The following is a 140711-nucleotide window of genomic DNA, read 5'->3' as shown; positions in this document are numbered from 1 at the left end:
CAGCTGTGTTATCAGAGGTGGGCAGCTGTGTAGAACAAGCCCAGCTTTAGGGGAGCAAAGCCCAAGATTGCTGAGAACCAGCCTGTGGCAATGGCAAGAAATTGATTGATAAGCTTTCAAACTCAAGATCTATGATCCTTGCTGGGCTGCTGGCTCTGCCAGCCAGCAGATTAATTTGCTTAGTCTAAGTAAAAGCCTGGGCTGGAAAAACTGCACTGTGCGCTGTTTAGAGCATCCCCCATTTCTGATGGTGCAAAATGTGTTAAGCTTAAAAATACAAGATAGAACTAAAAACGTAAAGTTCATTAAAGCATTTTTAGATCCTTATAATATTAACTTTGGTTTCTTGCTTTGTATTCCAGCTTTTCAATTACGTCACTTCCGTGTTTTCAGATTCTTCAAGCTGCCCTACCATGATGATAGAAAGCTTCTGAAGGAAAAAGATACTGAAATTCCACAGGAATTCATTATGCCAGAAGGTATGGCTTCTCAGAACACAGAACAAAAGATAAAGTATGAAGTGCTTAGCATGAAGTTCTGGAGGAAATAAAAAGGTCTAGCAGGACTGTATCTCACAATTTTTCTCAGCTATATTTTCTCTATCACTGTGATACTATCCATATTAACATCAGCTTTATAGATCTCATCTTTGAGATGTGATGCCTGACTCCCTATTGTTTCCTCCTAAGACTTAGTTTGACTCCATCCCTACAAAGCCTTTCTTGCCTCTATGCTGCTTGGTTCTTTCTTCTAATCATTTGTCATGAGGTCTCTGCTAAATGTACTTCTGTGTGCAACTCATCACTGACCCATAGCCACAGGAAAACATTTCTCTGCACTGGATCGCTGATATGATGAGTATTGCATGTAAATTGCTCTGTTTGATAAAAACTTTAAGCTTCTCAGATGACTGTGAAATAGTGAATGCCAGCTGAGCTTCAGTGTAATTGTCAGTGCATGTAATTCAGTGTAATGTTTCCCTCCTCCGTAATAGTGTCTGCCAGTGGCACTCCCACTATTGTTCTAGTCCTGGCTCCTTTGCCAGCTAGAGGAGGGAAAAAAGGGCTTCCCCCACCTACTTTTAAGTACCTCAGATGACCTTTGATATCAGTGGCACCTGCTTTAATGCCAGCTTCATACAGCCTCTGTCACTGTAGACAAACAAAAATGGAAAAACCCTCATCTTAAAGTATTCTTTCACCTTAGAGAATCTGTAATGCAGCGTGTCAAATTCAAACATAGCAGGAGATGTTCTCCTTGGTCTTGTTAGAGAATTGTTTGTACCTGCCTACTGTGAAGTTTTGTATTCTATCCAAAGGGAGATTGCATGACTTCACCAAGAATCTGGGATAAGACTGACTTCAAAACTACACAGTTGTGGTCCTTATAAAAAGAGTGGAAAAGAATGCCTGGATCTAGAATTTGAGCAATAATGGATCCTCCTGTATTTAAGAAGACAGACAATTTAATTCCAGCTCTTCTGGCTTTGTAGCGGGTGTTGTCCAGAATCACACCGTTACTGCTTTGGGGATCCCTCTGCACTCCATGCACCTTTTCATTATGCGGCCTTGAAATTTAACACCTTTTCCATGTCACATCTTAGAATGTAAACACAAATCTTACAGCCCTGACAAGCGATTGCTGGGCCACTTAAAGGATATGTACCACTGTGTAGTTTGGAGCTGACAGCACAGGTCTCACTACTGCAGTAGCTGAGAGTGTGAATCTTGGCACTAGAATTCAGAATATGAATCTCACTGTGGAAGGATGCAGACCTCACACTATGAGGAGAAAAAAGGCGTGAGTCTTGGTATTTATGTCTGCAACACTAATACTGAAACATCCACATTGAGCTACAGTCTCTTGAGCTGTATCCTGTATACATGAAGAATGTGTTAGATTGAAAAAATCATGGTACAGTGATTTTCATTTCTGAACACTGAGGGACATCAGAAAAATATCCTTCATTTTTAGAACACAGCATTAATTACTTTTAGATATAACATAAAGAGTGTGTATCACACACATACTGATACACTAGACTGTGGCCTCATTATTTAAGTCTGAAGCCTTAGCAAGGAACAAACCCATGCCGGTCTTCTACTTAAGTCTACCTTCTGCTAGATCTTCTAGAGCTTTGTTCGTTGCCATATACACAGTTTCCCTTCCTTTTCTTGCTTACATTTGTTAAGACTACATAGGGCACCTTTTCAGGAGGACTGTCAATGAACTTGTGTAAATTCTTTTTATCTGCTTCATTTAAGTAATCAGGCTCTGGCTATGTCTTTCCTAGACCAGGCCCATTTTTCTCCTTTCTCCAGCACTACACTGAAACCTGCCCAGATTAACCAGCACTCCTGTGGTATTCCCTTTATTTCTTGCAAGCGTTAATAAGCTGCAGTGAGTCAGAGTGAACTCCCAGCTGGATGTTTTGGGTCTGTGCATGGGAATGAGCATAAAGGAGACACAGGGGCTAGCAGACAAATTTGTGGTGCACACAGAGTTAACATGCTGACAGAAACACTGAGGTTTACATCTGAAAAACCAAATGTAAAAATAATATGATGAGTAAGACTAAAATTCCCTGTTCTGAGCTTCCATGGGGCCAACTCCCCTCCCCCACCATTCAGGCATCAGCAGTCACTTCTCCTTTTTGCTGTGCCTTGCAGAAATGTGTCCTGGGATGAGTCAGAGCAGGACTTCCAGGCAGTAGCATTACTGCATTTGGCTCCCATCAAAAATGCCTTCAGCCAGGGCCTTCCACATATTCAGAGGGATCTCCTTCTCATTTGCCTGTTTCTCCCTGATACTCTTTTTTTCTGAACCAGGGGACTGTTGAAGATATGAGTTTGGAAGGGGTCTCTGGAGGTCACTTAGTGCATTGTCCTGCTCCGATCAGAGCTTCACAAGTAGATCAGGTCGCTCAAGGTCATATCTCCAGGAGACACCACAGCAACCTTTTCCAGGTCCATCTCTTCCAGGGCCTGACCATCCTATTGGGAAGGACCTTTGAAATCCTTTCTGCCCCATTCACATTCATAATCTCTCCAAGTTTTTCTGCTTGTCCATGTCCCATTTGTCATTGTTTAGCATCTACTCTTATGCTCCTATCAGGTATTTTATGTGCTCTCTCCGCATACTTTTGCTGGGCTGTGGTACCTTCCTTGCAGTTAGGACACACCATTCATGTTCCACCCTTTTTCAAAGAGAACAATGAGAAAAAAAAATGTTTAAAAATGTCCTGGGAACAGAGTGTAGAGAGCACACTTAGGTGTAAGGAACCAAGAGTTTAGTAAGCCACTCCAATCCCTTTGTCAGCAAGTTCTGTGATGAAAAATCAGCTGCGCAAAATGTCTTCCAAGGAGAGGCCATCTCCTGTGCTGGCTGGGGAGCCAGACTGCCTTTGAGCTCTCCTTAACTGAGAGCTTGCAATGTTTTCATGAGACACCCAGGGCCTTGTTCTCTTTGAGACTGTTCCTGACATTCTCCCACAGCCTCAAAGCTTTGGAGGTGGGGAGGGGGGAAGCTGAAACCTTCCCCGGGCTTGATCTGCTTAAGGATGGGGCTTACACAACTGCTCTCTGTCGTGTGAGGCAACCACGGTACAGCCATATCAGCCTCACTCCTGCACCCAGGCTGTGCACGAAGTCCTGACGACGGCATGCTCTGAGCAGTGAACTGCAATGGCAGCGCCGGGTTGTTAACAGGCATCGCGGTGGGACGCCGTGTCACTCCCTGCTGCATTTGGAGATTTTATGAAGGCCACTCGTGCGTTATTATCCTTGGGTGTAATTGCTTATGCTCAGTATCTCTGTAATAGATCAGATGCTGTACATCTTCTCTGCCCCGATGATGGTGAAATCCTGATTTCACCGCTGAAAGGCGTTTCGTTTCAAACCCTGAAAGTAAAACGGGGAGTTGGTGCGGGGCCGGCCGCCTCATTCTGAAGGCGGGTGGCACCTCCCTGCGGTGTCTCTGCAGAATTACAGCTTTCACAAGATCGCCACTTTCCCCAATACGGTATCAAGCTGCTCCCGAGTAATTTCGAGCTGCTAGACTCCAGAAGTCTCAAGAACCAAGCAGACGTGCGAGAGTAACCGATTCTGCATTTCTCCTTTCATATTTATTCCATCAGTCTTTCACCCTGAGTGTTCCAGGCTTTTTTTTCTCTCTTTGATTAGTGACCCAGCTAATTAGATATGTTTTTGATTGAATTAAACTCATTATTGACCTGACACGCATTACTAATTCTAATATTTAGCTTTGATTGTGCAATAAGACATCAAGTAGTTGTGTTTTTCATTAGACTTTGATAATCACGATGTTTGCAGCAATTTTTCAGTAAATAATTTTTCATTATAAAATACACTTGCCCAATGTACAGGACTAGCTCTACTGACATCTCATGGCTTTTGTGATGCTCACTATGCTAGCCTTTGGAGATTCTGCACGAGGTGCCTCTGCCTTCACTTCATGCCAGTGAGCTGCAGGGAGCTTCACAGCTTTTTTTTTTCTGGATAGTTGTTTTCGTTCCACCAATACAGTGCCCCATTCCTGCAAAAAGCCACAAACAGCCATAGACTTAAGCACAAGTAAGTGCTGGGGACCCCCAGGTATAAATGTCAGAGAAGCAAGAACAGGTTACAGGTCAGAAAGGAGGAGAACTGTGTGCATGCTGGCTTGTTCTGTAGTCTGCCATTATAAATGACGTGTGTTTTTTTCTTCTCAGATGGGAACACCGATCAATTAGGAATACAGAAACCTAAAGTCACTTTTGGAGAAAGGAGGATGAAGAGGTTCTGCGGCACGGGGAAGGTGAGAGGAGGTCCCTGTGCTTGGCTCCTGCTGCCTCATCGCTGTTGTAACAAAATCCCAGCTCTTGGCCCCAGCCCATAGGACTCTGGCTGAGCCACACTGCTCTCTGCCTGCTCCCAAAACGTCACTGCAGCTGAGAATTCAGCCACCAGCTGTGGAAAAGCTTCATTCGATGCACAATATGGTAGCTGCTGCCGCTTAGTGGCATGAGCTACTGAGTGCACATTTCATCCACTGTGCTCCCCGTGTTGGCTTACGGCAGGATACGAACTGAAACTGAAATCCTGCATTCCCGAAGTCAAAGCAAACCCATTTGCTTCACTGAATCCAGAATAGCATTCACAATGGATCCCAATAGCCCCAAATTCTCAATGTGGCTCAGTTCACCTAGGAAAGCAATGGTGACCATCACAGATATGATCCAGCAGCACAAGAAGCTGTGTTTTGGGAGGCAGTTGTTGAGGCAATGGGAAGCGTCTGTGAAACACAGGAACCACAACTGCAGAACCAAATGCCAACTCTTTTTCCAATGAAAATTTGCTTTCAGAGTTCAGTGCCCACTATAAACATTCTGCTTGCAAGTGAAAAAGATAAAACTTCTCAAGCTGCCTTTTCAACACATCTGTATATAGCTGTGTTCCCCATGCATGACTGCAGAGAGCAGCTCAATTGGCACAGGCTGCTGATGGCTGCCTTCATTCCCAAGTGCTGTTCTACAGCATGATATTGGGGTGATGTAATGGACTCGGGCGGGACTGCAGACAGGAGCAGCAGCATCCACAGTGTCTCTGTGAGGAATGGGATTTGCTCTGGAATACAGTGAGAATACAGCATCTCAGGGAAAATGGTAAGGGATGGAACAGAAAGGTATGTTAGTGTATTTTGGATAGCATATTGGAAACCATAGCTCCAAGCTAGCTCAGCCTTGTAGAAAAGTAAATCTTTGTTCTCTGCTGACCTAGTTTCTGGAGCACTTACAGCTTCTGCAGGTCAGTGTAATAAACACAGATATTCTTTGTCATTAATAGTTGGCAGCTGTGCTTGCAGAGCCCTGGTGTTACCGGGCCACAGAAAGGCTGTCAGGCAGTCACCTGCTTAGAAACCTGCTAAGAGTCAGGAATGTTGTATTTGTTAGAAGCTTTTAGTGAGTAAGTCCTAGAGGGGCTGCCATACTTTTCTCCACTGTGGTGTTATCCAGAAGCTCTGCCCAAACCCAAGTTCCCACCGTGCTCATTGTTAAACATCTGCAGCCCAAAGAATTTATAATCCGTTTAAACAAATCAAATCCCTACGGGCACATTCCCATACGCCAGCTCTCCCGCACCACGCGGTTCTTTTCCGACCAGCTGGCAGCACGCCGGTGCCATTCCTTCCTTGCGTTTTCCCCTATAAAAGTAAAAACCCCCGCAGCTCCGCTATCCCCACGAGACGGTGCTGCGAGGGTCCCTCAGCAGGGCCTTTACACCGGGTCCGGCAGGGAGCCGCAGATCCCTTCCGCCCCGCCGGGCCGCCCCGGTGCCGGCACGCAGGCGGCAGGAAACGCTCCCGACGCCGCCCCCCTCGGTGGTGGCCGGAAGCGCGCGCGGCGTGTCCCCGCCGGGGCGGCGGCGCTGGTGCCGAGGAGGCCGGGACCGACGTGGCCGGCCGGGGGAGGCGGGGCCGAGGGGCCGCCGGGCGGGGCAGGCCCGCGCCGAGCGGCGGCTGGATGGCAGCGTCCGCACGGGGCACGGCGGCGCTCGGTAACCGCGGGCGCGGGGTGGACGGCGGGAGGGGGAGTGTAGTTACGGGCGGCGGTGGGATGGGATGAGCGGGGGCGGCGGCACCGTGTTTGGTACCGGCGGGGCCCGACCGCTGGGCACGAGTGGTGGGTAGCGCCCGGCCGGGCCCGGGTTCCGCGCCGCCGTTAGCTCCGGTCCGGTCCCGGTATCGCTCCGGTTCGACTCGGCTTTGTCACGTGTGTGACCGCCGCGGTGCCCTGAGCCGGGAGTCCAGCCGCCGGCGGGATGAGGCGGACAAAGTTTGGGAAGTAACTCCGGTCGCGAGTCTGCGCTGCGGCGCGCTCGGCTCCGCGGGGAGCGCCGCTCGGGGCGGCCGGGGGCTTTGCGCGGCCCTGGGGAGCCCGAGGGGCCCGGCCGATGAGTACCCGGAGACGGCTGGCTGCCCCCCCGCAGCTCTGTCTCGTTCTGCGTTTGTCAGCATTCCTCTGATGGAAAAACAGAGCCCGCTCCCCCGGGAGCCGGCGCGATGTAGATGGGAACGGCGGCGAGAGTGGGGCCGGCTCACCGCCGGGCGGGGGGCAGAGCCCCTGTCCCAACCTGAGCGGTGAGCGGGGCTGCGCCTCCGCCTGCGCCTCCTTACGGGCCGGTAGCGGTAAGGTGGAGAAGGAGCGTTCAATCGTGATTTAATCGCCCGTAGGACGGGCGAGGTGTTTGCTAGGTGTCACATCCTCCCCGTGCTGCGGTACGCCATCGTTTCGAGGCCTGTGCACCTCCAGATTTTAGCTGCACGTGCTCTGATGTGTCTCTGATTTGCAGAAGTAAGTCTTTGTGCCCTTTTGGAGGGGCACAAGCCTGTCAGAGCAGGGCTCGCTGTGGGCTGCCAGTGACTGGGAGGGAAGGGAGTGCTCTGGACAGCGGGGTCAGGGCTTCCAGCAGTTCAGAGTTCTCCACGGGACTGATGCAGGGAGGTGCTGTGTGATTTTTGTTGGGGTTTTTTTTTTTTTTGGCTAAAAGTTATGTTCCCTCCCTGGAAAATAACTTTTTTTTTTTCCGTGCAATACTCTTTTGCAACTCTAAGACTAGGCAACCGGCTTCCAGGGTGAACAGTTGTTTGTAGGAGTAAAGAGCTTTTTCTCCTGCCGACATCTGAAATGTCATTGTGTCGCAGTGAGCAGTTGTACTGAGACAGAACTGCATCTGTGTGGTCCGAAAAGGCAGTGTCCATGAGAGGTTGTGGCAGCTGGACTCTTTGCTTGCTGTTTGGTCTCCCTTCCACCCACTCAACAGCAGATTCCTGTGAATTTGTTCTTCCAGAGAAGGGAGGACCTCACTGGTACTGCAGCTCTGAATCATGGTCAGAGTGCACGGTCAGCTCACAGACCGGCTCAGGACACAAGGTGCTGTTGCTGGTAGTGGTGAACAGGTTCTGATCTCAGCATGGGTGGGAGAGGGGATCCTGATGGGGCTCTGGCAAAACTGATGAGCAAATGTTACCTGTTCTTCTCTTACGCATCTTTTTTTAATGACCCATTTACCCTCCATGAGAAAAAGCACATCTAATATTATGTTGGTTTATCTCTCTGCCTCATAGTGGCTGCTGATCTCTGAGAACCCAAAACTGCTTTCTCTAGAAATTTCTCTAGGCTTCCCTAGCTGGGTTCCTGAAACAGATGCTGATGCCTTAAATTAGGGGTAGGTAAAGACCTTGTCCATCTTGTGCAGCTATAGTGGCAGGGTATTATTTTCTCCTTAAGCTTTTTTTGTCTTAGAACTACATCTTGATTGCTCCCTTCCTTCCCCTTAAATACATCTCAAGAGCAGACAGTTTGAATTCAGAGACTTTAGAAACAGTAAGTAAACTTAATGTCTCCTGAGGAGTGTGCAGCAATGAGGCTGAAAAGCAAAGGGGTTAAGGGGTAAAGCCTGCCTTTTGTAGGGCAGGCAGTTATGATGCGTCAGGAAGAAGCGAATGCTGGAAATGTGCTCTGAATAATTAGCCAAGTGCAAAGATCAGTGCAGGGCGATGCGCTGTTCTCATAGATGCTTTGTGAACAGGAGTTTATTGCCTGAGATATGAGGTGGTGCTGAGCCACAGGGTGATGCTGGTCAGCTGGTGCAGGTGTGGAGAAATGTACTGTTTTTCCCTGTTGTGAATAACAAGGGGAAAAAGACCTGTGGGTCACAGGAGGTCAGCTGACACAAAGATGAGACAGGGCAGTTGGTTTTCAATCACTTATGACCCGTGGTTGTCCGCCATCATCTCTCTCTGGAGATCCTCAATGTCCTTTATGAAAAAGATGAACCCGTATTTGCAGCTTGTTTTCAGAGGCCTGGATGTGCCATTTGTCATATGTTGTTGCCTCAAGCTGAGATCTCTCCGTCTCAGAGACCCTTCCAAGTGTTCCTTGGGGCAAATATGGGCTCTGAGCAGGGAGGACTAAATGGAAGAAGTGGACATGTTACATCAGTTGTTTTTTCTTTTCCAGATTGATTTCAAAAAGCTGCTAATTTTTTGGCAGCCATATCACAGAAGAGGCTGGTTTGTGCTGCTTTCTGTCATCGCTGAGCTGCGGACAGCAGTTGTTGTGCTATGTGTATTCTTTGCATCTTCACATACATATGGTGGTGGTACAAGTCCTGACGTGTTGCATTGGCTTTGCTCCTTGCAGGGGAGCTGTTCTCAGTCATTTTCGAGGTCTAATCCTGTCATGAACGCAGTCTGGGGTTGAAAGGGATGCCTGTCATTTTTAAAGCAGGAGATTATCTAAATGCAGGTTGTTAAGCAGGTAGCAGGTAAGTGGAGAGAAGGCTGAGCCTGGTGTGATCTGCCTGTTGAATCTCTGCAACTCCGTGGGCAAATGCCTCTGACTGGGTGGCTTTGGTCTGTGTGATGTTTGGGACAGGAAAAAGACTTTGGTTATGGGGTGAGTTATGTTTGCAGAGCATCTTATCTTGTTCTTTTGTTTTCCAAAGGGAAATTTGGGGGATTCAGTACTTTGTTTTAGTGTAGCTTTAAGGATTTGAATGCGTAGCTATGCAGGAGACCTGAATCTTGGGGAGAGAAACTGAAGGAGCTGGCAGCATCCCCTGGGATGGAATATACCTGTATGTTCCAATGACAAGGGGTTTGCACAGCAGAGCTGGGCAGAGGGCAGCATCTCTGGCACTGTTACTCTCAGTGCCACCATCAGCCCAGTCCTGGCTCACTGCACTGGTGGACACGAGTTGGTACATGGAGAGCTGTGAGATGAAAATGCCCCTTGCTTCTGTCATTCACCATTCTCAATTCTAAAAGACTTGGACCTGAAGATCTTCAGCCTTTGGTAGGGACCTGCCAGTAGAAGAAGGATCTTAGGTGTAGGGGTGGGAGGAACGGACTTCTAGATCAGATCTGGTCTGTGCAATAAAAGAATCTGAATCGAGTGCTTATTCCTTTCCCCTCCCCCCCAAAAAAGGAGAAAAAGTCCAGTATAAGAGATTCTGCATAACCTGTTTCAGTATATCTCAGTTTTGGCACTATTTAAATTTGTTTCTTCATGTCCAAGCCACACACTTCTAACTAATTGAGCTGATTCCACCATGTGGAAGAGCTGAGCATTTTCCTCTTTCCTTGTGACTTTTGAAATAAGCAGACTGTTCTGTTCCTTCCAGTGTTATCTTTTCAAGACTAAACGTGCCTGGCTTCTTTGGTCTTCTTGTCCAGATCATGCTTTCTAAACTCCAGTTTTTGTTTCTATCCTTCGGAATCTCTCTGATTTTTTTTTTTTACATCTGCTTTATGAAGCACAGTATGTGGAGTAGGTGCAGTCTTTTGGCTAACATGTCCCTTGTCGGGAGAAAAATAAAATCACTGCCTCTGTATCACACAAACAATATAGCTATTAATGTGTTCCAGGATGTCATTTGCCTGCTTTGTAGCAGGCTTATCTTGATGGCTTGGAATTAATTTCTGAATCAGTGTAATCCATGTATGCCTCTTTTTTTTATTTTATTTTTTCTTTGGCGTGTTGGAGTTAATCTCTTGTCATGCCCATTTGATTTATTTGTCTACCATTTTGTACTCATCTTTGCTGAGATTGGTTTAGCAGTATGTAATAGGCAGGTCAGTATCCTCCTTCACAGAGCTGCAGGATCCGTCCCTTTAATGTTCATTTCCATTGCTCGCTGCAGCTGGGCCTTCCTCCAGCAGTGATCTAGTTCAGGGACTGAAACTGGACAAACCTCTTGGGTTAAAAAAAAAATATATATATATATATATATATATATATATATATATATATATATTCATTTGTTTTGAACCCACTCACTTATGGTGTCAGGTGTGAACATGGGCAGGGGATACTGACTGAGGGGATGTGGGATGAGGGGCAGCTCTGCAGTGGTGTGAGCCCTGAGATTTGTTTTTGACGTCTTGATTTTTGTCTTGATTATTTCAGGCCCCTTTCTGTTTGGCTGTTATTTAATGCCTTGCTATCTTTATTCCTTTCTTATCTTGCAGGTAACTACAAACTGATCACTTAACTTGATCAAGGATCTTTCAGAGGACTGAAGTTACTGGTCTGTAACTTCTTAAGTCTCTCCTCCATCTCTCTTTATTTCTTCTTTTTATAAAGGTAGATGAGGCATGATGCTTCTCCAACCTTCTGTGGCCTTTGCATATTCCTGTAAATTTTCAAAGATGCTTCAGAGATTACCATGACTGGTTTCTTGAATGCTTTCAGGTGAATGCCATTATTTCCTCTCAGTCTACAGCTGCCATGTGAACAGTTGTTATGCTGTTCTTTTCTAACCCAGTCTTTTCTCCTGTTTGCAAACTAATTTCTCTTGTCACATTTCACTTTTTCTTCTGGAGACTGAAGGAGGCATTTGTACTTCAATCTTTGTATCATTTGCTTTCCTTTCCTGTTTGCTTATGAGTAATTATCTTTATTTTCCTCTTCTAACAGCCCTTTTTCTTTCAAATTTTCTTGTGACTGAAGAGTGCTTAGTAACAGCTGTGCAGACTTTAAGACTCCATCTAACCCAATATCCTTCTTGGAAACATTAAAAATGGGGCACATATAATTGATACTTTTCAGCCTCTGGCTCCTTTCAGACAGAGATTTTTCTGAGCCTAGCGTGAGCCGTCTAACCATATACAGTCAGTAGATTTATTTTGCTATTGTTTGTGTCCTGTCCTGTGTTAAATCCACCTAAATTTTTTTTTTTTTTTTTTTTTTTTTTTTTTTTTTGAGACGTGCCTGCACACAAGTTACCTGTTAGTGAAGAGTTAAATCTGCTTTTATTTTGTAGCTGACATTGTCATTGTGTGATGGCCGTTAGGACTTACATTTGAAGAGACAATCATTAATTATCTATCACTATTCCTGCTCTTTTCACCACTCATACCTTTATGCACCTCTACTTTTTAACCTGTACCTTTTAGTTGCCTGTTTTGTCACATGCTTGTTTTGTCACATTTTTGGTTGTCTTTTCTATACAGTAATCCCACAACCACATGTCTCTCGGTTTTTGTAATTCTAATGTACTAATTCCATGATAAAAAGTACCAGAGAGAAAACTGGTACCAAAAGGCAGAGAGAAGACTAATCCTTCTAGCACCTCTGGTGAAGATCTTTCTCTGAGACCTTGGAAAATTGAAGGGCAAAGATGGGGACCTGGGGGTCCAGCCCTTGTGGAGTCTTCATCCAAAGCACTACAACAGAGATGGTAGAAGGCAGACTCTTTCACAAGATGTCTCATGCACAGTTTCAGATGCCTGATGATAAACAATGTTCGTTACTGATATGTTGATGGCAGAATTTTGTGTTTCTTTTTGGGGGGGAAGGGGAATATAAGATGTTGAGGGACAGAGTCATGACCTTAGCTGTTCCTCCTGGGTGGTGGGAAGGAGCCTCTTGCATGCTCTCAGAACTGCTCTCATCTGTTCTTTTCAGAGATTGGCCAGCCTGGTTGAGACCGCTTAGCGATGACAAAACGAAAGCTTCTGCTTAATGGGACATTCTGCTTGATTCTGATCGTGGCCTGTGAAGCTCAGCAACTTCCAAGGAATCATGCTGCCACCAGTTCTGGCCCTCTGTGTGAGAAAGAGGCAGAGTCCTGGGGAAACCTGTTAAGCAGTGAGCGGCTGGATGCCTGGATCTGTTCCCTCATTGGCTCGTTCATGGTGGGGCTGAGCGGAATCTTCCCTTTGCTGGTGATACCCTTTGAGACGGGAGCTGCTCTACGGTCGGAAGGTCAGCCTGCTACCTGCATTAGCCTTCCTGAAGCCATAGGTCCTGGGTTATGATTGTGACAAACAGAACCTTGGATCGTGCCAGTGTCACAGATATACAGTCCTCCAGTATAGGCACTACATTGACAGGCCATACCTGTCAATTTGATAGGGAGTTCTCTCACAAATGCAAGTCCTGGAAGGAGGCTGTACAGAGAGTATCACTTGTACGCTCTAGGGAGCTGCCTAGTCCAGAACTTCCCACACACAGCTGTCCTAGCCAGGTGGGACAAGGGCTTCTTGCACTCCAGCTATTTCTTTCATGCTCTCTGTTTTGAAAGCTTGGCTTGCGGATGCTTCTAATTGAGGTCTTTTTGTGCAAAAGCTCAGCTGGAAATATTTTGACTTCTAGCTGAGTCATAATTGGGTTTTGTTTATTCTTTTAGCTGGATCACGTCGTTTGAAGCAGTTGTTGAGCTTTGCAATTGGTGGACTACTGGGGAATGTGTTTCTCCACCTGCTTCCTGAAGCCTGGGCCTATACATGCAGTGCAACAGCAGGTATGAAAGCTTTATATTCCTAGAAGCTGTCCATGTTGTGCTTACTGCTACATTTTTTGAGTTTTGAAAACACAAGGCCAACTAGGCTGGGTCAGCCCTGGACCAAAGACAGGTCTGGTATTCTGCTTTGAATAATGTGTGAAAGCAAATGCCTAGAGAAGAGTATACAAGAATAAAAAGATGTAATATGTTCCCTTTGTATGTGCAATCCTCCAAAGATTTCAAGATTGGAAACTTCCTGAGCTAGATATAGGCTTTTTTGTTGTTTTGGTTTTTTTTTGTTTGTTTGTTTTTTAGTAACTTGTAATGGATTACATGAACTACATGAATGTGTTTACCATCTCAGATGGTAGACATTTTGCCCTGTCAGAGCCACCTTGCCTATACATCTACCCTTATCACAGTGCTACTCTTAGAGCCTTTTACTTGGAACTGAGGCCGTTCCATTGGTATTTAGTCAGTTTGAGCCCAAATGCATTGCCCTCCTAGTTTTTGCTCCAGGAGAAGCCATGGAAAATTTACTGTCAGTAGAGCCATTGATTAAGATGGTGGCTGGAAAGGTGGGGAAGGAAAAAAGAACAGGTGATGGAGACCTGTGTTGATAAGCAAGCTGAAATGTTGGGATTTGGATGGGACTTGTGGTGTCCATGTATCTTTTTCTTTTCTTGGATAGTCTGGCTTGTTTAAAACCTACAGGGATTGTATCTTTCGTCTTTGGCAAACATGTAACGAGAAGGCAAGTGTTACTGTTTCCAGTCAGTTGAGGAACCAAGAAATTCTCTGCTTAAAGTGAAAAAGCAGGGGAAAAGATGTTTTGGTTTTTCCAAACTTTGTTGTGTCTATCTCTTGGGACTTCAGATCCTCCACAAATCTGTTGGCTCTTTGGTCCACTTCCTGTTCATGGCTCTGGTACTGTTAGCAGAACCTGCTGTCCTTTTTTACTCCCTTCCTACAGTGGCTCCCAAATGTCTTCCTGCACTAGCTTGTTTGCATCTGACATTGTTCTGAAGCATGGAGGTTTCCATGACCCACATATGCCCCACTGCAGAATTGTTCTGTTCTTCCACTGCAATGCAATCTCAATTTCTGCAGCCAGGCTGAATGGTTGATTATCTCACACACTTGGCAGTGTTTGAAAAGAAAGATTAAGCCCAAAGCTATAAAAACTTGCCCAGGTGTGGCAGAAAGGCGAAGGTGAGTCCATAGCTCTACTAATGGCAGACTTCATGTTAAGGCTTGCTTTTTCAGTAGACAGTGGTGCAGGATTTTTTGTTGATATAATCTTCTCTTGCCTCAGGGGACAGGGAAGTTGCTAATGTTATCAAGAAATGATCTGGATTGCACTATTGAAGTAAAAGGGGTGGGGGCTCTCACTCTGAGAGTTCTGAGATGATACCTCTTAGATCAAGAATGAACAGATTATAAAGTTACTTGCTATGAGATATGCTTGGTCCCTACTTCTCGCAGGGACAGGTTGTTTTGTTGTTGTTTTTTTTTTCCCCGTATGGGAAGATGCTGTTCTTGATAGTAATGTGAAGATTTTTCTCTCATTCCTCAGGAGAAGGGCAGAGCTTTCAGCAGCAGAAGCTTCTGGGTCTCTGGGTGATCATTGGTTTCTTGACTTTCCTGGCACTAGAGAAGATCTTCCTAGAGAAAGAAGAGGAGGGATGCCCTGGTGTGGTAAGTGAGCAGCCAGAGGGGAAGGTGTGCTGTTCTGTTTGGATCGTGAGTCAGACATATAAGCACTGTACTGAGCACCTCATCTGCTCTATCTGATAGACTCAGCAAATGATCTTGGAGCTGCAAGTAGCTTGTCAATGAATCTTCTTACTGCTGTTTTGACACTGAGTACTAGAAGTTGTTTCATCTCTGGGCTTTGGTTTTGTGGTTTTTAGCTGAGATTTCTCACTCTGGGCTGGTTTTGTTCTTGATGTGGTATATATGAAAGAGAGCTCCCCTCCTGTACAGACTGGGAGCTGGAGTGTTCTGTGGTTAAGACATTTACTCAGATAAGCTTTGAGGGATGACAGTGTTGCTGATGTGTTCCACTGAGCAATTGTGACTCACTCTCCTCCTGGATCCTCAGCCAGGACAAAGACCAGCATTCTTTGAAAGACCTGAGTATGGTCTGGTCCAGGCATTTATTCCATGGAATTAACATGGTAGTAGGGATTTATAGTTGGCCAAGTCATACTATGTGGTGGTTCACACATGAGTCACCCAGCAGTAGAAGGGAAGCACCAACGAAGAGGGACCAGGAGGTAATGCCAAGATAGAGGAGAGTGGCTAGTCTTAAGCCATCTCACAGTTCCTAACAGCAGCTGTTCAGTACTTGCTGTGCCATGCCTTTTGAGAGATAAAAGTGCAGGTCAGACACTGGACAATAGCAATTAGGTAATGCTTTGACTGGACACAATTCTGAAATAAACTGCGACTTTTGAGACTGAATTCTAAGATGAACAGTTTATTTGGAAGCTGACAGTCCCATATATAGGAAAATTCTACGGACTAAATTATCCTAGCACACTAGGAAAAACAGAACTTTTTTCCTTTGCCCCCTGCCACAGTGAAGTTGAGTTTTTATGGGCAGCGGCTGCCAGCAGGACTGACAGATTGAGCCCCTCGTCTCTCCAGTGGAACCTTACTCATGTCAAAGCATGACTGATTCCCTCTCTCTCTGCTTTCCTTTTCCTGATCCTTAAGGAAGTCCTTGCTCTTGTTTGACACTAGAGATGTGACTCTCTGAAATCTGTCTTGTTTCTAGCTGTTGTCGTGGTTAGACTGGGCTACTGATTGGTGTTGAAAGGACAAAACCATTAAGGCTGCAGGGTTGGATTTCTGACACAGATTTGCACTCTCTGCAAATCAAAAGAGCAGTAACAAGCTGTTTTCTGCTGATTTAGGGCTGTGATTACAAGACCCCTTCTGGAAAGATTCCCAATGGAAGTGGCTACCCTCTATCAAAGGTGGCAGGCAAATCACAAAGAGCAGAAACAAATTCAACTCTGTGTAACGGCTCTTCTCTCCAGTCTTGTCGAACAGACAACAGAATCAAGGTAAGAGATGCACAGAGTGTTTGTTTCTGATTAGCAGCTATCTGTTTCCAAAAGAGTGAGCCTGTTTTCTGCTTCTATCTCCAAACCTGCATTTCCCATCATTCCTTTTTGCTATATATCAACTGACTCTTACAGTGAGCCTATTCTGGGAATTAAAAAGGTTAAGATTTGTTTGTTTGTTTTTCCCCTGTAGGTTTCTCTCCTAATTTAGCTTCTTAAATCAGCTTTCCATGTTAACTTGTAGTGCTGGGGTAAGGTAGATCAACAAGTTCATAGGATAAGATATGAAGAATGGAAAAGGAGGACCGTGTCATTGGGCAGAGACTAGTCTTTAGGCTGGCTTTGCTTTCAATTTTGTTACTATCTTTTCACTGTGGAAAACTCTGACTGAATAGTACAAACGAGAGTAAAAGACAAGTTTGGCTGAGAGAAGACCTGTATTTTGAGTTTGAAAGCTCTTAAGAATATGAAAGTTTGTAGGAAGATGACTATGAACAGGTGTGGTTGCACAGTCTAGCCCCAGACTGGATGTGTGGTCAGTCAGAAGCTCTTCTTGGTTTTCGTACTTTAAGTCAGTTTTGCTATAACTTTGTTTTTCTTTTAACACTATATGAAAGATGTGCTGTGATCACTGGGTGTTTCAGTACCCATCACGTTCATGCAATTGGTACACAACACTGCACAGTCTGCGAGGTGCTGCACTGGTGTTTCTGGAGGTGATAGCAGTGCAGAAATCAGTATTTTTGGATGATGAAACACTGTGGCATGACTTTAGAAAGTTGTATACCTGGAGCTATGGGCTTTGAGTCCACCACTGATTTCAAGTAGAAATGAAATGCTGATGAGGGACACAAATGTTCAGGGCCTTTTCCTAATGAAAGAAATGATGATGTGATTAATGCTAATTCATATGGCAAAACTGAGAAACTTGAGCTAAATTTTTAATTTGTCTTATTACAAGCAGATACTAAGCTGTAGGGTAAGAAAGAATGCAGATCATGCTTGCAAGACAGGGACAGTTTCCAGGAAGTCAATGCCATGGAAAAAAATACAGGAATAATGATAAGAAGTTGTTTGAATGCATTCCTTCCATTATGATAAAGTCAGGAGGATGAGTGAGTGAGTAGGAAATAGTATGTAAGACAAAAAGCAAGTGTTTCTGCCCATGTACCTATAGACTTGACTTTCTACATAGCAGCATACCTGAATTTTTCTGTAGCATTATTCATTATATCCAAAATGGTACCAAAAAATCGCAGTGTGATCAGGAAGTACCTGAAGTAATCGCTTCTGGTTTGCAAAATGTGGAAGAAAGTGTTTTAGCCTTTAGTTTTACAGATGCGATAAATCAGGGCTGACTTGACCTATACCAATAGCCGTGATGGAGACATGACTGAAGAGCTAAAGTTGTACTGAATAGGAACAGATTAGAAATTGAAGGCAATTCTGTAACAGAGAATAACTTGACAGTGCACAAGTTCTACCTAGTCATAGAATCTGTGTCACCTGTGGGTTTTTAAGCTGTGATTTAAAATGTTTTCTACAAAATATGCTATAGCTTAAGAAACAGTGGGCTTTATGCAGAAATGAAAGGAGGCTCTTTCAGTTGCGTTATGTATGTCTAGATGATCGTAGAGAGGCTTTCTAACTTTGAAATCCTAGTATGTCTGTTTTCAGTTTGCAGACTATTCTGAATACACATGAAATAGAAGATAATGAGTTAAGGGGTAGTTTTAACTTTCTACCTTCTGCGCACATAATATTTTAATAATTTTTCTGGTAGGGGAGAGAGAACTAAAGCTACCAAGGTACTCCTGCTTTGTTACCTTATTTTGTTAGGAAACGATGTTAGCAGCCATTCCATCTGTCTGTCCATCTGTTCTGCCTTTCATTTTTCAGTAACTTCTGAATCTGTAATTAAGCTTACCCAAGTTCAAGAGGGGTGATTGTCTCAAGGGTAATCAGATTTTGAGTTCCATAAAAATCAGCATAGTGCTAGAGGAGGAATGCACAATGATGTGCTGTTGAAAACTCTGGTAGAAATTAGGTGTTGCATGCTGTTTGGCAGATTTGCCTGGTTGGCAAATCAGCAGGTGAGTCTCATTGCCATTGTCTGGTGGGGAGGTGGCTGTCATGGGCTACGCTGGGTGAAAAGGAACATACAGATAAAGCCTTGCTGGAAGCAAGGTATGTGCCTTCAAAGAAAAAAATCCATAGGAAACCTTTCTTTGGTTCTACTATGCATTCAGTAATGCTTATTTTAAAAAAATAATAAGATACAATTTAAAGAAAATGCGCCCTTCAGTGCTCCAGTAATTAGTAAGCTGCAATTGGTGATCCTCTTTGAGTGCAAATAATGCTTCCCACCTGCAGTATTCAAGCTAGGACAAGTTGTTACAGCAGCAGCAAGAGAGTAAAGGTTCTAATATACCTGGCATCCTTTGCTCTCAAACATAGATTGCTTCTATTCTACATCACAGCCTTTATCCATTCAAAAAGTAAAAACACTGTAGAGTACATTTTCCTTGCTTATCATTCATTTTCCCTGTAGCAGAGATCCTTGCAGATTTGTAGAAGTATGTTTTATTGCACAGTGACATTAATTCTGACTCATGAACATAAACGCTTCATCTTGCTGTGCTCTTTATGAACGATGAGAGCATCCTATTAGATATTCGCAGAATGCAAATGTCAGAGGCTCGTAACTGTCAAATCAACCCAATTTATTTCTGAACACTCCAAGGCTTTGCTTCTTTCAGTGACAGCTTTTGCCCAAGCTGCTGACAAGCAGAAGTCGTAATGTTTTAATCATGAAGTCTATTTTTTGCCTTACAGTGGTATGGGAAATTATTTTTGTGTAAAACGTCTGTGAATAATTATTACTAGCCCATGGGGAAAATGCAATCACATAAAATCCCAACGTGGGAAGAAGAAATTGTAGGCAGTCATATTTAACTGAAAATAAGGAATGATAAGAAAAGCTGCTGTGTTTGTGAATCTGTCTGCACACGTTATTACTTTGTGTTTTCTGTAGTTAGAAATACATGCAGGGAACCTCTGCATCCATTTTGGAGATGTTACTTAAATCTTGACTTAAACATGATCCTTAGGCAGGCTTTGCTTAATTCCTTATTTTCATATTTCACGTTCGTATGCACTTTGAAAAGTGTAAAGCCTTTGAAGATGTTCAGAGATTGTGTAGTGGAAAGTACTCTGCAGACAGGTGATGCTTTTGAAAGAGATACTTCACAGAAACTTCCTCCTGAGCTGTGTCGTACAGATGGCAGGAAGATTCCCCAAGGAGAGGTGATAGAAGCAGGGAAGAGCAGGAGACTGAAAAGGGCCTCTGAAACCCATTGGCATGCGTGTGTCTCCAGCTAAACTTTGGCACCTTGTGGTAAAGTAAGAGCTAGAGGGTCTTTCCTTGGTACTCATTGGCTGCTGCCCTGTATCTGCAGCTAATGTATGCCAGACTTGTTCTTGCAATCCAGAGAGCCTGGATTGATAATAAACTTCAGTGAGCTGCAGTGTCTCAGGACCTACACTCTGTTTTTTTTTTAATTGTTAAAGAAGGTGGGGAGGAAACACAAAAGCCTGTGAGCAGATCATCTTGGGTGGTACCCTTGTATCACTTTACATCAGGTATATAATCTTTCTGAAGATGAACATGCTTAACATGATGGGGAAGTCTAACATAGAGATGGACTTTTGAGAAAGGAAGCTGGTATAGGCTTTTGATATTCTGAAGTGTATCTGCATTTGTACACTGATACACATGCTCTCCAGCCTCCCAGCAGGTGTTTTTGAGGGGGGACTGTCATCACTTTCTTCTCTTTCTTCTCTTTCTTCTTTGTTAAGGGAAAGCAAACCCACATGCAGAAGCTTTTTTTAGTGCAACATTTCAAGATTTATTTATTTTTAAAAAGCAATTTCAGCAGCATTTGTTCTGTTGCATTGTTGCCAACTTTTGAAGGAGATATTTAACAGCCAGGTATTAAAATACATGACTAGAAGATAAGTCAGGTCACATTTATAGCCAGTCACCTGTGTAAGAAAGTGAAGTGTTTAAAATTTGGCTCATTTTGAATTGGATATTTTGGCTTCATTGTTTTTCCTTTTTCATTTTGCATCTGTGTCGCATCTGCACCTTTGTCGTTTGCATTCTGTCTCCATTACTCCTCCAGTAAGATGACTTTCCTAATCTCAGACAATATCTGCCTGCCCCAAAACTGAGTTTTTCTTAAGTATTTAATTTGTACGTGAGCACTGATGTAGTTTGTCGCCAGAACTGCTGTGTCCTTATTGTTGCCATCTGAACATGACTTTGTAACCTGTGTCTTGTCTGGTGCTTGGTTTTGTCTTATATCTCTTTATCAGGAGCTCTTCCTTCTCTTTGCAGATCAGCGGGTACCTCAATTTGCTGGCCAACACTATTGATAACTTCACGCATGGCCTGGCAGTAGCAGCCAGCTTCCTGGTTAGCAGAAAGGTAAGGTTTCTGTCACCAGCTTTATACTGAAATGGAGATGCTTGTTCTCAAGTTTGTATTTTTAAAAAAAAAAAAAAAGGCAACGACAAAGATTTGAAGAATTATTTTCTATTTTCTGAAAGTTTCTGAGAAAAAAGGACAAATCTGACCCTTTGTTGCAGAGCTCCTTCAAACCATGTTTGTCCTTTGCCCAGATGTCTGGGGAGGGGTTAGCTCATCTGCCCTTGTAAATAAGAATCCTGGATAAAGAATCTGTGCGCTTGCTAGAAGGAATCTGAGGGACTGTTTCCAAAACACCTTTTCTCCTCTGCTGTAGGTTGGGTTCCTAACCACGATGGCCATTCTCCTGCATGAAATACCACATGAGGTGAGAGGGCTTTGTGTCTTGCCATTGGGGAGGGCATTACAAGGGTGTTTTATTGCCTAGGTGAGGAGAGCTGAATCTGCGTTTCCTTGTTCCTTTGAAAGCTCTCCTCTGGGAAACTTGAAGTGCGGAAAGTTAAAAACAGTCTACAAGTACTTGTTTTGTTAAGGATATCCTCTGACTGAGAATGTTTGTTTACTGTTGGCTCTTGATTTATGTAGGTTGGGGACTTTGCAATCCTGCTGCGGGCTGGGTTTGACCGCTGGAGTGCAGCGAAGATGCAGCTTTCTACAGCTCTGGGGGGAATTGTAGGAGCCTGCTTTGCAATATGTGCACAGTCACCAAAAGGAGCAGGTAAGGCTCCCCAAGACTTCTGTAGGAATGTGGGGGGTAAATGATCTCCTTGTATATGTTTTCATTCCTTTATCTGTTCTCTCGTATGGCTTTGTCTCCGTAATAGTGATAGCTTTCTGTACTTGTGCAGGGGAAACTGTAGCCTGGATCCTCCCTTTCACTTCTGGAGGATTTCTGTATATTGCCTTGGTAAATGTTGTGCCTGATCTTCTGGAGGAAAAGAACCCATGGTAAGTGCTTCTTCCTGTTGTACTGCAGCACTTCTGACTGCTATGGAGCAGCATTCTGATGGTCCCCACGCCTGTTCTGGGAGCACATGAATGCCAGCTTCCCAAATCCCATTGACAAAGGCACTGTTCTAGCTGTTGAACTTATGGAACTACAAAGACTCTACAAAACATGAAACCTTCCAATGGGTCAGTCCCAAAGGTTGTTCTAGTGTAGTAAGTTGCCCAACCAGCTAAAGCAGGGTGCTGAGGAATATGTCCAGTAAGGTGACCCTTTTCTGTCTGTCTTCTCTTGGCATCTGGTGCTGTAAGCTCTCTGGCTTAGGAGCTGTAAGAACCAGGGCCCCATGTAGGTTTTTGTGTCTGATGACCTCACGTGAACTTATCCAACCTATCCTTCATATGCTTCTTACATCTCTTTTAGACCCTGTGTATTACTCTGGGCTTTCTGCAGTCTTCTGTAGTTTCACTGCACTGCATGAAATGATGCTTCCTATTATTTGTTTTTTAGTCTCTTACTTTATTAATTCTGATTAGATGTCACTGTGTTGCTGTGTGACTAAATGGTAAGTTTCCTTATCTATGTATCTATTTATCTATTTCCTTATTATGTATAACCCAGAATGTGTATTCTAGTATATGCAGCCTTTCTTCATTTGTGTTATTCTAGTTTCTTGGAGCCTGAATGAGGCTGTGGCAGCTGTACCACAGTAAATCTCCTCTTGGATCTCCTGGTGGAGCACTCCCTGAATGCTCCCATATACTTTAGCTGTAATGACAGGTTAACTCCAGTAGTTTGTCTAAGAGACCTTCACTAATCTAGTTCATTTTCACTGAAACCAATCAGGAAGTGCTCCAAAACAGCGCTGTGGTTGCATCTGAGGAGGCAGGAAGCTTTGGTAATTGCCAGCTGGAAGCTTTCTTTTGGGTTGGTAACCTCTTGTGCTGGTACAGATGTTTGCAGAGTATGGAGAGGTAGTAGGTACATAATCACTTTTAGCACCACCTTAAATTTATGCTTGGTTAAGGAGGGGTAAAATTCATCAGCTTTTCCTTTTAAATTGTGACCGTTTGTTAAGTTGAATGAGGTCCCTAATCCTTGCTGCACAAGTGCTGGTTCTCTTGAGAGAAAAAGCACAGGAGTCTGCACTTGAGTAGCAGAATGACTGAATCAGCTTAAATTGATTTTGAAACCTAAAGTTGAACCTTGCAGCTGAGAGATCAATTGTGTGCCAGATTACAAACAGCATCTTAGTTTGGGGTGCTGGGAAGGAGTCTTCTCAGCTGTGTTAATGGTGTCATGCAACTGCCATGTTCTTTTTAAGATAGATTTGGAAGGCACAGAACAAATCAGTCATGAGCCAGTAGACTGCTGCCTATTGAAACTAGTTGGTCTATGCTGTCTCCTAATTTTGCTGTTTCTTTCCCCAGGAACTCTCTGCAGCAAGTTCTGCTCCTGTGTACAGGCATTACAGTCATGGTGCTACTTGCTCACAACTGACTGACTTCTTCACAGACCTCATGATGCCTCCCAGAGCTACCACAGAGACTCTGAGATGTTACAAAGCAATAAGGAACACTAGTGTTACTTCCTATGTCTGTGTGCAGATCTGGCTGCTAATGTGAGAAGCAGGTGAGAGAGGAGGTCTGGGTGTGTAAGACCTGTCTCTCCCATCCCTGTTCTGCTAAAATCCCACACACTGGGGCTTCATTATATTTTTAATGGAGCAAACAGTGCGAAGAATGAACTGAACAGATGCTTCACTGAGAATGGATGATGTTTCATTTGGTTCATTCTGATGGAACTGCACCTCCCAAGGTCTTCTGTGAAAACAACGAAGGTGGTTCTTGCAGCTGATGAAGAAGAACTTATTCTACCACTCTAAGGGCTGGAGACAGAACAGGGATGGCAAAGCAACAGTAACCCAACAGCTTTAGCCTTGGGTAACTCCTTACCCATGAGGAGTTACAGTGCTAAGAAAACCTGCTTTGTAGATAGAGAGGAAAGGCTCCTTGTCAACTTCTCTGGCTTTTCATTGACATCACTTTTTTCTAAAGGTAGTATTAGCTTAGGCAGTCCACTTTTGTCTGTTTTGTACTGATGTTGAAAACAAGCCAAGAACTTGAGGCATTTCAGAATAGGTTACTACAGTTAAATGGCTCAGTTTGGAGATAACTTGCCTCAGCCTTTACCACTCCAAAAGTCAGCACAGCCTGCTTTTTTTTTTCCTGAAAAATGGTCATAAATGTTCTATTGCCAAACTATAAGCTTACCTACATCTGAAAAGAATGCCATATAGCTTCTGCTACTGGCTTCTCTCTCCTCATAACCACTATCTGAACGTGGCTCTGAGCCTGCTCTCAAGACCCAATTCACCCAACCATTTGCCCCACACTGGTCTCAGAGTCTTCCTTAGATGGAATGGTTAGCATGTTATCTGGCATGCTACTGCAGTCTGGGACTGCCATGACTAAGGTCTGTCTGGGCAGTTTGGACAGGGATTGAACACAGTACAGCCTGGTTAACAGCATATATTCCAGGTTAGTTTTTTCCTTTGTTCATCTTGGGTGGTCTTTGTTATTTAAAGGTGTGTTATAACCAAATGGTTGATTTGTGGGCTTCATGCCTCATGGTGGAGTTAGTCTGCTGGAGATGAACGCATAAGCGATAATACTGCTGGCTCAGCAGCAGGGAATACTGGAGAGAGGGTGAAATGGAAAGGGTGAAACTGCTGGTGGAAAGAATGGGTCTGGAAAAGCTGTGTGGTAAGTAAGGAGAGAAAATGCAGTAAGTGTGCTTTAAAGTTTTTCTGTTGTACAATGCTTGGGATTAAATTTTTTTGGCAGTTTTACACCAACAAAAATGAATTATATTTCTAGTGCTTTGCCTGTCTTGGCAAAGCTTGCAGGGCTGAGCAGGCCCTCATTCCCCAGGGATGTGTTAGTACCACAGAGGTGTGCACAGTTGCCTTCTGCAGAGTTTATCTTCTCTTTGCATAAATCTGTTTAGAAACTGGTCTGATTGAACTAGCAGAATCATTGGACACAAAACAGGTGCCACAATTTGCACCGATTCAGTTCTGTTTTTAAATAGCTTTTGTAAATCAGTATGACTCAAAGACTTTGTCTGCACAAACCCTCATTGAGAGGGCTCATCTTTTGAAAGGGTCATTTGGGTCAGAGCAGTGAGACAGGTATGCTGCCCACAGCAGAGGTATTTACTTCCCTGAGAGATTCCTGAACTGTAGACACTCTTATTTTCTTATGACAGCTCCTGTCCTACTTTTCAGAGAAATTTGGAGAGCTTATGCTTGCAGCTCTCTCTGCCCGGGAACTGCTATCTAAAATTTTCCTTACTCTAGGCTCACAAAATAACTAGTTTCACAAAGAGGGAAGCTTAGTGTAATTATTATTATTATTATTTTCTTTAAAAGTTGCTATTCTTTGCCAGCTTATCCCTCTGTCATTCAGTTGTTTAAAGTCTGAATGTAGCATCCACTGTTCCAGGGATAAGGATTAATCTGATTATTCTGCAGGAACTGGGGGACTATACTAATCCCCTCGTTCTGTAGTTTCCCCTGCTCTCTCTGGGGTCTGAAGCTAACTGGACCCTATAGTAGTAGGGCTCTAGAGGAAGAGTTTACAGAGGAAGATATGACTGCTGTTTCCCAAGATGTCTTTCTTAAAATTAGAATGGCATTTAATTTAAGTTGAAGGGTTGCCAGGTGAGAGCCTGTGAGTTGGCGTTATTGCATCAGAACTGAGTCTTGCCAAGACTAAACCACAGTCAGGAATTCATGCTCAGCATTCAGGAATGTCAAGTGGTTTATGATGAAAAAAGAATTTGAGTTGTTTTCCTTGGCTGATACCAGAGGCCTGAGAGTCAGTAGTTCTTGGGAAGACACCCTGTAGGAGGTAGCAGAGGGCTTATGGGAGGGGCTGGTTAGTTTTCCTCTATGTGCAATGTCAGCCCTGGGGCTAAGGATGCAGAGCCTTGGGAGGAAATGGAGCATCACTCCATCACATTTGTCACTTTTGGAAATGCAGAGAGACTAGTATTTTCTAAGCTCTATTTTTTTCAGCTGCTCTTATGCATTTTCCCCCTTCATCTGTATTGGTCTGCTCTGCATGGAGACAATAGAGATGAAATAAATAGTTTTCAATGTGGGTTTGTGTTTTTTTGTTGGAATTCAAATTACACATTCAAATTTCATTTGTATTGGAAGTGTATCTCTGGGTTAGTCTAAAAACAAGTCTGTACTGTTTTCTCCTCTGAACTTCACAACAGAAGGGAAAGTTTCTAACCCAGTTTGCTGTTCCTGCTGCCATGGCACTTTGGGTTAGGAGTGCAGTGGTCTGATCATATTTCTTGATTGCCAATCAAGTGCCAATCACCACCAGGTGAGTTACTCCTCTTTGAGAGGAGAATTTGCATAGTAACTGAGTATCCAGAGAGTTCTGCAAATATGTGTTGTTTTTTTTTTTTTTTTTTTTGTGATGATAGTGATTTTAATTTTTTTCCATCTAAAATTCACAAAGCTACTACCTACCTGGTAGTTAAGTTCGTCAGCACTGGACACAGAGCTGCTTACCTGCCAGCTGGGACAAATACACTTATTCACCATATGTAGGAAGAGCCTGGAGAGGAATAAAGGGATTTTCTTTACTCTTCAAAAACACAGGTTCGAAGCATGTCTCTCCCTATCTTCATTTGAAAGGTTTTCAGGCTATAAATACTGAATGGTAATAAGTGACTGTCAGCTGAAGACTTCTTTACGAAGAAGGAGAATGATAACCAGGGAGTTGGAAGAAAGTAAACACAAGTAAGTGGTGGAGGCCATGACCTGGTGGTGTGAGGGCTTCTGGGCTTTCCTCTCCCTGGCTTCACTGTGCTGCCGCCTTTGGTTGGTTGTGGGTCTGTGCTGTGTGCTCCTTCCTCAATCCTTTCTCCCTCAGAAGGCAGAGCTGCATAGTGCCTCCACACAGAGTGGCTTTTACATAACTGCAGCAGTAACAATTGCAACTTGGTGTGGTTTTGCTGGAGCCCCTTCTGAAACTTAGAGCCTGAGGAACTGGTGTGGAGCGGCAAGCTGGAGCAGGGGGCCCAGGTGTACCTTGTTAGTTCAACAAATCCAATTGCAAGGTCTTGCACCTGGGTTGTGGCAATCAGTACAAGCTGGGGCATAAAAGGAGATGGCACAGCCCTGCTGAAAAGGACTTGGGATACTGGTGGATGGCAGGAGGTCCCTTCCAGCTCCAATGATTCTGTGAGTATGATAATTGGGCTGTGGATTTAGGGAATGTGAATATTGTAAGAATTCTGAATATTTTCCAGGCTAGCTTTGTTGAAAGATTGCATTGTTTAAAGGCAGTGAATGTCTGAAAGTAATTTTTCACTCTTGATGTAGAAGGCTTGTAATTTAGCTGGCACACGTGAGAAAATCCGAGAGCAGCCCTATCAGTTCCCTTCATTTTGTCTGCCTTCGGGGCACGAATGTGCAGCCGCATGGATGGTAATCCCATCCGTCCAGAACGAGCTGCAGCAGCGCGGCGGATGGCAGCGCTGTGCGGGTTGGGTCGCCCCGTGCTCCTGTGGGCGCAGCGCTGCGGGGAGAGGAGCGAGCTCTGCCTGCGGGGTCCTGAGAGCCCTGTTGTGTGGTCAGCTGGGTGCAGGGCAGCGGGAGTGCAACGAGGAGACGGGGGGGAACTCCTGTGAGGTGCTCTAACCGTAGCTGCAGGCCCGATGTGAAAAGGTGATGCCCTAAAATGGGGGCTGAGAGATGCAGCTGGAGAAACGCTGCCTTTCCCTTTCGGTCTGCTTCTCGCCGCATGAAATAAGATTTTCGGCACTTGGAACTTTATTTTCCGTGCGGCGATAACGAAGATGCCGGCTGGCGGCGGCGCCGGTTTGCGTTTCGCCACCCGCTAAGCACGCCGCGTGCTCCTGCGGTGCCGGTCTCCTCCCCCCTCCCCTCCCCCGCCGCTCGCGCCCGCACCTCCCCGGGGCGCTGCACGCTCACGGGCCGTTGCCCGTCGCCTTGAGCGCGCGGCCTCGCGCCCCGCTGTGAGGCGAGGTGAGGCGAAGCGCCCAGGCGGGCCGCCGGCAGCTCCCGGACGGCCGCGCCCTCGCGGCTCTCGAAGCCCGCACCGAACCGCGCCGCCGCCAGCGAGGGGCTCCGGCCCCGATTCCTTTTCGGGGCGGCGCGGCGGGCGAGGCCCTCGGCCGCGCTGCGGATGAAGCGCCCGCCCCCGGCGCGGTAAGATGGCGGCCGCGGCTCAGGCGCTGAGCGGCGCGGGGCTGCTCCTGGCCGCCGCCGCCCTGGCGCTGCTGGCCGTGGCCATCGGCACCGACTCCTGGTACGAGACGGACGCGAGGCGGCACCGCGAGCGCTGCCGCGGCTTCGGCCACAAGCGCAGCGACCCGCCCGGTTCCATGTCGGCGCCCGGCTCGCACCTGCCGCTCCGCGCTCGGCCCCCGCGGGCTCTGCTGCCCGGCAGGCCCCCGGCCCCCGCCCCGGCCGCCGCCGCCGCCGCGCTGGACTCGCACTGCGGCCGCCGCTTCAACTCCACCGTCTCGGGGCTCTGGAGGCGCTGCCACCGCGCGGGCTACGAGCCGGACAGCGAGGAGCTCATCCGGAAAGGTGCGGGGCGGGGGGAGGGGGAGCGGGAGAGGTGCTGTCCGTGGTGCTGAGCGCTGCCGCGGGACGGGCGCCGTGCGGGTGCGGCTCCGGGCGGCCCTGCCCCTCTGCTGCGGCCCGCTTTGTGCCTCCCCGTCCGCTCTAAGCGCTGCAGTGCCGGGTGGGACCGCGGCCTCGGGAGCCCCTTCTGTAGGCCTCTGCTGGGCCTGGTGCTCGGGCCGCGGCGTTCTCCTAACCCTGACCCTGTCTTGTCGTCGGTGCAGGGAAACATACGGTCTCGTTTGTGGCAAGGGAAAAAGGAGGTGTTGTGGTGTGGGGGTCTTGGTGTCGCTGCAGTGATGCAGGATGAGGGATGAGCAGGCCGCCGTTGTGACCGATGTGCGTGGCTGTGTCATGCGGGGCTCCGGGGCTGATGGAAAGGAAAGCTGTGAATCCAATGCTGGTGTGGTACAGCACAAAGCCAGGTGGTTTGTGGTGTGTGAATGAAATTCCAGGGATGGATGGTACGATGATACAGGTCAATAGATGATTTGTAAATAAGGCTTAGGATAAGAAATGCTGTAGGTGATTAATGGCAAATAACAGGAGCTACTGTTCCAGCAGGTACCTGCTGGCACAGGGAGAGTAGGAGTTGGGAGAAGTGCCTCCACTGAAGCACAAAATGGAAATGCTATCTTAAGAAAACATGAGCAGTTCTTCAGTGGCTTCCAACTGTGACGCCAACCCAGTGCAGCAGAGGAGGAATAGACCGGCACTGTGCAGCACAGCTTGTCATTGTCAGTTCTTTCCAGTGCACAGCGGTGACTGGTACTTCTAGAAACCCTATTGCAGGCATGTCCAGCCTGCAGCCCAGCACAGCTCACGATGCAGCCCAGCCTCTGCCCTGTGCCAAATGGCAGTGGCTCTGCCCTGCTAAGTGGTCTGGCCCTGGGCACGCAGCTGTCACTCAGAACCAAGCAAACTTCATTGTACGATTAATCCTGTCTGGGCTGAAAGCAAGACATGGGGCACAGTGCAATGTGAAACTGAAATCATGACTGATAATTTTATGCATTTTGATGCACGGGACTTTTCACAGTCCTGTGAAAAGCAAAACATATGTAGCCATGCTTTCCATTGTGAGAAAGGAATTTGAGAACTAGTTTTAAGATTGCAAAAAAATAAAAAAAAAGCAATTTTTTTTTGTGTATTTATAACTCTATTTTCAGTCAGTATAAATACACAACCCACAAAATTTTAAATGGAAGGTGTAGATTTATACTCAGATATTCAACTCAAAAATGTGATCATGCCTCCCTCCTGGACTTCTGTAGGCCATACGTTAGCAGAGAGAAACACCCCTCACTTCACAGTCATGTCCTATTCATGTCCTCTCTCCTTGGTATTACGTGCAAATTGTAAACAACTGTTTTCAAGGATAAAGCACAGGAAAAATAAAATCTCATGAAAAGTATTTTTTGAGAACCTGGAAAACTCCCTAGGAGTTGCAGCTACTGCAATCAGATTAGCCTGATGTGTTAGTTTGTTTCACAAAAACTAGGCAATAGCCCACTAGTTTTACAGTTCAGTCCTGTTGCTGTCCTTTTTTTTTTTTTTTTTTTTTTTTTAAGGTTTTAATTTTTTTTATTAAAAATTAAAATGTTTTGTTACTTACGTATAACATAGTTAACTTATATATGAGGGCTGCTCCAGAAGTAATGCCTCCTATTTTATTTTATTGGGCCGCAACACATGCATGTTGGCGGTATGGCAGTAGAGGTTGAACCTTGCAGCCAGTATTCTGTTACATTTTGTTGCTGTGTGACAGCTGGCAGCAGAGGGGCAGTCTGACAGAATGCAGTCTGACATGAAAGTGCGTATAAAGCAAAGATGTGTCATTGGATTCCTCCATGAGGACGACATTTCACCCATTGACATTCACTGATGCTTGCTGTTGAACGTTTCTGGAGACCAAACAGCAGATGTAAGCACAGTGAGGCAGTGGGTGGTGCATTTCAGTAGTGGTGACAGGAACAGTGGGTTACATCTGCTGGTGTGGATTTTTATGAGCGTGGCATGCAGGCTTCTGTTCATCACTGGCAGAAATGCTGAGCTAATAGTGGTGCCTATGTTTAAAAACATTGAGTTTTGTAGCTGAGAACTTGCTCTATCAGACAGTGTTACCGTGCTTCTTGTATCTGTTGTCATTTCCATGAAGTAAGCAGCAGGTATTACTTCTGGAGCAGCCTACATATACCTGGCCCAGGCAAGCCAAAATGTTGGATACCCGTGCCCTTGTGCTGTGTGATTACCTGCTTCCTCTATTCAATTTCCTAGCATCAATTTTAAGCATTTTCATTTCCATGTTGATCTCGTTTTGCTAAAGGGCAGCTTATTAATTTCTTTCTCCCAGTTGTCCCTGTAACGTAAAATGTTTTTCTGCTTCACCGCAAACCAAATGCTTCCAGCTCCCATTGGAATGAAGAAAGGAGGGGAAGGGATGGGAAGGATACCATTTTGGTTGGTCCTCAGTACTTTTGCTTTTGAGGGATTTTCCCTACTCGGCTGCAGTCAGACTGAAAGGGCAGGGGCTGCATTCTGCAGGTGTGAGGGCACTGATCTGCTTTTAGGTCTGCTGTGTTTGACTGGGGGGGCTCTGAATGCAAAAGGTTTTCCTTCTACTTTCTTTTTTTTTTTTTTTTCAGCTGTGCTAATGATAGGCATCACCTCTATCTGCACACCTCACTTCCCTTCTATTCTTTGCCTGCGTTGCTACTTTAAAGATCCACATACAGGGGGAAAATTATTAATAATAGTTCTTATGAGTCGGTTCTTTAAATAGATACGAGATTCTTCTTATCCCTTCCCCTGACCTGCTTCACTGGCAGCCTTTCCTTCTTCTGGCTGTCGTTTCTTTTCTCAGGCAGCTCTTATTAAGCAGCCTTTTCCAGCTGGTGCTCAGGTGTGGCTGCTGCTGTTGGTTCAGGAGTGCTGCTGGATCTATGCCTTCCAAACAAATGGGCTTTTCTCCCGAGTGTGAGCTGAAGCTCTCTGCTCTGCACCTCTGCAGTCCTACTTTCTCTCTGATTAGCTGTCAGGTTGCAGCTCGCTCTGTGGTGATGTGTGGTGCTGCCTTCTATTCTTGGAACTGGAGATTTTTGTAGGCTTTTAGTGGCAGGGATAAACAATTCTGAGAGTCCAGTGGTAATTCTGATGAAGGCTTCTACTCTTCATTATCTAATATTTCTGGAATAAGGTTTATTTTCTGGGTATCTCTTGAGTCTGGAATAAATTACTTAAATCCATTAATAAGTTAATAAGTGCCCTTACCCATTTAGATAACTCCATGGATTTGTCACCCAGTACTGATGTGCTGCCAGAAATGCAAAGCAAGTTCTATGGAAAGTTTAAAACTTAAGCATTTTAGTGGCATGTATACTTTTATATATGTGTCTGTCTTTGCTTTATATTTTTAAAGGGGAAAAGCAGGAGTTACTACTGCACAGAGTTTCCAGCTTTGGATTCTGATCCTTCAGTCTTTGCACGTTTCAACTTTCAATAGATGTGTGAAGGAGATGGGCTGTGCCAAAGGGTCAGATATGTGTGTGCCTGAGCCTTGTTTTTCCCTGAAGTTAGAAACAGGAAAAAAAAAAAAAAAAAAGAAATAAGAAGGGACAGGGCTAGAAGCAAAGAAGCTGCAGGGTGACCTAATTACAACCTTTCAGTACCTAAAGGGAGCCTCTAAACAGGAGGGGAATCAACTCTTTGAAAGGGTAGATAACTACAGGACAAGGGGAAGTGCTTTTAAGTTGAGGGAGGGAAGATTTAGGTTGGATCAGGGGGAAGCTCTTTACTATGAGAGGTGAGGTGCTGCCCAGAGAGGTTGTGGATGCCCCGTCCCTGGAGGTGTTCAAGGCCAGAGTGGATGGGGCCCTGGGCAGCCTGGTCTGCTATTAAATGGGGAGGTTGGTGGCCCTGCATGTGGCAGGGGGGGTTGGAGATTCATGATCCTTGAGGTCCCTTCCAACCCTGCCCATTCTGTGAGTTAAAGAAGCACAGAGCAAAACTGGGAGGTGGGAAGTGTTTAAATCTAGGAAGGGAGAAATGTGTGGGTGTTTCTTTAAAATACGAAGGAAGAAATAGTGGACAAAGGGAAAATAGAGGTTAGCAGATAACAGCCAGGGAGCTGCCATGTGGCAGGGAAGCCAGGTATGTGCAGGGGGAACGGTGGGTATGGAACCTGAGTTCAGAGTGTTGGTGTGCAGAGCCTGTGCTGTGTGTGGGTCACATGTGGGTACTGCAACAAAAACATTTTGCTTGGAGAACTTGTAGGGAGGGAGATCCTGTGGGGATTTGTTAGGTGCTGTTTAGCGTCTTGTCTATTAAATGAAAAACACACCGTTTGCAAAATGATGGCAGTAGCAAATGATTAGTTAGGAAAGCTCTGTTCTGATAGGGTGCCTTGCTTTACTTGGCGGGTTCGTTTGAACATCGTGCATTTTAACAACAGTAAATAGAAGGAATTCTTGGTCACTACTGATCATCTGAAAGGGTTTACAGCTCCTTGTAGCTTGTTCTGGAAAAGACATGGGATGGGACTGGTGCATCTCATGTGTTGGGCAGAAATAACTCCTCAGTAGCCTCGTGTAGCTGAGAAGGTAAGAACCAAAGGATGTGTAAGTGCAGGATCACAGCAGCTTGTGGCAGTAACGAGGCCCTTAAGGGAAAATGGCGTCGTTCTGGTGTCTGTGCTCCCAGTCCTCCCAGCTGATGAGAAACTGGAAGAGTTAAAGGAATGACTGTCTGCCATGGAGGTGTCAGCAGCTCGTTGCTTCTTGTATTTATTTTTTAATCAAGAAAATAGCACAGACGGTACAACTTTCAGAATGTTCTTATAATGCCTCTAAGGAATGCTAGGATTAGGATGCCATGCAACCTTTTTCTTCTGCATATGCAGTATGATAATGTAATCTCTAGAGCACGGCAACCTTCTGTCCTGTGTTTTCAACTTATTTGTGTGCCAAAAAACCCAACATTCCCCTTAATTGTTGCCCTTGATCACCACAGTACTCCATGCTATTCAAGCTCTTGCCTGAAGGTAAACTTCAATTTTGGCAGGTTTTCTTATTGTGCTGACAGTCTGTTACTAGAAAAAATAAATAAATAAAGGGGAGGAGGGGGAAAAGCAGAGAAGCACAGTTACTTTGGTGGCAGGTTTCTGAGATTTCTGAAATGGAGAGCAGGATGCTGTCCCTGTCTGGTAGCCTTTGATTTAAGGTATATGAAGGTTTATGTTGAAGGACACCTTTGAAATATGTTTGAGTTTGTGATAACTTCGAGATTGAAAAATGCACTGAATGCAGTCCGTGGGGTACCTGTGTGCATCTGGGTGCATATTGTCTCTGCAAATTAGGCTTAAGCCTTACTCAGCAAACTGGAAGCATGAATTAGTCACAGGAGATGCAAAATTTGGCTACTGAGGATTGCCTGGATGCATGCAGTAATTTTGTGGGAGAAAGTGGGTTATGCTCAGCTGAGAGATCACCCTCACTGCTCACCTGATCCTAACTCTTACCTACATGTGTCAGCTCTGAAAAAGTTGGAAAAGGGACCCCAGTGAGAGGCCATCTGGCTTACACCTGGGCAGGACCATTCTGCACTCTCAGAGAAGTGGGAATCTTACAGGAAGAATGGTTTCTAGTGGCAGAACCCAAAGCTGTCTTTAAGCCTGTAGATTAGAGGTCAGAGCTGAGCTTTGTGAGCAGTGTAAACCTGGGGATTCTCCAATGTCTGAGCGCTTCACTTTGCAGCCGTGCTTAATATAGGCTTATGTGCTACATCTGTAAGATCGGCACTTTGAATTCTGGAGAACAGGGAGGAAGAAGGTTTTTAAACTAGAGGCAGAATGAATTGTTATTTTAAAACCTCTGAATAAGCAAATTTGTGTAAGAAAGTGGAGAGGGCTTACTTTGTTCTACATGTAAGCTGTTGTAAGAACACAGACCAGGCAGTGGCAGTACAGCTGAGGAGCCTACTTTCAATGTATTGGTGCTCAGAGGCTTTGGGAAATCTAGCTTTGGGCTTTTTTGGGGTGTGTTCTTTACATATCTGCTTGTTCTGCTTTAAGTAATACATGTTCTGTTAGCGTGGGGGGATTCAGGTCCCCTTCCCACCTGGAGGCTCAGCTTGCTCACTGGAGTTGTGTGGGCAGTGTGTGTGTAACTCCCACTCTTGGGAAGCAGGAGCTTCCTCCTCACAGGGCTCTGCAGGAATAGCTGGGTGCTGTCCCAGTGATTGGTGTTAAAGAACAAAGTCCTACTTCCCATGGCTGAAGGAGCAACTCAAAACTAATTTCTTCTTTTGGGCTTTCTAGCATCTTCTGTGAACTTTGGAGACTGCAGCTCCCCGTTAGTGACTGTCCACCAGCTTGTTGGTCAGCTGTTTCTGAATGGTTCTTCTGCTCCAGAATTCAAGTAGTGGTGGTGATGACCTGTAACCACTGTTTGGGAGCTCTTTGTACTCTTCAGCTTTATTACCTTTCTGGCTGTTCTTTCCCTCCCTCACACCCCCAGTATCTTCACTGGTTTGGGTTGTTTTCTGAAGTAAAAAGCCCTTACAAGAGGAGAGTGTATACAGGTCCATATTTGTAGCAGGGATGCACTTTTATTTAAGCTATATTGACAACAAGCCTACAGGGTGCTACTGGTCATTGGAGGTAAAGTAAAGAGCAAATGACTACTGGAGTGAATTCAAAGTCACCCCTCCCCTTAGTTCACTTTCCAACTTTTATTCAGAAATTTCAAAAAATGATTCGGCTCTGTATTCTTAAGAGACAGAAAAGTCGTGTTGGTATTCTGACATGCTCTTGACTCCGCAGCTATCCCAAAGATGTCATACCAGTTCCCCTAGGAAGCTAATGGGTCCTTTGGTGGCTATAATTACTGTTCACGCTCAGGCTTTTCTTCCTGCAGCCTGCCTGTGTTATCTGGGTTCCCCTTTTCCAATTGTTCTTTGTAGCAGGACTACCTCTGCTCCAGGTCCCCAAAGAGAAGTAAGCTGTTCTTTTTTTGATGGCATTTGTTCTGGTACTCCCCTACATGAGCTCTGCTGGGCCAGCCACCTCAGCAGCAAGCTCGAGGCATGAGGCTTTTGCTCTGTTTCACACTTATGTCTCTTTTACAGGAGTTATTCAGCGCTGCACTGCTGTAAAGTATCACTACACCTCCAGCTCTCTGCCACGCAACTTACCCATCAACATCACCAACACCATCCGGCAGGATGAGTGGCATGCTCTCCGTAAGTAACCCAAAGCAGAGTACGAGGCTGGGTGACGCGTTGCCTTAAATGTCTTACCATGTGAGGTGTTTAAACCAGGTATCTGTCACTGGTCCCTAACTTATTAGTGAGAATGAGAAAGCAGACGAGAGTATAATTTGAAGAGGCCTTAAGATGTGGAAGGGTTTATGCAGGGGAATTCAGGAATACCAAACCGCAGTGTGTCGTTAGACAAAACTGTATTCTGGATCTCTTGAGGTTAGACTGTTTCTAGCTGGCTTGAAGCCAAGGCACTGTGGCACCATATAACCTGTAAAGAGCTTGTGGTTCTTCTGCATGCGCACAGGTGATCTGGCACAGCTCTCTGACTCAAGGGAACTCTCTTTTAGGGAACAGCTCTGTTTGTCCCAACCCACAGGCTGCCTCGTGCCCGGGTCCTTTCCACACAGATGACTGACCTGTAGCCTGTTGATGACCATGATTTAGTCGGGCTTTCCTATTCCTGTATTTCCATGTATTTCTTTGGTTGCAGTGGCTCCCATAATTCTTTATGGCCTTAGTTATGTGAGCTGCAGTACTGAGGGAATCTATAGACAGAACTAGGAGGGGACAAAAACAGCCCTTGTGTTATGGATGAGTGCCGTTTGTATCAGCATTTTTTTTTTAAGAACTTGTTACTGTAATTCTTCCCTTCATATTGTATTGATCTTCTGTCTGCTCGTCTTCCCATCATTCCTGTCTTTACCTCACGCCACATGCCCTCTTATTTTCAGTGTTTTCTTTTAATTCTATTTTCAGCACTCACCCCAAAATGCATAAAAACCACATGCACACCAGTTCTTGCAGTGCTAACGTTTGCAAATCATTGCAGAGTTCATAATGTGCCCCTTCTGTCCAGTACTATTTGGCTGCACTGCATGTGTTTACTAGAATTGCTCTTGGTCAGCAAAGGAATGCCATCTAGTTGCATGGTGCCCAGCTGAAGGGAGGCTGGCTGGTTGAGCGCCTGTAGTTTCAGTATGCTGTGCAAGATGCCTATCAAGGAAGCTACAGGAGGAGCACATGCATGTAAGTAAAAATGTTAGCAAGAGCAAGTCCTGTTTGGGTGCCACCATCTTCATTTTATTCTTGCTTTTCTGTTTTGTCTTAGATCTTCGGAGGATGACAGCTGGCTTCATTGGCATGGCAGTCTCCATCATCCTGTTTGGGTGGATCATCGGTGTGCTTGGGTGCTGCAAACAGCAGGAGCTCATGCAGTACGTGGCTGGACTGCTCTTCCTAATGGGAGGTGAGAGCCTTTTGCTTGTCTTCTGGCACCTGGCAGGACCCTGCTGTATGTGCACATGAGCTTTCTGCTCTGGAAAGCTGGTGTGTGCCCACAGTCCTCTTGCCTGCTCTGCATACAGCTTGCTGCTCCTGTCAGACAACTCGGTTCATAGATTTCTTTAGGGAATCTTAAAAACAAAACAGGTACAGCACCTTTCTGCTGCTCAAAGATGCTCACTTCTTTTGGTAACAACATCTGTACTTTTGCTTGCCCAGCTGAAAAACAAGGAGAGTTTGTTTCTTTACTTGAAAGGAGCACAGCAGCAAGAAATGCACCAAAAAGCTATTGAGATGTTGCAAGGATACAGATTCTTAAATTGCAAGTAATAAATAGGCAACTTCTCAGAAGCTGCTCATCTTTTTCTTAATTGAAAGGCAGAGCTGCTACCGAAGAGGTCAGGTGTCAGCATCTGTAACGGAGGCAAGTGAGGAACACAATGGCCTAAGATTGTTTCTGTCCATTAACCAAACAGTTGTGATAGTAGTTGCCACGTTGCAAATGGGGAATCTTCCCCTGCTGTACAAGAATCTTCTCCAGAAGTGTTGTGGGGAGATGCACAGGAAGCCAGCTTGCTGCTGTGGTGTGAAGCCAGTAAGGCTGAACTTAGCCTTGTGCTGTCCTTAATCATTTCTACATGTTGCTTAGCTGCATGTTTTAATGCACAGCAGTGACGGAACAAAGTGGAATGGGTAGACTGGGAACCCTCTGAATGCTTCTGCACTTAAGCTTTGCTGTGATGGGCATGCTGTCAGCAGTAAGATGTCATTAGTATTTAGACCCAGAGCCAGGGACAAAAAATCACCCTAGCCTTGGGTCTATTACTGTCTCAGTTTGATGGGATCATTTTTGTTAACGTGGATGCTTTGCAGAGTAGACATCAGCCTGGATCAGCTGTACTTAGGCAAGGTCAGTATGAAAGTACTTTAAGCATAACTCCATAAAAGATGTGATTTTTTTCCCATTAATAAGATAATTAGACAAGGTTCTTAGTGACTAAAAAGCATTCTGAGGAACTTCAGCCCTGCCTCAGCTGTCCTGTCTCCAGAACAGTTGCCTTTAACCTTCCTATGGTTTCACAGAGACAACACACTGCAGTTAGTTAATGCTGTAGCAAAACTTTGGTGAAAAAGCACAAGGCAGTACCACTGAGTCTGTGCCCCTGGCACCACAGCTGGCAGCAGTGTGGAAGTTCCCAGAGGAAATCAAGCAGTGAGTGAGCATTGCAGAACTGGTTTTTAGCTGCTTATTTTCCACAGGAGACATTCATCATGGGACATAGAGCCTTTGGAGATCTGTTGCATAACAAACTACAAACGACTGAGATTTAGGCAGTAACAGAGGGAGCTAAGACAGTATTGATTATTTGGTGTGTGAGATATGCTCTAGTCAGATGTATTTGCCATTCTTTTTCATTTCTTTTTCTGCCTTTTAAAAGTGACAGGCTGGAAGGGAAAAGGTGTAACTTTTATTTTTGAAAATGTGCAGCTTTTGAAATACCTGGGCTGGAGGAGGGGAACTAATGAAAAAAACCCAAAAACAATCATAGTAATTAATCTGAGGGCACTGTAGAACCCTCTTGCTTTTCTCCTGCAGGTACCTGTTGCATCATCTCTCTCTGCACGTGCGTAGCTGGGATCAATTTTGAGTTGTCACGCTACCCTCGCTACGTCTACGGGCTGCCAGAGGACATCAGTCACGGCTATGGCTGGTCCATGTTCTGTGCCTGGGGAGGCCTGGGCCTCACCCTGCTGGCTGGGTTCCTCTGCACTTTGGCCCCGTCCCTCAACACTTCGCGGGCATCTGTACAAAAACCCAGACAAGAGAACGGGGCTGTGTGACCTCAGCGGGGGCAAGGAGAGACTCTGGAAAGCGCAGCCTGGGCAGAGCTGTGGGTTAACACCAGAAGAGGCGGCGTGTCGGTGTGAGGAGAGGTGCCATAGCTGTGGAAATACTGGCCTGGGGGCTGCTGCTACAGACTCCAGCCACGGATATTGCAAAGTAACTCCAGGTTTGAATTATTGCCGATTTGCTCATTGATGGTTTAAGGGGGGGACAGTTCTGTTTCGTTTTTCTTCTGTTTACAAGGGATTAAGTCCAAGGCTGTGTCTTCTTTTGTGTTGTTTTTTGAACTGTACCTCCATGGTCCTGTTACTGTCCAGTTGTAAGGGATGTTTACGCACCAACTCTATTGCTGCAGGTCTGTGTAACGCAGACCCAAATTAGGAAGAGAAGCTATGTGAAGTTGGCTTGAACACTTTTGCAACAGACTTGTCCAGTGTTGGCTCAGGCCCTTATTTCCCAAAAGAACCGTGATCTAAAGTCGGGGTTTAGGCCAAAGAATTAGCCCATCATTAGTATTAATTCATCTAAAGCAGAAATCTGTGATATTCTATGCTGTAGTATCAGTTTTTACTCACCACTCAAGCTGTTTCCAAAAGGAGCCTGCTATAACTGAGCAGCAAGACTGAAAAATCTCTTCCTGGCTTTAGGAAAAGGCGGGTAAGTTTTTTCCTCAGCTTCTTGCACAGGTCAGGTTACTCATTTGGCTTACAAACACCACCTTGTTTCAATGAAGAGCTGCATGTAACGTGCAGCCTGTAACTGTCCTAGTAGAGGCCAGGATAAAGTACGATAAAGTTAAAGCTGCTGGGATCAGCCTTCTTCACCCAAGTAACTTGTGGGTACAGTTCCCATTCTGTAAAAGGAGATGAGTTATTCTCCCTGAGCTCAAACAGCAGTACTGCTAGTATCCCAGAATGTACAGCCCCCTCTAATATTCATGTCCAAAGGAACTGCAGTGTGTTTTCCTCAGGAACGTGTGGCTTCTGCTCACTTCACCACTCACCCCTTTACAATGCCAAACACCCTGAGCACAGCACAGCAAGAACACGTGCTCTGCTGGAACAAGTTCCCTCTCTAGAGTGAGCAGCAGGGATCTTGGAACCAGTGCAAGTACTATGGCTAACTCAGGAACACCCGCCAAAGTACTCTGGGTGCATTTTTCTTTCATTCATCTATTCTTTCTTCCCTCACATCCCCCGCCCCTCTCCCAAGTGTCCAAAAACTGCACAGGCAAGGATGAGATGGCCAGCATTTGGAGATGTTTACATTGTATTTCAAATACAATACAGTGGCATGTAAGATACTTAATGCTAAAGTCAGTGTATTTATGAAAAGTGTAATTTTTAAATGGAAGTTGTAATTCTCAACTGGCATTAAAACTACTGAAAGACTTGCTCAGTGGATGTAACTGTGAATTCTTTCTTACCAATTATCAGACTGATTCACTAGCACACTCCCATGGTGTCAAAGCTTCCAACATTAAGTTTAAGCTTAAAAGAAAAAGTTAAAACATCACTCATGTGTGAGTCCTGTTCACTCTCCATCGCAGAGCTAAGTGTTTGCTTTAAAGATTCTGACAAACGTGTACAGCCTGTTTCCTGACTGCACCTGCAAAACCAGGGGATGCTTTTGAGCATCCTTTGAGCTGCAGATCACAGACTTCAAAGTACGCTTATGACAGTATTACCTTGTGGTCCTCCTGAAGTAGCAGAGCAGGATTTAATCCACAGGCAGCATGATGGGCTTTGAGGACAGGAGGTTCTTACCTTCCCTGCTGTAGACGTAGAACCACTGGACGAGAGCAGCAGCCCCAACACATTACCATTTTAGAGCAAAAAAATGCTTTATTTTTTCCAGACAGAAAGTAAGTGGTACAGTCCGGACTAGTCCTGTCCTCGGCCATGGCTGCTGCCTTGCCTGGGCAGAGATCAGGCATAGTACTGCAGGTTGGCTTTTTTCTTTGCTTGAACTTCTAAGATTCCTTCCATGTAATCCTCATGGGTGAGCTCTGTTGCTCCACGGCGGAGGGCAATCATCCCCTGCCCAACAAGACACATTTTAGCAAGGGCAAGAGAGTGCCATATCAGTTCATGGTAATGAACTCCACACTAGCTTTATCTCCCTCCTAGGTGGAGGTGGCTGCTGCTGGCTGCTCTAAAGGAATACTTACCGCTTCAACGCATACAGCTTTGCACTGGGCACCATTGAAATCATCTGTGCAACGAGCCAGTTCCTCGTAGTTTACATCAGGGCTAATCAGAGTGGGGAGAGAAAGAAGTCTGAGAATGTGTGCCAAACATAAGCAGGGTACAGAGCTTCCTTAAACCCAACAGAGCTCCCACCACTCCACAGCTCTGAAATACCATGGGCATTAATGACAAACAGCCCCAGGTCACACCTATCGCATACCTGACATTCATTTTGCGTGAATGGATCTGCATGATTCTGGCTCTGGCCTCCTCGTTAGGCATTGGGAACTCAATCTTACGATCCAATCGTCCAGAGCGGAGCAAAGCGGGGTCCAAGATATCGACGCGGTTGGTTGCAGCAATCACCTAAATCCAAGTACTGTAATCAGTCTGAGGCAGCTGGAGGACAGGTCTCTCTTGTCCCCAGGGATCCACCAAGGTTCTTCCATTTTACATCCCCTACTAAAATGCCCTGGCCCTCAGCAGCACTCTGCTAGATCCCAACCTTGACTTGTGTATTAGGCTGGAAACCATCAAGTTGATTAAGCAGCTCCAGCATGGTCCTCTGCACTTCCCGATCACCAGCCTTTTCACTATCAAACCTGAGGAGGAAATGAGGGTAAAACAAAATGATCAGCTGGACCCTGACCACCCACCCTCATGTTTTTAATCACACAAAAAAACCAGAATGACTGCATTTCACACTCCTTGGTTAAGCTCTTCCAAATTCCTCCTTGGTACCTTGTACACTGCAACTAGAACAGTCAGCAGCATCCAAGTCTCGTTATGTCCTTAGAGCTGAATGGAGCTAACGTTGTCCAGGCCTAAGCAGTAAATGAGAGTGAACATCTCCTATGCCTGGTGCACTTACCAGTAAACAGCTTTGTGTTGCATCAGACAATTGGATGGATCTCCAGGCTCACACATTCCTCTCAAGCACATGTACTTCGAGCCCAAGGATCGTGGTGAGTGCAGTATCTGTGATTTACCCTCTTTCTATGTAGGCCATGCATTAAGCTCGACGGCCCTCATGTACTCAGGCAGAGGGGACAGCTAGGCAGCTCCTAAGAGCTCTGCAACAGGGTCTGTATCTCACCTTTTAGTGCCAATGGCATCCAGTTCATCAATAAAGATGATGGAAGGAGCTTTTTCCTTGGCTAGAGCAAAAGCATCTCGTACCAGCTTGGCTCCATCACCAATGAACATCTGCACAAGTTGCGGCCCTGCAAGTTTCAGGAATGTAGCCTGGAAAGTGAAAGACAATCCTATGTCTACACTTTTTGTTGGTTTTTTTTTCAGTAGTGTCAGACCTGAACACTACAGAAAAGCCTTAATTAAAACAACCAAGTAAACAAAAAAAATCCCAACCCTCATAACACCAGCTTATAGGTAAAATCCCCTTTCCCCTTGGACATGTTGTCTCTCTCATCTTCAGATACTATTCTACCACAGCATAAGTATTCAAAGGTTCCTTTTACCTTGGTCTGGGCAGCACATGCTCGAGCTAGAAGCGTCTTCCCTGTTCCTGGAGGCCCATACATAAGGACTCCTTTAGGAGGCTGTATACCCAAGTTTTCAAATTTCTCCTTATGATTCATGGGCAGGACGATGGCCTCCACAAGCTACAGCAAGAGAAAACTGTTAAGTCAAAACCAAACTTCACAAATCCAGGCTGCCCGTTTTAGGAAGTTCAAAGCCTGCTGTCCTCATTCACACTGGTATCACCTCTTGGATTTGTTTATCAAGCCCCCCGATGTCGCTGTACTGCTCTGTGGGTCTCTCATCCACTTCCATGGCTTTCACCCGTGAATCATATTCAGTTGGCAGAGTCTCCAAGATCAAGTAAGAGTCCTTGTTCACACCCTGCAAACACAAGTTCTTTGCTTTTAACAGGCCTTTCAGATAGCAATCAAAGCACACACAATCAGAGGTGATCCACCAGGCCATTAGGATGCAGGTATGACCAGCTCTAACACTATCATTCACCAGATTGCAACAGCTTGGCAAGGTGGACAACGCAACAACTGATCTGGCACATTTTAGAAGGAAGGTGCCCAATATACCACCAGATAGATAGCTAAATTTGGGGCACTTAAATGTCTGCATAAATAGGCTCTCCAACACTACTTTTCTATACTACAAATATTATTGAAGCCATAGTTTCTTAAAAAAAAAAAAAAAAAAAAAAATTTTAGTACAAAAATGATCTCAGAAGGATCTGAACAGACTGTATCCTTTCTAAAGGAAAATGCACATGCAGTTTTCTGGCCAACATCACAGCTAACAGTCACAACATTACTCACCACTAGATCTCCAGGCTTCAACTTCTCAGCATCAACCAACCCGATAACAGGCAGGAAATACGTCTACAGGACAGGAATTAAAGTGAGCAAAGCCAGCTGTACTAGGACAAGGACCTTTCCAGCACCCATGAAATCAAAGAATCTGTGAACCTGGGCTGGTTGTAACCAATGACTGCATTGTCTTTCAAGTGTTTCTCAGTAACTTCCAGAATAATCTTTTCCATGATTTTACCAGGCAGTGACAGGCCTATAAATACCAAGCCCTTCTTTGTTGTCCTTGCTGAAAATTAGGACAATATTTGCCAGCTTCTAGCCAAATATGATCTCTGCAGATTCCCAGGATCACTGAAAAAATACTCATGAAGGTCTCTTGATGACATCAGCCAGCTCTTGGAGTACCCTGGGATGAATCCTACTGGGCCCCATAGACTTATGTTCATTCAGCAGGAGCAGCAAATCCCAAACAAGTTCAGAGTTGGCTGGGAGCTGACCGTTCCCCTTAGTCATTGTCCCACACTCAGGGCTCTGGAGGCCCCATCATCAGTGTTAAAGACAGAGGCAAAGAAGGCATTAAACATCACTGCTTTATTTACATCCCTATTTGCCAGGTGACCAACCAGCTTCTGGCTGCTCCTCACACCTAACTGGACACATTGCTCTTACCTGGCGTGTAGAAGTCTTGATGACAGCACACTTGCCCTTTCTCTGGGAATCCAGGTCAATATTTGCTCCATCCTCCTCCTGGTCGTTGGGGTCGACATCCAATAGCTGAAAACCAGAGTGAAAATCTTCCCTATAATGTAACCAGACTAGTAGCTTCCAAGTAACACGGAGTATAAAAAAATAAAAATTTCCATTTCCATCTTGAAAGCACTAAGTACCTTATAAAAATTTACCTTTTCCTTTCCTCATGCAGCAACACACAACAGCACAGAAAAAGACACTATGCATCCCAGAACAAAGCAGTAGCTAATGGCACTGATTTCTTTCCTCCTTACAGCATCTTACATTAAGTTTTAAAACACTAATACCAACCAGTCCTTGTTTTCCAAAACTGAAAATTGGCTATGATTTAAAAAAAATCAGATAAATAGATTGATTCACAAAAAGGACATCATGTAATATCTGGACTTTCTAAAGACATTTGCAAAGCTATCTCAACTGAACTCTTAAAACAACCAAAGCAGGTATAAGAAAATGCTGTGAATAGAATCACAGAATCGTAAAGGCTGGAAAATACACCAAGATCACCAAGTCCAACCATCAGTTCATCCCTACCACATCCACTAACCACATGCTTTTGTTTTGGCATGGGACCTGGCACAGAGAAGCATAGTGCAGTGCGGCAGCAAATTTGGTTTGGCTGCTTGAGGGCTAGGCTAGCTCTGTCAGGGAGCAGCTGCCAGGTGCCATTGCTTTCCACATGGCAGCGACCCTCTGACACCCAGGGGGCGGAACTAGGAGCAGTGGCAGCTCCTTAAAACCTGTGGGGGTGCAGCGACTCAGGGTCTCAGCACAGGGCAGGCGAGCAGGGCACAGTATCTCAGCTCACTAGTAGGCACCTATTGGCTGCCTCCAGGTCAACATACTCCAACATGGTCTTCACTAGGCAGAGAAGTCAAGTGAGAAAGATGGTGGCAACTCAGACTGAGTCCCTGCCTAAGGATGTGGCAGTTCAAGTCTCTGGGTGCAGCGAGTGCCTGAGTCAGCTGCTGCCACTGAAGGGGAGGGGCAAGGACTCCAGCTGTGCAAGGTGCAAGCAGGCGGATGACCTGCTCAGTACAGTGGTGGAACTCAAGGAGGAGGTTGAGAGGTTACAAACCATCCGAGTGTGAGCGGGAGACAGACTGGTGGAGTAACTCCCCGTAAGAGAGATACCGGGGTGATACCTACTGTGGGCAGTACTCGGTGTGGGTGGTAGTTACAGGGGGTGGTTCTGGGTGGTGCTTAACAGATCACAGATTCACAGGGTGGTCACGTGTCACAGTATATAGGCAGGTGCTGCGCAGCAATAAATCTGCACTTGAGATACACCCTGTGGTGTGCATCTCGTGTCCCTGTACCGGGTAGGAGTGCAGAAGGGAGGGCGCTAATGAGGTGCTGTTAGCTGGGCTGGAATTGCGTGGAGGTTAGCAACACCTACCAGGTGGTGGTGGATTGCCTGCCCTGCCACTGCTGAACAGAGAGAGGCAGTTTGAGAGAAGAGGAAGAGTGGAAGCAGGTAACAGCTCAGAGATGTAGGAAACCCTCATCCTGACCATGCTTGGCTCCCCTGATACCTCTGCAAAATAGGTTTGAAGCTCTGGAACTTGAGGGTGAGGTGAGTGAGGGTGGGGTGGGTGAGGGAGTGGTGGGAGGTCCACCTGCAAGGCTGTGAAAAAAGGAAAGAAGGTTGGTTGTCAAAGGCGACTCCCTTCTGAGCAGGACAGAGGGCCCTATATGTCGGCCTGACTCACCCATAGGGAAGTGTGCTGCCTCCCTAGAGCACGGGGCAGGGATATCTCTAGAAAGCTTTCCTGGTCTTATTCGCCCATCTGATTACTATCCCTTATTGGTAGTTCAGGTTGGCAGCAATGATGCTGCTGAGAGAAGCCTGAGGACTATCAAAAATGACCTCAAGGCACTGGGGAGGGTACCTGATGAAGTGGCTGTGCAGGTGGTTTTCTATTCTATCCCTTCAGTGGCAGGCAAGGATACTGAGAGGATCAAAAAGACCCTCCTCATAAATAAATGGCTCAGAGGTTGGTCCAAATACAAGAATTTTTTTTTTTTTTTTGACCATGGGGTAATTTACTCAGCACCTGCCATGACAGCTGCAGATGGAACTCACCTGTCTGCAAGGGGTAAAAGGATCCTAACCCAGGAACTGGCAGGAGTCATTGAAAGGTGCTTAAACTAAGTAAGAGAAGGTTGATGAAGCCTTCCATAAACAACTGGAAGTAGTATCACAATTCCAGGCATTGGTGCTTATAGGGGACTTCAATTATCCAGATATTTGCTGGATAAGAAGCATGGGCAGGCACATGCAGTCCAGACAGTTCCTGCAATGTGTTGAAGACAACTTTCTGATGCAGATGGTGGAGGAAACAACAAGGGAAGGTGTGTTGCTGGGCCTTATTCTCACTAATAAGGAAGGGCTTGTCAAGGAAGTAAAGGTCGGGGGCAACTTGTGTTGCAGTGACCACGAGATGGTGGAATTCAAGATCTTGAGTGGAAGAAGCAAACTGAAAAGTAGGATTGCTACCTTGGACTTTAGAAGAGCCAGCTTTTATCTCTTCCGGGACCTACTTGGAGCTATCCCATGGGCTAGGGTGTTAGAAGGTAAGGGGGTCTGTGAGAGCTGGTCGGCATTTAAAAAACTCTTCTTCCAAGCTCAGGATCAGTGCGTCCCTGTGAGCAAGAAATCAAGAAAGGGTGGCAGGAGACCTGTGTGAATGAGAAAGGAGCTCATGCACAAACTCAAAGGGAAGAAGAAGGTCCATGAAATGTGGAAAAAGGGTCTGATCACTTGGGAATAATACAGAAATGTTGTCAGGGCATGCAGGGACGCGATGAGGAAGGCTAAAGCTCCCTGGAATTGAATCTGGCAAAGGTGATAAAGGATAATAAAAAAGGAGGAATAATTGCATGCACTGGTACAGATTGGAGGATGACCTACTGGAGAGGAGCTCTGCAGAAAGGGACCCGGGTGTCCTGGTGGACGACAGGTTGGCCATGAGCCAGCAGTGTGCCCTCATAGCCAAAAAGGCCAATGGCATTCTGGGGTGCATTAAAAAGAGTGTGGCCAGTAGGTCGAGGGAGGTGATCCTCCCCCTCTACTCTGCCTGGTAAGGCCTCATCTGGAGTACTGCGTCCAGTTCTGGGCTCCCCAGTACAAAAAAGGCAGGGATCTCCTGGAAAGAGTCCAGCAGAGGGCCACAAAGATGGTGAAGGGCCTGGAGAATCTCCCCTATGAAGAAAGGCTGAGTGAACTGGGTCTGTTCAGCATTGAGAAAAGAAGATTGAGAGGGGACCTGATCCAGGTCTACAACTATCTAAGGTGTGGGGTGCAGAGTGGCAAGGCCAGATTGTTTTCAGCAGCGTGTGGAGACAGGACAAGGGGAAACAGACGGAAACTGCAGCATAGGAAGTTCTGCACAAATGTGCGCAAGAACTTCTTTACAGTGAGGGTGATGGAGCACTGGAACAGGCTGCCCAGGGGGGTTGTGGAGTCTCCTTCTCTGGAGATGTTCAAGACCCACCTGGATGCCTACTTGTGTAGGGAACCTGCTTTGGCAGGGGGGTTGGACTCAATGATCTCTGGTCTCTTCCAACCCCTACGATTCTGTGATCCACGCATGTATAATCAATGAATATTAAGATGTTATAATTATGAAATAAACAAGAGAGGCAAAGCAGATTATAATAACAAAAAGAGAATAGATAGGACGCTTATCCGTATCCTGGGCTCGCTTATGAAACTCCAGCGGAGTGGATGTCTAGAAGAGATCCTTCCTCACTGGTAGTCAGCTCTTAAATGGGTCTGGGAGAGGTACAGCCAGGCTCCACTCCTTCTAGCAGCACAGGTGAACTGCCTTCACCTGTGCTCCCATGGCTGAGTCATTGCTCACATCAGGTGATCAGTCAGAGGTTCAGGCTGTGATTCAGCAGTTCCCACACAACACACTTCTTGAAAACCACCATGGACGGTGACTCTACCACCTCCCTGGGCAGCCCATTGAAGTGCCTCACCACTCTTCCTGATTAAAAATTTTTCCTAATATCCAACCTGAGCCCTGGCACAATTTGAGGCCATCACCTCTTACCTTAAAATACCAACGCAGCTAAGGGACAGAAGTTGTAATATGGCTAGCAAGTCCCTGAGCTTGCAGGGACTGCTCCCTAAATGTGTATTAGTTATGAAGAAAGCACTTGAGAATTTGTTAATTAATTAATTCCAGTCCATTCTCTTCAAGAGTTACTTGTGTAACTCTTAAAAATCTTTTTGATTAAAGTCTCCTTATTACTGTTATTTTGACTGCAGAACTTGTCTTCTTGCAAAGCTGGCAGTAGCGTACAGATGTACAAGTAGCAGACCCATTGCTTTTCAACCACTCTGCTGTATTTCACATACTCAGGTCTATACTAAGTGAGGCTGTGTCACCTCCAGTAGCTGTGTTAAGGACAGAAACCCAGCTAATACCTCCCCAAGAAATGACCCTGACATGAAGTGGGCAAGTGATAAGCACTTCCAGGTCACAAATAAAGCCATCAGAAAAATGTGGAAGTCTTGACTTCAGGATCATAAACAGTCTGACAACACACCATGTCTCCAATCACCAATGGGCTCCCTGTCCCTTCTCCCTCCTGACACAAATGGTGTACGTTTCTCTCCTTGCCCCAGAAAAACACTCACCTCAATAACATTTGAGACAAGGTATGGCAGAGTTTTGTTCACTTTGATCTTCTCACTGTTCTCTTTGATCTTATCTTTCATGGCCTGAAGCTCGTGGGTCACTCTCAGCACTTCGCTCTTCATGATCTGGAATCAGTTCACAGAAGAAAGGGGGAGAAATCAGAACAGCGTGGCAACATACAATTTATATTATTCTGGGAGTAAAATGATTTTTAAAATGTAAGGCTGGGGAGACAATAGAAATAAAGAGTAATATAAAAATAGAAAAAGTCACTAAATTAGCCTAAGTAATATCTACCACTAATTTCTTCCCAGTGTCACTGGATACATTTACCCTGACTGAGACATCAGCTCACAGGGTTGCAATGTGGCCTAGATAAAGGAAATGCTTGTGTTTTTTTTTTTAATACACGTACATCATATAGATCTACATATACACACACAAACATATATAGCATTGCAGAATCATTACAGTTGGACAGACCACTAAGATCATCAAGTCCAACCATCAGCCCATTCCCACCGTGTCCACTAACCACATCCCTCAGTGCCACATCCACATTCTTGAAAGCCACTATGGATGGTGACTCCACCACCTCCCTGGGCAGCCTGTTCCAATGCTTCACCGCTGTTTCTAAGAAACTTTCCCTAATATTCAACCTTAACCTCCCCTGGCACAACTTAAGGCCATTACCTCTCATCACCATTACCTGGGAAGAAGCCAACCCTGACTCGCTGCAACCTCCTTGCAGGTAGTTCAGAGAACAATGAGGTCTCCCCTGAGCCCCCAGTTCCCTTAGCTGCTCCTCATAAGATGTTCTAACCCTTCACCAGTTTCACTGCCTTTCTCTGGACATGCTTTGGATGCCAGTGCTGAGTACAGAGAGACAGTCACCTCCCTGCTCTTGCTGGCAACACTATTTCTGATACAGGCCAGGATGTCTTTGGCCTTCTTGGCCACTTGAGCACACTGCTGGCTCTTGTTCAGCCAGCTGTCAGCTAACCCCCACATCCTTTTTCCGCACACAGCTTGCCAGCCACTGTGCCCCAAGCCTGTGGTGATGCACAGGGTTGCTGTGACCAAAGAGCAGGAACCAGCAATTAGTCTTGCTTAAGCTCATACAATTGGTCTCAGTCCGCTGATCCAGCCTGCCCACATCCCTCTGAAGGGCCTTCCCACACTCAAGAGATGAACACTTCCTCCCAACTTGGTGTCATACAAAACAGCTCGGTGAGGGTGCACTCAATTCCCTTGTCTGTATCAACAATATACAGAACTGGACCAGCCCCGGTACTGACCCCTGAGGAACACCACTAGTGACCAGTTGTCAGCTGAATTTAACTCCATTCACCACCACCACACTCTGAACCTAGCCATCCTCACAGATTTTTATCCAGTGAAAAGCACGCTTGTCCAAGCCACGGGCTGCCAGCTTCTCCAGGAGAACACTGTGGGAGCAGTCAAAGGCTTTACTGAAGTCTAGGTAGATTACACGCTCAGCATTTCCCTCACCCACCAGGTGGATCATAGAAGATGATCAGGTTGGTCAAGAGTACCACTTACTGGCTAGGAACGATCCCCTACTTGTCCTGCACACACCACATGATCACACTCAAGATCTGCTCCATGAGCTTTCCCAACACTGAGGTCAAGCCAACAGGTCTACAGTTCCTAGATCCTCCTTCCAACCCTTCCTGTAGATGGGCATTAGTAGGTCTCCACTTGTATGGGACCTCCCTGTTTGACCTGGACTGCTGATAAGTAATGGAAAGTAGGTGAGTAGTCATGCTAGCTCCCTTTGCACCCATGGGTGCATCCCCTGCAGCCCCACAGACTTGTGACAGTCCAGGTGAAGCAGCAAGTTGCTGTTTCCTCCTGAATTCTGGAGAGTTTATCCTGCTCCCCATTCCCATCTTCCACATCAGGGGGCTGAGCACCCTGAGGATAACAGGCCTGACTATTAAAGGCAGATGTGAAGAAGGCATGGAGAATCTCAGCCTTTTTCTCATCCTCAGGAACAACATTCCCCACCACATTAAAAAAAAAAAAAAAAAAAGAAAAAAAAAAAACAAAAAAACATAAGATTCTCCTTGGCCCTCCTCCTGCTGTTAATATATTTCTTGTGAAACATTTTTTTATCATCTTTAACAATGGTGGTCAGATTAAGCTCTTGCTGGGCTTCAGTTTTTCCGATTTTCACTCCACATACCTAGCAACAACATAGTACTCTTCTTGAGATGCCTGACCCTTCTTTCAAAGATGGCAAAGATGTCTTTTTTTTCCCCAGGCTCTCAGCAAAAGCTTCCCATTCAGCCAGGACAATTTTCCTCTATGCTGGCTCAGCTACGGCACAGGGGGACAGGCCCATTACTGCGCCTTTAAGATTTTCTTCCTGAAGAATGTCCAGTCTTCCTGGACATCTCTGCCCTTCAGGACCAACTCCCAAGGGATTCTCCCAACCAGCATCCTGAAGAGTTTAAAGCCCTCCCGAAGCCCCAAGCAGCAGCTTTGGTGACCCCCCCTCCCCCCCCCCCGCCTTTTGACTTCACCAAGAAGAGAACTCAATCATATTGTGCTCATTATGCCTAGGGCGGCTTCTGACCACACCTCCCACTCGTCCTTCTCTGTAAACAGCAGGTCTCACAGGGCACTTCCCCGATAGGCTTTCTTACCAGCTGTGTCAGGAAATATTTTTTACACAGTTCATGATCCTCCTAAACTGCTTCCACTGGGCTGTACCACATTTCCAGCAAATATTAAGTAAGTTGAAGTCCTTTGCAAGAACAAGCGCTACCGACTGCGTCTGCCAGCTGCCTCTGTAACAAATGCTCACTGGGATGTCAGCCTTGCTGCCCTTCCCCCAATCCTTACCCACAAGGACTTGATATTATTCCCAGCATTAAGTTCTACAACATCAAAACACTCACGAACACAAAAATCCAATCCACTGCACCTCCTTCCTTGCCTATCCCTCCTACAGCGCTTACAACCCTCCACTGCAGCACTCCAGTCCCAGCAATGTTCCCATCGTGTTTCAGTGATGGTGACTAAGTCATACTTTTCCTGCTGCACAGTGGCTTCTAGCTTCATTTGTTTGTTATCCATGCTGTGTGCACTGGTGTAGATGCACTTCAGCTGGGCTGTCAGTCTCACTTTAGTTCTGCCATGCTGCCCCTAGGTTCATCTCTAGCAAGCCTGATTTTATCCCCTTTCCCCTTCAAACCTAGCTTAAAGCCCTCTCAGTGAGCCACACTAACTGCTGGGCTAGGATCCTTTTTCTCCTTTGATTCAAGTAGACCCCATCTATTATCAGTAGGCCTGGTTCTGAATAAACTAACCTATGATTTAAAAAAAAAAAAAACCAAACAACAAACAACAACAAAAAAAAGCCAACAAAACCGTGATGGCACCATCCTAGATATACATATACATACATATATATAGATACTCAGCTAAATAAACATACACATGTGCACATCTATATGCATCCATTTGGAAATCATTTGTTGCTGAGTTTAAGGAATTGTGCACTGGAGTGATCAGCAACTGAAAGTATCACAACAAAACATAAAAATAAACAGAACATGAATGGGGAATGGCAGAACAGGGGCTTGTGTCTACTGAGATCAGTGGGAAGCAGTGGGACTAGCAGCACTTTTGCAATGGGATGCACCACCACCGCTTCCAGTGGAACAAACAGAAATGCAGGCGCTGTCTTTATCTACAATACCACTCACATCAAGACCTACACATAAGAAACAAACTTATCACTTGCTTCTGTAGAGAAAAACACTTGTTCTCCATAAAAAGCATATTACCCAGCTCTAGAGTAACATCCATTACTTATCTCCCAACAGTAGGACAGCAAAGCAAAGCAAAGCAAAACTTGGGCTCATAGGCCAACTTAGGCTGAGAGAGACCTCTGGGGACCTCTACCTCCACCTTCTGAGAGCAGGGCCAGCTGTGTTCATGCCATATTGCTCGGGACTCTACCCAACTGAATCTTCAAAGCTCCTAAGGACAGGACTGCACAATGGGCAGGAGAGCTTCTCTGGACGATCCACTGTACTGTCTGACTGCCCTTACAAGAAGGTTCCTGCTGCCCCAGGGAACATCTCATTTTTTCAATTTACGATCTGCCCTTTTTGTCTCAAGGTAACCTTAACCTGGACCTCAATATGATATAAAACCTTTCTAATAATGCACAATCAATGAATATAAAGATGTTTTAATTATGAAATAAATAAGAGAGTTTGGCAAAGCAGATTACAATAACAAAAAGAAGATAGATAGAACGTTTACCCCTATCCCGGGCTCACTGCAAAACTCAGAGGACAGATCTCCAGAAGTGATCCTTTCCCACTGGTAGCCAGCCCTTAAATGGGTCTAGGAGAGGTGCAGCCAGGCTCCACTCCTTCCGGCAGCACAGGTGAATTGTTGAATTGCCTTCAGCTGTGCTCCCAGGGCTGACTCACAGCTCACCTCAGGTGATCAATCAGAGGTTCAGGCTGTAACTCAGCAGCTCCCATACAAATAACAAAAAAAGAAACCCCACCAAAAAAACAGAAAGACAAACCAAAATATGCTGGGCACATGGTAGATAACTTAATTTCGTACATCTCATCATCACGTAATTTTACAAACTTTTCTGTGAATTTTTCTACTAACTGGAAAGAAAATCAAATAGAAGAAGGATCTCTAATCCCTACCCAACAAGCACATTTATATCCCAAATTACCACAGCTGACACAGGTGGTTCTTGGCATTGTCTGAGACAACCACACACTTTCTACTTCTGCTCCTAGCTGCTGCCACAGCCTGACAGCTCTGTGTCTGAGCCCCATGGACAGCAAAACTGCAAGATCTCTGAACTCACTGCACCTGAACTTGCTTACATGGTTCTATGTAATGGAAAATCCATTCTTCTCTAAGTTTAAAACTCTTGATGATAAGCACAATAACGTACTTAACACATAATTATTCACAGGACAGAAGTACTACAATAATTGTTAAAGAATCTGTTATATAAAAATGCAAAAAATTTAGAAATTTTATTCTACATAGTCTTGGAAACATTCAAGGAACATTCCTTGAATATTTCCAAGCTTGCATAAAGGGAGTGTGCCCATAAATATTGCTGCTATTTTGAGTATGATGCTCTTACTATTAAATGGGAAAAGCTGCTTATGCTTACTCTATTCTGCTACTTAAAAATAAGACAAATTTATTTTTGCTGTCTTTAACACATAAAAGGGTATGCTCCAAAGTCAGCAATGCGTGTAGAGCTTTAAGCAGCAGGATGAAGCGGCCTTGCACAGCTTATGAAATAACTTATCTCAATCTTGCTAACCTCAAGAGGCAGGACAAGCCTAAGACAAAGTTGTCTTCCAGGTGGAATGGGCCCATCTTGGGTCGGGTCTAGGCCTTGTCCCATGTAACCACTTCCTCAGTGACCAAAATGAGGGCACATATGCAGATGACACCAACACAGTGCAACAGTCTGTGTGCGCAGAGGTGGTGGGATTGCTACTCAAAGGGACCCTAATGATGTTACAGCAGGAGGGCAGCCAGCAAATGGAAGAAAGTGATCATCCCTCTTTACTCAGCACCTGTTAGATTCTATCTGGAACATGGCACCCAGATTTGGACCCCCCAACACAGTACACACCGATAACCCTGCCTGAATTCAGCCCAAAACCAGCAGGCTGGCCTGGCAGGAGCACAGGTGCTGTGAGAGGTAACTGCGGGAATGGGGCTTGCTCGGCTCGAGAACCAAAGAGAGGGATGAGAGGCAACAAACACTGAAACAAGAGAGGTTCAGACTGCACGTAAGGCTGTTCGTATCCTCACGAGGACGGTCCCGCACTGCTACAGGTCTCCCCGAGAAGCGGCACGACCTCCGCCCACAGAGAGCCTTGCGATCGCACAGGCTCAGGCCCAGGCGGGGCGGCAGCCCGGCATGGCCCTCCTGAGGCCCCAGCCGACCCGCGTTGCCTGACCGCGCCGGAGCTTCGTAGAACCGTCCGTCGGCTTCCCCGGGCCGTACCGTTCTCCCACACTTCCCCTTAGCTCTCAGGCCCGCCGTTCGCCGTCTCGGCTCCCGATGTGCTAACGGCCCCTGGCTCTCCCCCCCCTCAACAGGCGCTATCCCCTGCTCCCCCCGCGCCGGCCGCGCTACCTTGATCTCGCTGTCGAGCAGGCGGGTGCGCTGCACGATCTCCTCCGTAGACATCTTCAGCACCTCCTCGCCAACGCCATCCTGCGGGGCACAACGGCACCGTCAGCCCCGACCCCCGGCCCGGCCCCGCCCCCCCCGGCCCGGCCCGGCCCGGCCCGCACCTCCGACTCATCCCACACCGACGCCATCTTTCTCTCAGCGAGCGCGCGGCGCGCGGCCGATTCCTCACGGCGGATCCGGCTCTCCCGCCGCCAGACGCGGGGCGCACAGCAGAGCGGCAGCGGCGACGGCCGTAGGGGGTTCGCGCCCCACCCCGTTCCCGCCGCGACTCCGGTCCTGCTGCCTGCTGCGCGGCACCTCCCGTGCCGAATCTGCGGTCGGGAAGACAGCGGCCGCCGCGCCGGTCACGTGCTCCGGCCAAATCTGCTGCGTGATGGCTCCGCCGCCATCTTGGTGGGGGCGGTGCCATCGCGAGCGCCGCTCCCCCTCCCCGCGCCTGCCCGCCCGCCCTCACGCGCGGCAGACGGGCTGGTGGCGGCGGCAGCGTTTATTCTGGTCAGCGCGCGTACAGAGGTGCGCGAAGAGAGGCGCCCCGATGCGGTTACACCGAGGACGCCCCGAGGACCCGCCCCGCCGCCCCCAGCAGGAGGCACCGCGGTTCCCGTGCTCGGCGGCGTCCGCGATCACACGTATCCGGGTTTCACCGACAGCCGGCGGCAGTTGGGGCAGCCCCGCGTCCCGTTGGTCTGCAGGCACCTGCAAAAGAAGGCGGGCGGGTGGCAGGGGGTTCCGCCGCCCCCGGTGCCAGTGCTGCCTCTGAGCACGGGCCACACGGGCGGGCACGCAGCCGGCCCGGACACCCACGAGATCTGTCATACAGTGGTTTGGTGGAAGCGCTGCAGCACGTTCCTCCACAAGAGGAAGCTGCGTTGCTCTCCTTTCCTGCTAGGGACAGCAGCCCCCATGGACTCTGGGGGCAGTCCCGTACTGGTGTAGTGTCATCCTGATGGTATGTTCTTAAATACTTAAGTTTTGGAACTAAAAATAAGACAATGTCCATTGTGACAGTAACACAGTAATGGACTGAACGCCTTACTCAGCTTTGTACTCCTCACCTACCAGAGTGAAATGGAGGGGTTCAGGGAAAAAAGCCAAACCGCTTGTGGGAGCATAGATCTCCCAAAAGGTAGTAACAGATAATCTGTGAACTGAGCTAAGTGCCTACAAGGCAAGGGAGTGAAGTGGACGTTACAACTAAATCTCACCCTCTAAAGGCTATGGCTAATGAAATCGTGTAGAACACCTGGGGAAAAGCATACACAGCTGTCTTGTTCTGAGCATGAACTGCTCCTTACTCTAACATAAGGGCAAAGATCTCCGGTATTTCCAGCTCATTACTTTAAGTGGAAGAAGTGGGAGCAAGGCAGCGCCTGCAGCTGGTTGTTCTTCTCCCCAATAGATTCTCCACACATGCCACAGTACAGCTCCATCTCCTCCACGCATTCATGGAACTTCACTACATGGTCACGCAATTCTCGCTGCTGCCCCTTTGTGCGATAGATCCTTTCACACAGACAGTGGAGCTTCAGCAGACCAAGCTGCACATGAGAGGCAGAAACAAGAAAAATGAACAAGGTGAAGATAGAGCACTAGCAAAGGGACAGGACCACTATGGCCCCAATTAGTCAGCTAGAGAAGTGACAGCATAAAAGGGTGCCCAAGGGATAGGATCGGTCATAAGGACATTTGGTTCCCTCTGCCTGCAACCAGCACTCAGTTCAGCCGTGGCACAGGCCAGAAGTATTCTTCAAGAGGAGACTCCTAATCCTTCAGCTCTGCAGTTGCTTCACATTGCGTTTTTAATGCTCCCCATTTCTCCCTGTTTATCCCACTGTAATCCCTTCCTCACTTCTCAGACCTGCAAGTTGATGCTTATAACTAAACACAACAAAGCATCATCAGTTGGTTAATATAGACTCATTAGTAAGCAATAACAAGTCTGGATGCTGTAATGCTTGGAATATTAAATCGCTTGACAGAAGACTAGAGAAAGTAATGAAGAGAAGCTATAGGGTCCTACCTTGTTCCCTAGTCCCTCTGCCAGTTCCTGTGCCTTTTCAATGCTTTCCAGAGCCTGTAAATGGAGAGCATATATTACCAATTCTCAGTCTGATGTAACAAAAATGTACACGTATAGAATACTCTGACAGGAACTGAAAGAAGAGATACAGTGTGAAATTTGAATGAACAAACATCCCTGCAACCATGAACACATGGCTGTCTGGTAGATATATCCCACCAAAAGTCCATTCAGAAGAAAAGCTTTGTTTCTGAAAAAAAAAAAAAAAAAAAACAACAACAAAACAACCCACACAGACATAACCATCATTTCTGTTCCAGCCACGTCATGCAAAGAAGGGCTATGACGCTGGCAGAGGCTGGGGTTTCTAAGCAGAGAGAATACATTCATTTAAAATCAATCACACAGTCTTCATGATTGGGATGGAGCATAAGTAAAGCGAATCTTGTCCCCCATCCTGCTTTACAGGCCCAATCTCTTTGAGCAACTCCAATTTCATTTTTACAAGAGGAAGGGATGAGCACTACTAACGGGCTTTTCCATTTTCTTGCTCTTCATGCATCCACTTTGTCCTACTTACATATAGCACACTGTAGAAGTGTACTGCGAGTAATCTTTTCAGTTTGAAGTGTTTAGTATGGCAACTGACATATCAAATGAATCTATACTTTCCCCTACATGTCAGAGCGTTCCACGCTGTTCTGATACTCTGTAGTTCTGGGAAATGGAGACTAAGACCCACTTCAGGTTTATTGAGGGGGAAGAAGACATTTGCCTTTAACCACAATATTGATGAGGAACCTTATCAAATTTCCACACTGGAATAGTAGGTGATGCCAAGTTATAAGAGTTGAGAACCATCTGAGATGAAAGAGTGCACTCTGAATACAGAGGAGAGGGCATTATATCTGTGGCAGCAACAGCCTAGGATAAGGGACTTGCAGAGGAAGTAGGCAGGAATCAATGGGTAGCAGATAAAATATTACTGAGCGGTGTGCCTAGGAAGTGTGACTGTATACTGGAAAACTTGAAAGTAATTACTAGGATTAAGAAAGTGAAGCATATGAAGTGGAAGGAAGAGATGCTTGAGAAGTTCAGGGGACAGTCTTTCTAAGAGAGGAACACGAGACTGCACGAGCGTTTGGGCAAATAGGCTGTGACAGCAGCTGGAAGGAATTGGGATAGACACAGTATTAACTACATGCAATGAAAGAATAGTGGGACTGTCTGAGGAAATTGCCCCAAGAAGGCCAGGATAAGAATAGGGAATCTGCAAGTGGAAAGCTTTCTTAAGTAACTGATACTGGGATGGAGCAGCATGAGAAATGGAAACTGAGGAATAGCCGTGGGCAATCGTTCAGTGCTTTGACATTTGAGGAGGTCATGTTTGGGGTGATGGGAATAAAGTCCCTGACCATTAGGACAGATTTGCCTCTAACACTTAGTGCAGAAACCAAAACACATTCCCTTCTTTAACGGATACCGGTGAGATTAGGGCTCTCTGCAAAGTCCTTGCCAGGGTTTCACAGAGATCTGCCTGTAGTATCAGAGCATGGCAGTGGCTGAAGGTGGGATGAGGGAGAGCAGGGATTAGATGAGTGCTCTGAATATTTTTTTGTTTAGCGGCCTACCTGCATCCTGTCCCATATTTTTGAATATGATATATGAAAGATACATGATATATGAGGTTTCATTAGGCAAAGTTTTTAAGTCCAGTTTCTTCCAATGCAAACAGTTTTTACTTAGTAAGATTGCAATGTGTGTTTTACCCAATTGATTTCCCTCTGTAGGGAACTCAGATGCTGATTGCACTTTGAGCGTGTTTTTTTCTGACAGGTACATGCTTGTTTTCCTTCTGAGAAGCTTCATTTTACCTCATATACTTTGTTCTCTCTCGTTATTGATAAGAGTGAAACTTCAGGTATCTACACCCAAAATGGCACCCCAGCGTGTCACTATGTAGACATTCCAGGTCCTTCAGCACTGAAGACTAACTTTTGAGCATTTTCTTCTCCAGCCCACTAACAGTGGGATCTGCTGCATCTAGTACAGTCTGGATTTTAAGACATATACACCACCTAAGCACTTTCAAAACAGTGAACTTCATCCTCTTATACTATATTGACCCGCTGTCTGTTCTCAAATCCTTTTCTGCTCATTTCTCTGCTTCACGTCATGATTTATACACCTCTAGTTTCTCCAGGAATTTATGGTCATATTTGTCTGCAAAGCACATGGTGGAGCTGTAGGGCTGTCTAAAAATGATCACAGTAATAAGCTTAGTCATACTGCTAGAGAGTAGGCAGCGGAATCTATTTTAGAGAATAAGCTGATTGCCTTCAGTGGCAGAAGCAGACTTCCTTTCCTCAATGCTGCTTTCTCAGTGTAGTGTTTAAAGTCATCAGGACTGACTAATGAGACGGTTCTGTAGGTCACCAGCCTGACTCAGAATGGATGTTCATATTGTTAGCAACTAATTCCTGGCTTAGAGGAACCATCTGGAGAAATACGATTACACAAGCAGAAGACTGCTGGTAGAAAAAGGGGGACAGTTCTCTATGCATCTGATGGGCATTCAGCTCAGAAAATGACAGCTCTCATCTCATCTGAAAGACTTATGCAGAAACAAGTTTGTTACTGACCTTGTCCAGCTCCTTCTGGATCATCCAGCACTTAGCCACTCCTAGCAGCACCTGGATCTGACCCAGGCGGTTTCCAATCTCTGTCATGATGCTCATGGCAGAATCATACCGGGGAAAGGCTGTCTGCAGTGGCAGGAAGGAAAACACATGTTTTGCTATGACCCGCTTTTCACACCGTCTTCCCATCCCCTCTGTCTTTCATGGTAGCTGTACCTGAACATCTCTGCGACTGCGATGGATATCAGCAAAGCACAGCAGACACAGTGCCTGCAGAGGCCGGTCACCATGCTGAAGGGCAATCTTCATGGACTCCTGAAAGAAATTAGGTCTTTGGTCAGTAAGGGAGAACAAACAGAGCGGGGCTGTATGCTCCAGACACTGAAGGGTCAACTCTGGAGAAATGGCGCAGCATTTTTAGTTAGTTTAAAGTGCAGTCTTGTTCATGTTCCTAACTAGACGACATTCATAGGCTCAAATTTTGAGGCACACACTGCTACTAAAACCAGAGCTCTAAGACTGGGAGACAGTGGGAATATCTAGTCAGGTGTGAAAGTCATGGCTTCCCTTTCCTCCCAGCCCTGTCCTGTAGGTAAGATCCCACTGCAGAGACCTCTGCCAGCTCTGTGTCTGCTTGCACCCTTGTACCTCACAGCAGTCCATAGCGTCTGCCAAGCGCCCCAGCTTCCGGTAGGCCACTGCCATGTGATACTGGCTCATTGCACGGTACTTCAAGCTCCAGCCTGCTCCATAGTCATTCACCAGCTCTGCTGCTTTACATGGGAAGAACAAAGCTTTCTCATAGTCCTGTAAGGCAGACAGACAGTAGTGACAGCAAAAGACCGAAAAAGAAAAAAAAAAAAAAAAAAGGGACAAAAGCAACTATTTTTGATTTACTAATGCTGCAACAGCTAGCAGATTTTTGTACGCCTTTCTTCCCCTGCCTGTCCTCTTCCACGTGCCCTGCTTTCTCTATTGATGTGAATATCAAACTGTGGAAGGTGGAATTGCCATGTGCTGAATTCATATTGCTCTCTATTTTCAGGACACGTGAGAAATGACACAGCATATGAATTTTATATAGTACACCAACAGCCATATGCTGCCAGAATCATTTGTTCTCTTCTGTAGCTGAAGCCTGAAAACTGTCTCTGGTTTTATGTTATCTTTGCTTTCAGCGTATACATGGAGCCCTCATGTTTTTCATGTGGAAAGTCAGGATCTCTCAGAGGCTGGTTATTCAGCCCTGCAGGAAGCAGGAACAACATAATAATGGCCTCAGCAAATCCACGGTAACTAGTTAAAACACACATGCAAAAAAAATATATATATAAATATACACATCTTTCTGCATTAAGAAAGTTTAGAAATAAACCTTGTTTTATGATAAGTACATAAAAGTATTAAAGATATCTAAACCATTCTCAAGTGAGATACTTCAGTTAGCGAGTCTTCCGTTAGTGACAAAAATCAAGACTTTTTCAAGAAGGGAGATGATTTGTTGCATTTATAATGGAAGTTAGAACTGCAAATCACTTCACCCTCAATTCCTGCCTGGTTTTGTACATACAAATAACTATTTGCCTGCAACAGTAGTTGAACTAGAACCCTTTGAGTTCTGCCTGCTTGCAGATACTGCCTCCTCTGATGTGATCTTTGAAGCTAAGTTTAATCTTTTCAATTCACAGCTGCTTCTGCTGAACTACATAAGCATTCCACCAATCCTTACTACAAAGAGGAGTATTCTCTGATGATTTTACAGTGTAGATATTTAAATTTGGAACATTCTGCCAGCACTTCACTTCCTACAGCAGATATAAGTTGAAATTCACAGTGCTTTCCATTATGAGACAATTGCCCTCCCATCCTCCCCCCCCTTGGATTACTGCACCTTTATCTGGGCATAGAAGTTCCCAAGGCTACAGCAGACTCGACACTCCAGCATCTTGTCGTCATTGTTGTGTGCATAGCGTAAAGCTTTTTCAAAGCACTCCAAAGCCTTCTGGAAAATGCTGAGGCCCAGGAAGGCATTGCCCATGCTGAGGCTCACCTGGCCATTCAGCTGCGGGCTCACAGTAGTACCCTGCATGTTCAAGCATGTCTTACAGTAAGATATTGTTTTCTGGAATTCACAGAGTTTCTCATTGCTGCGAGCCAGGTTTAGATAGCCCTCTGTAAGGTAATTTGGGTCTTCCAGCTCCCGTGCTGTGTCAATCTGTACCACTGCGAACTTCAAGTAGAAAAGACCGTGTTTATAAAAGGCATGTAATTTACTTAAATACAGCTCAAACACTCACAGAGTAGCACCCTGCACTGGAGAAGTGGCACATCCCTGAGCAGGGCAGCATGGATCACATGGCACTGTATACAACAAGCAATTAATTATCTGCAGGTTTACACAAAAGCAGTCTATGCATGTGAACAGTCTGAAGAAACCTCTTTCTCAGCCTCTTGGACATGGACACTGAGCTGGCAGTTAGTGGAAGAAAAATGTTAAGTGATCCTAAAGAGAAGCAGGAGAGGCAGAAAACCTCTGGCATCTTCACTTTCTTCTGCTCACATAATTAATTCTGCTTTCTCTAGAAGGCTTGATATTGAAGTACTCAAAGAAACTAAGTAAGCTATTTCATCAATTTTATACTAAAAATTATAGTCTAGTATTGTTTTTGTTTTTTTTTTCTATGATTCCCTGCTTCCAGTTCTAGTAAATTTTAAGTCTGTTTTCTTTTAGACCTCACGCTCTTCTGAGCAGAGATTCTCTTCTGTGCTCGGTGATGAACCAAGCACACTGCTGCCTTGAATTAACATTCATAACAAAGGTAAATATTCAGCAATTTTCTCTATATGTGTTTTCATTAAAGCAGTCAGATTCACAGATAACAATTCCTAAAGGCACTATCTGTTTCATTTTTGCACATTGGCAATACATAATGATTTAATCCGCTAGAACATGTTATGTATTCCACAAAGTAGAAACCAATACAACTGCTTATGCTTGGGTGTATATGTCCACCCTCTCCTTAGCATTTCAAGAAAGCTGCCATGTGGACTCATTAGCACGTGTTAGCTTATTCTTTCCTGCATTCCCTTACCTTTATGTAAGTTCTTCATTACTTCTCGATTGCCACAGCCTGATTCCATGGTGTGAAGCAATTTTTCTCTCCGAGAGACTGAGCATAACAACTCTTCTTAAATCACAGTTAATTTCGTGTGTTTAATTCAAAGACCCCTTTTTCCCCATTATTTCCTCTCTCAGTGATTAATATTAATGTTTTCCATCCTCTATCTTTGATAACTTGCAGTAAAATACTCAGTTTGAATGAAGCTGTTTGTTTTTCCTAATACTAAGAGGAACTAAAATTCATCTAGTCTGAGCTCTTCTTCTGTTCTCTTCAGGGGTAACAAATTATGGTTTGAGTATCTTGGGTTCACTCATTTGCCTGTTTCCCAGGTAGCTATACCTTACCTTTTTGGATTCTCTCTTCCCTAATCAATCTGTTTTTTCTGCCACCACCTATCCCACAGCGTTTCTCAGAACTTCTCATCTTCAGATGTTTTCCATGTGTGTTAATACCTTTTTTTCCTTCATGCTAATTATCTGCTTTGTAGATGAGGTTTTGACATGTGCACAGGTTCACTCATAAGATGACCCCACCACTTCTAAACAGAGCTACCAGGAATTTTTCAATGAGATATGGCACCCCCTTCACTTTTTGTTCTACATGCTGAATGATTACTAGTTTAGTAAGAGGCGGTCAAAAACATTAGAACACCAAGGCCCTTTAGTAAGACCCTATTTTAGGCTGGGATAGCTACTTAAGACTGTTAATACACTGTCCTGTCTTCCAGATTCCTCAGTCAGTCTCCCAGACACTGTCTGCTACTGTATGTATGCATCCTGTGACTTCTCAGATCCATTCATCAGCTTCTTCTTATTCACTTCATCAATGTGTTTATCCTCATGCATTTCTGTATGCAGCTTCAGCTTCTTTTTGCCACTCTTTGATCAAGTCTTATATCCTTTCTCCAATGCTTCACAACTGGGAGCCTCTCTCTGACCTCAATTGTCAGACTCCTCCTTGAACATCTTTCAACATCCACCCCCTACTCCCCAAAAAGAATCTCTGTTCCCCTCTTAATCAGTCCCTTTGCAAACAATTGTAATAAAAATGTCAGATCTGTGACAGATACCAAGCAGTTGAACAAGATAACAGACATTTCCTCACAAGACTGCTGCTTATTCTATAGAATCTACTTGAAGATCTCTATTTACTCTGAGGTACATGCTGAAAACAGTTTTTGCTGTAGTAAATGTTCTGTTTTCATACCTTTCTCTGAAGCTTCATCACAGGGCGTGCTTGTATGAGGAATAAATCAAGAAAGGTCCCCATGATTACCTAGAGAACCTCATTAACCTAGGAATCCTAAAGGATGAGGCCCAATAAGAATTTGTACTCTGTGTATCTTGTAAGCTGGAGCTATCAACACAGCGATTAAGGCAGCTCACAACATGCTCCCAATAGCTAGCACATGTTACTATATGCAACATAAAAGCCCTGATTTTACATTCTTATCTCCAGCCACACTCTGTAGTGGGTGTAACACAATGGCATGCATTCATCTCCAGTTTGCCTTACCTTCAGCATATCTTTGTATCTGCCCATCTCTGCATGAGCAGTGATGAGGCAACCCAAAACGCGAAACCTGCCAGCAGGATCCGCAGACTTCTCCAAAACCCTCATCCAGACTTGCAGAGCCTTTTCAGTCTGATTAGACTGGTAGAGATGGAGTCCTTTTTCTATCTGTTGCTTTGTCTGGTCCTGACCCATCTCCCATGCATTAAAAAGCCTCATGTACTAATCTCTAAATGCAGCAAAAATGAAGAGCCTGAGAGAACACAACATAAAATGCCCTAATACAGGAGGGCAGGTTGTGTGCTCAGAAAGCTTGGAGCTATAAAAACCCAGCCATGCCAGGCAGCTGGAGCTGTGGAAGGCAATGGCAAGAAATGGTTGTTTGGCAATGAAGGCAGAATCCCAAATCCACTAAACGAATGTCTTGCTCGCTAAGACTACATCAGTGCATTCGCCTGTCCAACCCCATCAACAAAGACGAAAAGCACAACAGGGGGAGAAAGAGAAAAATCTCAAGTGACTGGAGTGAAACTCAATCTGAGCAGCCACTGCTAGGCATCTCCATTGGTTGCAGCTGTTCCTGCCAATCTGGCTCACGTGGCTCCCAGGAATGCTGGTCAGGCTTCCAGCCTCCAAGGTCAGGGTGAGCCAACTGCCCACCCCAGCCTGCCAGAATGCAGCTTATAAATACCTCATGGAGAGACAGACAATCAGCTGCAGTCACAGGGATGTTATGTTTGCCTCTCTTTTCTCACTTACCCTTTTCTTTTGCAAAAGCACTGTGGTGATGGGGTAGTCTGGGAGGTAGTAGACTCAGCTAGCATTGTATCTTTAGGAACAATACATACTCTAAAAAGTAGGTTATGTTTTAAAAAGGAATTCAAAAATTCCAGTACGTACACTCTGCTTGCAACAATGTGCCTGATAGTAGAGCATATCCAGAGAGGGCCACAAAAATGATCCAAAAGACAGAACACTTCTCCTACAAGACAGCATGAAAGAGCTGGGGCTGATGAGCCTGGAGAAGGCTCCAGGGAGACCTAATAGTGGCCTTTCACTGCATAAAGGTGAGCTGCAAGAAAGAGGAGGACAGACTCTTTAGCGGCGTCAGTTGTGACAGAACAAGGGGAAATGGTTTCAAGCTTAAAGAGGATAGATTTAGGTTGGATAGAAGGAAAAACTTTTACACAGTGAGGGTGGTGAAACACTGGAACATGTTACCCAGAAATGTGGTAGATGTCCCATTCCTGGAGACTTTCAAGGCGAAACTGGTTCAGGGCCTGGGCAACCTAATCTAGATGCGTATGCCCTGGTTCATTGCAGGGGAGTTGGACTGGATGACCTTTAAAGGTCCCTTCCAACTCTAAGGATTCTATAATTCTATACTTTGCCAGGCACAAAATTCTGCCTCCTTTCTGAGGACCTCAGCTGGCAATGGGGACTGTTCCTGTGCTCAAGGATCAGCTCTGTCATCAATTCACTGCCAATATGCCACCAATGGCTTCACTTCTCAAGATGATAACCACCCTGAAAAACTGTCTGTGACTGACTGTTGCTCACTGCCATCAGATTCCTGTGACAGTCCAAGAGTCTTCAACAGAATTTGTTAAACGCATTTTTGAAGTTCTACATCCAGACTTTTCTGAACGTTAATGAGGAATTACAATGAATTGAGGCAATACATTTCTGTGCCATCTGCTTTACATAAGATTCTCAGCCCAATTTGAAGATAGCTTTTAATTCTCCTATCTTTGAAAGAGTAAAGTTAGACTGTTTACTCTAGGAAGCAAGTTTCATACCTCTATTGATCTGGTATGCATTTTTAAGGGACCCAGCCTTTGAACCATCTATAGACTTACTCTGCCCTTCAGAAGAAATACCTAACTGTGGGGGGTATGAAGATGCATCAGGGATATACGAAGTTTTTCAGATACAGAAATCCCCGATGCAGTTTTGTGAGTCTTCTACTGGCCAATTAGAAATGGCAATTCAGATTTTCAACAACAGACCCAAATACAGAAGCAGGCATATCTCCAGTTATGTCCATGCTTCTATATGAATATGATGCCTGGGGCCATGGGCAACCAGGTCTAGTATTCAATGGCAAGGTTGGTGACCCTGGCGGGGGGGGTTGGAGATTTATGATTCTTGAGGTCCCTTCCCACCTGGGCCATTCTGTGATAACTGATGGAATGCTGGTTGGATCATCCTGGTCTGGGTCATAGCTGCCTAAGGAAACACAAACCCAGAAGAGCCTTCCTGATGTAATACTCTTGAAGAAATCAGGACACACAAGAATAAGGAATCAGAGGCTGGAGATTCCATCCATGCCTTTATCCAAAATTCTATCAAAAAACAATTGAAAATACATATTTCTTAATGGTAGAAATCTTGATACCATCAGGCTTATTTACTTTTGTGAGCTTATAAACTCTATGGTAATCTCATTATTTAATTTAGCATTGTTTTTTAGAGAGGTGATGTGCTAGAAAGTGTTTCAGCAGAGCCTCTGTATACCCCAACTATGGAAATAAACTATGGAAAAAAAAAAACCTACAGACAACTGAAGGAAAGAAAAGCTAACAAAGAGCTGGTTAATGCACAAAGCCAACACTTAAAATTATCTAGTTCCCTTAGATTTCAGGGTTTCTTTATAAGCCAGATTCAGAATATAAAAACCTCTCCTTCCTGCAGTGATTTTTATATGCCTCTCCAGAGGTGGGTGATGGGATGGACACATGATGAAGATAGATCCCCGTGGAAAGCAACAATAATGATGTGGCCATCAGATTTCTGGACTTGTAGAAACTTAGAGACCCAGAGACAGCAGCCATATAAGAATTAAGCCAGTCAGGACTCAAAAAGGGGAAACAAAAAAATTCACATAACTCTTTGCTGGAGCAGACTACTTCACTTTATTTTCATACCTGTCTGTAACTTAAACTCATTCTGATATTTTTGGGCCACTTTACTGTAACACTGCTTTTACATCCCATGAAGAAGGATACCTTGCAGGCTGAAAAAGCCATTCTACCAGGGAAATGATCTGTCCTGCATTTTGCTGATCACAGTGTACTTCCTTGCTTTTGTGTTGCATGTAATTCTCCAGTGAAACAGTGCTTAGACTCCTAAGAGTCCAATAATCTGCCAAGATGAAAACTTTAACTTAGAGTTTAGAGAACCACCAAGCTCGAACTAATCATCCTCAATAAACAGAAAAATACTGTGATATGAACAGTACCCACCCTGAGCCCAATAAACCTGTCTAAATACCGAGAGGTAAGAGGATAGCATCACCGAGACACTGACTACGTGTACCTGAGAATTTAGTGGCAGGATGATCAGTCTGCAGCTCAAGACTGCTCTACATCATGTGAGAAACAAACACTTTACAGCTTGTGTACTGTATACAAATACAATACAGCTTCTATATTAAACCATCAATTGATATCAATGGAACTGCAGTTAAACTTGCAAGACGCGTGGAAATCACGGAATCTCACCTGTTACACTGTGAAGCTATAGTCATACACATATTGATTTTCTAACAGTGATCATGCTGAGCTGTTAATCTCCTTGCCCATTACTTTTCATAATGTATCCCCTGTGGCTCCTGGGCACATGAAGACAGCAGAACATAGTGGTAAAAAATCAGGAATATTGGAGCCTGGAGTCAAAACAAGCAATGAGAGCTAGAGGAGAATGTGAGAGAAAGATAAGGTATCCTAAAGCATTCAATATCAGAATTTAATCCGTAGATTTGCGTTTTCCTGTTGATATTGATGAACTTAAGAACCTATGTAAAATGCTGCTAATTTTCAGAGATTAATACACTGGCTCTTATTTATAGCTTAATAGTCTATTGATTGGTGGTGGACTTCCAAAGGCTAAAACAAAACAAAATACCGTCCCAAAATAAATAAAAAAATAAACAAAATATTAAAAAAAGAATACTATCTACCCAGAGGGGTCTACCATCAGATCCATAAGTTACAATGGGCAAAGCTGCTATTAACCAATTGGGTAAGATAGGGCTTGCCGTCTTTGCGGTACAAGAGGGAATCTTCCATCCCAAGTAAGCAAGCTACTTCTCTGATTCAATTGTTTCTCTCCATTTTTCACCTCAGACATATTTGAACTGAAATATCTCCAGCCTTCCTTCTCAACAGCTGCAAATTAACTGCAATGATCCCAGCACACTATGCAACAGGTGGCTTGGCGCCTCACTCTGCAATGGGGTACTGCAAAGGAAGGAATGCAGCAGTGAATCCTGGTGCTTGCAAGTGCTCTCAGATTTACAGTCATGTAGGAAGTAATGGGGTGAAACCAAGTATGCCATTTAACAGAAGAAAAGAACATGAGAGAGGAATATAGCTTCCCCTGGGTGTGCTTGCACTCTGAGATGGAAGCCATCAGAAGGAAACATCCTACTGAACTGTAGAATTGTTCACAAACATAACAGAGTGATGGTCATTGTGGTACTTTCTCCTCTGAGAGGGGCAATACTAACATCAAACTAGTGTCAAGTTTCTGAATGAATTATATAGGCAGAATTATATTCTGCCTATGACAAATATTAACCTTTAGACAACACATTACTTACAATAAAGTAATTATTGTACTTCAGTTCTAAAAGCAAAGCAGGCTTTGCTTATCACAATTTTTTGCCCATTGTAAAACCGGAGCTACTAAGTCCTGAGGTGTTATAAAATTCCAAGAGGTTTTATGAAAATCCCAACCTGCTTGGATTTCCCAGAGTAGTATTTCCAGGGACAAGAGCACAAGGGCTAGAGGCACTTCCACAGTGCAGAATCAGGACAAGTTCTGCAAGCTTAGTCTTGTCTGGGGTAAAGAGGCTGTGGGAGTGGAAGGTATGGGGCTCGTAGGAGTAGAATGAGATGACTTGTCCAGAAGTGCTTATCCAATCCTACATACCACCATGCACACATTCTGTTAATAGATAGCTCAGGTCTGGTGTTGTGCTGGAGTTAATCAGTCCTTCAAACACCAGAAAGCATAATGCAGGTGTGAGGCTGGGTATGTCTACAACTCATTCCTCGGTGAACCACATACTAGCATTATCCAAGGTGTTTAGAATTTGAGCATGAAATGACACAAACAAAAGCTAAATAACCATAAAAACATTTTCAATTGCACTCCAAGTAGCTGATCAGCATGGAAAGCAAGTCTGTGCATCCAGAACAAGTGACACTGGATCATGAAAATTTTTGTAGTTCACAAGTAAGAAACTGAAAGATAATTCTCATCTCTCCTCAGCATCCCATACCTGGATCCAAAAAGAACCTCAAGTTTAAGACACAAACACAACACACAGGGACTCTTCTCAAACAGTTTAATAGCAAATAAACAAAGGAAGGTACCACACTTGGCATATACAAAATGACTTATTGTCGGTGTGTCTGTGCAATTAAAACAGCTTTAAGTTGCCCTTTGGGACAAAAAAAAAAAACAAAACAACACACACACAAAAGGAAAATTCCTTTAACACATACTCGCTTGATCCAAACTTGTAACAAATCTTTTCATTTTTAAATCCACTACACAAACTGCCATCAGAAAAGCAAAATGTGCTCCTCTGCTTCTTAAACCATTGAAGTAAAATCCATAATTCTCTACAGAGTACAACACAATTTCACACAAAAAGACATTTTGTTTTGCAAATCAAAACAAGAAAAATAAAGGAACAGCTCAAACAAGGTAAAGAAAAGCATTTCTATGACTGAACCACGACTTCGAGTTGATTAAATCCCATTACTGCAGAACAGACTCTACATTTGGTCATAGTGGCAATTTGTTTTCTTGTCACATTGTGAATCACTTTACATTGTTTTCTAGTAGAAAAGGCAAAAAACTGTACAAAACCCCTAGTGTTAAATACAATGTTTGTACCAATAAAAAAGCCCACAGGTTTGTCTCCAAAATGTAAATTTTCTTTTTAAATTATTCACAAAAAGCAGCCAAAAATCAGAAAGGCAGCTGCTGCTCCACTATCTCAAATCCATTAAAACCACCATAGAACAATTAAAACAACCAAAGGAAGGAAAGGAAATAAGAAAGGAAAGAAACATCCAACGTTTGGCATTTTGGTTTTCTTCAGATATTTTTCCACAGGTTTCCCCAGAGTTCCTTACGGAACCAAATGCGCACGTACAGAAATGTATTGGCAGTTACTCAATACACTGCAGGGTATCAGTGTCCCCACTGACACCCAGCCCTGTGCATTCAGACTGTGGGACTAACAGCAGCCAGCCCACAACCCTACCTTCAAAATAAACAAGTCTCTATCCTTTTCTCATCCAGCCTCACACTTCATTCCCAGGTATATGTACCATATCCCAAAAATGTTCTGTCTCTTCAGCTGCCTAAAGACTGTCTACGCAGATCTAACTAGTATGTCAATGGTATAGTATCCTCAGCCAACTCAGGATTGGGATGGAATCTTTACTGCATTTTCATTATCCCAAACACTGGACAAAAGTATGATTTCTACCCAATCAAACATAATTAGTAAACTCCTTTCTCCTGGGATTTCATGTCATATCATTTTATATGGTTAAGATATCTATGCTATCTCTCTGCTCTTTTTGACTGAAACTTCATCACAGCACAACACCCTTCAGGCGCCTTCATCTAGAAGCTACCTCTCACTTTCTACCTGTGCAGATCTTAAGTAGGGTTGGGGGAAGCCTGCCATGCAGAAAGCAGTGATTCGTTCTCAATCATTCTGCAAGCCAGAAAAACTGCTCAGCTCATTACCCAATTAAAAACTAAACAAAAACTAAAAAATCTCCGTAGAGATTCCCCAGCTAAGCCCCTTGAGAAGACAGCTGGGGATGGTACCCTGTTCAGGTAACAGCTTCAGAGGCTGTCGTATTGTGCTTGTCACTTGGGAAAAGAGCCAGCAGTTGTATGACTAGGTTTACAAATGCTTTCTCTAGAATATTTTAAATACTTTATTTCAAGAGCTACCCTAGATCTTTCCATGATCCTGCCACCACCAGAGTCTGACTGATAGTATTAAGCTGAGGCTAGACTTCGTAAAAGTGTGCCCTGAATTATATAAAGTACTAGTAAAGAACATTTCAGAGGAGCCCTAGCTTCAGAGAACTTTAGAAAAAGAAATACTACAAAGTTCCCCCATCTTCCTGCTTCCCAGCTATCCCCTTCCACCAAGACTCCTACTACAGGAATAGTGAAGCCCAGCCCCCAAGAGCCTCTGACAGTGCTGGAAATGGAACAAGGTCCAGGTGTTCTGTCAGGCAGACAGTCTAAGTGCACAGGTAGATGCCCTCAGGTGGCTTCTGATCAGATATTTCTCATACCAAAAACACCAATTTAAAAGGATACCTTTGAAACCCATTAAATTGCTCAGTTTTTGCACAAACTATAGAAAACAGAGAGGTGAAGGTGATATATACGAGGGTGTGAAGAAAACAGCAGGAAACATGCAAAACACTTCTGGGCATGATCTCAGTTTGAAAGAATAAAACAAAAACATCACATTTTGCTGAGGAGATTGTAGTTACGAAAAAAACCAGGCATGCTGGGGCTTAACAAAGTACAACATCAACTTTGATCAAATTTTCACTGCAGACTGATAATCACACAGGGAAGCAGGGGAAAAAATAAAATAAAATTAAAAAAATCAACGAATGCAAGGGCAAAAATGTAGCTACAATCGGAAGAAAATGTAGTTCAAGTGTTTTCTGCTGATGCCACTCAAGTCACAAGTTCGAACTCAAAAACACATGCTGTCTCCTCAAGCACAGAAACCAGATCAGCAAAATGTGACTAGGAAGTCTCCTCAAAAATCGAATCACACGACATAATTGACTTTTTCTTCAAAACTGTGTTTTTAAAACTAAGCACACAGAAAAAACTAAGCCTAGAAAGTGATTGGCTGTATGTTCACAGAAATACAAACACTCCACAAGGTATGCTAGCAAGGCTGCTCTGAAGACAATTACAAAGAATCAGATTCACAAAATCAAGTGGTTATCTTACGAAGGTCTAGAAAAATAGAAATTCTTTTATATTCAAATGCAAGTTTAAATATTCCCCCTTCAGCAGTCTTTCTAGCAAAACCAATTTGGCAGCACAAAAAAAAAAAAACAAAGAAAGAAACAAACATAATAAAAATACACATCAGCATCAAAGGTCAACACAAGGTCAAAGGTGAGAGTTCAAGCATCAGAGAAGCTGAAGAGACAAGGATTTGGACGATGTACTTGAACGCCACATCGACATGCTTTAGGCACAACGATGAACAAACGGCAGGAATCTAGAAAAAAAACAAACCAGAAAGAGGGAGACCCACTGAGTTACACAGAGCAGTACATCCAAACAAGGAGAGAGAGAACAAGAATGGGCACTGTACAATGAGACCTCCTGGGGAAGGGAGTTGACAGGGAAGGGCAGCACATGCCAACGATGGACAAGTAAAAGTCAAAGTACATGAAGGACACCAAGTAAACATCAAACTGCCAGAAACTAAATGGAAACACAGGCCTCGATTTTCCTCAGCATCCACTCTGTGGAGCATGCCATGGCCTAGTGCCACACTGACTACTATAGTTCACCCTGTCCCGTTGTCTAGGGTCTCCACTAGCTCTGCTTAAGAGAAGAACAGAGCAAGCACCCTCCTCAGGAGACTGATTCAAAAAAAAATAGGGCTCCAGTGCTCAGTCAACCACAGAGATTGAGACTGTGAGAGACAAGACAGAGGACTCAATGGGATTCACAGGTGGTTTGACAGCTGACACTTTTTTAGCATCCTAACATGGGAATTTCATAGGCAGTGGTAGCCCAGGAAATCCATGTTCTTTCCTTCAGCTACAGCCCCTTCTCATTCCCTAGTAGCTCATGAAACTGTGGAGTTGGGTAGTTTGGAACAGGAAAATAAAAAGATTATACAAGACAAGTAAGTGGAACCAAAAACCCTACACATTAGAGAAGAACTCCTTAAGACTCTTGACTGCTAGTTAAGACTTGTCCTAGCTGAGTACTTTCCATACCATTCGACCTGCACAGGGATTTTCCTTTCCCAGCCTTTAACATAAACAGCCCCCGGCTCCCTGGCTTTGCAAGGAGGGGATTCTGGGCTCTGAGTAGCTCTACAGTCACTGTTGCCAGTTTGATGAATAGAAAAATATGTGTCCTGAACCATTCATAAGGTTTATAAATATGTTAATTCTTAAATTTTGATATACCTTTGTTTCCTCCCCTCAACCTCTGGAACTGCAAAAGAGAAGAAACATTTTGGGAAGAGTGAGGAAAGCAGGAGAGAGGAAACAAGGCCTTTCTCAACTCTCCTGAACTCCGTTTTATTTCCTGTATGCTGCCTTATTTTCTCAGCACCTCTCAAAGCTGGTGACTAGTGCAGGATGAGACTTTCATATTATATTACAGCATTCATGGTTTGTTCAGAAATACAAAGGATTGTATTCTAGCTCCAAAGCAAAAGGCAGTACATTGTCCATTAAAACTGTGAGACTACTTAAAAAAATGCTAAGATTACTTTGCTCTTCATGCTTTCCAGTTTAGAGAAAGGACTTAGCATGGAGTAGAAACAAACTCCAGCAGAGTACAATGGAACTCTTGCAATTATTTCCACAGTTCTAGAAATGCTCTAGCTGCGAGGTTTTAAGTTCTAACCAGAAACTTCTCATGATCTGAGACATGAGACTGAATACATGGCATGAAATCAAGTGGTGCCTAGCATGCACCATTCGGAATTGAGAGTGTGATTTGTTTAGGCTTTTTGAACAGATTTTTCAAATGTTTCACTTAGAATTACCACTCAAGTCGCTAAGTTCCAATAAAGCCATTAGGAAGCAGCCATGAGAAACTGAATGAGAACTTAATTGCTTGGAGAAAATCATTTCAGCTTGTCCTTGTTTTATTCCCATGACTATGATATTGTAATGCAACTGTTCTGCATTCTGTAGCTTATACTTTGTAGTAAGTATGCTCAGGGATGTATAACACCCTTATGTTTAAATGTCTGCAACAAAAACCTTTCAAAGTATTTTGCTTGTTCATAGCAGCACTCCCATTTGCAGCCTGCTTTATTCACGTTTTTGTTTGTTTTTAAGATGCTTCCAAATAAAACACTTAGAAACAACTTCATAACTTGATGGATTCTGCCCAGTTGCCCTTCCCTACCTCACAACTATTAACAAGAAATACTTCAGCCGATTGTATGATACAAGCAAAAACTATTACAATGTGTAACTTGTTATTCAGATTTAAAGCTTTTTCCTTTATTGATTTTATGTGGTCAGAAATTTTGAGGCACATATTTTCCAGAAAATACTTTACTAGCTGCAGATTCTATTTTATCATTGAAATATAAAAAGAAATTCACTGTCATTGTCTCATACTTTTGAGAAGTTCCGATTCTCTTCTGCTTAGATTTCAAATTTAAGGACTATGTATCAAAGGCATTTCCTAACAGTGCAAGGTCTGTACTGCAGAAGGGAAAAGAATAATTCATAGGGAGGTTTCTAATTTTGAACTGTTGGTTATCTATGAGACAGAAGAATCTATGAGTTCATTTGCAACAGTACTACATACTAAATAGCATCAGACTAAGACTTAAATCATTCATAATATTTTCATATTATTACAATATATCTAGTAAAATCAAATATATTCTGAGACAAATGTATAAAGTAGACACATTTCCATCTTGCTTCTAGAAAGTACGTAAGTATTTTCTGGTGACACAGGTAATGTGCAATTCTATTTCATGAGAAGTCTCATGAGGCTTTGTTTCAAAAACTTTCAGATTCTTTGGCTTGAATTAAAAGAAAATTTTGCCGGTGTGGCTAATTAAGCCAATCCCTCTAGAGCTTACTTGAACTCATCTGGTCCTTATTGAGCTATCCAGGAGTAAAGTGTTTGACACAAGAACAGATTATAATCAAGAAACATCTGATGATAGTTTCCCATATTATAAAATCAAGAGTCAAGTTTGCCCCCAAATGGTTTTGCTACTGCTGTTTCGTATGCCTTTTTAACATTCCTTCCAATCTCACTGTCCCTGGCCTATACAAGCATGCTTTTTAAATTACTATTACTTAATTGTTGTTCTGCAGATAATTTCCTTATTTCTAAAATATTTTAATATATTCTTTCAAAACAGATACTAATCAGAATCTAATTCTTTGTTTTGGGCAGTTTGCTCCCATCAAGTCCCAAGAGCTGACTGATCTGTTTTGTGCTTGAATAGAGCATGGTAGGAATTAGAAATAAGATAAAATAAACCTCGAGCTTCCTTCCCAGCAGTCTTAGACTTTCCTTCCTGACAGACAGTGAGGAAGAAAACTGACTTAGAACTGGAAGGCAATAACCTAAGTCTCTAGATTGAGCAGCAGCAACCAGAAAGACACAGGAATGTTAACTTTATCTGACCAGTTCTGTTATCAGAAGAAAAATCTGCTAAAGTCACAAACTTGATACATTTATTAACTTTGGCAACATATACACTGATACACCAAAAAAGGGAAATCTCCAACATATACAGAAAAAGGGCAACATCTTCAGCTGGTGAAAATTGATGCAGCTCTACTGAAGAAAGCAGAACTACATTCATTCAAACCAACTGAAGATCACATATTTTAGAATTTAACCTGCATAGTTTTTTGTTTTGTTTTCTTCCTTTTTGGCAATACTTACAATGTAGTTATGCCAGTAAGGCACAAGAACTAGCCCAAGTTACCTGTCTAAGGTGGTTACGTCTGGGAGGAGTCACTGACCAAACAGTATAAAGGTTGATCTCCTAAGCACCTATCTGCAACAATGCCCAGCTTGATCTGTAAGTCACAGCACTGAGGACAAGCTGTAGGATGTGAGAGCTAAAATGTCTAATTTTGGGCAGCTGAAATGACTACTAAAGAGGCCAGAGCATCAGATTAAAAGAAAAACGAGACAAAGTTCTCAGATAGCACAGTGGGCTAGGGTGCAAAGAAGGTAAGAGTGACTGTAGAGACCCCAGAGCACAGTGCTCTCCTCCACTGGTTCACAGCATTCATCTCTCCCATTTGGCAGTTGTTGGGCTGCAAACAGGCCACTCAGTAGTTTCAATTGTGCACATCATTACGAGTGTAAAACAATCACATTCAGGATTCTACAAAACCCTGGCCTTTTTTTTTTTTTTTTTTTTCCAGTGAAATAATTTAGGTAATAAATACTCTCCACCTGGAGCGGTATAAAACTTCTATAAAAATAGAAACAACATTCTTGGTTACAGCAGGTTGCACCTGGAGCAGTTGCTCCCAACTATTTTTTTTTCTTTTTTTTTTTTTTTTTTTTTTTTTTTTTTTCTTAAAAGTATATTATTTATAAAAAATCCCATTATCACCCTGGAGGCCTTCACACTCCAACACTCTCTTCTCAGAAAACCAGGACACAACTTTCCCATCGTGTAGGATTCAAGTGTACATGGCTCACTTAAATGTTTATGTTTTTAGAGAGATCCAAATAAATAACATTGAAGGGTACCACATGCCAGCATAACTGGGAAATTTGGCAATCTGGCCTTTGAACCTTTGCCATCACAAAATAATTTGAAAAATACTGATAGGTTTGCCTATATGCCATCAATATCTACAGGCATCAACTAACTGATTTTCAATTTAACAATGAAAAGGGCTCTTCTGCTATGGGTCAGGCCTTGTACTTCTGAGGTTTGAGAATGGGAATGCACTAGATTCCCAACAGTTCACTGCTCGTGGGCACACAGATTGAATATGGTGCTTTGATGGGTTTAGTGCTCCTCCTGCTGGAGCAGAATAGAAAGTCCAAGCCCTATGTCTGACTCCACACATTCATTATTTAGAAGCTGAATCCCAAGCTGCAGCGATAGCTCACGCCCTGGGAAACAGCAACAACCGGAAATACCAAGGAAATAAGGACAAGGAGAAAATATGAGGTAAATGGAATTTTTGTTAAAGACATACAGAAATTGTAAACTTTCTCTTCTGACAGAGGTGGGTTTTGGTGGTTATGACACAGGACTCTACTCTGATTTCTTAGAACAACTCAGGCCAGAGTGTCAAAAGTCCTTTGAGCCCCTAAAACCAGGGTAGAAGGCCCTTATAGCAATGCACTAGCAATTTCACATGTATGCATAAAAAAAAAAAGTGTGCTGATTGAAGGGTTGTGTTTATTTTTCCTTCAGTATAAAAGATAACGGACCAAAACGTGGAATAAGACTGAATGGCTCAATGCTCTGTGTGTTAGCCCTGCTATGCACTGGTACACACCACCTTAAAGGAAAACTGCAGTATAAAGAAATACCTATCTACTAGACTATATCACTGCACAAATTAGATTATTATTTTTTTGAATAGGTAATTATCTTTGGAACAGAAAGACCAAGAAAGGAAGTCCTATTAAAACAATTTTTTAAGCAGGAGCTTCAAGAACTGTTTTAGGGTAACTCCGTGCTTTGTATCTCAATTTAACAGTTAACAGAGAAACAAACAGTACATATTACGCTTATCAGAATGAATTCAAAGTACTACTCTGTGAAAAGGACATTACTCCATAGAAATGGAGAATGTAATGAATTGTTAGGAAAAAAAAAAAAAACCTGGTGAAAAATTCTGCAGGTTATCAGAGATTGAAAATTTCCTGTTTCCAGCCTCAGACATATTCATCCAGACTCTAAGCTATGTCTCTCTAAACCAAGTTAAAGGAAAAGTTCTCTTAAAAATGGTGAAATCCACTGCATCTCATTAACATTCAGCAGTAAATAGTGAAATTTTCTGGGCAGACATTATCTAATTTTATAAAGTGCTGTGTACATTCACAGTGCTACATACACACTATTTCATATACAGCAAACAAAAAAACACTGCAGTTTTCCTTTGGCTCGTTAATGTGCTCACCCTTCCAGCCTATCTTCTGCTTTAGAGATGATTTATTAATTCCTCACCATAGCATACTGTTAAGGAAGCATCAAAGAGTGGGTGTGGCATGACAAAGGCTATTTTGTGTTGGTTCTTTGCTCACCCAAACTTAGATAAACTCAGTTTTCCTTCCCCATCTTTGTCTCCATCAGCTGTTCAGTGTTATTTCTGCTTTCCCTTCTCCTCTCCCCATGGCAGTGTGGTGTCAGTTCTGCTTCCCCTTCTTTTCTCTACCCCAAGGCAGTGTGGTTTCAGTTTCTGCGGCTCCCTTTGACCTTACCTCCCCACCCCTAAGGAGCTGGCATTGGTCCTTCTCAACACACACTGGTTACAAACACAGCAAACTTAAATAAGGGAAAAAAAAAAAAAACAAAAAAAAAACAACAACCTCAGCGATATGGCACCTAAACTCCAAAGTAAAACACTGGAAACAAAAGCACAAACTTGTCCTTCATTCGAAGCAGGATTCTCGGTAGAGGCTGCAGCCGAGTCTTCAGGGGAAGACGTGCCAGATAGAACGGCATGGATCAGCTTCCAGGACTGTAAAAACACAGCCTTAGGGCTTCGAATCACTAAGTGCGCTCCTCTCCAACTTACCAAAAGATCCTTCTCACTCCAGTCCCGGAGGGGAGGGGCGCTCAGTATGGCTTGCTGTCATTCTTAGAGCGCTTGAGCTGTACTTTCAGACGCTTCATGCCGATCTGAAAGCCGTTCATTGACTGAATGGCAGCCTGTGCAGAGACAGGATTGTCGTAACTTACAAAACCTGAGGAAGAAGGAAACATGCAGTTACAACGTGCCAAAGTTGTCCAGAACAGCTACTCACAACATGCTCACAAGGTTAGAGAGGCTTTCATGAAATACGATTTTCAAGAACTGATAACTGCTTAGAATATTCATAAAAATCTCTTACTAAGAGCTCTCTGACAATGTTTTGTTTTTCTGACATACTGAACTTTGGGTAAAAGCTATACAAAACTCAGGAAATTTAAATCAATTATTTTCTAGAATTCCAACACGAAAAGAAGTATCAACACTTTTTTTTAATAAAAACTTCCACCTGGAAGAAAATCAAACCCAGAAAACGTTAAGTTCAGCAAAGAGACAAAATTGAAGAATATGGTGCTTAGGGACATGATTTAGTGGTGGACTTGATTGTGTTAGGTGATGGGTGGACTTGATGATCTTAAACATCTTTTCCAACCTGAATGATTCCCTGTTTATATGACGTTGGCATTATGGGATTAAGTCAGTGAAGAGGCTGTCACAGTTGTGTGATACTTGTACCAGCATTACTTCTGGTACTTCTAGCTTCTGACACATTGTATAACATTCCACAGAAAAAGCATACTCAAAATAAACTTTCTCAGGGTTTTGAAAAAACCTGTTTCTAACCCAGTCAGTGGTTGACATTACTACCTGGGCAGATCACTCCATATGCACGTTTTACAGTCTGATGATTGCCATATTTATTTTTTTTTTTGTACTTTCAGAAGGCACCAGCTTATCTGCAACCTTTAGACTACTAAATAGTAAAAAGCCACAGGGTATTATGTTAGTACAGTGCTTTGAAACCACAGAGAAAAGTTCATCTCTCTTATACCATCACAGACGTGAGAGTTTACAGTACAACAAAAATGCTAAAATTGCTCCCACTGCTGTTTTATGAAGAAAATGAAGCTATGAATCTTTCAGTCCACACATGCAGTATTCTGCTAGGTAAGCTGAAGGAGAATGTCTTTTGCTCCTGTGGCAATGCAGACATCAGCAGTTAACGTGAAATAATGTATCTGAATAGCAACAATAACACGATGTGTTGATTTACTTTTTTTTTTTTTTTTTTAATAAAATTCCTGCCCCAATGCATCTCCAATCTAAATACACAACAGGCAGAACAAAATTAGGCTAACGAATGCAACCAAAATTAGGTAGTGAATAATGGCTGAAATAGCTCTCTAATTGTAAAGATCTCAGAATTAGCAGGAAGCTTTACAAATGGCCTTCAGAGCATTTACAGGGCACAAGAGTCCAAACCTTTTATAATGTACTGTAACCTTAATAGTAGCAATAAAAATATTACTAGAAATAATTCATAATGATAATGTATTAAGCAATGTATATAGCAATGTAAAGAGTTCTTGAAGAAGCAGACAAGAAGGAGAGAAGGAGCTGTTCAAATTCTAATTATGGTAAACACCAATGGTCAATTATCTTGGGTCCTAATGGTATATTTTGAGGTATATTAGCTTGAAACCACAAGAAGTCACAAAGAAAATAGGAAAATTCAGTTCACAGCTGGAAGAGTTGAGGTTCAAGTTAACAGATACGGAAAAATCACTTGATCTAAAAGCTAAAATGGACTATATACTGGAAAAAGAGATTACTAGAAAGAAGTGGTACATCTACAAGTAACAGTTAGACCCAACGTACCAAAACACTTGCTTAGATTGGTCTGCTTATCAATGAAAACCTTGGCAGAGACAACATTTCCAAATGGCATAAACATCTGCAGCAGATCCTGATCCCCAAACTCCTGGGGGAGATGGTAGATAAACAGATTGGCTCCCTCTGGACCTTCAAAGCAAGAATATAAGTTCAGAGAAAGAACAGATAACATAAGCCTACATTATAGAAAAAAATAGAAGAGTTGAAAGACCATTCTAGCTGGATCTTCTAGAGAAAACAATGAAATCTGTTGTATGCACTTCTGCAGAGTATTTGATTCCAGAATAAGTCAACTTGATCATTTGCTAGGATTGATCATTTGCATAATTCTAGCTCTTTCTCCACCATCTTTGCTTGCTATTTCCACACTGTACTAAGACTGCTTCACACATCTTAGCTGCAAGAAAAACTGAACGATAAGCTTGATGTGGTTTCATTTGGCCAAATGAAACAAGGTAAATCTCAACTGAAGCTGTAAGAAATAAGATTACAAGTAATTTGACAGATTATTTTCTAAACACCACCCTACATTCTGCTGAAAGTTTACTCTTATATTCTTCTTTATTTTATACCACGTTACATTGATTCAGAAATTGCAGAGTGGAGAATTGAAGAAAAACTAAAGAAATGAGATTAAGGATGTGCACAGTGAGGTGGAAGACAAAGAACTTCACATTTGGAAATACTGAGAAACCAAAATTAAAAAACAAAACAAAGAAAATAATACCCTATACCACAATTGATTCTTTAGCAATATGATATATTTGGCTGAAGACCCATACACTCTACTCCTCCAAGAAACTGGAGGAGTACTACTACTAAGCACTTGAGACAAGTTAAATACTGGGAGAAAATATCTATATAAAAATAACTTTACAAAGTCATTAGTAGAGAGACCTCACAGGCTTTCCTTCAGTTTATTCAATAACATTCATTCTAAACAATGCCAGCAATTAAAGCTTTGCAACACAAGGCAGCTGCAAGGGCTAGGCTTGCCCTTTTGAAAACTCCTCTGAAGTTGCTTGCAAATTTCTGCCTACCTTCTTTTTGACTTCCTGCTGCACCAATACTCTGCTGTGTTAAAAGACTCTGGTTATAGAGTGTGGGCAATGCAGCAGCAGCGTATTGCTGGATTCCAGAATAAGCCTGCGTGAGAGCTTCCATTGTGCTACCTGTCCCATTTGAAAGACCACCACTGCCAAGTCCTCCATTTAAAGCTGCCATGCCTGTGTAAGAAAGAAAAAGTAAAGATGACTGAGTACTGCCATTAAGTTGAATCAAACATCTTTCATGACTCTGCACTACTATAAAAAAGCAAGGAGCAGGAAAAACAAAATTAGCACAGCTTGAGGAATGATAACGTGGTATTCCCCCAGTCCACCACAACACACAGCTTACCTGCTAGAGAGCTAACATTCAGGCCTGCTGTAGCCCCTGCCAGTGTCTGCAATGCTCCAAGAGAAGCCATGGGATTAACAGAGGAGCTGCTACTGGAGCTAGGTGAGGAACCTGCTATTAAAATAAGATAATTAAATTTCAAACGATACCTTTTTATTGTGATAATTCAGCTTCTCCATTAAATCATTTTTGTAGGAACAGCTAGTACAGAACAAACCAAGGCAACAGTCAAAAGTCAAGTGTCAAGGCAACTGTCAAAAACACTTCAAGCACATAAAACTTGATTGATCTCGTACCAAAACTCTGGGTGTTTTTAGAACTTTCTACATTATAACATCTATTTTCTGCAGCAGTAACAATGTAATGACATGTAAGACATCTGAGATTTAACCGATTTATGAGTGACATCTACCCTTTGTATCTCAATCAAAGTGACTAGCAGCAATATCTATTATTGCAGCCAGAAGTGACTAAGATTTGCTACATATTAACATGAATCCTTGAAACACCACACAAGGTGAAGATGACCAAAAACACAGATAGGAGCAACATCAAATGAAAGCTCCAGTCAAATTGAACATATGGTTTTCCAATACAGCCAAAGCAGGAACAGCAGATGCCCAGACACATGAAATAATTTTCCATTAAAAATCACACTGCAGCAGCTCAGTCTATGGCCAAGAAAAGGACTGGAACAAAAATCTAAAATACAGTCTGTCCTCTATTGACTGCAGCACCACTAACGCCTTCAACTGTTTTCACCTCAGCAAGTAATGTCTACAGATACAGTCCCAAGCAGACTGATAGCTGAAATGTCCTGCCACATTCTGTAACAGGTAAGAGTTAAAAGCGAAAGCTGGTGCTGTAGAGGCATCTCGTGGTCTTCCAAGAGGAATTTACATCACATCAAGTGGGCAACAGAAGAACTGAAATTCAGGCATTTTTACTTTCCTTCTCATTTTTGTAATTCTCACTGTGCTGCATCCATTAAAGCTTTGAAAAGAATTGTTCACATCTGTCAAGTGGATTTACCTACATTTCATATTCATCATGTTAGATAGGTGACATCACGTCTCTGCTGGTACGGAACATGGTAACTGAACAGAATGCAACAAGCTCATCTAACAAGTCAGGCCAAAAGTGTGCTCTTGTACCTAACAAAAGCTGCAAAAGTACCCAGGGAGCTGCACTCTGTATGCAGTTGAACTTTTGTACTAACAGAGGAAGGGACAAGCTTGCTCTGGGAAAAGTTTTAGACAAACATTCTTAGTACCAGAAATCAAAGTGTCCCAAACAATATGTCAAGATGCTTACTCCAAAGAGGAGACACTTTTCATCTTACTATCAGTAACATTTTAAATGCTGTAAAAAATACAGAGAACAGGTTACAGTAATTCTCAAGTCAGTAGAAAAACAGCACAGCTAGCTGAATAAAAGCCAATGTACAAATAACACAGCTGCCTTGATTTTAGAGTATCACTTGTTTTTTGCAGCGCTTCATTGCTAATCCCCATAACTCAAGCAGACACTTCATCTGACAGATGAGAACACCATTTCAAGAGAAATAAAAAAGTGGTGGTATGGGAAAGAAAAAATGAAGCCAAGGCTTGAGAGCAAAGTAAAAGACAGAATGGATCCTTTGCAACTTTAAAAAGGTTGTAATTTTAATACATTCATTTAAATCACTGCAAAAAGATGAATGCATTTATTTTTAGTTCAGCTGGCTTAACAAACATCTGCTTATGCAAACATGAAGCGCTTTAAGACATGAACATTGCTGAAAGTAAGAACAAGAAAATACAATGTATTTTCTTTATCATGTATATACAAGAATTGCTGTAGTGAGTCAGCACTCTGGCTGTAATGGTGACTAAAGGCATATTGAAGAATAACAGAGCAAATACAAAGCAATTACAAAACAATGCTTCCTAAGCACAGTTCCAGCAGTGTGCAGCATTAAGACCAGTTCAGCTGAGGGCAATGTCTTTGTATTTAAGTTATGATTTTCATTCATTAATTACATTGCATTTTGAACACTTTTTTTTTTTTTCCCCCTTGTGTTGTAAGGCACTGAGTTCTGCCATTTAAGCATGTGTCACACAAAGAAATCAAAGCAGCTCAAAACTTCACCTGATATCCTGCAATTCTTGCCTTAGAACATCTAGTGACCAGCCTCTTTATTCATTTCCCTATTCATCTATTTCATGCCACCTATGTATTTGTTAGGCTTCTGTCATATCCTCCTCCAACACCAGACCTCTATTTTACAGACTTTCTAGTTGCTCTGAATGGGAAAGGAGTTTCATCTCTACTCATACTCTCTCTTATTCTGTTTTTCTAGTTTTCATATATCATGTCAGATTGGAAAAATAGACCACAGCAAAAGGGATGGAAAAGCAATGTTTTATACATGTGTTTTAGTCCATTCCTAATTCTTAACATCTTTCGTTTCTTCCTCTCATAGCATTTCTTCCTTCTTGCAATGCTACTGAAGTTAAATATTCTTGGATCAATGTACTGAATTACACCTAGCTAAAACAGCTAGCTGTAAGCTTACTAACTGAAAGGACTGAGGGTTTTTCAGCAAGTTTTAAGAGGTAGTAGAGAATAGCTAGCAAAGATAACAGAATTAGGACAATCAGCTTGCAGAATGTAAACAAATAGATTTTCCTGATGCTTTCCAGAGAAGAGCAAGTCTGTTCTAGTTCAGTCATCTAGCATACTTTTCACAAACCAGCAGTTTTTAATCTAAGACTTCAGCCTCTTTAATATGGACTACCCATAGGTGGATGCAGCAGCAGTACATTCAGTTTCAAAGGGTAGCTTTGGAAGCTGCTTTATTGCAAATTTGAACACAGAACAAGAATTCTTAACACTTCTGAGTTCAACCACAGTGACACAGAACCTGCATTTAGTCAAGATCTTGCACCATTTAAGACTTCCAACTTCTCCAACACACAAAAGGTACGAGTGCAGATAAAAGAAAACACCTCATAATTGCTGTCTGGATTTTTCCACCACTTATGCAATCTGAAGACAATCCAGGAAAGATAGCCAAATAAGCATTAGGTGGACATTTGGATGACAGATGGACAGGAGTCAAGCTGGTAGTCATCTCATCTGCAGTTAGGTTTAAGAGGTTATCACAGTAGATGTTGCCATATGTCCCACACAGACAAGGAAGACATTTACTATGTCATTTACATGGCACTGAACAGCTATATTTAGAGTTTTTAAGGTCTAGGCATGGTCCAGAAAGGATGCTCTGAATGCTGTGTCTAACAGTGCTCTATGAAAATACAAACAGTGTGCATGCACATATAAGTATTAATCAAAAGACAATTCCAAGTTTGGTTTTAAAAGCGACAATAGTTCAGAGTGAAGAGCTAGCATGCTTTGCAATTATGAGAAATATCATAAGACTGAATGCTGTATATATGCACATCAAGGTTTTCTTTTCCTTTTAAGTACAGCTTTAAATGCAAAGTGTATAAGGAAAAACTCTTAAACTGATTTTAATTGGTAACTGACTACATATAAACCATTATACCCTCTGGAATTATTTTTAGATTTTTTTTTTTGAAGAAAGATAACCTCCACTCTTAAATTATACTTGAAATTCTGTTTTAAGAGCTTACTGACTGCTACATGTTAGAAGCTTGTGAAGAATAAACTAATCTATCTGTATAGAATATTAATTCAAATGACACTCTATGATTACTTGATTGTAGATGCACAATAATTTAAGAATGTGATTGGCCATCAGAAACTTGTTCAGGCTTAGGACAGCTGGCGATTGAAATTGGACTGCTGTTCCTCACCCTCTGATTCAGGAAATGGCATCTGGGGAGAGCTGTGGGATAGCTAAAATACATAGACGAGTAAGTAATCTCAAAGAGTCATAGAATCATAGCATAATTTCAGTTGGAAGGGAACAGCCCAAAGCAGGTCTGGTCTCTGATTTAGAGAGATCTATTCACAGCCTTTTTCAACACAATTCTGAATCTCTAAAATGATGGAGATTCCACAGCCCCTCTGACACCTGATTCCTGTGCTTAATCACTTTCACCACAAGTTTTTTTCTTTTCCCCTTTTACAGCCAGTCAGAATTTTCTGCTATTGTGTCCACTGCTCGTTCTTTTTGCTTTACACTTCTAAGAAGCTGGTTCTGCCTCCTCTAACATGTACAGCATTTTAACTTCACAACCTGTCAGTCTTGTTCCCCACCTCAACAGATAGAAAAAGCCAGCTCCAGTTAGTTGATGACAAAGCAAACAACAAAAGCTTAGATCTAAGCACCAATTAACCTCACAATTCCTGCTCAGCCACTGCACGAAGAAATATGGTAGAAATTCTCAGTCACATTTACTTCCATTCTTTCTCAATGTCAAAGCAGTAATAATGGATTGTAACTGTACTTCTTCTATAGCCTCAGCTCTGTGGGAATTTTGTTTGTTCTGAAATATTATAGAATAGGATACCACAACTGGTAGTCAAGATAAACGTTGAGGTTTTACCTTGAAGGACTTCAGGCCACAACGTTTTTATGTAAAACTCTGTTATAACAGAATACTCTGAGCTGAGTTCTCCCTCAGGAATTTCTGTAAGTAGAAATCTGCAAAGCACCCACAGTTTAACTCCTAATCAAGTGACATATGGTTTTCTCAACAGCTGTTTCTTATAATCTGTTAGTCTAGCTCTTTGGCACTGCTATGCAATACAAAAAGCCACCTGGGGCAGTTCAGAATATGCCTCCATGTGCTAGAGATTTGTGTATTCTGCTTCTATGAGGCAGTTGTATTTTCTTCACCAATGCCAGAGAAATATAAAGTGGACATTTCTAGTGCATTACTCCACGTTTAAAGCATCTTCTATCTCCATGTCCAAAGGAACAGGGCACATTTGCTGCAATATCTGCCTAAATTCACAGTTACATTAAATATGAGACTGTAGTACAATGACTGGAAAGAGGCCACCTACCTTCCTGCTTCACGACCATTTCAAAACTCTTTTTTACATTACACTGGCCATTTGGAAGAAGAAACACAGCAGGTAAAGGAAGAAAAAAAAAAAGCCTTTGCTGGTGGCAAAGATATATCTACCCTAAGCAAATGGCAGTGAATCTGCAGGTAGAACTCGTATCTATTGAAGACATTAAAGACATCAATTAAAGTCTCTATCAACACAACAGTGACAGAAATGGACAAAATAGATTACATCTAACCTGAAATGACTCCCCAAGGCAACCCATGTCATAACACACTATGGCATAGTCAGTCTCTTACCTGAGCTGGTGAGCACACTCAGGGGACTGCTGGAGGAGGTGAGTGCAGCGGTGCCACTTGGTGTATTCTGAGCTGCACTGGCTGCAGCTGCTAATGCAGCTAGGTTCTGTAACTGCATCGCATTCAGTCCTGCAACACATTGAAGAATGTACAGTTTCTCCTACAGTAGGCACCATCATCCAAGCCTAAGATCCATCAGCCTCTGCACCTCATAATAGGGTAGGCAGTAATGGGAAGGAGTTTAAGAACATCAGATTTCAGTACTAGTTACTGAATCTATTCAACCCTGTGATTCTTTGTTAGAACTAAAAGGGAACATATGTCGCACATAATGATGATTCTCCTTAAAAGACCATGATCTCAGATGCAGATTCCAGAGCACAGGCATTTTCAAGCAGTGTTATGTCCAGTCACAAAAGCATAGAGATTTTAACTGCTATGGAGAGTTAAGCCACGGTTTGATGGAGTTGATCTGCAAGCCAGAGAACTTGTCTAGACATCAGGCTAATAACCTCTTCTCATTTTATATGCCTCTACTCTCTTTACATGGGAACAGTAACAACTGCAGAATTCTTTTAAGAAGATCTATATAACACAGTGGCCAATGTCATACCTTTAACCTGTCATCAGCTGAACATCAACTTGTTTTGTCTGGCCTCCTTGGCAGCCAGGAAGCAACAGTCAACTGTGAGACAAGGTTAAGTGGCAACTCCTAACCATGAGATCAACCACTATATGCACAGATCAGTCAGCCGGTCAAACAAAAGTGGTAAAGAAAATAGAAAACATTAAGCATGTTGTGGGTAATAAGCCAGGAATACTCAAGTGAGAGGAAGATGTGTTGATGAACTTTTTTATCGGTCATTTACATATATGACTCACCTTCATTTTGATTTATAATTTATGAATTAAATGATTCAGTCAGTATTGACACTAATTTGCCATCTTTCCTTGTCACTCTATTATCATTCATCCTGATTCTGTTCTAAAGACTCCTGTATTTCAACCATCCTTCAGTTAGCTAGCTCAATTCTTCCATTTCTTCTTCTTCCCTTTCACATCTCCTCATTTGTGTATCTTAAATTTCTCCTCTTTTCCCATGACTTTGTTGATGTGGTTCCTTGTCTTTCAGATGCTTCGTAAGTACGTGGTGACAAAGCACACGTGTCAAAATCTCAGCTTTACAAATAAGGATGCAAACAGACAACACAAGGATGTGAATGGCAATGCAGAATAAACTGTTCATCTTCTTAGTAGCTTATACTATCTTCAGCTTTTTTATTTTTTAAACCTCAAACTGTTTTAACTTTCTGACTGGGTCCGTATCTTTAATTCTATTTAGCGCTCAAAACAAGAGGATCCTGATTTTGTTTATATTCTCTAAGATGCAATTCTAACAAAAATATTAAGTTAAAACCTAAGATTTGTTGTCACTGTTACTGTGCTACAGAGGGTTAAAATTGCAAGTGCTAGAGCTAGTGAAGAACAGAGCAGCTTGCTTCCTTTCTGAAGCAGTTTGACATGTACACGCTGCACCTGTTCTCCTGCCATCACATTGTTTTTCCTTCTGCTTTCCAATAGGGTCAAGAATAAATTTTGTCTATGAAGCCCAATGCAGACTGGAATCTAATTACCTGCTAATTTTTCTATCAAAGTCAAGAAATGCAATTGAGATATTAATGGAGCTTTGAAAATAAAATAAAATTCTCCCTGTGTAGAACAACAGCCTTGGAAAATTCAAAACACCATGCGACATGCTACTTATATGCCTAGGTTCTCAGTTTTTAAGGTGCTTTTTATACAGTGAAGACAGAATTACCCTGAAAACTCCACATGCAGTTTCATTTAGCTAGGCCCCCCTCAGCAGCCCTATGGTAACAACAAACATGAACTGGTTTTAGCTTTCCTCCTTTACTACTATGTGCCTTCATACATAAGCAAGTGGGAAAAACTGGCATCATGCTCACAACAAAATCTGTATACATCACCATCACAAAGCTGTAGGGTGTAGCAACACAAGTCAGATGTACAAAGAGACATTTCTTTCTTAACAGCTCATGTTCAATGTCCGCACAGACAGGGCATGGACAATTGCTAACTACCAGACAACTCAAAGAAGCAATTTTAAAAGCTTTAAATGTTCACTACTAAAACAAAAACCATGTTGTTGTTGGTTTTTTTCTACCAGCAAAAGCATTTAGAGAATGTGGAAATGGGAGTTACTAACAGGGGTCTTATTATTCCCGACCTAATGAGGATGGAAAGGGAAAATTAATTTGCTGCCCAATATCAGAAATTTAAGAATATCTCCATAGCTCTAGAAGAAATAAGTTAAAGCTACTTCAAATATACTTGCTTATAAAACATTCATCTATATTTGGTGTAAATTTTGATCCGTACTCTACAGCTAGGAATCTGGCTCCTATCTGTTAAGTTGGTATTTCTCCATCATAAAAATACTGTAATCAACTAGCTCAAATGCAGAAAATAAAGAAACAGAATGAAGCCCTGGTTTAAAGTGCTATCAACACTGCATTTGCAACTCTGAAGTACTCAATAACAAAGAATTTGAAACAGGAGACTTAAAAAATTCATTGTAACTGAAACACATGCACTAGTGCTTATTTGAAAATACAGTGTTTCAAATATGCATCTGTCTCAATGAAAATGAATTTATACAGCTTTTTTTTTTTTTTGTATCTGTAAGAGATTATAGATTTCAAATGCCAGAGGTAAGAGAGGTAAACAGCATACCACAACTTACCTTCAGGACAATGGTTAACTAAGATTAAGAGGGAACTTCCACACTCGCAGCAGAGTATTCCTATTATTCCACAAGATCAGCAAACTCAATACTATTTACTACAACCCAATATGTCTACAGCCTTCTGGCTACTTTCTCTACCCCCCTCCTCTTTACTTTGGTATCAAATTTATCCTCTGATGAAAAAACTCACCTCCCATTGGGTGGAGGCTGCTCAACGTGTTCAGGTTCCCAGATGAGGCTGCTGCTGTTTGCTGAAGGAGCTGCAAATAAAGCTAGACATTACACCAAAAAACAAAACAAGAGTGAGAGTGAGGGCTGGCTCCGCTTCTGGGAGAAACTGCATCACACCACAGCCAGAGTGCCGTCACAAAGGGAATTCCCACTGCTTACACACCACATCACAGCAAAGCACATCAAAAATTCCTCTTATAAAGCACAGCCAGAACACCATCACGGTGAAAATCAGTGTTGCCCATGCACTACATTGCAGCCAAAGCAATAGCAAAACGCTTTTCACACTCAGCATAGTCAATACACTAGCTGAGGCAAAGTTTCTATCTAATGCACAAAGACAAATCAGCACTGAGACTCAGTAATAAGAGGAGTTCCCTTTCAAAGTACCTCAGGCAGATCTGCCACCTGCAAGGATATACTACCTCAAGGCAGACTTTACAACTGACATCACCCATATGGGACAAATGGCATGCCAAAAGCCAAAGAGCCAATGTGAGAGGGGATCTCTTTCACTTTCCTTAAGCACAGCACCCATTAAAGAAATTTCAAGTCCTGGCTAGGAAGCTATTCAGGAAGATTTCCTATTCCTTTCTCCATTACTTATGTATTGTTTAAAAAAATTCCAATCTATCAACTTATGCAGAAGTAAGAGAATGCCCCCAGTGCAATAGTACACCATACCAAGAATGAGATGAAGCTTTCCTTTTCTGCTTTCTAGATCTTAACACTGCATGAAAACAGTTCTCATAACTACTCCAACAACCTACAGCACATTAGTTTATGAAAACAAACAGCAGACTGCACTCTATTGTATCACTGTTGCGAGAGAGAGCAGAGTCTCTCTATTCACTGGTGAATAATTGTTTTTTTGTTTTTGTTTTTTTTTTTTATTGTGCACTGTGAGCTGCTTGATGCTTTCACCTGATCAGCTTTTCTCTTTGTACAGCACCAAGCACTATTCTGTGTTTCACCGGAAGAGGACGAGAGAAATAAATACTGGATGAGGAACAATGGAAGAATACAATAATTATGTTATCATTATGTCACAAAAGACGTGAAAGGGTATATATTTAGATGAATAAACACAGAGCCCATAACGTATGAGGAAAACCTTCCCTCTACAAAGTTATTTTACATACAATAGGAAAAAAGTTTCAGTGCTTACTACTTCAGAAACTGGGGCTGAAATACTCACTTAAATGCCTCCTGACTAGCTGTTAGGAAATGACAATTTCCTTGTAATTCAGATTCCTCATCCACCAACTGGAAGATAACAGCCCTACTCCTGTCTAGAAGGAGCCTTCAGAATCCATCAAACGCCAAAAGACAATCAGACACCAAGCTATGAAGAGATGAAAAGAAACCAGGTCAGAAACTCACTGCTAAGTATTGCGGTCCAAGCGTGTTGAGACCAGCCAGGTTTCCCCATACAGAGGCAGCACTGATCTGCTGCATTTGTTGCTGGAGTTGCTGAGCAATTCGTTTCTGCTCTTTGTCCTTCTGCGTGTCTGCAAATTTTACCACAATGGGAGAAGAGCAACCCTGCAAATAGCAATTGAAACAATTACATACTTCATCACAAAACTACTGCATTAAGACCAGCCATTGGAAACATTTCTGATACCCTCCCCAAACATATGTAATCAAACAATGCATTTAATTAAAGGTTCAAAATCTCATTTGCTTTTTATTCTACTTTGTACTTTCATATTTTCTCTGCAGATGAGGTTTCGATCTTGAATCCTAATAGTATAAGCAGAGCAAACACAACAGCCCAGGAGTAGTATTTATATACTTCTCTCCACTCTCTAGTTCCCCAAACTCCACGGTGACTGCCTGACAAATTGCATCATCTCTTGACATCCACCACCTTGTCTTACCTCCATGGTTTGCGCTTGGTGCATTGCTTTGATTGCTGTTTGCGCCATGGCTCTTGTTGTAAAAGTCACAAATGCACAACCTGGAAAAAGAACACAAAAAGGAACCAAGTCATCACTATATACACACATTTCTAGAACAAATAAAGAAATGAAATGCCTATTGGAAAAATCACAGGAATAGCTGAAACGCCACCCTGAGGTGCGAAAAGCAGCATCCAGCAGAGAACAGCCAGAAAGGTTCCTGCTTACCTCGGCTCAGCCCATCTGGGCCCCGTAATATCCTGCATTCTTCTATCTGCCCAAAGGGGGAGAACATCACTCGGATATCATTCTCATTGCACTTCTTCGATATCATTCCAATAAACAACTTCCTATCTTCTACTGCTAAGAAATCAAAAGATAAGAGTATTACCAGCAAGTATGCACTTACTACATCTTATTTTGTCAGATTTTCTCCATCAACTGTAGAATTACTTCTCCTCTAATTCGGGGAATTCCAGCTGCTTGTCAAAACCAGATTCCTAACAATGGAATATTTTTGTTTTAAGAAGATTCATATTAGACATCTCATACGGATCCTTGTTTTACATTTTACTGAGCTGCAGGAAGTGAAAATAAACAAATATTGCATTCAGCTCTTCCCTGTACCTCCCACATTCATTTCCTGGTGAGGAAGAGTTGTGTGTATTTTACTGGACTATTTCCATTGTTTCTCATCTCTTCATTCTAGACAGCCAATGCACCTCAACTGCATGCAAACAAGCATTTTAGTTGCAGAAGGCTTCTTTCTAGACTATTAGATTACCCTCTACCATGTCAATCATGTGAATTAAGTTCTGCCTATTTCCTTATGTTCTTGCCAACAGTGGAAGCAAAAGCTTTTTAGTTGTTTCATATTGACCCATTCAGATCTTTACCAAAAGCATGAAAATGACACCTCAAATCTGAGCTGTCTTTTACCACATATTACCTCCAAATGCCAATGCAAAGATATATTAAAATTGAAGGAAAGCTTTCAGTGTGGACTATTTTAAGATAAATGGTGCAGAGACAAACATTTATCTTCATCTGCCAGTTTGTGGCTACTAACTTCAGAACTTTATACCTCTCAATCTACGGATTTGAAGATGCTAGTCACCTGTTAAATACTTTTAAGTGAATGAGAAAATTATACTCTGAATGCCACTTGGACATATAAAGCAGTTCACAAATAAAACATTCAACGCTATAACATGACAACTGCTGCAGCACAATTTGAAGCTTCAAGACAAAAAAAAAAAAGTCTTCTATTTAGTGTCACAGCAAGAGGCAATTTATTTGCTGAGCCTTCCTTGGAGTTGGAGGGAAAAATCTCAAGCCATTCCAGCTGGCAGGGCTTCAACTGACCATTAAATCTTAAAAGTTGCGCTCAATTCACTGTCAAACTCTTGGAGCATAAAGCTGTTTTAAAATCCTTCCTGTAGTCAATTTTAGCTCAAGAGAACCAGAATTCCTTTTATTAATGGCAAGTTAAAATATTTTTTTAACCAATGCTTTCATGTTTACACTTTCATCTACATTTTTTTACTAATATTCATTTAATAGTCTCAGATCTGCCATCCTAGAACACTCTTAAGTCCTTTCTGCCTCCTCCTTTCCATTATTTTCCCAGGAAACACACATATCTGTGCATGTGTATATGCGTATGTATGTGCATAAATAAACTCATATATACATACATGGATAAATGACCATTTTATTCAATGCTAGATGTAAATGTCTGAAATGGTCGATGTGCAGAACTACACTCACAGTATTTTCTCTGCTGGAGATGAAGTGTTGACTCCCACTCTAGTCACAATAGGCCTACAAATTAGTTAAGACCTGAAAAGCGTTTCCAGATTTCAGCCACCTTAGTTCAACCAAGAACTCACTGGATGTTTCCCTAACCACACCATGGTTTTTCTAGCAAACAGCAACAGTGGTAGATACTTAGTCATGAAATTCTAGAGACCTCACTTAAACTGCCTAGTGTACTGAAAACATTTGTTTAAAAAAATAATTAAACCCAAACCCCAGTGCAAGATGACTTTGTCAGAAGCTGTTCAACACAAGGAAAATCTTGAAGTTTCCCAGTTGGAATAAATTATGCCACAAAATTCAGATTTTAGTAAAGCTTACCATTATTCTTTTCACTATCAGCTGGTTTCATCTGGATAGGATGGTGCATCTGAAATGCAAACAGATTATTTAATCATAAATGCATTCACTTTATGCTAGATGAAATATATTCCCACAACAACGGTGAATGTATAAACTTGTAGCCTATACTGCCACTACAGAAAGGCATTAATAACAATATACAAGCATCTGGAAGAAAAATCTTTTCCTAATTATATACCATCATTCCTCCCAAGAAAGCATTATTACAGAAGACACAACCACCCACTCTACTACCAAATCTATTATCGTTCCAATTTTGTGATTTTTCTCATTCTAATAGTTCCCTTAAAACAAGACTTCAGAGAAAGATAATGTCTGTTTTTATATCAGTGGCATCAGAAATCAGAAAGACAAGATAGAGCTGTGAAGGGAGCATGTCTCTTCTCTTACCCCTGGGAGAATCTTCATGTTGTGAAGAGCATTCTGTGCTTCTAGTGCAGCTTTACGGGTATAAAATGTAACAAAACAGCACCCTGCAATTGAAACAAAATGCTAACCAAAGAAGAACTCTATGAATCTTGACATGCTGTAGAGAAATTATATGTCCCACTTCTACTCATCCAATGACAACCAAAAGAAGTTAAATAATGAAATAGGTAGGTATCACTGACAGGATTATGTTTTTCTCAACAGTTACTAAGCGTAATTAAAATATTCTGAACCGAGTCAATACTACCAGCACAGCACTAAAACAATCACTTAGACACATCTAGCAAACAACTCTTGGCTACTTCCATTTCTAAACTCAATTACTTGGTTGTATCCAGAACTTCCACCTAGTTTCAGTGGCAATACAATACTGCATGTTTCTGAATTTTGTATATTATTTGAAACAGTGACATTTCCAACAACATTTTGGCCATATCATAACATAGCAATGCTCTGGAGCAACACAATATTTATTAGCTGCTCTGCTCAGCACTCATAATCTATACTCTTCATACATCCCCAAACAAACATGTAAAACTGGAACAGTGTAAAAACAGCAGAGGGCTCAAGTCTAATATGAGAAGTATAGTTCTCACCTTTGCTTTGAGGAGGGTTCTGGCTCCTGTCTCGCAAGACATTGATTTCATAGACAGCACCATACTGTTCAAAAAGTTCTCTTAAATCTTTCTCACACCAGCTCCGTGGGACCTGACCCACAAACATCTTGATAGCATCTAGATCAGGTTGATCTGGGTGATCCAGTGTACCATTCATTTTCTTTGAGCTACAAAAATTCAGTAAGGCATTTCAGTTACTTAGGTTGCCACAAATTCTAGATGTTATTGCAGTTAGAAGCAGTATGCCTACAGCAAGTAGGCTACAGCAAAAAACATTTGTTACATCAATATGCATGCATTTACAGATATATGCCATACACATAGATATGTACATTGCTTGCCAGTGAATGCAAATAATAATACACATACACACAACTACATTCAGAAAAATTATTATTACTCGCATTCACTGTCAAGAAATATATTTGGAAACCAAGTACTCTCTTTACACAGTTGTTTAAAACTTCACCTAGTGTTTGCTCTTATAATGTAGTCAATCAACATCTACTTTTCACACGATTTTCATGTCTGTAGAGATGTCTGGAAAAATATTAGTTCAATTCTGTAACATTTTACAGGAGACACCATAAAAGAAAAAAAACTAAACTCAGCTGAACCACAAGCTGCTGCAGTTATTAATAACTAAGGAAAATAAGAGGACTTTTTTGTATGCTTAAGCATGACTATCTGTAACTGTTTCTCAGAGTGAATAATATCTTAAAACAGAAAAAATACAACTAAACTGATGAGAAGTCTCATTAAAGGTTTTCAACACAGCAGCTTTGTGGAACTAGGCAGCTTTGAACAACACTCAGCAAAAACAAAACAAAACAAAACAAAAAAGAAACCAAACAGGCTGACAGCGCTGATGAACAGGTTGGCCCTTGATAATCTTAGTTTCAGAGTAAATCAAGCGGACTAACAGTAGGCTGCTAACACAGCAAAAGAGACATTTATTAGACTATAACACAGAAGTTTTGAGTATGGGGTTCCCTGCATGTGGCAGGGGATTGGAGATTCATGATCATGAGGTCCCTTCCAACCCTGGCCATTCTGTAGGGTTCCACAAAAGGCTCCGAGGCAATACATGTATGAATAAGGTACTGCTAGCCATATGAATATTATTTATGGCACGTTAATAAACTGCACTGTACCCTGTTCAGCTAGTTGCAAGCCATACACAGCTTTCAGTATCGACTCCCCATTGCCTGTTGAATACAATGTGAGGTCTTGTTTTTGGTAGTCAGTCTGATATACCACAGGATCTACCTCTGTGGAAGACTGCCTGTAATGGCAGCTATTCTACTGTAGCTATAGTGATTAGCAGGCTAAAATCGCTGACCAACTCCAGCAAAATCTAGAAAGGACATGAGGAGGACAACAATAACCATGCAGTGATTCCCTGCAGGTCTCAAACCCTTTGTTGAAAGATACAAGCATCCATCTTCCAGGGTACTCAGATCCCTTCACTTCTGCCTTTTTCTCCTCTTAAAGATTATTTTTCAGTGGTTTATTAACGGTACATTAAACAGTTTTCCATTGCTCATCTGCAGATTCCTCCCTCAACAGACTTTTCAAAAAAAATTCAAAAGCAGGCAATGTTTAGTTATTTTTTCCTCTCCATATTCTGCTGCACAGAGCCTGATAAAGAACTCCTGCCATAATTTCCCAACAGTATCAACAGACCTCATGAACTTCTTACCAGGAGGGATAGGAATAATTACAAATTCCTATATTACCAAACCTTTCCACTCAAAGCGCCAGCATCTCTTCAAACATCCAAGGTAAAGAATACCATATATAAAGATGTAGATTCCATGCTTTTTGAATCCGATTGAGAACTGGAAATCACTTAGCCTCCTTAAGTAAAAATTTTCAGCCCCGCATTCTTTCCCATGAACAGTTTCAAGAGCACAGCCCACCTCCTGTTAACTGAGCAACTTTCATGAGACTTGAACAGTATTTCAAGGAATCTTTCATTCCCAATTAAAAGGTAGAGTCTGGAGTCATCAATGGGAGAGAAATGGAAATGTTCACCCAACAATACATTTTAATAACTGATTCTGTAATATCAGCACCTTTTGCACACTGTAAAGAGTACAAACAAATAGCTTTACTCCTCCTCAACCCTTATCCTAAAAAACAAGTTGTTGTGTTTTGTGGTTTGGTTTTTTTTAATCCTTCCCCCCTCATCCAGAACCCAGTATCGACTCTTAATGTCCAGTACAGTTTCTCCACAAACTTCAGACCTCCAGATCCTCCTATCCCTCTTTTTCCACCATCACAAAGGGAATGTATTAGACAGCAGAGGCTCCAAAGACAGCAATTCCAACTACCACTTTGGTTACAAGCTTAGACATGAACACACAATACTTACACAGGGCTAGCATTCAAGGAGCAATGGTCCACCATCATCTCTGGAAGAAAATCCAACTTGAACGCAGCCATCACCTCGGTCTGTCACAAACTACTAACACTAACTCACTGTATTGCCTAACCCCTCAACAACACCACTTCCAAAAGTCCTGCAGGTCTTAACACTCAGCCACACAAAAAACACTCAAACCACAGAAACAGAAGCTCAGGGAGACCAGCAATAGACACCACAGAAACAAGCTGGACTGGGAAAGGGACATGGAATCCCAGATTAAAAAGGGGATGTGACCATGTGAAGGGAGGCTCAGCTCAATACACAATGAAAATGCTGATGCACTGGGCTTGTTTTGTGCAATTTTCCCTGGCGAAGCAGTACTGAGCACACTGTCAGATAAACAGAGTGTCAGATCCATGAAGATAGCAGTGGGTAACAGAGCAGAAAGAATACAAACTCCAGTTTTTCCACTCCCAACTAACTCCTTGCATCCCAAAATGGCAGTCCAAGACCCTGAAACACAGACAGTTCCCCACATCACCAGTATTAAGGCAGACTCCTAACTTACAGGGAGACAAATCTGAACCTATCAAAAAAATTAGAACTGAGGAAATTTGGTTGCTCAAAAAAAATCCGTTACAATCACAGAACATCAACGGCTACTTAACCCTCTTTAGAGAAGCAAAACATACATTGTTTTGGAAAGAGCACTTTGCACCATGCCTCTTTAATTCCAGAGACATACAGAGCCTACAGAAGATAAAGAAAGGGAAAAATATGCACCTGCTGGTTATACCATTTTTGCTTTTGTACTGATCCTGGTAGTAATTTGTTGAAAACTGTTGTATAATCTTTGGAAACATTGATGTTAACTCCACAGCTTCTTCATCGACAAAACAGGCGTAACGTGTTCTTCTACTCACTGTGAGGTGTACTTGTACATGTAACACAGACCTCCAGTAGTTAAGCCTCCAGTATTTCAACTAATGGGGAGATAACCTCGATAATACTGGATGCATTGAGAGATATGTGAGGAATATTTGATTGCAGAGCGTGCTACAAAGCCAGCTGGGTGTGTCTGAGCACCAGACCATTACCTCAAGTCCAGTATGAATCCAGATAAGCCTTATGTATACGTTCAATACAACCACATAATAAACTCTTAGAGCATCACAGAACACATTCTGGGGCAGCTGTGATCATTTTTCTCATCTGTTAAGGACTACAACATGTACCTGTAGTTATTTAAGAATGGCCAGTTTACACAGCTTTCTTCATGCCTGCAAAATTAGAGTGTGCCTATTATTATTATTTTTACATTAATAACTATTTCTACTCTCTGGAAAAAGACTGTTTTTCATCTTCTGCCTGCAGAAAGATTTATTTAAAATCTCTATTAAAAAGAGCTGGACCTTTTAATACAAAGGCATAAGCACATTACTGCAAAATAAAAGAATGTGTGAATTTATCACACATGGTAGATGTTCAGCAGCAACTACTTCACACGTGCTCTTGCTACACGGTAACTGCACTGCTCCTACAAATAGGTAAGCAGGCACTGTGGAACATGGGTCAATTTATTAGCTTTCAGTAAACAGCTGGCATCTTCCTTCAGACACATCTCACAGGCCTCCTTCTTGAAAAATGCCATGCTGTATAAAATGCATTACTTTCAAATGTTGGATTCAGCCTGGAGTCCAATCTGTGGAACTGTTTGAAAAAAGTCCATAAAGAGAAACATTTTAGATTTACATTTTAAGAACAGCAGAAGATGTAGTGGGGTTCTCTCCACTGTTCATGTAATTCTGTAGCTCAACAGTACAAATTCTAGCCTTACCAAGGAACACCTCCTGTCATCCTTTGCTTTTTCAAGCAGTCAGTAAAATACTCCAGCAGCCATGTTCACCACAGGTTCAATAAGAGATGATGCTGGTAAGACATACTCTAGAAAATGGGTTTTGAAAATGTTACTGAGATTGATTAGTTTACTGAAGAGAATCACTAAGTCATTATGATTTGCTTATACCCTCACTATTTTCCTCATCTCTCTGCTCCTCAAAATTGAGAGCTTTTTTTTGCCTCCTCCATTAAGATTAAAAACACAGAAAAAGTTACAGGCAGAGAAGCTCCCAAACTCTTCACTGTCACACTGTTACAGACCACGTCAAGTTCAATCTACTGGCTTTGAGAATTAAAACATTGATTTTGTGCCACTATCCCGCTATACTTTAATTTCTTATTCTTGTTATACTTACTCTCATTTCTCCTGTGATATGCTCACTTCGGTTAATAAGCAACGGTGCCAATATTTCAAATGCTGTTATGCACAATTTGCAGAAAAGGAAAAATCAATACTAGAATGGTGGATAAATACCTGAAGGTGCATTAGTCAAATACCCATGCCTCAAAATAGCACAATTCTGCAGTAACTGGTGGTTTCAGTGAAAAAGCAGCAGTACAGAGAACAGATTTGTTCAAACATTATTTAGTTGAAGGCATGGACTTGATGAGATTAGAAGTCCTTTGGACTTTGCTTGTAAAAGTATCAGAAAGAGTACAAAAAAATCTTATTTCACTACTGAATAGAAACTGGAAGAATTAAATGAAGCTGTTTCTTTGGAATTATAAAAACATGAAAGTTATCCCAGCGTTGCTCACAAAGAAAGAAAATGTACAGAGCTAAATGCACATACTTTTTGCTCAGATGTCAAATTCCTGCTGGCTTCCAGGCCCATTCTTTCACTGTTTCTATTCAAAGGATAATAGGAACAATGTCCGAAATTCCAAGCTCTATGGACTGTAGCTGCACATTTAAACGTGGTGCTAACCTGACAGTATGAACACAAAAGTTCTCTGTGTTCTACATCTCACTTTTTTGCATTTCTGAAGTCCCAGACTATACTGTAAAATATATCACTGTATAGACTCCTCAGACCACAAGGCATAAATGCCAAACATTTTGCTTTTGTTTTTATGCTTGCAGAACTATGTCACATCTTTAGGCAAAAAAACTTAAAACAAAAAAACAAAGCTCCATGTAGTAATTTCTTTCGCTAAGAAAGCCTCATTCACTTCAATGAGCAATTAACTCTGAAAGCTAAAGATAATACCATCTTTTATTTTACACACTCTAAACCTCAAACAACACATACAGCTCTGAAGCTGAGGGACTACAGCGATGGTGAGAGCAAACTATGGGAAAGGATGCAGGCTATAGGGAAATCAGACACTGTGAAGCTCTGAAGGAGACAGGTCCTAGAATAAACTTCCCCTTGTATTATCTGTGCATATCCAGATCCCTACAGTGCTGCTGAATTGCAGTTTTGCTTTTCTACAGATAAACCCTAGGTTATATACATCAAAATATAGTAACTGCTTGTCAATATTTTCCTGTTTCATTGTTGATCATGTAAGCAGTGATCAAATATTTTCTGCTTACGTGAAAATGAAATGTCTCCCCATACCTCAATAGGTATTGCCAAACCTGCAGTTCTGGTTCTGCCAATCTCCACAACAGTTATTCACTGCAAGTACTGAAATTTTAAACATTGGGAATGTTGAATTTACCATTAAAATATATGAAGCTTTGGGTTGCCTACAATATAAATTAACTGAAAGTCATGTTCTAATATTTTCATAGAAATTAGTATATGAAGAAAAGGATAGGAAGGGAAGACAACTGCTTTTGTCTGAGAAAGCAGCAGTTTCATCAGAGCATATAATTCCTCCACACCCAGCAGCATTTTCACATATTAAGTAACATCTACTCTAAAAATAGCTTGTACTGTATCAAATATCTGTAATATATCAACATTTTTTCAAGAAAAATCTATTTGAGGTGAAGCAACATATTCCTGATTTACTTCCCTGGCATGTGAATGAAACCCTGTTTACCTGTAGCTTCTACTCCAATTAATTCTACAAACAATCAAAACGAATGGTTTCTGAGCTCTTGCCTGACAAACCCCCAGGACTCCCAGCTCTGCCAGCAGACAGCAACAAGCCACCTACTGCTCTGTCTTACAGGAAGATGCTCTCTCTACCCATGCAAAAAAAATAAAGAATAAGCTTAGCTGCCATTTTCATTTGGTTGTGCTGGATTGGCTTTTTGTTGGTTTCATTTGTTTTGTTTTTAAACCGATCACCACTAGGTTACATGCATCAAAACACTACACACAAGAACTATCATCTTATAGCTATCATTAGGAAAGAACAACTAAGTAACCTCACTTTTAGTAACCTCACTTTCAGTGATAGATTAATCAAATCACCACTGAGATTTTAGACCCATTTGTCTAAGGCACCTGGTACTAAGCATTATCAGAACCAAAATATCAAACCAGACTGTGCTCTGCTGCAGTTCAGTGTGGCAATTCTCAAGTTCCTTGCACACAATTTTTTACCTTAATTAATCCAGGCTGGACGTGGCTCTGTGCAGCCTGAACCAGTGGTTGGCAACCCTGCACATAGCACGGAGGTTGAAACTAGATGATCAAGATGGTACCTTTCAACCCAGGCCACTCTATGATTCTATGATTAACATACACACTACAGATCCCTAGCATGAAAATAGATACAGACAACACTGCTCAGGTTAAAAATCTCCAAGTTACTGCTCCTCTATGGCAGCTGTGATTACAAGCCTGATACAGTAAAACAGAACATCTGTAGAAACCTGTTGTACAAAGGAGTTCTGAATCAGGCTGGCCAGAAAGGTCCTATCACTTGAAGATGCTTTCTCAGAGAAGCACTGGGGATTGCAAACTGTGATAAAAGAGAAGACTCCATTTTCTCAGCTCTGTACAGACCTAATGTAAAAATTCAAGAGACTTCCCTTAGCTCCATTTCCAGATGTCAGACAAGCCAATCAGGATGCAGCCATGCTTTCCTAGGACATAAAGAACTGAAAATATTGCCTGCTAGACAATAAACCTAAGGACTATGGAGTTGACCCTTACTATAAATAAGGCAAGACATTCCACAAGCAGAACTAAAAGAAAAAGCTGCTCCTACAGATGTATCTTACTGCCTTACAATAAATCCAATGAATTTCAAGAGCCTTCAATGTCTTCTTCCTGCTTACCTGCGCAGACCACAGCTAATGACAAGACTACTTCAGAGCTATTGACACACTGTTTGGAAAGAGGAGCTGAATGTTTATTTTTACTTACTCAAAGCAATATTACATTCATTTAAAGTGGATTTATTATGAACTCAGTGCCTTGAGGCATTTATCGCTCTGCCATTTTTAGAAAATGAACAGTGGATTCAAAAGTTTTCAGGAAAGAACGATGGCGTAAACCTTGTGCATTGTTTCCTTTAAAAGGAAGCAACTGAAGAGCTGAGTTCTCCGTGGCAGAAATTTATTATTTTTGGTCAATAAATTAAAACGAATTGAAGCACAGACCACACACAGACATCCAATTGCTCCTGTTTGTTCCCTGTGCTGCATGTGTCCAGGCAATACAGAGGGCAGAAGCAGAGATGCAACGCTGGGTTGTCTGACAGGCTGGGGACTTCAAGCCTCTGTTTTGGTGGAAGAACAAACCGCAAAATCCATGAATTGAGTAATGCTCTAACAGAACCCTTTTTGACCTTAACGTAACAGTAAAAATGGTAAAACCAGATAGGAAAGTTTTGTATATACAGTATTATCACATGTCACTGTGAAGGCAAACAGTTCTGCATCAATTGCCACACATCCATGTGACTGACAAGTCTAGGCGTCTCACCCTTCTCACTTCTATTTTAAACAAACACTGAAATGAATCCTTGCATCAACTGAAATAGGTTGCGCCTGGCTATTGTTTTCTCAAGTAACTAACATCTCTAAGGTGGCTTTTCAAATCATAGATAAGAAAGTAAAATCTTAATAGCTGAGACAGCATTCCCTCACCAGAGATATTTTTTTGTGCAAAGGAGGTCAGATTTGTGTAACTCCTTGTTGGCAGGATACTGCAGAGACAAGAAACACTCATGAGAGCAAGGGCAGACTGGACAAGTACTCAGAAGAAAATGACCAGAGGCTACCAGACAAACCACAGCAGGTTCTTAGCAGCTAAAAACATGGAGGATTACCGAGTCCATTTTGCAGTCAAAAGGTGAAAACAAACAGTAGATATTGCTACTCCATGAATACAGATGGCAGAAGTCTGGAACTTGCCAAAGATCCCATATATGCGTGCTGGGAGAAAAGAAGGGCAAAGAGAATGACTGAATAAAAGGAAGAGTTGTCTTGCTAGAGCTAAACCAACCTACACGTGAACTGTGTAAACACTAATTAAAAATGCTAATTTATTACCAGCAATTTATTCAAATGCTTTCATAAGCAGCAAAAATAAGTAAGTAAATTGCAATTTTAGCCTTAAGGGAACATAACAGCACAGTTACCAGTGTATGCACTTTTCTTTTTAAAATGCCTTGCAATTGCAATTCAGTCTGTGGTATGCTCAATATCTGGCCCACTCCTTCAAACAACATACACCAAATGGGAGATGGCAGCCCTGCAACATGAGAACTTATCTACCAGAAACAGGTTACAACATCTGTTCAAATCCTCAAAGCCAAACCCTCTCCCTCCACAAGGAACTGCTCTGCCAATACTTGCAAGTACCAGGGTGCCTAACAAACTCAGAAGTTGAATCATCAGTCTCAGTACCAATATACGGTAGACAAATGAAGTTTACAGACTTCAAGATTGCGGCCCCCAAAATTCGTAAATTTTCCTCTCATAGTCTTTACCTGCTTGCAGGAGAGGGAAAGCACAAGCAGGCTGTGACCAAAACAGTGGGGCTGTGCTATCAGACTGGCAGCGCAAGCACAACCCGCAGCACTGCAGACAATGCCCTGCTTCTCTAGGGCAGAACAGCTGCACCACGCTGCCCTGACTTCTGCTTTCTTAGCACACAGCCAGCAGCTAACAGCAGCGTGGGGCTGCCAACCCAGTGCTTGACCTGCTGCAGCTGTGTCTGCTGCTTCAGTGGCCACACTACAAATGCTCACGCAAGCAGCACAAAAATAAAGAAGAAATGGGAATCGACTGGCCCACTGGGAGGAAACTGGGAGGAAACCACCTCCTCACAACAGCCTCGAACACCCATCTCCAACCATAACATTTCCTGTAATGCTACAGTAATGAAGAATAAGTAAGCTGATCACCTCCGCAGTTCTCTGGTTTGAGGTTACTCAAAATAAAGTGCAAATACTTGATATAAGAACTTCAACTATCACAGCCCACAATAGTGCCATGTACTGCAACAGACAGCTTTGGTTAGGATTTACTGGGATTTTTCCAAGGGCAGTCAAGTATCTGACCACCTTGTTCTCAAGGACAGTACCTATGCAACATCAGTTAATAGTCTGCTATACTGGTACAGTGAAATAAATAAGAGACGTCTATGTCAGGAAAATTTTCACATTGAAACATTTTCCAATGAACTCCACCTTTTCTTTCGCGTTTGTTTTCCTTCTTATACCTGCTCCCCAGTGACACATTAAACATATATGTTCATCATCATACAAATATAACAGGAGAGGTGCCTCGATTGTCATCTGTCCTTAATTAATGCAAGGCATTTTCTTGTTGCTAGCTTTAGATTTCAGTTTTGTAGCTGAAGCTTGCTGTTCTTAAGGTCACAACTGGGACCTAAAATGTGTATTGAATTTCTGTCTTTCCCAGACATGTTTCCTCATTAAAATTTGGCATATTTCCTCCTTTTTTTTTTTTTTCTTCTTTTTTATTTTCAGACCAAAGGAACTGAGAGGGAAACAAAACCATCTTTATCAGCTACTTCTTGGTGGTGGTAGCAGTGGGTTAAAAAAAACAATGACTAGAAAAAAAAAAAAAAATCAGCAAAACTCATTTGATGCAAAGGAGATAGCAAAGATCTGAGAAGGAACAGTATGAAAGATAACTGACATGAGGCACATACACACATGAACAAATGGCTCCAAGGCCAAATCATGAATCTGGAGCAATTAATGCATGACAACGTATTAAAGCAGCTGTACTTGTAGAACAGATAATGGCAAGCCTTAATGCAGGCACCCCACAATAATTAACTTTGTCAAAGCAAAGACAAGGAGTAATCATTGCATGTTTATCCTTGCTTGCGAGACACTTTACAATTAATAATTGATACAAAGAAGCAGCACTGATGCACGTATCCTAGGGCTAATGTTTTTGAAGCAGAAGTTTATAAGTTTCTTCCTCTCGTTATTGACTTACTGTTTATGAAGGCATACAGCCACTAAAAAAAAAAAAAAAAAAAAAAAAAAGTAAAGGATTTAATCCTGTTATCCTCATTTTAAACACCTGCAACAATTCCAGCAGTTTGGGAAGCATTTAGAGTTCTTATCATTATCGTGCTAGGTCATAACAACGCTCATACTTTGCCAGAGGCAAACTATGGAAAATTAAATACCAAAGAGATCTGAAAGACCTGTGGATACTTTGGCAACGCAGACAGGAAAAAAATCTTGAGAAAGTAGGAAAAAAGGCTTGGTCAATACAATAGAAAGAGGAAATAAAAGCAGCAATACGACAGAGCGGGAGTCAAGGCAGGAAATGAGTACAAGAAGTGAGGATGTGCATCTTTGCCCTGTGGAATGACAGAGCTTTTAAAAGGAGGCAGGATGGAATACTTAAGGCAGCAGGAGGATTTGGTTGTTTTGTTATTTTTTGTTCTTGCTTTTTATTAACTGAATTCAGACCATGACACACATAGGAAGTCTGGATGGTAAACAACGCCCAACCTTCCTCAGATCAATGCTTGCGAGCCCTCCTGTCCTGAAAGCAGAGGTACAGCTGCATTTATACTGCCTTTCTTCTCTTTCTCTCTCTCCCAAACATTGTTTCTGAGCTTACAAGAACGATTTTAATTTTTAAGGTTAGAAAAGGTCACTACTAACAGCCAAGAGTTTACCGTAAGGTATTTCAGCCTTTTATCTAAGAAACAACCCTGCAAGCAATTAATTCTATAGAACATGGTATTTTAGATCATCTTCAGCTTCAATTTATGAGTACAAACAAGACCTAAGAACCTGGTTTCAAAGAGGCCTGAACTTGGCTGTCATTTCCTATATTACAGGAACGTGCAGCTCTGTACTTAGTCAAAAAGACACACAGAGCACTGGAGTGGGCGAGCCACCTAACATTTTCCAGGAGAGGCTGCAGAACCAGCTGTACCATTCCAGGACACGAAGATTGTTCTGTCACTCCAAAGGGGAACTACAGTAATGAGAAATACCTTTGGCTGAGGTTTGTCGCAAGCAGCATACCCCAGTTTGCATAAAGAATTTAAAGAAAATTAAAAACTGACCAGTTTGCGTGTTCTGTTTTTTAAACTTCAGAAAAGGAATGCACGACCTAAACTCAAAGGAACAAACTTTGTACTACCAAATACATTTTAAATCTCTGCTTTCTGATAGGTCTTAGAACAGTAGTCAGATCTGCTTAAAAATCTTCTTGAAGAACGATACATTCTTTAAGATTCCCCCCTTTCCTCTTTAGGTGTCAAGGGACCTTTTGGACTAAACAAAGCAACAAGTCTCAAGTTTCCCTGTCCTTTGCAGCAATCAGAACAACCAGGCAAATCTAATCTCAAATTATTTCTTCTGATAGTACCAGATACAAAACAGGAACAGTTAAAATTATACTGTAGTAAAAAAATAAAAAGAATAAAGCACTATTTCTCTCCAATTTCATTTTATCCAAGTGCTCCTTTGCATGTTATCTAAAGAGTTTACAAACAGCACAGACAGTTCCAGAAGAGTACAATCCACCTTTGAAATATGAAACGCTGCAATAATCTTTCCTATCACACTGCAATAATCCTTTCTATTTTCCTTGTCACACCATGACAAGGCATGATTTCCTCTGGCTTGTGGTACAGGGATGCCAAGCAGATAATTGTTTTCACCTTCAGGAAAACTAAAAAAGGACCATCCTAAGGGAGGAGCAGGACAAGAACGCTGACTGTTCACAAGGGTCAAACAGTGTAAAGGTAAATTTGTTTGCCCAGAGGAACATCAGCACAGTGAATGTGGATTTGACAAGCGACAATCCAGCAGGCACAAGTTCCTCACTCCTGAAAGTGTCAGCACTCACACAGCGTTAATTCTTGACAAGAATAACTGTAATTTGCCTTGACAAAGCATGGCATGCAAGTTTCTGAATAGAAGGAAGAAACTCAAGTCTCAGAATAAAGTCTCCATTTCAAAAACTTGGAGACAGCAATTACCATAAAAGCAAGAAACAAAGGCTCATTGATTCCTCATCTCAAAGCAAAGCTGACTGTTCCTCAGTGTCATACACTGTACCAGACTAGAATCAGAATTCCATCACAATTCTACCCCAATCCATTTCTGTACTGTCAATTTATTTACGTCATCGTAAGAGGTATTTTATAGTGGGATGCATATAAACAATTTTATGTAACCTTAGATGCTGGAGAATTACTCCTCTTTTATTTGGACACCTCTCTACCATCACATTAAGACAAATGAATTCAGGGTTGTTTCTTTTAAGGATGAGAAACTATATATCTTGCACACAAGTGAGGTTTTCCTTTCCATAACTTGGTTTCAGCAATCATAAACAGGACTAATTCATTTAAATAATGTGAATGTTTTGTTATTTCCTAATCCAAACCGATTCTGGAACTGCATTTTGTAATTGGTAGAATCTTTAAGTCTGAAGAACGAGGTCTAATCACAGATTAGACTGTCTGGTAAGGTAGAAATGTCTCACACACAAACACAGTAACCCCTCTTCCATATGTTCTTTATGGTCCTAAAGGAGCAGCAAAGGAGAGGGAAGGGTAAGCGACAGAGTGCTAGTTGCTTAGGAAAGGAGTTGTATGCTGTGCAATACCTGCAGTGCCTGGAGACCAATGCCTTCCAATAGGTACTTCCAAAGAATCACCAGTTTCTAAAAATCACTCAAAAGTTATGGAATTCCTGGACTGCAACTAGACTAGCCAGCAGGACTGGCATCATCTATAAGCTACCATATCATGCATGATTTTCCACTGACCATAGATCTTATTTTGTTCTACTTTCTTCAGCAATGTTTGGTCCAGACATTTTTTCCACAGTTCTTCCTGGCTCTTTCTCTGTCTTCAACAGGACAAGAAAGTCAGTGTACAAAAGCTGGGAAGGGGGCATTTCTCTCTGTCCACAGGGCCAGTCGAGCTTCTAAGTTCCGAGTTAAGGAAGTACCACAGAAGGAAGGAATCCTTCCTAGTCACTCATGCTTTCCTGCAGCACTCTGGCTGCTTTGTATCTAACAGGTGACAGAATCAATGCCACTGGCTCCCAGCTGAAGCTCTAGCTACAAAGAGGTGAAAACAAAGTGTGAGGAAGTTTCCAGTACCATCATTCTTCTTGCAACTGAGAGACCTGATTAAACTATGGAAAATTCAAAGCCAGGCAAAGAACAATACGGCAGTTTTGTACAATGGGACAAACTCAATTTTGTCCTTTCAGCATTCACAAGAATTTGTAAAATCATAACATGGCTTTATTTCTCAAATCTCCTGAAAAGGGACAATTACTGTAATCTGGATCTCTGTATCACATTTCACCTCCAAGCTTAGTCAAATCTGTTAACAAGCATCCACGTTGTCAGCAAATCACTTCAATTATCTCCAAAGCTGGTAACGATGTGATACGCTCTTCTTTAGAAAGCCTTACGTTCAAGACTATGGCAGGAATAAGATTGACTCTTATTGAAATTGGAAAAAAAAGCACATATTTTTCATCTCTCAAGAGCTTTGGTAAAGCTACCACCAGCATTCTGTATAAAAGTTGGGAGGTGCCATGGCTGGTGTACTGTTTCCTTCTCAAAAGAGCCTCCTTGCTTTACCGATGGACTAAAGCATAAAGTATTTCTGCCACAGTACAGGTGATTATCAGAAGAGCAGAGCCACTGCAATCTGAGCATGGAAGTGTTACTTAACATAGCAGCAACAAGCCTTTAAGCTGCACAGTTACCATCTGATCTATTTTTTTTGCTGCTGTTGTGCAGTCATGAGAGTTTCACACAATCCAATTTGCTAAACCAGAGAAATAACCACTTGATTGTGAAATAGCTTTTAACCAGGTTAGCAAAGTCAAATTATCACCAGAACCATGTACAAAAAAAAAAAAAAAAAAAAAAAACCAAAAACAAAAAACAAACACCTGGAGATCAAATAAAGCAGGAAGGAGGAATTGGCTCATGAAACTACACTCTTACTGGACTTCAGGCATCAGCAGAACTGCACCAGAAAATCCCTCACATTTAGCTCCAAGCATTTCCACACAAATATTTTCCTTTCATGCTGCAATTAACAGAATGTCACAGCCTGTACAGAGTTTTTCCACTAATATCTTTAAGGTTTTATGTTCTATAGAATACTTGAGATTTATTCCAGCGAATAAATTACTATCACGACACGCAATCCTACTTCGTAGTTACTTACATTTATAAGACTATTAAGTTACAGATGAAGCTAAAGGAGCTTATTAGCTAGATACTAGCAGTCCTAAATTGTTTACACTCCCAACACCCTTCAGCAGCACAAGGGCAGCAAACTCCAAAGAGCTGAAGGTTGAGGGAATGCTGCCCGCTGGAGTAGAGAGTAGCTGTTTTCACCACTGAAAGTAAAGACAACTTCTCTCTGAACCTTTGAAATGAAACACCAACAAGCAACTGTGGGCCACAAACTGTAGTTGGTTCATACCTGCAGCTATGCACTTCTCTAGCACTTCCAGTCTTCACTCTAAAAGAAAAAGAAAAACAGACATTGAGTACACCAGTTAGAATCAGCTAATAGCAATAATTACAACATGAACCGCATCTTGCAGGAAGTATGAGACCTTTGAGACTAAAGCCCACTTCTAGTAATGCAAGTTTTCATAAGGTGGTAACAATCCTCATTAGACTGCTCAATAATTGATCACAACACAAGCTACTATACATTGAAATACAAGACTTAAATTTCATTTTATTTTTCAACTTCTTCTATGCTTCTGCTTAGGTTGTATACTAAGCTTATGGCTGCCTTGAAATACTTTACATTTCAAGGAAATTCAAGAAAATACAAGTTCTTTTATCTGTTTACAGGCAAACAACCAAAACCATGATTCATCTACAAGAAGAGTTTTAAAAGGCTATTTGAGTGTGCACATCTTCCTTGCTTTGTAGCCCTCTTCATAACCTTTGTTCTGTATTCTGAAGAATACAATACAATAGAAGTGTGAATAAGTGATCTCTATTCTCTTCCATATACTTGGATATTTATCACATGTACTCACACCCTCTTTTCCACAGGGAGACCTCTTGGAAATTTTACATCCTTGTTCACTAATATTAATAACACATTATACCCTCTAAATGAGTACAGAAGCTTAAACAACAAATCGAGTTTTCTTATAAATACTAATTAAGAAAAATAAAAACCAATCTAGGAATCCTGAGAAATGCAACTTGGTTACCTAAAATGCCTATTTTCAAAATTATGGATTCCCTTATATTTTCTAGAACTGGCTACTGGTGACACATTTTTGTTTTGTTTCAGAATAACATTTGGAATAATGAATTCAGAAGAAACAAACGTACCATTTCAGACACTAACTTCTACTCATGATCCTAGCAAATACTTTACCTGACTACACCTAATTCCACCTCACCCACATTCCTTTGCTTTTTTGATGTTTAATTAAATAGTATCTGTTTACGGCCCAAACGGGGTCTCTGATTCCTGCTAACAGCCCTGGCTTCAGAACAGGTAATGGTAATGTTACTTTGTCTTCCACTTAATCTCACACTTTAGAAAGTATTTAATCCAAATTGAAACGTCATAAATGCTGAGTTACGTTTCTGTGATAATCAACTTTCAGTAAAATCTGAAACATACAGCTTGTTGATCACGTAAATGCCTCTGAATACACCAGTAAGCAACTTTTTAAATGGTAAAAAGAAAACGTTCCCTGAGCACATATAACTATGTTAAACTAGAGAATTAATTTAAAAACATCAAAGGAGATGAAGTACAGCTAACACAGCCAGAGGAAACCAGAATTCTTGGATCCTTTTAAGAAAAAAAAAAAAAATACACCTCACTGAATCAAAGACAAAATCTAACACAATAAAAGCTGCATGAAAGCGAGCAGCAAATCTGACAACCACCTGTAGAAAGCCTGGGAGAATGGTCTTAAATCATAACTGTTTCTCAAATCAAAATTGTTTCAATATGGCTCATATAATTGCATGCACAACATAAATACACTGAATACTTGATTCAACTTCACACACCAGACAGACATAGCCCAAAGGCCAAGGAATCTGACAACTTTTTTCCTTCTCAGAAGAAATCAGAACTTGTACACTTCAGATGAAGGTACACAAGCTGGCATGCTCCTGCATGCAGATTCACTCCAGTTGAGCACCAGAGGCCAATAGCCAGCTGTTTTCACAGTTGCTGGAGCACGGGTTCTTTGTGAGGACAAAAAAACAACTAAGAGGTGTAAACTAGGACATCATATCTTTCACTAAGGCTTTTCCTGCAGTTCTCCTTCTTTACTGAAACGCTGTATCTGAGCACCAATGTCACTTCTAATTTCTGGCAGGAACCATGACACCACCTGACACCCCCAGGTAGGAAAATGAAGCTTTAACGCTTGGCCCTGCCTCACCCAAGAGAGACAAAATATACCCACTGATGAGCAGAGCTGTAACTTCCAGTATGCCACACAGTACAAATAGAACTGCAGCTGGTAATGAAAACAAATGGCTCTGGCCGCTAAGTACTGGAGGATGGAGATGAGCCCAATAAATCTTGTGATACCACTTTGTTACTTAGTGGCAAGGCTTCGGTCTCCCCAGCACCCAGGACTATCTATAAGAGGTTACTGGATCAATTAATGGGTTCCGATCGATGAAATTACTGCCACGGTCAGCACCTGCCTAGACCAGTTAGCTCTGATTTCCGATTGCACCTTCCTGGAATTTAACATCCATGGACATCAAGCCTACTGCTTACAATTAAAAAGAAAACAGGTAAAACAGACATCATGGTGTCAACGTTCTCTCATGTAAATCAATGTTAAGTCTGGACTCATGATGGATGCATACGCATTTAGTATAGCCAATATTAAAAAGTTTGAAATATAAAAATATCTATTGCAGGGAAGAAATTAAGGAGGAGAGCAATGACACATCTGAGAGTGAAGGAGCAAGCAGACTGCATAAGTGAGATTACAAATAAAGAGGCCTGAACAAAGTAGATCAAGTTTTAATGCGGCAGTTCAGATCACAACCCACAGAAGGCACACCACTTTCCAACCAACATCACGTACAAAACAAAGAGACAACAGAGAGAGCAATGAGAAGCCTGTCAGGAACTAGAGGCTCCTACATTGCCAGAAACTTACCAAGACAACCATACTTTCTAATCTGAGAAACTGCCATCTTCTCCTGCAACCTGAACGCCCTTGCACCTCTCAGCACCTGGAGCCACACAAGGCAACAGCTACTACTAGCCACTGTGCCTATTCATTTCTGCAGGCAGAGCTGTCAGATACTGTTTTCTCCAGTCTTTCAGGCCAGAGGACTCAGCTGCACGCAGGTTACCAGACAGTCTGCACAGCTAGTTAGCACACAAACTGAACCGCCTGCGACAGTTTGCTCAACTACCAGAACCTGAGTTTATCCATTAACAGGTATAATAGGAAGAACAGATTAAAGAGTAAGAGAGGTGCTCATTTTGGAATCAGTGCAGTTTAGAACAAAAAAGGAGATGGGAAAATTCCCAATTGCTTTATGGTACCACACATGCCAAGGGGAGACTAATCAGCCATAGCTTAACAGCTTATTTGGGTAAAAGACTGAGGTATACTGAACAGAAGCAAAATTCTCAGCTAAAACACTGTGCGGGCCTGCTTTTGGAAGCCATACTGCATCTCAACAGCCTTATCCATTTCAGCCAAAAAAATGAAACCTTTCAATTCTCTATCATTAGACCCAGAAGCAAAAACCTTGGGGAAGAGCATCTCTGTGTAATGTCTATACACACAGTCTGCATAGCTCCACAGTAAAGTAAGCCTTTCTTTGATTTTATGGAATCAAATAGATTTGAATTCAGAGGGGGAAAAAATATATGGTAAGTTTCTAACTAAAGCCATCAGCATTCTGCACCAATGCACCCACTACAAAGAGGGAATACATTTTCACCATTTACTGCCAGCTTCAGAGTGAAAACAATTTTGATGTGTCCCAGCTCCTAAAGTTCAGAATGTAACTGATCGAGAAGTTGACTAAGCTTGAAATCCCACGTTTGCAACATATTTATATTCTATGTTTGGCAACGGGCACAGCCGAGCTCTTTGCAAAACTGAGTGAATAAACTCTTACCTTACATTTGTAAAGAACTGAGGCCAACACTCCATTTTAAAGAATGAAAACAGATTCAAATCAGTTTCAAAAGCAGGTAATTTTTTGTTAACTTAATTTTTATTAACTTGAAGAAATTTTACTACTAGCCACGTGAAGTTGTAACTCTCAAAAACATTTCATACTATTTCTTCTTCACAGGAAACCACTGGCGTTGCTGTGGGAACATTAACTTGGGAATATTTTGATTTCTGATTTCATTTGAGTTTTTGAACAAATCTAAGCATTCCATTGCAAAGGAGTTCTTCCTAAGCCTCCACTCAGGCTCTCTGAAAGTTTCACATTTGTCTTCATTTGATAAACTTTGGTTTCTTCTTTTTTTACAGCATTTCAATATCTTCATATAGCATGTCAAGTATAAAAACCACTGTAAATAATGGAGAAACGCGAGTTCTTCTGCATTAATTCACAGCCTAACACTGCCAAAATCACCCCCAAACACATCAATACATTTGCAGGGCATCATGGAACATTTTTCTAAGTATCACTCTCAAATGCAGCACTATGCTTAAACTGAACTTCTCTCTGCCTAAGGCACCGCAGTGTCCGTTCTTAGCTAAAGTTACGTAAGAAGATCAAGAGACTTCTTTCCTGCTGATTTCAGTAGCCTTCTACTGCACAAAGCATGCCTGTAGCTTTTTTGGGGACCCCCAAATACCCCCCCCGACTGCTAACCTTTGTGTTTAACGCTCAAGGACACCTGTGCCAAGGCAGCTTCACTTGCTCCTCTCTACTCAAGGCCCCAGAAACACTCCCTGCTGCAAAGGCTGGATCACTCACTGCCAGACCTTTATGAAGGGCTGGGAAGGAAGAAGCTCCAAAGATCAAGGCTGCCCCTGTGCTTTGCCAAGAATTGGAAAGACTCAGCCCTTGCTTGTAGTTTCATGCACATATTTTCAGACATTCTTCACTTACATCTCCATCCATTTTTTCCATTCACTTTTCCTGGAAGGCACAGCATGACATCAGCTGCTTTCCACTGCTAACAGGAACTTTGTGACACAGCAAGTGCTACAAATACCATTCTGGCTGCATGAGGCCACCAAACAGACACAAAACCCACTAATATCTTGCCAGGTTCTCTGAGTTTCTCTGCCTCACATTTAGATTCTACAGGTACTTCATACTTCCAGAATCAAAACCACACAAAGCAAACAACACGGCACACTGTCTTCTCTTTATCCTTACATTAGAAGTTACCTATTTCTTCCCCAAAAAGAAGAGCAGGATTCTCTGCATATCAACACCAAACATGGCATGTATCAGATATGCATGCATAATGAAGTGTGTTTGGAGAACACCTAGTACCTCTCTGCCTAGGACCAAATATATTTGCTATATGCAAACAATTCTTAATTAAACTTTTCAGGTTGTGTTTCCAGAGAAGACTAGCTATAAGGTCTCCAAAAAGATGAGATAAAAACGTGGAGAAAATGCACATGTACCATTCAAGATAATCCTACTGCAGATCCAATGTAAGCCATTCCTTTTGACATTAGAACACAGCATAACTTTTCCCTCCCCAGCTATCTTTCCCTACCTGTGTATAATGAGCCCAGGGAAAGAAGTGATCCAGGTCTGATCTAGCCTACCAACAGGAAATCAGCAGTTTTAACCCAGCCATCTTTCCAGCTTCAACTCACTGCACAACCTCACAAAAGCTCCAGGCAGCATAAAGGAAAGGGGAAACATTTGAAAGATGGAATAAGCTTCTTTCTAGAGCAATACCAGCATGTGCTCATTCAGATGACTCATGGATTTGCACTATCAGACTTAGGTGCTGAGTTTGTCAGAATTAATTCTCTTCTCATAAACCATTTTTAGTTTTAAAGGTCCCAAATGATGAGGGTTCCACTATTTCCATTACTAGCACACTAAGGTTTGTGCATGTTCTTCTATACAATTACCTTCACTTTCCAGCTCTGCACCCATGAACCATTTCCATTATTTAAAGATGTCTGCCCCTTCCTTAACAGTATAATTCAGCTTTTTAAATCAAAAGTAAATCCTTAGCAACCTTGTCTTATCAGCTTTTGCTTAAATTACTTATCAACCTTACCTCTTCAAGTTTAACGCCTCTGTTTCAACAGCCTTTACAAATATAGCTAACTTCATTCTGGGCTGAATTCCAAATTCCCACAATCTTCCCACATATCCACCCCGACATAACATTATTCTTCAACTGCACAATTATGATGCCAAAAAAAAGTTAGCACAGAATGAAAGCAATAAACATTTAAAAGAAATTAAAAAGAAAAACAAAACCCTCCTGCTATAGAATTTCTGGACCTACAAAGAATGTCAGATAAAAGTTAATTTCTTACTTGTCTCCAACCCTGATGCAACTGTTTTTACAAACAGCATAACAACGCAGTCAATCCAGAATGGATTAACAAGTATTATCCCCTAAACTCCAGTATATACACCAAGTAGGATTTCCTGCCCTTACGCATCTGAAGCATCATATTTTGCTCCACAAACCACTGGAATTCCTGGAAATGGGCAGTGTGCAAAGTCTCTCTTTTTGCACTGGCTGGCAACAGGTACACAATAAATTTGTTACACAGCTCAAAGCATCTGCCTCCCAAGAAACACAACTGACTGCTTTGTTTGGACTAAACAATGTCACTGTCTTAAGCATCGTTAAGAAGATTTTCACAAAATGGGGACTTAATGCCATTCTAAAGCCTGGCTGTATCTACTCAATGCACTTGGCAAACATGCATTTCTACGGTGTTCTATCCATTTGTCATTACGTCTTTCACAGAACAGATAAACAGTTTTTGAGTCTGCAATAGCCTACTTCCAAGTGTTGGTTGAAACTGCCTAATCACATGCCTGCTACAAGACTACAGGCAAAAATTAAGTATGGTTATTGGAGAACACTTCAAAATAGAAGAATTGCACAATCTTGATTGTTGGCATTGAATAGTACCAACATTTGCTTTTGATTGTTACTGTAAACTTACAAACAGTTTATATTGCTTGTGCCACTTTGTTCTGGCTAGCACAAACCAGAGGATGTCAGCTGGGGAGTCAGGAAGAGAAGCAGGAAAAAAGGCAGAGAGCTTTAAGAGGATGTGACAATGCTGGAACATATAAGAATGCTTAAGAAAGCATGCTTAATATCCTAGAAATCCAAACGTTCATGAATTCCACAGGTTCACCTGATGAAGTTGACAAAACTACCACGGTGTATCACTATTACACAAAGAATGATCCAAAAGCAGTCACATAGCATATAGATGCTTGAGCTCATGCATGACACATCCCTCTGCCACACATCAACCACAGCTCCCTGCCTGCACACACTGTGGGACTCAGGCATTGCCAGACAGCTGAGAACCCACCATTCATCTCCAGGATTTCCTCATTCCAAATTCGAGGTACACACAGCTTTCTCAGCAGCAAATATGCTGAAGACACTGCAGTGGTAGGAAAGAAAAAATAATTCCGGTTGATTTTCTGAAGCACTGTTCTCAAAAAAGATTTTAAGATGATACTTCTACTTTACAAGTAAAACAATGTTTTCTTCACTCATATTCCAAAAGCAGATTTCACTTTGCATAGATAATCAAAGGGCATGAAAAACTGGAAGTGGACAGCATCCCCTAAAAGACAGAAAAAAAAGTACTTGTATCCTATTTCCCATTCCCCCCTCCTTGATTTCTTGCCAATGTTAACGGCGGATCCAGTTACTGCCACTATTTTGAGCACCCTTCCACTACTGTATCAACAGTTTACTACAGTTCAAGCAGCCAATAGACTGCCCTCACTATTTGTTCACCTGATCTACTGCTTAAGAAAACCACTTGTGAATAGCCCTCCCTCTGCCTGCAGAGCCTTAAAACAAAGTTTATGCAAATCAACAGCCAAGGAAGTACCAAGAACAAGCTTCCAGCTCTTCCTAATAAGGTATTTCCTACAACTCCATCCCCTCAACACCAACTCCTTATTCTACGCTAGGCAGGCCAAGGTCTGGCTCTTCATTAATCCCTCCTCCCCTTAACAAGCAAAGGCAGGATCATGTTTTCATTAATCTTCATGGCAGACAGGGACAACAGACCTTCTAAGGCAACAATCAGACCGTGGCTGACCACTCCCCGAAGCAGGCAAGGATATTAAACCCCCCCCAGAAGACAGCAGCTCGCAGTGACGTTGTTGGTGCCGCTGCCACTCACCACATACTCTTCCTGTAAGACAACTGCTTTCCCTCCTCCACTCCCAGTCAACTACATTCCCAGCTTGGACAAATTGCATTTTACATTAAAGAAAAACAAAGCATCCACAAACAGATCACCTTTCACTCGGAATGCCAGTCCTCCCCAGACGCAGACAGACAGACAGACGTAACGACAGACTGTGACCCTGGCTCTCAATTCCGCTCAGCAAATGCCGCACACACACACAAGGCCGGCCACACCGCCTAGCTAGCTGCTGCTGCTGTACAAATATAGAAAGTGGAACAAGCATTTCAGCAGAAGGGATTCTGCTCAGCTCTCCAGGAGGGAGGAGCAGGGAGCTGAACTGGCCCAAGCGCTTTACCCATACATGGTCTCCGACGGAGCCCGTAGCTAAGACAAGCTCCTCCACACACGCACACTCTCGTTCACCATCATGCTGTGTAGGGCAAGAAAAGATTGAAGTGTACAAACTTAAAGGAGTCATCACTGTTTAAGAAATGAGTCCAAGTTCATTTTACTGAAAGTCCACCTCGGCAACACAGAAACTACCAATGCTCTTCTCCACCCAATAGAATTTGGCAGCAACTTGGAAGAGAGACAAAAACGTCCCTTCCAGGGAATCCCCACGTTTACCAGCATTTTAAGAACTGCTAAACTGGCCAGGTCTGCCTTGTTGGTTTTGGAAGCACACACACGCATGGCATTTTTCACCCAAAACCTAACTACAGCAGTCTTTTTGAACCTTTTCTCCCTGTGCTGCTGCCCGTTTCTTCTACTTAGCATATCACATATTTCACATGGTGGTAAGTAACTAAGTTAGAAATTCTAGCAGAAAAGTTTTCTCATCTGAGTAAGTGTAAGCTATAACTTTCAGCTATACTAGGAACGTAGTACCACAGAACCAGAAATGCACTCACACAAACTTCCGTGCAGCCAAAACCCCTGAAGTAAATATGCAACCCCTTCTCCAAAGACCTTACACATGGATCATTCCCACCAGTAAATCCTAACAGCTCTTTTGACTGTGCAAGGATTCTTCACTGTTCCACTCAGGAATCATGCTAAGCACTCTGCAGTCATAACACAAAGACAGACAAGACAGTACAAGAAGAAATGCAATTCTTTGCTTAGTCGAGTTTTCACAAGACTTTTTTTTTTTTTAATTAGTATTTAGAAGCTTAAATAGAAAACATGAATTTGTGGATGGTAAATAATGAGCAGGTACAGGTGAGGTGGCAGGAAGATTTTAAGACAGTGATCTAGAAGGGAATCTAGCACTATCAATGAGAGAAGAGTTTCCTTCACACTGTTTTACCTACAGGAACTGCAAGACCCAGAGATGACATTCAAAACATTTCTGTTCCTGAAAGATCTTACTTTGTTGCTTTCCCACAGGAAGAAGCATTCAAAGCTTTACCTTGTAAAATGTTTGCAGGTATTAGGATGCTTGGTATCCATCCTGCAAATCTCTATAGTAAGTTAAGCAAGATGCTATCACTTTTGTACGTAGCCTTGGACAATGCCAGATACTTCAGTTACAGACTTCATAAATAACCATATCCTCTGGTTTGGGAAAACAGGCACGAATCTTCAGTTGGAAAGCCAACTGATTCTGAAGGACCTGTGGATATCACAGATATACATACGCTGCAATCGCTCTTGAACCACGGTTTGAGTAAAAAGTAGCAAAGAATATTTATGGATGCAGTGAAAAACTGAATTTTAAATCAGATGTTTGAAGAATGACGGATTTACTTTGACATGTGTAATGCTGAAATCTAGCAAATAAGAACCACATTATTATTATGAAAGGCATAGTACAGAACCGCCTGCAGACAGAAGTGAAAGCTACTGCAAAGACCTATTTTCTGAAAATCTTGAATTAATTTCAAGCACAAACAATATAAGCCATTCTGGAACTTCAGCTGAGTTTTTCTAATAATCAAGAAAGAAATTGGTTCTGAGAGAACACATAGCGTGCAACTGCAGAGAAACACTTCTCTGCAAAGGGAAGCCTGCTATGTACCAGCATGACACAGTGCCCACTCAGCAACCACTCACCCTCTCATTCACATCCTCAAGACCTCCTCAAGACGTGCTGCTGAAAGGACAAAGCACCCAAAGTGCCGACTCATTTGCCTACAACATCTAAACCAGCTATTCCAAATTACATTTACAACTAATTATAACCAACATGTGTAATCTAACAGGTAATTCTAAGACCGCTTTGTATCATCTAGTCTAAAGATATCACATCAAGTCAATTTGTTAAATTAGTTCTAAGTCTACAACAGCACAGACTGGCAACCAAAATGTGCAGGTTGCCACTAGCACTCTGCCTCTAGCAGGATAGCCAGTAAAATGGCCAGTGCAAATTAAAAATCAGACCACAACATACTGAGAAGACTGAAGACAGTATGACAACGTGTGCACACGGGACAGAGAAGACAGCTCACGGACCATGATTCTAGTTCTGAGATAAAGCTTTCATAAAGTAAATAAACTCACACAAACTACCTACAAAACAGAAATTCTTTTCTGAGTTTAATGAAGTCTCCTGCTCAGCTTGGGGTCTTCATTACTTGCTCCTCACTGTTGCTGGCTGAATTCAGGGTGAATGGAGAGTAACGATCTTTCTTCTGCAACACATGGAGCTAAAATGGCTGAAAGTTCCATGCTTATCAAGATGCCAGAAAGACTTCCTTTACCTGAGACGACAACCATGCCTCATTACATTGCTGTCATAAACAAACACACCTGCTGTCTATCACAGTTCAGAGCTGTGAGCTATTCAATGCTACAGCAAGTCTTTGCAGATTTATCTGCCCTATGGCTTTAAAGCAGTTTACATTTTCTCCTTCGTCCTCCCCAGATCTCCTGCCCCTAATGTATATTTCAGCTTTACGTGCTTGGATCGAGTGTGAACAAGATGATGTTTAAATGACATCCGGGAATTCCTGGAAGTGCAAATGCTGAAATGCTCTTTTTTCACTGTTATGCCCCAAACATAAAGCATCTTGGCAGGACAACCAAGTGGAGACAGAAGAGGTGCTATCTGGCATTTTTCCATGTAACACAGGCAGTCCTGTGTCAAGATGAAGTACATTAAGACTGCTAGATACTTCTTCCATCAAAGCCTCTCTCCTGTCTCAAAAAAAAAAAATGGCAATAGGATAACAATTCAAGATACTGTGTTGCAAACCCTCAAGAGAAATATCATTAGAGGGCCCACACAACTTTTCTTAATTTACAACTCCCATTCCAATAAACAATTCAGTATTTTATTTTGCTTTGATTTATACTGTTGTGTTTTGTGGTTGTTTTTTTTTTTTTTTTCCTCACCAAATTACTGACCAATGGATTAAAATGGCACTTCTCACATAAGGGCAATTACTAAGGCAACAAATATTTGCAAAACTCCTGGGGAATGGTAAACTAAAAGACAAGAAGCAATATTGAAAATGCCTAGATTGTAGTAAAGCATTAAGAAACTCAGGTCAAGTCTGATAAACAAGAATGCTGAACCATATCTGAGAACACTGGACTATCGCAGCTGCTTCAATAGCAAATCTCACATTATCCCTACTTAATGCTTTTGCTGGTACGTAGAGGTGCAGGCAGGTCCTGGAGCAGATATATAAATTCTGCCTGTACCCAGAGGTCTCCTCATCAGCAGTGATGCAACAGGACATAAAGCTGCTGGATGTATGCTGCACCCACCTTCCCATTTCCTATAACAAAGTAAAGGTGTAAGGATTTTTAAACATGGGCCACGGCAATGTTATTTCCAGTAAAGCTGCCTCTTATAGACCTGCATACAGATAACTCACATTACAGAGCTCCCAAGAATACAGCCAAGGGGAATGAAGCAGAAAAAAAGTTGATTGTGGACACGTGGTGCCAAGTCACTGCAGTGTTTTAATCTAGCTGATGAGCTATGCTATAAAAAAAAGCAATAAAAAAGACAGCTAAAGGCACTAGGAGGTTATTCAGCAATTATTGTGACTGCTAGTTCAAAGATCTAAGCCTGAAGTAACAGACAAATACAAGCAAAAAACAAAAAATAAAACAAATCAAGATGCTCAGGAAGGCCAAGCTCTCGCAGATCAGAAGCAAAGCATGTTTTAAGGTGAATATCCCCATCAAGTTTTTTCTAGATCAAGTGAGCTCCTGTCGAAACACACCCCAGGAGCACACTGAAGCGGTATGACGGGAGAAAGCTGCAGCGTTTGAAAAACGCACCCACGACTTCTGGCAGAAAGAATGTCCGTGCCTTGAAGGTGAGCACGTCCGAGCCACGACTCCTCGGGAATTCGAAGGAGTAAAGGTTCCATGCTTTATTATAACGCAGCCTCCCTACTTCCTCCTCGTAAACAGTCCTATAAAAATCTCACGCTCTTATTAACCTTTATTGCTCCGACACGCGTTTACCATCCAGTTTACGTTCGGCTTCTCCTGCTTTTTATATTTTGCTCCAACGGCGTCCACCACCACTCCCAACGCCTGAGGCTGCACAACTCGTACGGCGATAACCTCCAGCCCCGTACTCACCCCCACCTAACCAGCCTCCTCCCTCACCAGCCCCAGAGCACGAACCCGCTCCCGGCACAGCTCCGGCCCCGCTCGCAAGGGCCCCACGCCGCCGCCCGGTCGCGCCGCCGCTCTCCCGCCCCCCACCGGCGGCGCCGCCCCGGGCCGCACTCGCAACCGCACTCGCAGCCGCAGCGCCCCCCGCCGCCGCCGCCCCGCGGCCCGAGGCGCTGTCACCGCTCGGATCGCGGCCGACGGCCTCCCCAGGCCCGGAGCGCGGCGAGGCAGCCAGAACCCCGGGGCGCCGCGCGGAAGGAGGCGGCGGGCGGCCCCTGCGGCCCCAATCCTCCGTGCGGTGCGGGAAAGCGCGCGGGGGGGGAGGGAGGCGCGCCGCGGAGGCCGCCGCCGCGGCCCGGGTGGGCTGGGGACCGAGCGCCCGGGGAGCGGGGCGGGAAGGCGGCCGTTACCTGCGTGAGGCGGGTCGCGCTCTCCGCGAGCTCTGCGCCGCTCCTGCCCGGCCCGGCCCGGCCCGAGCTCCTCCTGCCGGCCGCCGCCCTCACCTGCCCCCGGAGACCCACCCGCAGCCGCTCGGCTCCCTGCGCCGCCTCGGGCCGGCTTCGCAAGATGGCGGCGCTTCCGGGAGAGACCACGCCGGGCGCGAGGCGGGGGGAAGCTGGAGCCGGCCGCTTCCCTCAGCCTTGGGACGGACCTTCCGTGCTCCGTGCAGCCACCGCCGCGCTCCCCCGCGCGCTCCCCGGCGGTGCGCCCAACCACCCGCCCGCCCGGCCGCGATGGGGGTGGCGGCGGCTCTGGGCGCTGGGGCGGCGCGGTTGCTGTTCTACCCGACGCTGCTGTACACGGCGCTGCGGGCGCAGCTGCCCGCCTCCCGCCGGCCCTGGTTCCACCGCATCGACCGCGCCGTGCTGCTGGGAGCGCTGCCGCTGCGGGGCCGCAGCCGTAGGGTAAGGGGGCGCGGCGGGGCGGGCCGGAGGAGCCCGGCGGCGCCTGACGGTGGCTGTGCCCGCAGCTGGTGGCCGAGGAGAACGTGCGCGCCGTCCTCACCCTGAACGAGGAGTACGAGACCCGCTTCCTCTGCTGCTCCGCGCAGGTGGGTTCCGCTCGGCCTCGTGGCCGACCGGGGAGCGGGAGGTGGGAGCGGGACGGCGGGCTGGGCGACCCCTCGCCTCTCCGCTCTCCGCCTCGCCGCGGTCACGGCACCGCCGCGTCTCCCTGACGGTGTCTTGGTAGGCTCCGGGTGTTCTTCCTCGAGGGCACGAACCGGAGTTCGAGCGGGTGAACGTGCCGCTTGTTTCAGGAGTGGGAGGCGCTGGGAGTAGAGCAGCTGCGCCTCGGCACCGTGGATCTGACTGGAGTCCCCACGTTGGAAAACCTGCACAAGGGCGTCGAGTTCATCCTGAAGCACCGCGAGCGCGGGAACAGCGTCTACGTGCACTGCAAGGCGGGGCGCTCCCGCAGCGCCACCGTGGTAGCGGCCTATTTGATCCGAGTAAGGAGAGCTCTCTGCTGAACGGGGTTTGTTTTCATCGACTGTGTGCAAGCACAGCCGACCGCTGCTACCCGCGTTTGCTCGAGAAACACCTGAGCAAGCGCTGCTGCATTCGTATTCCATGATTTTAGAGTTTGGAATAGACACACATTTCAAAAGAGGTAAATAGTGAAGCCCCAAACTCATGCTATTGTCTGCTTTGTAGAACCTGGCAAATGTAGGGTAAACGAACAATCAGCTTAGATTTGCTGAACAGCGGTCAAAGCTTTCTTTGATGATCTCATTTATCTTTGTATCCCTCACTTGCCTGCACTTATGGCACTAATTATTAACGCTGACAAAGATGGCCTGATTTTACTGGAAAGAGAAACTGCTGTTGTGCCAGAGCTCTGAAATGTGTTATATGATGCTATCTGTAGTGACTCTGGCAAAGTAGTCATACTTCAAGAAGCTCTTTGGACCGCTGGGCCATTAATATAGCAAGTTCTGAGCAGGTTTTGAGAGATTCTGAGATTCTTAATTGATTCTAGGTTCACTGAGCAGATAATCGTCTGTTTCTGTTGCTCAGACCTTTTCCTTGGCTGTCTGAAATGGCGAGCCTTTCTACGCTTCTTGGTAAATACAACTCAGGATCAAGGGAAGTAGCGCTGGCTTTCTGAGTTCTCTGCAGAGCTAAGTGGGTTGGCACTGAAAACAAAATCCCACATATGGATCCTACTGATGGTGCTGCTGAACACTCCTTGGAAAATCTTTCCGTAGTGATGCACTAACTCCTTAAGTACCAGGGTAATAGTAATGTTTTAATAAAACACTACCCTTTCTGTCTGGTGGGACTGGGACATGAAACTATTCACAACACGTAGGAATTCTGAGTGAGATACACAGTGAAGGTCCTAGGCAGCACCATCCATCCCTCCTTAACTGAGGAACTCATATCATGAAACTGCAGTGAGATTCAGGCCCTTCTGAGGAAGTTTTAAGTAAATAGAAGAGATAAAGATGCCAGTTCTTTAACAGTGCTAACATTGCCTGTAACATCCAAAGGGGGCTCCCTTAACTGGTGAAAGGATGGAATGGATTTTCACTTCCAGGGTTTCTGCTTTTTCAGCTGCATCACTGGAGCCCTCAGGAAGCAATAGAGGCTATTGCCAAGATCCGTCCCCACATCCTTATTCGGCGTAAACAAGTCCAGGTCCTGGAGAGTTTTCACAAGGATGTTACTGCTGGGACAACTGCAGAGTGTCAGTGAGAACTACCAAAATCTCAGACTCAGCTCTTTTAAGTATTGTGCTTCTTGACCCTCAATAAAGAAATTTTTATATAAATTATGGTAAAAGAGAGTTTGGGCTGTTTCATTATAACTTTTTCTCCATATGGCCACTTTTTTTTGAGTGCTATCATTCTCACCCGCACATGAATGTTGGGCTGAACCGCAATCCGTGGAAGTCTTTGTAATATTTGCAGCCAATAAAAGAAAACTTTGTCTCAGCAGAGACTTTATTCAGATTCTTACCCAAGGGATTACAGTGCCAACAGAGAGGGGTAGGAGGAAGTGGTCTTAATTCCATCTTTTACCAATAGTACGTTATGGTTACAGGTGGGGATTTCCTGTACAGTAAAGGAAGCCAATGCTCATAAGAACAATCTCCTTCTTTATGCTTGGTGATGACACAGCAATAAGCAAACTCCCAGATTGTTACCACTCCTCTAGGAGAAGTGCCGAATAACGCAACCTACTTGGGGTCAGCTCTGGAATCTGTCTGCTGTAAATATTTCTCCCAGCCTCTCCAGCAGTAGCAACACAGGAACGTTTAAGTGGAGACATCCCTGGAGTACAGACAGCGCAAATCTAACTCTGTGACTGACAATGGCAGTAACACGTAGTCTCCCAGGCAGTTAAAACTTACCGTCTGTGCCAAGGAGGTTGTCCTCCATATGCTGTAGGATTTGTGGACGGGTTCCAAGCTAAAAGAGCCACTTGCTGTGGTTTGGGCCTCAAACACAAGCAGCTTATCATCAAGGGGATCACAGTAATAGCATTTAGTCCATCTGAAATCTAAGATGCATCAGTTCAGCTTTAATAGTGCTATCTAAAAGACCAGGCCTGTACTTCCTCTGTGCAGATGGGCTCTTTACTGGATGTTGTGAGCTTGTAGTAATTGGGACTGGTGCTGAGGGTGGTGGGTACCTCTGAGCTGCGCAGCAGAACACCATCACTGCCTGTCCTATTACTGGGGCTGTTCTTCCCCATTAGGCCAGGACAAACTGCAGGTTAGTGAGCAGCACTTTGATGCCACTTGTGACTGTTACAACAGAGGTGGCTGGGTTAAGTTTAAAAGTATTTGCATCGCCCTTTTTATAGCGGTCTCGAAAAACGTAGATGCTGCCATTGCAGCTGGCAATCTTCCAGAGGGATGGTACTGAGCTCCAGGCATCTGGCAAGCACAGCCGGGTGAAGCTATCCAGTAAGGGATTATAGCAAAGCAGCGAATCCCCCTCAGCTACAATGAACACCACATCCTTGTGTACAGCAGCATGCATGCGCCCTGCAAAAGGCAGTACGTATGGCTTCACGTGGCATTTCTCTGTGTTGGTATCGTAGCACTGAATAAGCCGAGACGGCTTGGTGAAGAAGTCCAAATCATTTTCCTCCCCGCCCAGCAGGTAAATTACACCATTAAGATTTACACCTGCAGCCCCAGAGACAGCCACTTCCAACTGGCTGGTCTCTGTCCAGACATTGTCTCGTACTTTGTAATATATGACAGCATTAGAGAGAGTGTCTTGCAGAGTTTTGCCCCCCAGGGAGTATATTGCATCCTTGCTTGGCACGGAGACAAGAGTGTGCTGGAGCCGGTCACGGGGCAGAGGGGCACACCATTCCCAGTCTATAGTTGCATTGTTGCATTTCCACATGCGGCGTGGAATGGAGCCACCAACAACGTATAGGTCACTGCCATGCTTGCAGGCTGCTGTGATCTGGTGACACAAGCTGTTCTGACCACTCACACTGATGGAGTCATCATCAGCACAATGCAGAGAGACAGCGAGTGAATGTGTTCGCGATGACTCCTTTCCAATCAGGTAGATGTGAACATTTTCTCCAATCACCTAAGAAATGAGGAATTTGTCAGTCTTAGTAGAACTAGGCCTGTTTACACGAACATCAGTGATGCCCGAGACTGATTTTTATCAGCATTTCGGAACCCACCTACGAGCCTGAGGCATGCACTCTGCTTGCCAAGCCATGCTACCCTAGAGCATGCACATATATCTGACATAGTAAAGTTATCAACAGACTTCAACGGAATCTTTGTGGCTGCAGTTGAGTGAAGGGATGGTGCCATTGCTGATGGAGTAACTATTACAAAGAGAATGCCAAACTAAAATTTCTCAATGGTCTTTCAAACAACTGAGCATCTGCTAAAGGGAGTTACTTGTGGCAATGCTCTAACCACCAGTGAAAGCTACCTCAGGTTAAAATTAAAAAAAAAAAAGCTGTCAGTGGGGCTGCTAGTTATAACAATGAAAGTATTCCTTATGCAAACACAATGAACTTCAATGGCATTTGTGTTGTAACTTTCAATCGCACCTGTGGGCAGAATATACCCTGCCTTGAGAAGTGCAGAATTACTAAACAGCCTAGAAAAAAAGGTCTTTTTATACCTTCAGACTTGATCGCAGAGTCTCTGAAAAGCCTGCACGCTCCTCCTTGTTGAAGTTGATCCAGGTTTCTATGGCAGCTGTTGGATTCTGAGAACATGGAACACCATCTGTGGTTTGGGGACAGAAAGAAATTTATGGTATCTAGACATAGGTACCAAAGAACATCTTTTCCTGCAACTCCTTCACCCCCTCCCACAACAAGCCTTAACTTCTAGAGAAAGGAAAAGGAAAAAAAAATACAGAGGTTTATACATTTGGGCAGGCATGATCAGTAATGCCAGCCTAGCAACTACAATGAAGTTTCCTTGTTCAAGTAGCAGGAGATAGAGCTGGCAAATCTAAAGCATTTTACATAGATTTGGACAAGAACTTACGTATAAGAGGAAGAGAGCAGGGAAGAGGCTCTATGTTGTTTTGTGACTGTGAAAAGCATTATCTTAATTAAGCATTTAGGCACAAAAATTCTCTTATTTAAAATTCTCAGCATTTGCATTTCTTGAATCACTGACTGGTCCTAGAAACTCATCAAGCAAAGGTCATCTGCAGGAACTGTTCAGTCTTGAGGGTCAGCTCTCTGACAGCATACAGAGAACATCTCTGTCACTGCTATCCTGTTAACATTTGGAAATCCCCTGTGAGCTGCTATAGCTTTCTTCAGCAGTGTGACACTGAGCGTAACAGACTGCATCAGATTTCTACCAGTTTCCAGGCATAACTGAAGGTTTGTTTCGCTGCGGACTACTGCATCATCACCATCAATATAGTACTTAGAAAGTATCTCCTTGTAGTCTGAAAGTCAGCTAGCTGCTCTAACACTCACTATTAAGTCTGCGTTCATCAAGAGGATTCCCTTTTAAAGGCTCCTCTCACTTTGCAATTTGCTCTCACAACAAACCCTGAATTCAGCCATGCTGAATGCATCCTACAAATTCCAACTAAATCTTTTTCTCCCCACTGAAAGGATTGAGGAAAAGGGAGGAAGAAAAGCAGGTAATTTTACTCTATTCAACAGTAAAAAAAAGCATTTCTGTGAGCTATCTGTTGGATGTAGTGGTTAAATGACATGGGAAAAAAATTCTTAAGCAATTATTTTACTTCAGGACCACAAACACTAAAGGTCATAGTCCTTTGAACTATGATTACTATGTGAAATCATTATAAGGAAGGGTTAAAGGGTGATCGACCTCTATAGCTTTACTTCAGAACTTCAGTATTTTGTTTTTAATGAAGTCACAACTTAGTCTAAAAATTGTAGCTAGGGATAGTTACCAAAACTGCCCTACTTTTATCATCATTTTTGAGCTCTCGGTACATATTCTGAACTGGTATTTGACTCTGAATTCCTTTAACTGCAAAATAAATACTGCAGTACTGCATTGCAACATGTGTGAAGACTCAACTTTAGAGGATACTTTAAGTCTTACCAGACAGATTTGTTAGTATTTCAAAGAAGCCAATCATGGTAGGTGTATTGTTGTATCAGCACACAAAACATTGACACACAAAGTATATTATTTTACTTGTTTACAGAGTTATTTTCTAAATAAAGCAAGAAAGAGATAATCTCTGAGGATCCAAGTCCAACACATTTGAATGTATGAGCTTCTTTTCTGTTCCTGCTTCCTCTAACAGTGATATGCAACTGTACAAAAATTGAGTAGTGACTGAAGCATCAGGAAAAAGCTTTAATGTACTGCCTGTACCTATGAGGGCAGCAGAGAATCTTTAAGGACTGATGTCGAATGAAGTAAGTTGTTACTGTGCTGACACATCCTTCACAACACTAAGTCACTGCATCCATTACATTTACATTACAGGTAATTACTGTATTACCTAAGATGTTACAATGCCTCTGTGTCAGTCAGCTGAGTGTCTAGCCTTAATAATCCTAGTAATTATATAAAATTGTTAATAACACTAACAGAATCTAGAAACATGGCCTGTGTGTTCAAGCCTTACAAATGTTGACTTGTTGCACTGTAATGTTAAATGACAAAGAATTAAAACAAAAACATGCTCATAAGATGTTTATTTTGTAAGGCTTACTGGTTTTATTTTTAATGCAAACAAAAATAAACGATGTTGAACGTTACTAAGTGATGTTTAAAAACCTGGAATACTTTCAGTCTGTTGACTCAGAAACTGCTGAGAATTAGCAGCATTCTCTACATCTCTTTTTTTATAGCATAGATCCTTCATTTCCACTGACAGTTTATGGTGGAATTTTTTTCTGATGAAATTATCCAGACTGTTTTGCATTGCTTAGCTAAGCCTCTGAATAGACAGTGATTATGAAAGCTTGTATCTTTCCATCTGTTTTATGCCTGCTAGACTCTCAGACTCAAAGTCTCTTCCCATATGCAGGTCATGGCTGGCCTCCAGAACTCCTTACCTGTAAGGATGTCTGTCAGTAGGCGAAGAGGTAGGTGCAGGAACTCTTCCGTGTCTTGCAGCTGAGACAAATGTGACTTTGCACAGTGTTTGGCAGCCGTGTAGAGCTCCATGTCACTGTGCTGGTCTGCCAGCCACATCACCTGCAGACAGTTCCTGACCTGCACCGTACGGGCCAGAAAACGGGAACATTCTTCAAAAAGGGCAGTCAGCTGGTACATATCTGCCACTTCATAGGTTTCCTGCAACTCCTCGGCCCTCAGCTTTACAGTCCCATGGTAAATATAGTCCACAAGGAGCTGAAAGACACTCTCGCTAATGTCCTGCAGCTCTATCACCCGGTTGTGAGCCTCCTTCAGGTTAGAAGTGAACATGGAACGAAAAAAGCAGCTCTGAGCTGAGAGGACCAAACGGTGCAGCTGGAATTCTTTGCCTTCCACTGATATTGTAACGTCAGCAAAAAGCTCATCCTCCAAACATAATTTCATAATTCCCTGGGCCACGCGGCCTGAGTGCGAGCGGTCAGTGAAGGTGTAGTTAACAAAGTAGTTCTCTTCAGCAGAGGAGCCTCCAGTCTCTTCTGATGAGTCCATGGTGCCACACAGATCAGACCTCCAGCAATCTGTGAAATCACAATTATTATAAGGCTTTCTCCCTCCACTAACAAGATTATGCAATCCTTCAGGATACAGGGAAAACCAAGCGTGTCGGTAAGCAGCCAGCATATTTCAGAGACTGAACATAAATAGCACAGCCAGAAGCTTCTGCTGGAGTTTCAGAAACTAAAACAACTGAAACAAATTAGAAGTTGGCATGATTAAAATTGTAATATATACCAAACTTCCAGTGAGCACAGCATCCCAGCAGAATCAGAAAATTTGCATATCTTTCCACAACTCATTTCACTGACACAAAGAAATACCTGCAAAGCCAGGGAAAGTGACACTACTGCAGCTGGGCTAGGTGGGACAGAAAGGGGTTAAAGTATTGTACTGCAAAGAGCAGAGTTAATTAACATCCAAAAACAATGTGATGAAATTTTTGCAGTGCACCACGTAATGTGATTTTGTTTTCACCAAAAAGTCTGCCAGACACAACCACCAGTCCTTCAAGCTAACTACATGAGGTAACTGATGGCCACGTTGTGTGGCCACAGATTTTCAGCATGCAAAATAACTTGCTACATGCTTTTAGTCACTGTTCCCCAAGTGACAAGGAAAACTCAGTCTGCAATACTGCTGAGTAGGCACCGGAGACAACTGGGAGTGTTCTGGGTTGAAGAAGCTTCAGACCCAGCTAAGGATTGCTGTGGGAAGGAGGCTTTTCTTTAACACAGCTCCTGGCAGCATTAAGAACAAACAGAGGCCTGCTTGCATTTCCTCTAGTTCTACACCTCAACTATCCAAGTATGGTGACTGAAAGCAAAACTGAACATGACTTCCAATACATAGTTTCTCAAATACATGACTTCTCTGCAGGAGGTTAATGGTTACTTTCCCATGCCTTCAAACACGCATGTTCCTGCAGCAGCTCTGCTGGTGCAGGACAGCTCCTAATTCCTCACTCAGGCTTTGCTCACTGGTGGCAGTTCCTCCACCTCACTGGCTGGACAGGTCCCGCCATCCCGAACGGTCCGTCTTAAGCACGACCTCTTTGTTCTACGGCATTCTCGGACTGAATCACCATCCATTATGCTGTGCGAGACCGAGGAAACGACCCAGAACCCCTCAGCCCCAAGCTCCCAGCTTTAGCAGGTACGAGCCCGTCCCGCAGAGCTCCTAGTCCGGCACCCAACAGCCGCAGCCCCAAAACCCACGTCACGAGCGGCTGCCCACAGCCCACGCAGATCCCGAGGGCTGGGGCCGAGTCACGGGGAAGCGTCAGCAACGGCTACAGACCACGACGAAGGACGTAGGATTTACAGCAGACGCCTCAGAAAACAAACGGGAAGGCCGATCCTCGGAAAGCTGATGGGCACGCAGCGCACAGGACGGCCTCCAGGCGGTGAGCGCGGCGCTGCGGCACTCCGCACCCGAGCCCCCCCGCCTTCCCCTCCGCGCAGCGCAGCGCAGCAGGCCCCAGCCCCACTCCGCCCGGCGCGACACCCACCTGCGGCGCCTCCCTTCATGCCGCCGCCCCGGAGCCTCCCTCCACCTTCGCCTTCGCCGCCCCGGGGTGCCCCAGCGGCTCCCCTGCGCCCCTCACCCTGCGCCAGGCGCCGCCAGGCACTCGCCACTTCCGGCATCCACCCGGAAGCGCCGCCGAGAAGTCCCCGCGCGCTTCCGGCTCCCGGGGGAAGCTTGGTGGCGGCGAGTTCTTCCGCTTCCGGTCCGTGCCCTTGCCCGTCCGTGCGGCGGGATGTTGGCGGCGGCGGCGCGGGGCCTGGTGCGGGCCGCGCGGCGAGGTGAGGATGGGCGGGCGGCGTTCGGTGGCAACTCGGGGCGCCTCGACCCTCACGCGTGTCCATTCTGTCCTCAGCTGGTGCGGGCCCGGCAGCGGCAGCGGCGGCGCAGACCCGGCTGGCGGGAGGCTCAGCCGCGGAGACGCGCCGTAAGTGAAGCGGGAAGTGCGACGGGAGGGGCCTTTTGTTTTCGGAGGGCTTCGTTCGCGTTGTCCCGGATCCGAGCGCGGTTAGCGGCTTCCCGGGAACTGAGATGTTGGGCAGGAAGGTGAGGGTGCCGGTGGCCGTGCGCGCTGCGGGTGCCCTCCTGTCTCTTCTTTCTGGCCACGCTAACGTGATTGTGGCTCCTCGTCTAGGCTGGAAAAGAACTACGAAACCACCAAGCCCGACCATCTGTCTGGCCTTTTGAGCCCCACCACTAAGCCACGTCCTGCACTGCCACATCTGCACATGTCTGAGATACCCCCAGGGATGAGGTCTCCACTGCCTCCCTGGCAGCCCGCTCCAATGCCCAACCCCCCCTTCCATGAGCAAGTTCTTCCTCGTACCCAATCTAAACCTCCTCTGCTGCAACTTGAGGCTCTTTTCTCACATGTTATTACTTATCACACAAGAAAGGTGATCGCCAACATTCCTCTCAGGTAGCTCAGAGGAGGTCTCCCCTCAGCTGTCTGTTCCCCAGATGTTATTTTTGTGACAGTGAACTCTGCACTGCGCTATGCACGTATTGTATATTTAGCTTCAGGTTTACCATAAGTAAGCTCTGTAGGATGCCTGAATCTGCCTGGCTTCTGAAAGAGCTACTCAGAGATTGAGAGTGATTAAAGGGATTTTTAAGGACGTGATGAATGTTGCTGCTCTTTCTGTGGCTTGCCCTGCTGTAATCTGTTGTTCTCCATAGCTACTGTCAGACCAAAAAATGAAGTAGAACAGAAGCAGCTCTGTGCATTTGGGGAGTATGTGGCTGAGATCCTGCCCAAGTATATCCAGCAAGCACAGGTAGGTGCTGCTCAAGAAATTGTTCTTGCTGGGAGGCAAGGGACCGCATGAACACACTGCTTCTTGTTAGATGTCAAAAGTTGTTGTGTGGGAGGGAGCTTGTCAGAATTACACAAAAATTACAACTGCTGTTGAGCCACTTTCTCTGATGTCATTGTGTCTGCTGTACCATATGCTCTCTTTGTATGATGTCCTGCTGGATTCTGTGCAGTGTTCGCTTTTACTAGCATGTGTGCTAGTTCCCTTTACATTCTTTTCATCAGGTGACCTGTTTCAATGAGTTGGAGCTTTTGATCCATCCAGATGGGATTATTCCAGTTCTGACCTTCCTCCGAGATCATACTAATGCTCAGTTCAAGTCCTTGGCTGACTTGACTGCTGTTGATGTCCCATCTCGGCAGTACCGCTTCGAGGTAAGAACTGCTCTAAGACATCAAACTCGCAGAGTTTCACAAGTGCTAATGGCTGTGGGTGCTGTTGCAGCTAGAACTGCATTTTTTACTTCACAAAAATAAAAGTCCATTCTGAAGTGCAGGGTTTGTTTAACCAGTTGATTATGGAAGTAGTAGTAGAACTGATACTGCATGAATTCCTAGCTTGGCTTTCCTGTTCTGTTCTAGAACAAGCTAGAAGTCTTTTTGCAGGGAGTGGTAGTAGTGGTTGGTTTTCTGCTTGTTTGTTTTGCTTTGTTTTTACAAAAATGTCCAGAGCCTTCTTTCTGCTAAATACATACTGGTACTCTTCCTTATTCTGCCTGGGTCCATCTGCTGCTGTTGACACAGCCAATCATGATTTGCCCTAAAATTCCACCAGTCTTCTTCTCCTTAACAATTTTCTAAAAAAAGGACAAACTTCATTAGTTTTAAAAACATCTTCTGACATCAGGACCTATTTGAAGGAGTTTAGATACTCAGCATATTGTCTTCTCACCTACTACTAGAAAGCTCTGTTCAATTTATTGTAGTTTACCCTAGGAAAAGGTACAGTGTAAAAGCAGAAAATTCTGGGTCACTGGTTGTAGGAGGCTGCCTCCTTATTGATGAAGGAGATGTCCTTCTTCCTTTGTCCAATTTGGGCAGATCATCCTTCAAATGGGAGAAGCGATGTGGTTTAATTCCCAGCAAGTTACAAGGATAAGGAAAAGTAGCTAATTTATTTTTCCTCTTTTGTTTATCTTGTGGTAACAAATTTATGTTCCAATTGGATCACTGAATACTGAGAGTAATTGGTAGCCATTTTCTTTGTGACAGTCTATTGTCTTGTGTTTTCATTCCTCCAGTATTCTCTTTCTTTAAGATTTAGTATTCCTCTTTACTCAACTGTTTTTTAACAACTGACATTTTATAAATCCCACATACTTTTTGTTACACTTCTAAGAAAGAGATAATGTATTGGAGCCTCAGTTACAGTGCCTTTCAGTGCACAGCTCCTAAGAGCTGAACATGATTTTGCTGAAAAGGAATATTTGAAATAGGCTTAATGTATCTTTGCTCAGCCTGTCTTGTATTGCTTAGAGACCTTCAAAGTCCATACAAGCCCAATGCCTTCTTGTATTCTGCTTCAGATTGTTTACAATCTCCTGTCTCTGCGATTCAACAGTCGGATCCGTGTGAAAACATACACTGATGAGCTGACACCTATTGATTCAGCAGTGTCTGTGCACAAAGCAGCAAACTGGTATGAAAGAGAGGTGAGTGCCAGCGTATTTGGGAGCAGTCTCTTTTGAGGGGGGCTGTGTTTTCCTGATAAAACTTGGTACTTAGGGCACTGAGAAAGAAAGAAGTGTTTCACTGGCTTCCTCTTCTGAATAGGAGGAAAAAAAGGTGCTTGGTTTGTTTTTGTTTAGTTCTTTTATGACTTGCACTGGTAGTACACAAAACCAGGCAAGTAACTGAAATTCTGTGGATATAATAATAAAGTATTTGTTCAAAGTAAGAGGAGCCTTTGTTAGCAGGACTTGTTTGTTTTCATGGTTGGAGTGACCCTTTCCAGGTGAGGTGGGGAGTCGTGGACGTGCTAGAAAGGTTAGAATGGAGACAGACTGTCTAATTCAACTTGTCTCCCTTTCATTTAGGTTTGGGACATGTATGGTGTTTTCTTTGCCAACCATCCTGATCTAAGGAGAATCCTCACAGACTACGGGTTTGAAGGCCATCCTTTCCGGAAGGACTTTCCACTCTCTGGTTATGTAGAGGTAGGAGATGCATTCGTGTCTGCAGTTATAAAATCTCTCTAATATTCTTATCTGAGTTTCAATGCAGAGATGCGATTGCTTTATAATCTTTCATCTAAAAGGCAGCTAAAGACATTTATCTGGTGTGCATTCTAGCAAGCTGTACATATCCCCAGCATTTGAAGTCATCATATATATCATCTGCAATAAGGCAGCCTAAAGATAGGAACACTGAGCAATTTTAACGTGCAGTGTGCCACAGACACTTCTTGGACAGAGAAAGTGCTTCTGCTTTTAGCATGAAACTTTCTCCTGAAAAGCTATTTATGCCTATGGAAGTAAATGACAAAACAGATCCTTCTGCACCTGGAACTCTGCTTTGTGGAATTTTAGTTTTAGATTTAAGTTACAGATCTAGAGTTCAACTGATTTCATCAATCATTTACTATTGTGTGCTAAATCACGAGTGAAATGAGTGTATCTGGTTATCTGCTTAGTTTCAAAGTATCTGTTTTCACAGAAGCATTTGTATTTAGTGCAGTTCTGAGGCTGAGCTGAGTCTCAAGAGACAGTGAGGTTCTGCAGGCAGCAGGTGGTTTTAAGAAAATAGAAATAGTGCAGTCCTCTAAGTGATGAGCAGACAGCAGATTTGGAGATCTGGATTGACATAATAAGGACAAATCAGTCCAATCTAGTATTCACCTACCCTTGCCCTGTGTTCCAAATATTATGCTAAGAAGCACAACTGAAACCAAACAAGCTGACATGATGGCAATTCACAGATACTCATGAGAGTAGTACCCACGTACAGTGGTGTGGATAGACCACCTTACTGCAGTGACTCAGGAGAAGTTCCTTTGCCACATGGCAAACTAAAGATATTATTCCACGTAAACTTTGTGTGGACTGTAGGCTAGGTACTCCTGATTCAGAGTGGCCACACACCTTAGGTGCGTGGTAGCAGAAAGGAGGGTATTTTTGGAGAGTACAGAGGTCCCAGTGTCATCTGGAGGTCTCCTCTTTGTGAAGTAGGAGAACTGAAGCTGTGGCAGAGGCCTGTGCTTTATCCCATCCACGGCATAAAAACCAAGGGCTACTTGTAGCGGAGGCTGATCTTGGTCATAACCATTTCCATCCAGTGGCAGAGGTGACGCTGGGGGCTGTATGAAAATGATTGTCCTTTGCTCTGCTCTAGGTGCGGTATGACGATGAAGTGAAACGCGTAGTGGCAGAACCTGTGGAACTATCTCAGGAATTCCGCAAGTTTGATCTGAATAGCCCTTGGGAGGCATTTCCTGCTTATCGTGCGCCTCCAGAACCCCTGAAAATAGAACCTGGAGCCAAGAAGGAAGATGCGAAATAGCAGCAGAATGGAATGGGTGCATGGCACCATCCTTTCTGTTCAAATGTAATATTTATAGTAATAAAAGTTGTTATGAGACTCTTGCCTGTCACGATCACATAAACTGTTGTTTTCAACCTAGATGAAAAACTAAGGATGAAGTATGTTAATTTACAGTCCTGATGATCTAACTTTGAGCTCTAAGATCCTAGGTTTGTCTTTTTTGCTTGGAAATTGAATGGAGTTGCTTTAGATATGCTACTTTTGTTAGCTGTCCCTGGAAGTGTAAGTCATAACCTGAGCATTTACTAGTGCAAACTTCAGGAGACTTCTGAGATGGCTGTGCAGCTTCAATAAGAGGAATGTCTCAGCTCTACAATGGGCTCTGGGAAGACCATAGATGCAGCAAACACAGAGAGCTCGTGTATGTTCATGATTCTAAACCAACTGTTATTAGGACAACACAAGAAGCACTTAAATTCAGACCATAAAGACTGGAAATAGCTGCACTGTCTCTGGAACTTGGTCTGTGTTCTGCTGGCAGGTAACCTCTCACATGCTACTGCATACCAGCTTTTCGTTCAGGGTTCAGCAGCCTTTACTTTTTCTGGCTTCTTCAGACTGTGGTTTTCCCTGCAGCCAAAATATTTCTCTTCCCTTGTCTTGTAGAAGAAAGTGTGTGCATCTTTGTCACCTTTCCAATTATTCTCAGCTCTGTGACATAATAGCATTACCACGATCTTTGCTGTTGTGGAAAATCTCAGCTCTCAAAAAAAAAAAAAAAAAAAATTGTAGCTTTTGTCCACACACCAGCTGTTGGTATTACATCACAGCAGTCATCAATTAATAATATCTATTGTTCATAGTCCAGAAAATACATAACATTTCTGCACCAGAAAGCTGACTGACCTCATTAAACTCTCAAATATATTGTGTAAGAATTTCATGAAGTAATTCACAAACTGTTTGCAGAGATTATCTGACTCATCCCAGTACCACTTCAGGGCTTTTAAAATTCTTAGATCACTAAACAAGGTGAGGCTGGATAAGGCCCTGGGCAACCTAATCTAGCTGTGGTGCCCTGTTGATTGCAGGGGATTTGGTCTAGATGGCCTTCAGAGGTCCCCTCCAGATCTAAAGATGCTCTGATTCCATAAACAAAACAGGAGCTGGGAAAGTCAGAGTATGGGACAGAGAAAGGAATAGAAATTATAAATTCACTTAAGGGGAAAACAAACAAACAAACAAACAAAAAAGTAAATCACTACAACTAGAATGTGGCCTGTTTGCAAGAAGAGCTGGGCTGTATGGTAAGAATCAGGTTCCATATTTGTTTACACCCTAGCTTTGTAAGCATGGATTTCTTAAGTTCTTTTTTCTTCCTTAATTTGTTTCAGGCTGTTGTGGCCAGCAGTGTTTGGGATATGACTCAGAACAGCATTCTCTAATTAAGACTGGTAGCATTTGCCGTTATTATTAAAAATTAGACATCTTTATAGGCAGAAAAAAGGAGAAAGAAGCAGAAGAAATCAGCAGAACTTTGTGTTTTAAATAATTTCTAGGTCCCCTTAGGATCTGCCAGTGTTTGAATTGATTAAATAGGAAATGTACTTTTAATCATTCCTACAATATATTCCATAGCTGGTTCTATTTTCTGTTGCACCAGCTCTTGCATTGTGATGCTCGTTGCACAAGACAGAAGTGTATAACACCACTTCTGCCACTGTGAAAGATATTAATGAAGAGCATTTTTCCCCCCACTGTGGTCTTTATTACCCATCTCAGGATGTTTGAAGCATCATAACACGACTTATGATGTATTCACAAAAATACTATTTCCCAGTATGATAGGTCAGAAGAGTGACAGTAACTAAAACAGAAGGAAACATGCTTGTCAAACTGAACATGCTTGTGCAGAGGGAGAATTTGATTGACAGCATCACACAATGCACTGTCAAGTTAGACAAAATGCAGCATTTGCTAACGAATACACAGAGTCCAAGCAGCCAGCCCTGTAGGGACAAGCATTGGCTCCAGCAGGTCTTTAATATGTGAAATATTTGCTAATGGACCCAAATATCTTCTAATTAGAGAAGTCTTGGAGCTTATAAAGAGTGCAGTTTACTCACCCAGACACATTGTCCCAGGAGACAGGAGGTTACACAACCTCACAAAGTACTGCCAATGTTGGCACACCACCTACGCTGTTTCTGAGCCCCAGGGGCCATGCTTTCATAGGAACCTGCTTGCTCCGGGGTCCTTGTGGCTGGTGGGCACTTGCTTCACACTGGGCAAGGCTGTTGTCAGCATGGTCAGACACAATGTTGTCTTCTAAATCCTCTGTCACTGCCTCGATGAGGCTGCCAGCTCATTTGCCTGCACAGGATATTCCAAACGTAGGAGGATGTTGGATGAGACATATGTGCAGTAGCTGACAGAGAGATGTCCTAATCAGAGGAGACATTTTCTTATAACAGAGCTGAATAGAGTTTAGATGATGATTCACAGTCACCATCTTGAGCTTCCTCAGCTGAGTATGTTTTATTGGTGTTTTCCAGAACTTTGGCATTTCTCCCTACAGCCATGCAAGCAGTCTCTCCTCACTGCTGATGGGACTGTTGATGCATTAAGGCATCCACCTCAACCACAGCCACACAGTTTGTATGGGCCCTGGTGATTGATATCCATGCAAAAAAAAAAAAAAAAAAGCAAACAAAAACAAGGCAGGGATTTCAGCTGGGCCTTGGAGTCCTTCAGAGCAGAAGTTACAGGACTACTGAATGACTGGCTAGGTGACATCACACCCCATATTACTGCACCCTATCACATCTGCCTCATGTTACGTGAGGGCCCCATTCCATCTCTTGTATAGCAGGTGCAGTGGGATGGGGCTCTCTCTTACACTGTTAGATAGCCCATTAGTCCTTCAGGCAGTTGGTCCACAGACCAGAAGGAAAATAGAAGGAAACTATTTTACATGGACCAGCATCACTGTATCTATAAAATATATCACTGTGCAGGCTGCATCTGATTATAGACAATGCTTTACTCAACCTTGCTATGCTTCTTCCCTCCTGTGACTCACAGTATCACCTACCCACAAGCCACATATCTCCTCCCTCTCATTCTTAGCTTTCTCTGTCTCCTCATCTTCTTCCTGAGCACCTGCTGGATAGGCCTGAGGCAAGAGCTGAAAAAAGGACTAGGGGGGAATGCCTTCAAGCTGCACCAGGGGAGATTT

At 43.2% G+C, this 140711-nt stretch overlaps 8 protein-coding genes and 1 long non-coding RNA gene across 22 annotated transcripts in view; 5 read left to right on the top strand and 4 right to left on the bottom strand.

The window, feature by feature from the left end:
• LOC122158285 overlaps window positions 1–449 on the top strand; it is a 20943-nt gene extending 20494 nt beyond the window's left edge. The window contains exon 3 of the long non-coding RNA XR_006168186.1: window positions 363–449. This is a non-coding gene — a long non-coding RNA (uncharacterized LOC122158285). The remainder of the gene's footprint in view (window positions 1–362) is intronic.
• Window positions 450–4730: 4281 nt separating this feature from the next.
• On the top strand, window positions 4731–25964 carry SLC39A13 (solute carrier family 39 member 13). Of its 5 annotated transcripts, XM_042814853.1 has the most exons (11): window positions 6494–6554; window positions 11032–11090; window positions 12470–12769; window positions 13194–13307; window positions 14866–14987; window positions 16211–16363; window positions 20763–20852; window positions 21169–21219; window positions 21438–21570; window positions 21701–21800; window positions 23229–25964. In XM_042814853.1, exons 3-11 carry the CDS (start codon window positions 12502–12504, stop codon window positions 23296–23298), a joined length of 1101 nt encoding a protein of 366 aa, XP_042670787.1. In that variant the 5' UTR covers window positions 6494–6554; window positions 11032–11090; window positions 12470–12501; the 3' UTR covers window positions 23299–25964. The 5 variants fall into 5 exon arrangements, with proteins under 5 accessions (XP_042670789.1, XP_042670788.1, XP_042670787.1 ...); XM_042814855.1 differs by lacking the exons at window positions 6494–6554; window positions 11032–11090 and adding an exon at window positions 4731–4815; XM_042814854.1 differs by lacking the exon at window positions 11032–11090 and having other exon boundaries at window positions 6493–6554.
• A 2095-nt stretch (window positions 25965–28059) lies between these two features.
• On the top strand, window positions 28060–40233 carry LOC122157976 (transmembrane protein 178B-like). The gene is made up of 4 exons (XM_042814251.1): window positions 28060–28438; window positions 35597–35710; window positions 36840–36977; window positions 38610–40233. Exons 1-4 carry the CDS (start codon window positions 28060–28062, stop codon window positions 38852–38854), a joined length of 876 nt encoding a protein of 291 aa, XP_042670185.1. The 3' UTR covers window positions 38855–40233.
• Window positions 40234–40682: 449 nt separating this feature from the next.
• On the bottom strand, window positions 40683–55195 carry PSMC3 (proteasome 26S subunit, ATPase 3). Its single transcript, XM_042814250.1, has 12 exons — window positions 55086–55195; window positions 54925–55005; window positions 48746–48871; window positions 44014–44118; window positions 43351–43413; window positions 42773–42910; window positions 42526–42669; window positions 42144–42292; window positions 41553–41649; window positions 41268–41413; window positions 41029–41110; window positions 40683–40897 (listed from the first exon to the last, which is right to left on the bottom strand). The coding sequence occupies exons 1-12, from the start codon at window positions 55110–55112 to the stop codon at window positions 40787–40789; spliced, it is 1269 nt and encodes a 422-aa protein (XP_042670184.1). The 5' UTR covers window positions 55113–55195; the 3' UTR covers window positions 40683–40786.
• A 397-nt stretch (window positions 55196–55592) lies between these two features.
• On the bottom strand, window positions 55593–64598 carry RAPSN (receptor associated protein of the synapse). Its single transcript, XM_042814252.1, has 9 exons — window positions 64273–64598; window positions 63972–63993; window positions 61535–61873; window positions 60292–60450; window positions 59860–59958; window positions 59647–59769; window positions 57005–57058; window positions 56323–56522; window positions 55593–55680 (listed from the first exon to the last, which is right to left on the bottom strand). The coding sequence occupies exons 1-9, from the start codon at window positions 64494–64496 to the stop codon at window positions 55608–55610; spliced, it is 1293 nt and encodes a 430-aa protein (XP_042670186.1). The 5' UTR covers window positions 64497–64598; the 3' UTR covers window positions 55593–55607.
• A 5015-nt stretch (window positions 64599–69613) lies between these two features.
• CELF1 (CUGBP Elav-like family member 1) lies at window positions 69614–123529 on the bottom strand. Of its 9 annotated transcripts, none has more exons than XM_042814249.1 (15): window positions 123459–123529; window positions 110568–110606; window positions 95451–95638; window positions 94816–94898; window positions 94384–94432; window positions 92473–92607; window positions 92224–92303; window positions 91724–91885; window positions 90300–90381; window positions 87343–87471; window positions 82058–82171; window positions 81700–81885; window positions 80645–80788; window positions 78812–78980; window positions 69614–72579 (listed from the first exon to the last, which is right to left on the bottom strand). In XM_042814249.1, exons 3-14 carry the CDS (start codon window positions 95626–95628, stop codon window positions 78853–78855), a joined length of 1470 nt encoding a protein of 489 aa, XP_042670183.1. In that variant the 5' UTR covers window positions 95629–95638; window positions 110568–110606; window positions 123459–123529; the 3' UTR covers window positions 69614–72579; window positions 78812–78852. The 9 variants fall into 9 exon arrangements, with proteins under 9 accessions (XP_042670183.1, XP_042670182.1, XP_042670175.1 ...); XM_042814248.1 differs by lacking the exon at window positions 123459–123529 and adding an exon at window positions 113260–113418; XM_042814241.1 differs by lacking the exon at window positions 123459–123529 and having other exon boundaries at window positions 82058–82168.
• A 253-nt stretch (window positions 123530–123782) lies between these two features.
• On the top strand, window positions 123783–125834 carry PTPMT1 (protein tyrosine phosphatase mitochondrial 1). Its single transcript, XM_042814805.1, has 4 exons — window positions 123783–123953; window positions 124019–124099; window positions 124307–124498; window positions 125607–125834. Exons 1-4 carry the CDS (start codon window positions 123783–123785, stop codon window positions 125745–125747), a joined length of 585 nt encoding a protein of 194 aa, XP_042670739.1. The 3' UTR covers window positions 125748–125834.
• Window positions 125835–125950: 116 nt separating this feature from the next.
• KBTBD4 (kelch repeat and BTB domain containing 4) lies at window positions 125951–132824 on the bottom strand. Of its 2 annotated transcripts, none has more exons than XM_042814803.1 (4): window positions 132761–132824; window positions 130557–131177; window positions 128165–128271; window positions 125951–127609 (listed from the first exon to the last, which is right to left on the bottom strand). In XM_042814803.1, the coding sequence occupies exons 1-4, from the start codon at window positions 132798–132800 to the stop codon at window positions 126749–126751; spliced, it is 1629 nt and encodes a 542-aa protein (XP_042670737.1). In that variant the 5' UTR covers window positions 132801–132824; the 3' UTR covers window positions 125951–126748. The 2 variants fall into 2 exon arrangements, with proteins under 2 accessions (XP_042670737.1, XP_042670738.1); XM_042814804.1 differs by lacking the exon at window positions 132761–132824 and adding an exon at window positions 132665–132744.
• Window positions 132825–132913: 89 nt separating this feature from the next.
• NDUFS3 (NADH:ubiquinone oxidoreductase core subunit S3) lies at window positions 132914–137569 on the top strand. The gene is made up of 7 exons (XM_042813170.1): window positions 132914–132959; window positions 133034–133105; window positions 133858–133955; window positions 134219–134368; window positions 135520–135645; window positions 136030–136149; window positions 137324–137569. Exons 1-7 carry the CDS (start codon window positions 132914–132916, stop codon window positions 137489–137491), a joined length of 780 nt encoding a protein of 259 aa, XP_042669104.1. The 3' UTR covers window positions 137492–137569.
• The last annotated feature ends 3142 nt before the right edge of the window (window positions 137570–140711 follow it).

Source organism: Centrocercus urophasianus, unplaced genomic scaffold (assembly GCF_019232065.1).
Source record: "Centrocercus urophasianus isolate 14NV4802_14NV808 unplaced genomic scaffold, USGS_Curo_1.0 seq_14, whole genome shotgun sequence".
NCBI lineage: Eukaryota > Metazoa > Chordata > Aves > Galliformes > Phasianidae > Centrocercus > Centrocercus urophasianus.
This window is presented reverse-complemented; position numbering and strand designations above follow the sequence as displayed.

Excerpts from the sequence above, each read along its gene's own strand:
- SLC39A13 (XM_042814855.1), top strand. The coding sequence starts at position 12,502 with ATGACAAAACGAAAGCTTCTGCTTAATGGGACATTCTGCTTGATTCTG. Across the intron at positions 12,770-13,193 it reads AGCTGCTCTACGGTCGGAAG|CTGGATCACGTCGTTTGAAG; the intron begins GTCAGCCTGCTA and ends TTATTCTTTTAG. Across the intron at positions 21,801-23,228 it reads CTGGAGGAAAAGAACCCATG|GAACTCTCTGCAGCAAGTTC; the intron begins GTAAGTGCTTCT and ends TTCTTTCCCCAG.
- RAPSN (XM_042814252.1), bottom strand. The coding sequence starts at position 64,496 with ATGAGGCTTTTTAATGCATGGGAGATGGGTCAGGACCAGACAAAGCAA. Across the intron at positions 61,874-63,971 it reads TGATGAAGCTTCAGAGAAAG|TTCGCAGTGGTACAGATTGA; the intron begins GTATGAAAACAG and ends TTCTACTTGAAG. Across the intron at positions 59,959-60,291 it reads ACGCTATGGACTGCTGTGAG|GAGTCCATGAAGATTGCCCT; the intron begins GTACAAGGGTGC and ends AATTTCTTTCAG.
- NDUFS3 (XM_042813170.1), top strand. The coding sequence starts at position 132,914 with ATGTTGGCGGCGGCGGCGCGGGGCCTGGTGCGGGCCGCGCGGCGAG. Across the intron at positions 134,369-135,519 it reads CTCGGCAGTACCGCTTCGAG|ATTGTTTACAATCTCCTGTC; the intron begins GTAAGAACTGCT and ends ATTCTGCTTCAG. Across the intron at positions 136,150-137,323 it reads CACTCTCTGGTTATGTAGAG|GTGCGGTATGACGATGAAGT; the intron begins GTAGGAGATGCA and ends GCTCTGCTCTAG.
- PTPMT1 (XM_042814805.1), top strand. The coding sequence starts at position 123,783 with ATGGGGGTGGCGGCGGCTCTGGGCGCTGGGGCGGCGCGGTTGCTGTTC. Across the intron at positions 123,954-124,018 it reads TGCGGGGCCGCAGCCGTAGG|CTGGTGGCCGAGGAGAACGT; the intron begins GTAAGGGGGCGC and ends CTGTGCCCGCAG. Across the intron at positions 124,100-124,306 it reads TCCTCTGCTGCTCCGCGCAG|GAGTGGGAGGCGCTGGGAGT; the intron begins GTGGGTTCCGCT and ends CGCTTGTTTCAG.
- LOC122157976 (XM_042814251.1), top strand. The coding sequence starts at position 28,060 with ATGGCGGCCGCGGCTCAGGCGCTGAGCGGCGCGGGGCTGCTCCTGGCC. Across the intron at positions 28,439-35,596 it reads CGAGGAGCTCATCCGGAAAG|GAGTTATTCAGCGCTGCACT; the intron begins GTGCGGGGCGGG and ends TCTCTTTTACAG. Across the intron at positions 36,978-38,609 it reads ACTGCTCTTCCTAATGGGAG|GTACCTGTTGCATCATCTCT; the intron begins GTGAGAGCCTTT and ends TTTCTCCTGCAG.
- PSMC3 (XM_042814250.1), bottom strand. The coding sequence starts at position 55,112 with ATGGCGTCGGTGTGGGATGAGTCGGAG. Across the intron at positions 55,006-55,085 it reads CGGTGTGGGATGAGTCGGAG|GATGGCGTTGGCGAGGAGGT; the intron begins GTGCGGGCCGGG and ends TGTGCCCCGCAG. Across the intron at positions 42,293-42,525 it reads CATGTGCTGCCCAGACCAAG|GCTACATTCCTGAAACTTGC; the intron begins GTAAAAGGAACC and ends TTCACTTTCCAG.
- CELF1 (XM_042814249.1), bottom strand. The coding sequence starts at position 95,628 with ATGAATGGTACACTGGATCACCCAGATCAACCTGATCTAGATGCTATC. Across the intron at positions 94,433-94,815 it reads ACATGAAGATTCTCCCAGGG|ATGCACCATCCTATCCAGAT; the intron begins GTAAGAGAAGAG and ends TTTGCATTTCAG. Across the intron at positions 82,172-87,342 it reads GAGTGTGCTCACCAGCTCAG|CAGGTTCCTCACCTAGCTCC; the intron begins GTAAGAGACTGA and ends TTATTTTAATAG.
- KBTBD4 (XM_042814803.1), bottom strand. The coding sequence starts at position 132,800 with ATGCCGGAAGTGGCGAGTGCCTGGCGGCGCCTGGCGCAGG. Across the intron at positions 131,178-132,760 it reads CTGGCGGCGCCTGGCGCAGG|ATTGCTGGAGGTCTGATCTG; the intron begins GTGAGGGGCGCA and ends GTGATTTCACAG. Across the intron at positions 127,610-128,164 it reads CTCTGCGATCAAGTCTGAAG|GTGATTGGAGAAAATGTTCA; the intron begins GTATAAAAAGAC and ends CTCATTTCTTAG.